This window comes from Hippopotamus amphibius, chromosome 13, assembly GCF_030028045.1.
Source record: "Hippopotamus amphibius kiboko isolate mHipAmp2 chromosome 13, mHipAmp2.hap2, whole genome shotgun sequence".
NCBI classification, from domain to species: Eukaryota; Metazoa; Chordata; class Mammalia; order Artiodactyla; family Hippopotamidae; genus Hippopotamus; species Hippopotamus amphibius.
Window position 1 is genome coordinate 93,395,412 of NC_080198.1, and position 144,179 is coordinate 93,539,590.

General features: G+C 40.0%; 1 pseudogene; it reads left to right on the forward strand.

Moving 5' to 3' along the window:
- The first annotated feature begins 93,841 nt into the window (after positions 1-93,841).
- Positions 93,842-94,459, forward strand: LOC130834514 (histone acetyltransferase KAT6A-like; annotated as a pseudogene).
- The last annotated feature ends 49,720 nt before the right edge of the window (positions 94,460-144,179 follow it).

The following is a 144,179-nucleotide window of genomic DNA, read 5'->3' on the forward strand; positions in this document are numbered from 1 at the left end:
CTTTCCCTTTTCGGCAGCCTTGGCAGAAATGCAGAGCCCTCTGGCTCAGTGGGGGCTAGGCAAAGGAGGTAGGTGGAAGCCACCTTGGGGGTGGAATTACAAAGAAAGAGCCTAAAGATTTTACCTGTCGCAAGTAAAAATCTTTTGCCAGTTCTTGGACTTGCTGTTTAAATGAGGGCAAATACGAATGCTTATTTCCTTAGCACAGCTGAATCTGGGCCCCATGTGCTCCAGCTGGAGACACTGATGGCTCTGAAAAGCTGTCTTTTATACATTTGGTGATTTCTGGGAGGCTGCTGCTTTACTGGAGTTCAAGTGTAACTCACTTTTCCAAGCCACTTCCTCTGCAGCCTTTTTAGGCTTGGTGCCCTCTGATGACACCATCAGAGGCTCTATCCTCACCCACTGGTAGTGACATAGATCTCAGATGGCTTTGATAGAGCAGAGACTGGGATTTGAGTTCCACCTCTGGCCCCAATTCTGTTTTCTCAAAAATTTTCTTGACTGTGAAATGATAGGTTATATCAAGAATCAGTAGATAGGAGAAAGAGCAAGGCTTTGGGAAGTAATTGATCCAAAATCTGGTTCCATTGCTAAGTTGGGCAATGTCCAATTCGACCAATTGTCCAATTGTTTCCACAATTTTCCAATGAAATTATCCATTCCCACGATTATCCAGTGGGTTTATGACAAGCTTCACAAGCTTGTGGTGAGAATTTAATTATATTTAATCTTATATATAGATATAAATAGCAAACTGTCTCAAGTGATGGCATCTGGCATATTGTTGACTTTATATCCACCTTAGTTCCTGCTGTGTCTCTTGGTTTTTTCTGCAGAAAAATCTTTGATATGCTTAGTAGCTGAAAAGATTTACTTAATTTCAAGAATGCCTCCTTCCCCTCCCAAAACAGAAGTTCATACACTCACTCACCTGTACACTTCAGTCCTTGATTAACTCATGCTACACATTCCCAGCCAGGTTACTGTACAGAAACTAACAACAAAAATTATTTCTTTTTATTATTGAGACAGCTTAGGAACCATCATTCTCATCATCGCAACTTACGTTAATATATATAATTTCAAAACTCTCGTCTTGCTTTCATGTGGTCACATGTGAACTGGATGATCATATAATTTTATGGAACAAATCTGGGTATTTATGAGGGTAAAAGGGCATCATGATTTAGCTGAGACAACAATCTGGGATTGACCTGGGCACACTGGGTCACCCTCAACATGGTCTGAGATCTATTTTGAACAAGTATCAATATTGCTTCTCAGGTGGTGAAACTGAGAGTCAGGAAGGTGACATGTCTTGCTCAAGATCATCTGTGAGTGACACAGTCAGAATGTAAATGCAGATATTCTGAAGATGAAACCTGTGATTTTTCTATAATAATAAAGTTTATTTTAGGAAGAGTCATGGGAATGTCTACATTTTTTGTTCTGTTGGAATTTTGCTGTATTAAATGTTCGATTGGCTAGAATTCAAACCCTTTTTCATATATAGCTTTTTGGCTTAGGCTTCATTGTAATTAGACTTAAGAAGCACCATAACTATCTTTGCCCCTGGGGTAATATTAAGTAACTGTACAGCATTATGGAAATGCAAATTTCCATAGCTAGAAGTCATTTTTGCTACTGAGCTGAAGTATAATTTCTTAGGCTGATACTTAATGCCCATTATTATTAGACCAGAACTCCTTAACTCTTCCCTCCATGCTTCCACAGAGGAGGGAACGTTCACAGTTTCCCTCCAGAGAGACAGTGTAAGGGGGAATGTTTCTGATCTCTCTCTTTTCACTCTCTTCCTCATACCTCCTCAAAGGAGTTAATACACCTGGAGAGATCCAGGGCCTGCCGTCCACGAGTAGGTGTGTGTTCCCAAGTAAGTCACCCATCCTGACCGCCCTATGGCCCTACCGGCATGATACTGTAGCAAGACACAGCCTCAAAAGTCCAGAGGGGTCAGGGGAAGAAAACTTTACTTTGGCCCCTGTTACAAAATTCCCCAGAGACCACTGAATGGGAGGTAGCAGATAACTTGCAAAAATGTCTAGAATTGATACTTATGTCCCTTTTGACTAACTTCTATATATGTTGGCTTTATAGGCCAGAAACTTGGGGAAAGGAAGGATAAAAGGTTTGCTACCATGAAGCCCATATAGCCGCTCTAAGATATCCACCAGTGTTCTTTGTCATTAAGCCCATAAAATAACTTGTTATTCTTAAGCACAGCATGGATTTTCTGTTCCCATAGCTTTGCCACTCCTTTTCTGAAATGACTATGGATGCCACTAAGGCTAGTTTATTAGTTTCCCAGGGATGCTGAAATAAAGTACCACAACATGAGTGGTACTTAAAACAGACATTTATTTTCTCACAGCTTTGTTTACTAGAAGTCTGAGATCAAGATGGCGGCAGATTCTTGATTTTGATGGCAAGATTCTCCCTCTGAAGGCTCTAGAGGAGGTTCCTTCTTTGCCTCTTGTTGGCTTCTGGTGATTGCTGAGCATCTATAGTGCCTCTTGTCTTGTAGATGCATCGTTCCTATTTTTTTTAATTTTTTACTTTTATATTGGAGTATAGTTGATTAACAATGTTGTGTTAGTTTCAGGTGGACAGCAAGGTGATTCAGTTATACATATACATGTATCTATTCTTCTACTGTATAGCACCGGGAACTCTGTTCAATATTAGGCAACGACCTAAATGGGAAAAGAATCTGCCTCCACTGACACATGGCATTCTCCCCTGTGTATCTGGGTCTTCATACAACCTTCTTAGAAGAATAACAGTCATTGAATTTAGGGTCTACCCTAAACCAGTAGGACCACATCTTAACTTGGTTTCCTCTTCAAAGATCCTATTTCCAATTAAGGTCACTCAGGTACTGGGAGTTAAGACATGAACATGTATTCTTGAGGGACACAATTCAACTCAGTACAGCTAGTATTTCTGCTTGTATGTCATATCCAATCTCTTCCCTTCTTTCTAAGGGTATCACTCCAACTATTCTCCCCTCTCTTCCTGCATCATCCTTTCTCTTACCCTCTCTTTAGGGTCTTCTTTATTAGAATACAACATGTGATTATTTCTTGCATAGTTAAACAAACCAACAAATCTCTCTCTACCTCTGTGTTAGTCAGGATCCACCAGAGAAACAGAACTAACAGAATGAGTATGTCTATGAATATATCTATATCTATGTCTATGTCTATATCCATACCTCTACCTCTATCTATCATCTATCATCTATCATCTATCTATCTATCTATCTATCTATCTATCTATCTATCTATCTATCAAGAGATCTGTTTTAAGAAGTTGTCTCACGTTATTATGGAGGCTGACAAGTCCCAAGATTTGCCGAGTAAGCTGTTGGTAAGCTGGAGACCCTGGAGAGCTGATGATATAGATTCCATCTCAAAGGCCATCCAACTTGCAAACCAGGAAGAGTCAATGCTACAGTTCAAGTTCCAAGGCAGGAAAAATCCAAAGTCCCAGTTCAAAGGCTGGCATACCAACAAGAATTATTTTACTCAGGGGACGTTCAGGGTTTTTTGTTCTAGTCAAACCTTCAGCTGATTGGATGAGGCCCACCTACATTAGGAGAGCAATCTGCTTAATTTAGTCTATTGATTTAAATGTTAATCTCATCCAAAATACCCATATAGAAACACCTAGAATAATGTTTGAACAAATTTCTGGGTGCCAATGGCCAAGTCAAACTGACACACAAAATTAACCATCATACTCTTCCTTCTTCACCATTTTTCTTCTCATCTTGAAAGCAAAAATTCTCAAGCATAAGACTTTACTCTTTGCCTCAAATTTCTCTCACTTGTGCCTGATGCCATTCCAGTTAGACTTCCCCACAACTACAGAAAAAGCCTTTGTCAAGGACTGACTGCCTCCACATCCTGAATCTTGTGGTCAATCTTAGTTGACATCCATTAAAGCAAGGATGCTTATCTGTTTTGTTCATTGTTCTATTTATATCTCTTAGGAAAGTGATTAGCACATAGTAGATCTTCAATTAGTATTTGTTGAAATGACAAATAACTCTTTCTTATCACTACATTTGATGTATTTGAATTTTCAAATGCTTTAAATTGTGTCTCCCCTTAGCTTCCAAGCCTACTCTGGTTTTCTTCCCAATTTGGTGGGTGTTCCCTTTCTATCTTCTTTGTTTCTTCCTATTCATCTCCCAGATTCTTAGTTAAGAACATCCAAGGGCTCAGTCCCTGGTCTTCTTATTTTCTACCTCTCATTCCTGAGGGAATTTCATCTACTGTAATTGTTTTAATCCTATCCATGTGCTGATGACTCCAAATTGTGTGTCATCATTTCTTTCTTGTACTCAAGAAATTTCCACTCAAATGTTTAATTGATCTCAAGTTAAATATGACCAAATATGAGCTATCTTCTCCCAAAGATGCTTCTATTAATGCCCCACTTTTAATCCATCAACAAATACCATCAACGGTAACTTCAAAAGACATCTAGGAATTGAACACTTCTCAACACTTCCATTGTTACAGCCCGACTCACTCACTCATCTCCCCCAGTTTTTTTTTTTTTTTTTTGGCACACGGGCTTAGTTGCTCTGCGGCATGTGGGACCTTCCTGGAGCTGGGATCGAACCCGTGACCTCTGCATTGGCAGGCGGATTCTTAACCACTGCGCCACCTAGGAAGCCCCCCAGTTTTTAATCAACTATCACTTTCTCAGTGAGGACTGTCTGCCACCATATTTACAATCTCAAGTTTTTACTTCGTGAAAAGTGATGAAAAGCCTTATCCACTGCCTTACCATATTTTTCACTATTCCACTTATTACTAATTAGTATATTATAGGTAGATAGATTAGATAGATAGATAGATAGATGATAGATAGGTAGACACACAACATATAACATAAGTATGTGTGTCTAAGTGGCCTATAGTCTGAATTTGTATGTATTCTCAAAATTCATATACTGAAATACTAACCTCCAAGATGATAACATTAGAAGGTGGGACTTTGTGAAGCGATTGCGTCATGAAAGCAGAGCCCTTATGATTGGGATTAGTGCCCTTATGAAAGAGACCTGAGAGGACTAGCTCATCCCTTCTGCTATGTGAAGTTGCAGATAGAAGGCACCATCTAGGAAGCAGGCTCTCATGAGACATCAAGAGTGCCTTAATCTTGGACTTTCCAGCCTTCTGAGGTGTGAGAAATACATTTCTGTTCTTTATAAACTACCCAGTTTATAGCATTTGTTATAGCAGCTGGAAGGGACTAAAGCAGTGTATAAACTTATTTTGTTTATTGTTTATCTCTACCATTAGAATGTAAGGTTCATTAGGGGTTATATTCCTTTGTTAATGACTATAATCATGGCATCTAGAGCACTGGCAAATTGTAATTGTTCAGTAAATATACTTTGAATAAATACATGCCTTCCTATTCCTTTTAGGAAATCAAAGTCCTATCTCATCTTTCAAGGTCCTGCTTATATAATCACCTCTTGCCTAAAGACTTTGTAAATCTCTTCAACTAGAATTAGCCACTCATTCCTCTGGCTTTCCAATAAAACTTGCTTTTATGTTTTATTGAATGGCTTCTATTTCCTAGACTCACATATGTTCTCTCATTTAATACTTTATTCCAACCAGTAATACAATACTTATGAAATCTCAACAAATGTTCTGCAAAGGATAAATTCTCACTAAAGCCTTGTAAGATGAAAATAATAATGCCTAACGTAATAGAGAAAATGAGTTTCAATAACAGTAAGCATCTTGTAGAAGGTTTTATAGCTGGCAAAAGAGACTCAGAATGAAAATCAAGGTCTTTGACTCTAATTCTAGTTCGTTCTTCACTTCTGTACACTTTCAACCACGTGGGTCATAGTTCCCAATCAGAGGTAAGTGAACAAGTTTCCTACATGGACTGTCACACCAATGTACTTTATTCTATAGGCGAAATATTAAGCTACTTTATAACTTGGGAACAAAAGCTTAAAATTTTGTGTTGTTAAATCAAAGCCTTATATCACTCACCAGTTTGGTCCTATGAGTTTCTTAATAATCTTTTATTGTTATAAGAGGGAATAAAATTGCAAGCAGTGGGTATGGTAAAGAAGGGAAGGCTGCTACTGCCAGATGCCAAATCATCAAGAAATAGAAACAAAGCAAAACAAATAATAACAATAACAAAAATAATAGTTATAAGAGAAAGGAAAGATCAATATTAAGAGTGATAATAGAAAGAATGTTAAGAGAGAAATCTAGATCTTATGTATGTATCTAAAATCTAAGGGCCTAAAATATTCTGGTTAATGAGGCAGAAGAATGTGTAATACAATTTTTCAAATTTTTCTCATCATGTTTTCCTTTTACAGGTACACATGGTTTTTTTTTAATCACTAACTCTTAGTTTGATCTGAACTCAAATCAAATCTCAAGTTTATGGCTAAAAATAATACAATTTAATTGTGTCTCAAAATCACTCTGGAGAGACTTCTACATCTGATCAAGGTAGGATAATAAGGACAGGCCTACCCTCTCTCCTAGAACAACCAGCAATTAAAAAATACTACAATGGCTTTTGAGACACCGGACATCAGGCGAACTAGTCACTGAGAGAAAGAAAGTGAATGAAGTAAGTGCGAGCCTGCCTCAACTTACTGCAGTGGGATGTTTTCTATTTAGTAATTTATGTTCCCAGTGAGTTCAACACTGTGTCCTGTATTATAAATCAATCTTACAAAGATACACTGAGCTTCTACTATGTAGAAGATACTTCTGTAAAGGTTTGGGGAAGAATGTACACAAGCCAGAAAGGTAATATGGCTGCATATGTTTTTATGTATTGTTCTTTTCATAAGAGTGATCAGGCAAAGGCTCAAGTACAGGCAGAAATTGCATTGGTCTCCATACTCCAAAACGTGCCCTTAGCTGTGGGGGCTGCATCCGTTTAGAGAGACTCTTCCTTTTTTTTTTTTTTCCTATAAATTAATGCCTTTTTTTTTTTTTTTTCATTTTACCCTCGGAGCACATACTAACTTTCTGTATCATACAATATGAATCTAAACAAAAAAGAAATTTCACAAGTAGTCAGCTTCAATCCTGAGCATAAGCAACATTGGACAATTGGAAAACAAGGTGGCCAGAGGCCTGTTTAATCATTTTATAAATGATTGCTGTGGTGCACGTCTTCCTCCCATCAGAGTCTGATGCTTGCCCTTTTATTTTTATTTTTATTTTTATTTTTTTCAAGACTCTTTTCATTCACAAAGGACTTACAGTTGGATTTTACAGACATGATTTCTATTATTATTCAGCTTTTATTCTAGTGGCAGAGATGTATAATAAACATATAAAGAGGGCAATTATAAGCAATAAATGCTAATGCATAGATAAAATACAGTAGTGAGAAAGTCACTAAGAGGCTACCTTATTTATTTGTTTACTAGTTTACTAATTTTTCATTTTTTTTGATAACATATGTTACAGAAGTCAAAGGGATGAAAGAATATACAGTTAAAAGTAATATTTTACCTTTCCTTCCCTCATGCAAGTTTTCAACTCACCATTTCTCCTTTTCAGAGATAACTAAGGTTATTAATTTCCTGTGCAGACTTCTATAGATATTTCATGCCTATGAAACTGTACATATGAATGCTTTAAAATTCTCTCCACAAGTGGTATCATACAAAACACATGGTTCTGCATCTAGATTTTCCCACTTAAAAAATATATATAAAGATGTAGATCATTCCAAATCAGCATATAGAGCTGCCTCATTCTTTTTAATGGCTGCTTAATGTAACACAGAAGGGAGGAATCTAGATTTATTTGATTAGTTTTACATTAGGTTTAGGTCATATCCAATTTGCTGCTATTAAAAAACGAAGCAGCATTGAATATTGTTGAACATACGTGAAAATTTATCTGTAGAATAACTTCCTAAAGTTGAAATTGTTGTCAAATTTTATTTGGGTTTTAATATAATAAGAATTTCTATTTTCCTGAAGTTGTACCAATATAAAATTTTATCAGCAATCTATAAAAGTGTTCCTTCATATGTGAGTATTATGAAACTTTTATATTTTTTGCCTGTAAAGTAGGTTTAAAAGTTATATTCTTTGCAGTTTCACTTTAAGTTATACATTGAGGGTGGTTACTAACTACTAGGCACTTTTCTACCTTAAACAGCCTGTGAACACCCTTTATTTATTTTTCTATTAGGTCCTTGGTAATTTTTTATGTCTTAGTTTTAGGAGATCATCTCATATTTAGGACATTAGCCATTATTAAGTCTATGATATACTCTGTAAATATTTTCTCCAGTATATCAATTGCCTCTTGATTTTTATTTGTGGCACTTTTCCAGGTGATTTTTAAGATGTATTTTTATGTAGTCAAGTTTTTATACTGAGTAAAATGTGAAGCGAGAACATGGGAGGATCAATAGTACAAAGGAGTTGGTTAATATACTGGTGATCAGAAAAGGTACAAGGATCAATTTCTGGGTAAGGGATCATTAGGTTGAATGAGCTGATAGATCAAGGTGGAGCACAGAGAATAGGATGATGTCCTACTTAAGCTGTCAGAGGGGTATTGGTGATGACAAGTTTTGGGCACGACCTTGGGAGTGGTGGCTAGGAGGAAGTGGATGACTGGAGATGCCTGGGGGAAGAATGGAAAGAACTGTGAGTTAGAAAACATTATTCTATGGACATGGAAGTGACAGATGTATGGGTAGAAAAGTGGGAAGGAATAGTGACATCTAGGGTTGAAAGTAACCTAAAAGAACTTAGTAAGTGCTCAGTTGCAAGAGGTAAGAGGCCAGTGTTTAATTTCATTTCATTATTTTAATCCTGTCCTGGTATAGCAGCATGAGTGCTGTGAATCAAGGACTGGGTGGAGAGTCAGTAAATAGGTCTCCTTTGTAAGACTCTTTCCTTCTCTGAGCCTCAGTATTCTCACTTTTAAAATAAGTCTGTTAGAATAAGTGAATTATACAATCACATCCAGTTGTAATAGTCTATGAATTTACAGTGCCCTGGGCAGCATCGCTACAGACTGATACCTTTCTTACCAGACACATCATGGGGGTAGGCCTGAAACTCCAGCACACTCAACAAGCAATCAGATGGGGTAGACCAGTTCTCCTGGTTGGCATGGGGCCATCTTCTAAGCAAGGCTGGCTCCAAGGGAGCTTTTGAAATATTGACAGCCAAGTTGGACTGAGGCCCAGAATTGAAAAGAGATAAAAAAACTTAGCCTTAAATAAAACCAGCTGGAAACACAGCTATTAAAAAAAAGAGGGGGAAAAAAAATCAGATACTGTAGGCTGGGACCTTATTTTAACATGTAAAACACAAACACTGGAGGCTGAGAATCAGACCCTTTGCCGAGCATTCATAGAAGAGGTTGAGCGAGAACCGGCTGTTTAAACATGTTTAGTCTCATTAACCATGAGTAGGAAGAGATGTCTTTCTCTTGTGCTTGACAGGATTGTAGCAAATGTGTTTTTGTTAAAAAAAAAAAGAAGCAACAAAAAAAACCCCTTAAAGGTGAAATGAATAAAGCTGCCTCCACATTATCTCATTTAATTTTCATAAGAAAACTTCAAAGATGAGGAAATAAAGCTCAGAGTGGTTGAGTGTGCTTCTAAGTAACTGAGGCTTGGGACATTTAAATAAAACTTGCCCCTGTAAATGACCAAGCTGAAACCCTTAAAACTATAAAACTGGCAGCAAGAATGAGAAGTATAGTTTGGAGTCATGTCAGCAAAGAGACTGGAGGAGGATGGACTCCTAGGGCAAAACGATGGATCTACAGAGGATGACTCAGTCTCAGCACTAGTGACATTGGGTCCGCTGACATTGTAGGGTGTTTAGCAGAATCCCTGGCTTGGTCAGTAACACTCTTTCTCCCTGTGTTGACAACCTAAGATGTCTCCAGACATTTTAAATGTCCCCTGGACAGTTGGAGAGTGAGACAGCTCTGAAATAAAATGTGGTGGGGACTTGATCGCATTAAGAAGGAAGAAGTTTGGCTGCAAGAACAGAGTCCTAATGGAACCCTCCTACACTGTTGGTGGGAATGTAAATTGGTGTAGCTGCTATGGAGAAGAGGATGGAGGTTTCTTAAGAAACTAAAAATAGAACTACCACGTGATCCAGCAATTCCACTCCTGGGCATGTATCCAGAGAAAAACATGATTTGAAAGGTCACATGCACCCCAATGCTCATTGCAGCACTGTCTGCAATAGTCAAGACATGGAAGCAACCTAGGTGTCCATTGACAGATGACTGAATAAAGAAGATGTGGTACATATATACAATGGAATATTACTCAGCCCAAAAAAGAATGAAATAATGCCATTTGCAGCAACATGTATGGACCTGGGGATTATCATACTAAGTGAAGTAAGTCAGACAAAGACAAATATCATATGGTATTGCTTACATGCAGAATCTAAACAAATGACATAAACGAACTTATTTACCAAACAGAAACAGACTCACAGACTTAGAGATTGAACTTATGGTAACCAGGGGAAAGAGAAGCAGGGAGGGATAGATTGGAAGCTTGGGATTGACATGTACACACTGCTATATTTAAAATAGATAACCAACAAGGACCTACTGTACAGCACAGGGAATGGTGTTCAATATTCTGTAATAACCTAAACGGGAAAAGAATTTGGAAAAGAATAGATACATGTATGTGTATAACTAAATCACTTTGCTGTACACCTGAAACTAACACAACATTGCTAATCAACTATGCTCCAATATAAAGTAAAAATTTAAATAAATAATTAAATAAGCAAACAAGTTTAAAAAAGAATGGAGTCCTAATGGATAAGGATTTGTTGCCTCAAAATGATAGGTTCACTCTGATATGTCTGTCTTTCTGCCCATGACTTGCAAGACATGCAGTTCTGGTCAAATCACTTAGCCCCTCTAATTCTCCACTTCTTCATCGTTAAGGTTGGAAGAGTAGTATGTAACTTTCACAGTTGTTGAGAGGTTTCAAAAGTAGAATAACATATATGTAAACACATCAGCATCTAATAGCCTTTCAACTTAAAGGATGTGAGTGTGTCTGTGTGAATGTTTGCTTTCTTAAATATAGAGTAAATTACTCAAGTATAGAAACAATGCCTTAAGTCATCTTTATTTTCATTCCTCTCACCCAATGCCTTGTACATTTGAATACGTAAAAAATGTTTAGAAAAATTTTAAGTATTATCTTCTTCTAGCCTTGGAACAGTTAGTTTTCTAATTGATACACAATATTTTTTTTAAAAAATCTTCCGTTGGACACAGAAAAATGCTAATATTATGCCAATTAAAAAAAAACAGGTTTTCACAAGTTTTGTATTTGGGAGGTTTTGCTTAATTTATTACTCATTAGAACAAGCCTTGCTTTATGAGGACATACTGTGGCAATGTGTAAAAGAAGTAGCTGGTGTATGCAATAGTTTTCTGGGGTGAACAGAAGCAGAGACTTCCCACTAAAGTCACAAAGAGGAAACATAAAGGGCAGATGATGCTAAGGCCCTGATGGAGAGCTGATGTTCAAAATCACCCTGGGGTAGGGTGAGGCCTGAGCTTGCCAGGAGAAGCACTGTGTCTCTCAGGGTACAAGGGAAAAGATGGCCTATTGACATTAGGATAACTCAAACAGTGTTACCTGCAAGGAGATTAATTTAAGACACGTGTGTGGTGTAGGGAACTACAAAAGATAGTGCAAAGACCCAACCTCACAGCAGTGACCCTGAAGGGATGAGGAGAAGGGGGCTTACTAGAATCTGGGAGGCCAGAGAGAGTTTGAGTATAGAGCAGTCTGCCTCGGGGGGCGGGGGGGATGTAGTGACCTGGAAGGGGCCATGGTTATCTTGAAGTGACCTAACTGGGAAGAATCCAATGGAAGAAATACACTGAACTCTCTTTCTTCCTTCCCTTCAATCTCCTGCCGAGGCTCCCTATTTGTGCCTCACAAGAGACAGTCGATGTTGCACAAAAGGTCAGCCTCCCATATCAAGAGCTGAGTGGGGGACTTCCTAGGTGGTGCAGTGGTTAAGAATCTGCCTGCCAATGCAGGGGACACAGATTCGATCCCTGCTGCAGGAAGATACCACATGTCGGGGAGCAACTAAGCCTGTGCACCACAACTATTGAGCCCGAGTGCTGCAACTACTGAAGCCTGTGCACCTAGAGCCCGTGCTCTGCAACAAGAGAAGTCACCACAATGAGGAGCTGCGTACCACAATGAAGAGTAGCCCCCACTCACTGCAACTAGAGAAAACCCATGTGCAGCAACAAAGACCCAACACAGCCAATAAATAAATAAATTTATTTTAAAAAAAAGAGAGAGTCCAATTCAATAAAAAAAACAAAAAGATCTGAGTGGGTCTGGATGGGCAAATGGAAGATACCTGCAGTGACCAGGTCAGAGAACGCACCTAGTAGAGGAGGTATTTGAGTAAGTAAAAAGTGGGATTGGGGTGATTTGGGGCTAATATTTATAGTTTGTCTTATGTGCCAAGCATGAGTTCAGCGCTTGCTTTGCCAAATGTAAAATGCTGTCAGGAGTGAACAGCAACCTGGTCTTTTTCATTTTACCTAAAGTTTGTTCTTTAATTTATAAAAATGAAGGCACGCATAATGGTAGGACGCCAAGTATTGATTGGTTGGGGTTGTATTTGTGAACAGATTCTGAAAATCCTCAAATAAACCTGAGCCATGTGTTTGCATGCATGAATTAAATATTTGCAGGAAGACTTAGCCTGCTCATTTAAAAGTAATTATAAGCAAACCTTTAATGATCATCTACTCTATGTCAGCCTCTGTGTCTGGGGTGAGAGGTGTACAAACACATATGCTGTGGTTATTGTGAAAACAGCCACAGCCCAGTGTAAGATACTCAAGCCAATAATGTCCATGAGTTTAATGCTACTTTAGTAGAGGTTTGTACAAGGGAGAAGACTCAATTATATCTGAAACTGCAGATGCCAAATATTCTGTTTTCACCTCTAAGAATACTATGAACAGGGTCTCTGAATGGCCCCTGTGTCCGTCCAGGAATGACTTTACTCCATTAGAGGTTTATCCTTTGACTTTGGGAAATTGAGTAGACCTAATAACACGAAGAGGACAAAAGACATTCAACTTGACCCCAAGAGATGACTTTCTTTTATTCTTAAATCATAAGTGCAGATGATCTGGAAAGGCTTAAAAAGAATTATCTCTTTTTTTTTTTCTGTTTCTGTTTTTTTTTTATTTATTATTTTTTTGGGGGTACACCAAGTTCAATCATCTGTTTTTATACACTTATCCCCATATTCCCTCCCTCCCTTGACTCCCCCCCCACCCTCCCTCGAGTCCCCCCCATCCTCCCCATCCCAGTTCTCTAAGGCATCTTCCATCAAAAAGGATTATTTCTTTTTATTTATTTACATGGTCATCATCATCATTATTATTGCCACATTTAATATTTATTGAATGTCAAGCAATCTTGGGCTAAGAATAGAGTAGAATAAAGGAGAGAGCTAGTGTATTGACATACAAAATGAGTCTCCAAAATGGAAACTGTGACATTCATTTGTGATGAGTAGACGTACGCTCAAGGGTGAGAACTGGATTCAGGACAAGAGTAGACCATACAATAGGGTTTAGATTCTATTGTGACGATATTGCTCTAGTTGAATGCCTCTTTGTGGATAACTGCATTTCTTCATAAAGAACCAGTGTGTTTTAAGCCAATCTCTGTCTAACAAAATGGTTATTATATTCTTGCACTTTATCCAGGAACTCAGGCTAGTTTTATATAAGATAAAGCAAATATCTATTTCTCAGAAGGAAAGATAACGGTATCATGAGCAGACACAGAAGGCAGAGAATAAAATAGTGGCTTTGAGTGTGATTTAGTTACTTAGGTTCTAAGTTTCTAAAAAAGTAGAGAAAGAATGAAAGAGAAAAGAAAAGGGAAGAGAAGCATAAACAAAGGAAGCTCAGTTCTCACTCACCAGGTCGGTAAATGAGAGCCGGTATGTCTTCACTGAAGATGTTTTATTTCAGAGGTTGAGGCAAAACAGAAAGAAATATAGAAAAAAATGTGTGTGAGAAATTTCAGGAGATTTAACTTAGAAATACCCTCAGATTAACTTGCCTTCTCAATGTGTGAAATTGACACCTGTACTCTTCACCAAACACTGAAAGGAGTTGCACTACATGTAATAATCTTCTGTTGGTTGCCCCAGCAGTATCAATTTCATTATTTTATCTATTGGAAACACCTTGATTTCCACTTGGGGACCCATGTGGCTTTAGGGAAGCTGACTCCCCATCTGTCTCCAAGTCAGGCATTGTACTTGGTTGACATTTGATTCAGGAATAGAGATGTGATCTGAGCTAGCACAATTAGGGTAGAGTTGGAACTCTTGCACGAGCTTCTAGGACACAGGGGCCCTCTCTGCCTCTGAAGATTGTAGGTTGTAGAAATGAGGCTTGGAATTGCCATAGCCAGTACTGGTAGGAAGCCAGCCTGAGGATGAAACCACAGTAGAAGGTAGAGTTCAGAGTTTCTAAGAGAAATGAAGCTGAAATCTTGATAACATGGTAAAAACCTCTGAATCAAACTATACCTGAAATCCTCCTAATCTTTATGGTTCTAAGTAGCGTAAGTTAAAAATTATTTTTATTTCTTAGTTAATTTAAATCTGTCTTTATTAGTAATGACTGAAGCAATTCTAACCAATACATGTTTAGGAATGCCTACTCCTTCTGTGCAGACATCCCAGTGTACCTGACCCTGTGGTAAATACTGGATGTTATAGGGAATTGCAAATTCTCCAAGTCCACTCTCCTCTCTTTCCTCCAAAAAATTGAAAAATTCCTATTTACCCTTTATGGCTCAGTTCAACTCCTCCATCCTATGTGAATTAGCCCAATCTTGCTCTGACCTTAAAAAATTGAATCACTTCTTCTTTGCAGTCATATCATTATAATTATAATTCACATGAAGCACTCACCACATTGTCTCCTGGTTGGTCGCTTACATGATTATCGTCTCACAACAAGTCTCTGAATCCTGAGTGCCTGGAACAGAACCTTGCCCATAGGACATGCCCAATTTCACTCATTCCTCCATCCTTTCTAGACTGTCAGACATTGTACCAAAAAATTGCAATTCAAAGATCAGTGCCTTCATCCTGGCTTTTAAAGAGATGACAGTCTGAAGAGAAGAAATTTGGTGGGGGGAGGGGTGCAGGGGGGTCATACATTTCTAGTAGTTTATATATTATTTGTTTCTGTATACAATAGTAATTAAAACACAACTACAATATATAACTTTATTTACAAATTATATAAAGGTTAGTACCTGTGCTAATATATTATTCACATTACAAAATTTAATGTGAACATTAGATGAGCTAAAATGAAGCATAAGTCAAAGGCTTACTAATTTACTGGTGCATTCTAATGGATTGCCTTGTATACACCCTAGATCCTCACCCCATGATGAAGGCCACTGGCTCATGAGCTCAGAGATCAGTGGGAGACAGACACCTTGGGAGTTGCAACCTCTCAGGCTTGTCCAGTATGGAGGGGAGGATGTAAGATGTACCCCCAGTGCTCTGAGCCTGAGGCTTCTGGGATGATGGGAAGAGCTATTCAGATGGCTTTACTTTTCAATTTTCACGCTCTCAGGCCTCAGAGGAGGGAAAGGCTTGATTCTCCTCACCACCCCAGAAAAACATCATGTTTCCCCTCCTCCCAGAACAGCTCACAGAAAGCAGACTTCCTGGGGGGACTAAAGGTAAGTCCTCCAGTGAGGATTAATCCCGTTGTTTCCACAACATTCTGCTTGCACGGTTCCTGGAAATACAGAGTGCAGAATGTGTCTGGAATTCTACACTGCCAAAACAAGGGTCTTTTCTAACCTAGCCATTAGCTCTGTGTCCATCACCCATATTCAACACAAAGGGCTTGACTTTAACCTTGACGCCAAGAGATCTTTATTAGCTCCCTGACTCCCAATGTCTCCAACCAGGCAGAACTAACGGGGTTCAGTATTTCATTTGCCATATGCCTGCTGGATATTTTTAAAAGGGCAGAACAAATGAACTAGAATGCACTATCTCATGAATTTTTCTCCCCTCGCGGAAGTCCCATGAGGTGTTGTATTATCCCATTTTACAAATAAGACAACCAAGGCCATGAAAATTTAATAACTTCCTCCAAAGCCAATTGATATGCTGACGAACCAAGATTCAAACCAGAGTTCTCTGGCTTTGGTTACTTTTATTCCTCCCACTACACTACACTGCTTTATCTCATTAATGATGGTGGAATTATTTGTTATTAAAGGATTAGATAGTATTTTATTTGTAAGCAGATAGATAGCAGGTGCATGGAACTCATACAGCATCAGAGTCTGAAAGGACTATAGAAATAGCATATTCTTCTTGTAGGAGCACAGTATTCTTTTTGCTTGTTATATGAATGTGTATTTCCCCTGAAAGGTGAAATAACTGACTTACCTAGTGGTGGTGCTGGGAGTACAACTAGAGTCCTTCTTTCATGCCCACCTTTCCTTTTTCCCACCCTACATGCAGTATCTGGTTCTTTATGAAGAAGACAGGACAGGGCTTTAGAAACATAAAACATGTTAACATTTTATAGCATCTCAGAATTGAACAAGTACTTTCATGTACATTATTTCCTTTAAATCTCATCACCATCCTGTGAGGTAACTATTTTTTCTTCTCCCCCATGGGCAGGTAAGAATACAGTTTAGAGACCACAGGTTTGTTCCAGTAATATGACTGGAGAGCCAGGACTTGAAAAACATCAAGATTCTGCTGTCCCCAGCTAAGCACACCTAATGCTAGTTGTCAGCTTTATATTTTACGTAGGCATTTATCATTCTAGGCATTACTTCACAGCTTCATCAGCTATTAGCATCAACTCATGCACAAGGAAGACAGGGACACAGTTAAAGTGACTTGTCCCAGATCATATTGAGTTACTGCTGATTCTGACATTTTATTTAATTAGGAGAGCAAAAGGAACCCTAGTTATCTATAATGAGACACTTTACTAAATGTCCATATTTAAATGATCATTTAGAGGTAAATGGTAAGATAGAAGGTAAAAACGCAATGAAAATTATAAAAGTATAAAAACTAAAGATGAAGACATGGGATAATCAGAAGAGCCTTAGCCTAACTCGTAGGGATTATCTGAGGTTTCCTTCTTCTTTTTTTTTTTTAAGCTCCTTATTGGAATATAATCGCTTTACACACTTGTACCAGTTTTTGAGGTACACACAAGTGAATCAGCTGTATTTATACATATATCCCCATATCCCCTCCCTCCCGTGACTCCCTCCCACCCTCCCTGTCCTAGCCCTCTAAGGCATCACCCATCATTGAGTTGATCTTCCTTTGTTACACAGCAACTTCCCACTAGCTATTCTATTTTACGCTTGGTAATGTATATATGTCTATGCTACTCTCTCACTTCATCCCAGCTTCTCCTTGGCCAACCCCCCAACCCCATGTCCTCCAGTCCATTCTCTGCATCTGCATCTTTATGAGGTTTCCTTCTTACAATACAGGTGCTACTAGACACATCTGTAGTCTATAAGCATGGCGTATATATTATATCCACATATGCTCACAAAAATCCTATGAAGTAGGTTTATATTATGATTATCATTGCTCTCATTTTACACAGAGAACAGCCAAGCTAGGCTGGGATTCCACAGGGTCTGTTTGACTTTAGAGTCTGGACCAGATAAGTACAGCCTGTGTACTGCAATGCTTCTTGCATACTTTCCCTCTTTGGTGGTAGGTTAGCTCACTTTGGGAGAAAAGAGCAGTTCATACCCTCATTTCTTTAAAAGACTTCTTTGGTAGTTCAAGACTCAAAGGTCAATAGATTTGAATGCTCTTTTGGATAATATTCTTGTCAAAGAACTGGGAAAATAATAATAATGTGTCTTCTGTTATTTTTTTTCCAATCAAAACAGAAGTGGAAATAGTTTTCCTGAGTGCTAAGACCAGGTACAGCCCTAGATGTTTAACACAAAGCCTTTAACTTGTTCTATAACTGTGATATAAACTGAGACCCAGAGAGTAATAGTGCCTGCATGAGGAAAACAAGGAAGAAGCAGAGAAAATCCAGGGTTTAAGCGGGATCTGTCTGAATCCCAAAGCTGTGCGTGAAACAGAGTCAGTGTGATTTCAATCAATTTCTGGAGACTTTGAACCCCCATTATATGTGAGAGCAGTACGCGTGGGGACACACAGATGAGGAAGGACCAGAATGAGCTGGTCGTAAAGAACTTGTGTTCAATAGGATTATATGTTTCAAAGTCAAGTATGACTCGTACTGTAAGAGCTATCTCAACCAAGTTTTCCGGGTAAGAATGAGTGAAGAAATACCACATTATTTGGGTGGAGGGCACAGCATGGAGTGATTTAGAAGAGTCTCTGTAGATCCGGAAGTCCTTGAACTGAATTCAGAATTGGAAATAGGACAAAGATGGAAAATGCCCTTAGCAAACACAAAGATACAAAGGAAGGGGGCATATTTAGGATCTTACAAGTACTAATACAAGTAGTAATAGTCACAGAGGCCAAATGCAACTATTTACTCAACAATGCTGGGCTGGAATTGCTTCAAATCAGAGATTATCTTTAGTCTTTATCACCGTTCCCCATTAACCTCACACTGTGCACTGCTGGGGTATCCAGGAGACCCAATGCATCTCACCTCTCTTCCTTGTGTGAGCACTGAACAATTCAAGAAATAAGATAGAAGGTAAACACAAGGAGACCAATATAAGTTCTTCATGTCGCAGAAAGGCTGCTTGTAGGACTTAGCTGAAAGTGAGAGCCAAATGCAGCAGAGAAATGAATTCCCAATTTAAACAGATTCCCCAAGTGTCACAGGTATGTCGATCCAGCATGGGTATCCATAGGAGGGGTGGGTGTGTTGCCACCCAGGTAAGACTCACCAGCTGGAGGGCAGAGGGCCTGTGCTCTGCAGAGCTTGGTCCCAGGGGGAGGAGACAAGATGAGCATGCCCAGTTTATTCTTGGAAATGTGTCACTGAGAGAAGTCACCTCTGCTGCCCCAAAAGGCGCTAAAAGTTTGGAATTTATCGACTCCTTCCCATGTGAGAAGGGTCCTCACATTGTCCTGCCTGCCCCCAGGACAAGTCTCAGCTATTTCCAAACATTCTGGGGTTAAGTCAAAGTGCAGACCCTTTCAAATAATTTAAGTGTTCAGACCAGTGCAATTATCAAAACTCAAGCCTAATTCAAAATAGTAAGTCCTCCCCTACTTGAATCAGGCCATCTTCAGGCTTAGATGCCCTGGGTGGTGCATGGGCAGTGAGCATCTTTTCTATTTCCCCACCCTGTCCTTATGCTCCCTGCTGCTCTTTCTAGTGTAGATTTCTGATCCCTCCATGGTCGAGTGCAGAAGGAGAGGGCGATAAAGCCCTGGTGTAACATGGTGGCCAATGTGATGGGCAGACATGGGGCCGAGTGTGGTTTCTGCAGCACGTGGAATAGGCACTCCCTGTCAATCGCTTGTGGGGCTGCATTTAAGGATGTATTTCAGAGGTCTTCCTGCTAGAGGCTTAATACAGATGATACCACACCTCTAGTTGGCCACTTACCACTTCTTCCCCTGTCCCCTTGTCTCCCAACAGTCCATCCCACAAAGACTCCAGGCCAGCTTCCAACTTTGAGGTCACCTCTGGTTCCCTGAAAATGGTGCTTGCCTCAAGGGTGGGACTCCATTTCCTTCCAATGCCAGGAGGCATAGTTCTGGCCACAACTCTCCCCATTGTGGTCTTCCCCAGGCAAAGGTCATATGTTCCCCAAATCTCATATCATAAAGGAAGCTCAGTGCTCCTTTAAAACCCCTTTAAGTTTGTTTGAGGTAAGGGACAAACACTTCCCTCTTCCTTGTAGGTTTCGGGAGTGGTACACAGCCCCAACAGACAGACCCTCCTTTAAAAGGAAACCTTTCTCACCTGCTCTGTTACTCAAATCCTCTATTCTTTGGAGGTGAGTGATGGATAATCTCAGCTGTACAGTTTTGTGACAAATATGGCCCAGCTCTTATCAAGGATCTGGCTGATTGGTACCCATTGTTATGGCTTTTGGGCAGACAAGAGAGGACCCATTTATAGGCCTTTATGACAACATTTATTAAGGGCTTACTGCATGCCAACTACTGTGCTAATCTCTAGCTATTCATTTAATCCCCAGAAAAGCCTAATGATAGGCATTGCTTTTCCAATGAGGAAATTTCGACACAATAATTCAAGTTAACATAGATATAAGCATTGGAGCTGAACATTAATCCAGGCAGTCTGTTGATTCCCAAATAGGTAAACACTGCGTTGAACACCTCCTTCCCCTGCTGCAATAGTAGCAGGTTTGGGAATTATGCCAAAGTCAACTTCTCGGAAGGAAATCATGCTTATATCCCACCAGTGCTGAGCACAATTGATTTAGGTAGAACACAGAAGAGTCATGGGGGTAGATGGTAAAGAGGAAATGGGTAGACAGCCTTAGAAACCAATGAAGGGGGAGGCATTGCTTTTCCAATGAGGACATTTTGACACAGTAATTCAGGTTAACATAGTTATAAGCATTGGAGCAGAGAATGGGTATACACTTTGATGTCTACCAGGCCTGAGCTTGACCCTGATCTTTTTCTTTGCTAGGAGAGTGACCTTGGCAAATTATTCACCAATGTGAGTCTTGGTTTCAATCACATATAGTCAGGATAATAATATAAATCTCAGGACTAATCTGAGAAAGCAGATTTGTGAAATATTAGATGATCCAGAGCTGTGATTATTAATTATTATTATTATTATTATTATAGCTGTTGACAGCTAACATTTGTTAAGCAGTTATTACATGCCAGGTAATGGTATAAGTACGTTACATATATTCACTTGTTTAACGTTCACAACATATGATGAGACAGCACAATTGCGAACTCCATTTACAGAAGAATAAACCCAGCACGGTTGAATAATTTGCCAGTGTTGACACAGCCAGTGAGGGACAAGCCTGAGGATGAGTACGGGAAACCTGTGGCTGGAGCCCATGTGGAAGCAGTACTGCTAGGGCAGTACCGCGAACCTCCTAGGGAGATGCATGGGGGTTCTTAGCCACAGTAAACAGGAATGCAATCATTATAATTACTTTTACACAATTCTTTAGGCAGTAGGAAGCCAACTGAAGTACGGTGCTTCCTAAGTATAGCTATATTGTCAAAGTATATTTGAGTTGTTAATAATTAAGAGTGAATTGTTAATTGTCTAATATCTGATTTTCTGTAGAAATTATCTGCAAATTACTCGGTGGACACAGAATTTATCTAATGTTTTACTTTTGGTATGACAGGGGAAACAAAGAAATATTTTGTGATTTTGCAGAGACTCAACGCTTGTTCTTGATCACTACATTTGGAATCTGTCTATCTGAAGAATGCCTTGGTCTAGGTACATACGGCATAAATGCTTCTGTAAGCAGAAATAATTTCACATATTACCCCGCTCCCAACAGAACCTAATCTGTTTGCAAAGATTTAATCAGTAACAGTGAATTGTTTGCAGAAAACCTCCTACATAAATCAAAACCTTCCAATACGCATTTGCTTGTGACTTTTCTGCTGCCCTCTGACCAGATGGGTTAGCCATTTGTAACTCTGTGTGTATTTGTGTGTGTGTGAGAGAGAGAGAGAGAAAGAGATTTTATATACATATACTGAATAATCGCAACATCAGAATACATTCTTTTTTTAAGTTAGATGATCACTAGCATTTTATCTGATTCAAGACCACACTGGTGTTTGGAAGGTGCATTTCCTTTTAAATGGACATCTGAATTTTTTTTTCCAGTTGAGAGTTTATTTAAGAGCAGGGTATGCTCCTTTTTTCTTTCTCTCTATGTTGTCTTTCCTTCCCTCCTTCTAGCCTGTTTCAGTTAGGTTTCATCTGTCTCGAGCAACATACAGCAACTCAGATTAATTTCAGTACAAAAAAAGAAAAAGAAACTTTCTATTGAATGGATTTAGGGTATCTGTCTGAATGGAAGAAGAAAGGAAAAGCTGAACCCCAAGACTTTTCATCTTCCATCAACAGTCTGTTTATTTTTCCAATCTCTGCCTGACACCCATTCTCAAAGCCATTTCTAATTACCAGTATTAAACCATTACATTTTAAACCTTGAAGACTTATACAATGTTGTACATCAATTAAATATCAATAAAACTGGGGGAAAAAGTTAGCCATTGTTGCGTAAGTAATCACTCCAAATCTCAGTAGCTGAAAACAGTAGGCATTTGTTAGCCCCTAGGTGCAGTTTGGCTGGGAGGGTCAGCTGGTCAGGGCTGAGCTCAGCGGTTGTAGAGCAGGGAACAGAGGTATTGTCCATGCGTCTGAGGTCAGCTGCTGGGCAGCTAGGGCTGGCTTTCTGGTTCTTGGCTGTTTCCTCATACTTTGTGGGGAGAAACGGGCAGGCCCTGGCCCACCTGGTCTTTACCCCCAGAGGGTGATTAGCGTGTGTTCAAATGAAAACAGTGGAGGTCCAAGAAAATGAGCAGAAACCTAGGCTTAGACCTGGTCTGATGCAAACTCCAGCACATCTATTGGCCAAAGTGAGTACCAAGGGCAGTCTGGACTCAAGGTAGGGTGATGCCGTAAATCATGTGTTCATTCCTCCTTCTGTTACCTATATCCTTTGGAGGTTGTTCCTGTCTGTGTAGGTTGTTTCCCAAAATGCCCACAATCATGTTCCTCCGTAATGTGACTATGTGTTAGGCGACATCATTCCACACCCCGTCTTTTTTGCTTTATTTCCCTACTTGTTAAAAATCCAGATGGTAAAGGGGGATTATATTTTGGGGGCAGCATAAAATAAGTTGGAATATTCTGGAAACTCTATGGTTCATATACCTGGACTAGGCATGGGATGGAATATAAAGCTAGAAAGACATGTGAGAATCAGACAATGAAAGACCCATGCCATACTGAACAGTGTAGGTGTCACACTGAGGGCCCAAGTTGCTGATGCTGTTTAATGCAGCAGACAGACATGAACATATCGGTGTTTCTGAGAATCCACTCAAACACCATCGCCGAGAATATTCAGTGAGAGCCTCAAATATGATGCAACGCAGCCAAGTCATAAGCACCACCTTATGGATTCAAGTGCATGTTCCCCACAGGACCCCCAGAGGCACAGGAACAAAGCAGCCAAGGGAAAGAGAGAAGGGGAAAGAAAACCAGAGAGATGAAGTGTTTTCAGGGACTTTCCTGGTGGTGCAGAGGTTAAGAATCCGCCTGCCAATGCAGGGGACACCGGTTCGAGCTCTGGGCCGGGAAGATCCCACACGCCGCGGAGCAGCTAAGCCTGTGCACCACAACTACTGAGGCTGCATGCTGCAACTACTGAAGCCTGCACGCCTAGAGCCCATGCCCCACAACAAGAGAAGCCACTGCAATGAGAAGCCTGCGCACCGCAACAAAGAGTAGCCTCCACTCGCTGCAACTAGAGAAAGCCCACGCTCATGCACAGCAATGAAGACCCAGTGCAGCCCTCTTCACCAAAAATAAATAAATAAATAATTAAATAAAGGAAAAAATAACCAGAAAAAAAAAGAAAGAGAGCTTTCAAATAGTATAGGTGATATCACTGTTCATTCATACCTATTACTATATTGGGTTTAATCTGTCTGCTGAGTAACAGAGACCCAAAATCATGGTGTGGCCCCAATACCAAATTCAATCTGAAATTGTTGATCTCTGGATCTAAAAGGACTCAGAGATGATACAATCCATTTCTCACCCAGGTTCAATGACTTATCTAAAGTCCCGTAGTTCACTATTGAGACTTTTTCAGCTCCATAAACTAGCTATGCCTGCATTCAATATTCCATATCTATGTCCTCTAAACTGGATTTAGAGGTATTATTCTCCATTCCACCTACTTCCTCCCTTCTCAGATTAAATCAGTTACCTTCTTACTAGTTTCTTCTGCCTTCAGAGAGTTGCCATTGTATTTCCATTGCGGTAAAGCACATTATCAATCATGTCAGTTCCCCGCTCAAAAGGTATCATTCGACAAGGATGTCAAAGCATTGAAATATAAGAGCTCCAGAATGTCATTTGCAGCAGTGTCCCATGCTTCTTCTCACTGAACAAGTCCTATATGCCCAAGCTTGGACGAGGTGTTTGGGGGATGCCAGAAGGGGAAGCTTAGGCTCAAGTAAACACTTGGCTTACTCTAAACCACTCCCAATTTTTGCCTCCTTTTAGGCTATTTCTTCCATTGATTTTGCCATCTGTCTGCTAAATCCTATAGTTTCATTAACCTACCAATCATTCCATTTATTTATTTATTTATTGACTGCATTGGGTCTTCGTTGCTGCACTTGGGCTTTCTCTAGTTGCAGTGAGCGGGGGCTACTGTTTGTTGTGGTGCATGGGCTTCTCATTGCAGTGGCTTCTCTTGTTGCAGAGCACAGTCTCTAGGTGTGCAGGTTTCAGTAGTTGTGGCACATGGACTTAATAGTTGTGGCTCAAGGGCTCTAGAGTGCAGGCTCAGTAGTTCTGGCATGTGGGCTCAATAGTTGTGGCTCACGGGCTTAGTTGCTCCACGGCACATAGGATCTTCCCAGCCCAGGGCTTGAACCGGTGTCCCCTGCATTGGTATGTGGATTCTTAACCACTGTGCCACCAGGGAAGCCCCCATTCCTTGTAGTTAAACTTCCCATAATTTTTTATTCAGAACAGGGATTGGCAAATTATGGCTGGCAGGCTGGCCTCCTGTGTTTGTAGATTTATTACAGCACAGCCTCTTCCATTCATTTACATGTGGTCTAGGGCTGCTTTCAGGCTACAACAGCAGATTTGAGTAGTTGTGAGGCAGACCCTACAGCCCACAAAGCTGAAAATATTTACTATCTAGTCATTTACAGGAAAAGTGTGTCGACCCCTAATTGAGAAGGTTAACCACATAGCACTTTGCTTTTACCGCTCTTAATAATAAATAACAGTTATTAGCAATAGTCGCCACTGATAGAGTGATTGATTAAGAGCTTAGATAACAGTTGGGTCCTTTTTAAACAGTATAGCATTCGATGTTCATGACATATCTGAGTATAATTCTTCATGTAATATAGAAAAGCAAACAAAGGCTAGAGAGGTTAAGGGATCTGACGAGTACAGCATATGCTGAATAGCAGAAGTGAGATTTGAACAGTTTTTTCTGCTGTTGAAATCTGTGCTCTTGTTCTACTGTACAGCTGACTGTGTGTCTCTTCTCTCCTGGGCTGAATCTTCATCTCCTCCTCGTACAGTGCTTAACAGAATGTTTTGTGTGGTATGCAATCAGCCTGTTCAGTTACTAAATTAATGCAAGGCTGCATTCACACAAGCAGAGGAAAGAAGGTAACTAGGGGGCTTTCAACCATCAGCTGTTTCCTGGTACTCTGAGTGTGGCCAGAGGTATAGATTGTTTTTGGTGTTTTCTTATTAGAATCTAAGCCCCTTGAAGGCACAGATTCACATCTCCATTGAAGCAACCAAGAAATAGGTCATATCTGGGCTCGGGGAATGCTTTTGAACCAGAAACCAGAACAAGTCTGTAGTCATGTTTCAGCTGCAAACTAAGTGTTGCATTAAGCAAGTCACTCAACTTTCTAAGCTTATTTACTAATCGTGTTTCAAGAGGATTTGATTTGTTTGTATTCAAGGTTGTATTATAAAGCCTATTCACGTCTAAGAATCTGTGAGTATAGCTGTAATACTCCTTTTGACATATTTATCATAGAACCATTAGGTGTAAGAATGGGGAAAAGGAAGAGAGCCAACTTTTATAAAAGACCTACTACGTACAAGCACAGATCTGGGTGTATTTTGTGTGGCATTGAAACCTCAAAGCAGTTCTGGGAGGAGGGTGCAGGAATTATTATAATAATTTAAATGGAAGTTCAGAGGAAGTAACCAAGTTTTCTAAGATCAAGGACAAAATAAGAGTCCCAGCAGGAATTTGAACCCAGGCCAGATTCACGACAAATATGCTGCTCTCACTACATCAAGGTTTGCTACATGATGTCATTCCACACTGGACACTAACTGAGGGCTGTAATTCATTCCTTTGCTTTCAGTTCAAGGCGATTGATCTGAAAGTGTAGGGAAAAGTTAAAAGTACAGCATAAGCAGAAAGCATTTTTAGAGTGAGAATGCAATTTTCAGATCTTCTGAATCATAAGCTGCCTGCTACTAAAGTCTGTTGCGTTACATGATAAATCTTATCGATGCCCTTACACATAATACATTTTAAAAATCATCGCTACCAGCATCTGAATGTGGACCTTTGTGGTTCTAATTAGGACAGGCCATTAAAGCCTCTGCCCACGACTTTCAAAGAAATCTCAGACTTTTCCAAAACACTCTTCATATTTATCAGAGTTGATCTCGTTAACCCCAAATTGGGGCAAAAGACACTTAGCGTTTATTTCATGTTCCTGAAAATAAGACACTATTTTTATATAAGGTTCTCTGCTGATACAGTGTTACATGCTCCCTTCAACTTTGGTATAAAAACACTGATTCCAACAAAAAGGAATAGTAATAGCTAATTTGGAAATATCTCACAATGTCCATTCTTATATATCATTACGATTAATCCTCCTTCCCTAGTAGATGAAGTAGGTATACTGATTCGGATTTTATAGGCAAGGAATAGAGGCTCAGAAAAGTTAGAAGGTTTGCCAACTCTAATTAGCCTTTGCTGCCATTGTTATGTTTAGACACACTTCCAAATATTTTATATACATCAGCTCATATTTTCATGAAGGGTAGAGTCAGAGTAGAATCCAGGCTCCAATTTCCATCATTTTCCTTCATACATTGCCACTTTTCTTTGGGTGGTATATTACTTCCCCTGTTTTGCTTATTTTGTGGGTTATTTTGTCCTATAATCAAAACCAAAATATGAAGAATACAGTATGACCAATAATTGCATGGTCCTTCATAGCTTATAAATCATTTTTGCTAGAAATGTTTCGTGTTTTCTTTTGCCTCACAATAACTCAGGGAGATGATTACCATTATACTCCATATGGACAGATTAAAACAAACAAACAAACAAACAAAAGCAAAGGTTCAGAAAAGTGTCAGCCCAAAGGTTTCTATACCCTCAGTACTATCTCATATGTTTTCTTCTCTTCTTGTTGCTGTCTCTTTCTGTCCATCCTCCGTAAATAGCTGACAATTCATCCTGACTCAGTATTCTCACCCATTTTCAGAAGCTGATTAGGCAAAAGAGAAGATACCAAATAGAGTGAACATTTAACCTACTGCTTCTTTCTTGCCTCCACTTCGTGTTATACCATCAGGCAACACAGGTTTCTGTGAAAATAGGGAGATTAGATTTTATGACAATGAAAACTTCTCTCTGGAGGGTTGCGTTTCACCTCGAGTGCACTGCAAGCCTGTTTTGACAGTTCCAATTGTAAGAAATGTTCCCCCACTAACCACTTGACTATGACTCACCTCCAGTAGTCTCTGTCTGCAACATCTGTCTAATTTGTCTTTTCTCTTTCAAATCATGGTTTTAATTTTACACTGAGCATGCTTTAAAGCAAAACCCACGTACTGCTGTCCTACCAGGGAACTGATTAAAATAAGTATGGAGGTTGAAATGCAGAAAATATGTCACCCTCCAAAGTTTTTCTAAATAGGCTCTGGCCTTGTGCATGGTTATCAGTGGAGGAAGAGAGCTAAGAGTTGAATTTTATGCTCTCAGTAGCTGTGAACATTTGGTAGACAATGTGCATGCACTCATAAACCGTAGACCTCACAGAATAATTCATCCCTTTCTTTAATATTTAGACATCTTCCCTTAAGTTCCCAGAGAGTCCTTAGCATGCAGTCCTCCATCAAGTATGAGAGCTAGTTCTCCAGTGTAATATTCTTCTGCCTGTATATCCATTGCCTCTGTCATGCATACATTCTCTGAGATTTTCTCAATCATTCTTCCTGAAGCTAGCATGAATTATCTTCTTAAAAAATTTAAGAAATACTTCAATCGTAATCAATTCCTTAGAACTCTGACCTTATTTAAAACTAATTGCCCCCCCACCAATTTTTATTTTTAAACTCACTGATTTGCATGCCAACATTTATTGTGACAGTGTAGTTAGTTTCATACTAAACCATATTTTAGAGGCCATGTGCCTACAGGTGATCTACATAAGTTCAGGACCATGCCTTATTCATCTCAGATTCCTCAGCACCTAAACTCAGCTATATCCCACCTGGTAATATATAAGCTCTAACAGGTTAGATTGCTTGGGATCAACTTCTGAACCAGTTTCTACATAGCTATTTGATCTTAGACACGTGTCTTACCTCCTGGATTCTCAGTTTCCTCATCTGTAAAAAAAGGATAACGGTGGACCTTAACATATATATTTGGTAGCAGATTACGTAAAATTAAACGAGTTAATTTAAGAGCAGAGCAAAGTGCCTGACATATAGCAAATACATAAAAATGGCAATTGTTACTATTAGAGAAAGGATTGATGTAAAATTTGCTGAATTAATCTTGAATAAATTTGGAGAATATACAATTGCATAAAGTCCAGAATTTTCTGTTACCATAAAATTTCAAGAAGATGCAGGGATGTAGTGGCAAGAATATATATTTTTATGATCAGACTTCCTGCATTGGAGGCTGGGCTCTGTGACTTATTAGTTGGGCAAGTTTCCCATCCTGCTGAAGTGTGTGGACCCTTGTTAGGAACAATGCATAATCTTAACAGCGACTGCATGAGTTCGTCATGAAGATTGTATCTATGGAAACATTCTCCAGGGTAGGGGGTTTCCAATTTTTAGCTCAAAAAGCTTTTCTTCCAAGGATATTTGTTCACAAAGAAGCCCAAAGAGTAATCAGAGAAAAATTACCGCAGAGCTGAATTTGCAGACTTGAATCAGGTGTGAAGGAGAGTCCATTGTACTGATCCCACCCACATCCCACCCCTGCACCTCACTCTGCCCTTTTCCCACTTATCCCACAATTAGAAAAAAAAAAACATTTCTCTAGGGTAAATAAATCCTGAACCAGTGAAAGAATTATCATACCACAAAGAATGAGTGGGCTGGTAATTTTTTTCCTCTGTCTCTCCTTTTGTGGTTCCAAATATTTCAATAATGCATCATATTCTTCCTGAATTTGGGAAGATCTCAGTGATCCTAACCAGCAAGCTTTTGGGAAGCCCAGGACTTTTGTAGGGCTCCAAGGTGACTAAATGTCACACCAGAAATCACTATTCAGACAGTAGATGGTAGTAAAGAAGTATGGAAAATTGATGTCTGGGTAGTCACTAAGTTGAGAATATATCCCATGGAATTAGGAATCTGGTGGTAGAGACATGGTTTAATAGAATTAGTCTCTTTCTGTCTATCAAGTTCTATTTGATTGATGTTTTACTGAATGCCAATTTATTAATGACTGTTACATTTGATAGAGAAGGAGGGACCGATAGAACCAGAGGATTTAAAATTGGAAAGGCCTTTCAAGACCAATTCATTCCACATCCCTCTTTTTACAGATAGGTGTTAAGACCCAGAGAATAAAGGAACTTTCCCTAAACTATCAAATGTAATCAAGTTATTTGGACCATCTTGAGGATGGGTTGTGGACATTGGTTAGAAAAATTCAGTCGTTATTAAGATGGTGAGGTGGTATCTCTGGGTGACTCTTACATCTTTAGTGTGGGTAAAAGAGAGGATAAAACATGCTCATATCTAATTTGGAAGGAGGTTTGATAAAAGATAGACAGATGGATAGATGGATGGATAGATAGATAGATAGATAGATAGATAGATAATAGATAATTAACATAATTTAGAACTTGAACTTCCCTATATGCCAAGCACTATTCTAAGTGCTTTATGTATAGTATTTTATTTAATCATCACAGCAGCCCTACGTAATTGTTCTTGTTATTATCTCCATTTTACAAATGAAGAAACTGAGGCACTGAGAAATTAGTTACCTGGCATAAGGTCACCTAGCTAGTGTGGCAGAGTGGAGTGGAACTCAGGCAGTCTGACTCCAGAACCCTGATTCCTAATCACACAGTCATCCTGCTGCAGGGAGAGACCCTTAGCCATACAGAGAGAGGCTGAGAGGTTGGAAGAGGTAGAACATCAGTTGTGGCCCCTGGGTGTGATGAGCCAGTTCCCAAGTGTCAACTCGAGCCCTGTGTCAGGGGCATCCCTTCCTCTGTGGCCACTAGCCTGGAGCTTCCTGTTTCACAAGCTTCTTCCTTCTACACCACATGCTCTCCTGTCATGAGGTACTTGGGTCCTTTGAATCATCTCCTTTGCCCCAAATTCCACCTCCTCTCTCCTCCCAGATGTCTGATTTTCCCCAAGCCTCCTCTTGCAGCTCACCCTTTTACATGCCGTGAGTCCCAGCTCTTCTCCCCATTGTCTGTTTCCATGGTTGGGATGGGGAAGGCAGAAGCTGGGGTACCCAAGACTGATCTTCTCACCAAGTGCTGAGTTGGAAGTGACAGCAAGCTTTCCAAATAGGTTTACTTGATGTTAGACTGCACCAGGGTGACAACTGTGGCTTCGTGCCCATGTGTCTTGCTAGGGATTGGTAGTCACATGGGGGACTTTTTTTATGTGTACCTGTAAAAGAGCAGCCACAATCAGGAGGGCTATGTCTTAGGGGTCCAGATTGACTGGGATGGAACCTGACAGAAGAATTTTTTCTTATATCCTGAGGATTCTTCCCGCTCAGGGAACATTTGTGGAAAAGCATCCTCACATGGAGAAGTGTCGATGAGGCTGCGGGACACATTTCTGTGGTCAGCCGAACCTCACTGTATAATCTCCCTGCTTCTCTGCCTGTGCTCTTGGTCCTGTGAGTTTCCATTTTGCCTGTAAAGGGACTTTCCACAGTGTACTAACAAACAAACAAAAAGAGTAAATAGACAATTACAAACTGTGCCAAGACTACTAAAATAGGGTACTGCTATGGGACTCTGGGCTCATAAAAGAGTACTTAACATGGGAATCGGCCAAGAATTTTTGATATTTTAAAATCCTGCTGAAGCTCTTATTCATGCCCCATGCTGGTCTTCCTCAAGCTATCGTGAGTTTGGTTCCCAGCTCTTGTGACCTTTGCTGAATATCCCCTTGTCCTTGTGTTTGTACCTGCTCACAGGTCCCGTTAGTGCCCGCTTATCAGCAGTGTTACTCAAGAGTTTGCTCCATCCAACATGCTCAGTGGAGAGCAGCCTCCCACTTTCTGATGAAGTCAAATGTGGCTTCTTCTCTGTTTCCTGAGTGCTGGAGCTCTACCTATTTCTCTTTATCCTGGTCTTACAGACCCTTTTTTTTTTTTTTCCTACAGGCCTCATTCTTTGCTATAAAAAGAAAAGATATTTAAAACATATTTTGGCAGTAAAAAGTCACGTTCTACTTAAGCTCCAGTACCACCCAAGATAGACTGCTCATTTGTAGAAACACTTCATTGAAGGAAGATCTGACATTTCTCATCTCTGCAACCCTGAACATGGCAGGTTGAGAGGTTCTGTCCCCAAAGAGGGTACATTCTTTCCAGAAGACACATCAAGGGTCCAGTTGAACATGCTGTGTCCAGGATCTAGCAGGAGAGGGGAATCACTGTAGGTGAGGGTAATTAGCCCTGGGTGGCCATGCATGGTAAGGCTGCTGTTGTACAACGGAGCAAGGAGGGCTATGAGCAGAACTCAGGTGTCCACTTGGCTCTCTCAGGAGTCCCTTGCTCAGTTGTGACTGCGAGTCCAGCAGGCCTGGTCAGAGAGAAGAATGTTTCACAGGTTCAGGCCACTCAGGAACTAGGGTCTGGGTCATATTCCCAGATAAGCCACTGTGATGGTTAATTTTATGTGACAACTCGCTGAGGCTTCTGTACTCAGTTATTTAATCAAAGACCAACCTAAGTGTTGTATTGAAGGTGCTTTGTAAATGTGGTTAAAATCTATAATCACTTGGCTTTAAGTAAAGAAGACTACCATTGATCATGTGGGTGGGCATCATCCAATCAGTTGGAGGGTTTAAGAGCAAAAAGTGAGGTTTCTCTGAGAAAGATGAAATTCGACCTTAAGGCTGATACACCAACTCCTGCTTAAGTTTCCTATCTGCTGCCTGCCCTTCAGATTGCAGACTTATCCAGCCAGGCCCCACAATTGTATAAGTCAATTATAATCATGTAAGACAATTCCTCCAAGTAAATTGCTTTCTCTTATACACATACAGGTAGATAGAAGATGATATAGATAGACAGATGATAGATAGATAGATAGATAGATAGATAGATAGATAGATGATCGATAGGTAGATAGCACTTTTAAATCTATCTCAGCTTCTGCCTTCAGACATGTATCCTTCTATCCTTATAAGACATTTCTCATTTCTGTATAAGTTAGCTCAAGTTACTCTCTGTTATTTGCAAGGCAAAGAGGCTTACCTTGCGTGTATAGTACATCCCCTTGCCTTCATTACATTTCTGGGATCTCCTGACATTCGCTTTTCTTTATTCATCTAAAGTCTGACCTGACCTGGACCCAATCTTGCAACTGGTACCTATTGTCTTATATGTGTTATTAATCACTTATATTTGCTTCTCTTACTTCTCTGACAAGGTTCTAAGATCTAAAATAAATCTAGATATAGCTGCTACTTTTTCTATATTTCTCTTAAGTTCTGGATTATTAATTGCATGCATGTGTGTGTGTGTGTCTCTAAACTGGAGAAATGAGATTAAATAGCAAAGGTCATATTAAGGAAAGTGTCAAAAAACTGCATCCTTGCAGAAAAGAGTCTCCATTTGGATTTGCAGATAAGTCATTCTGGATCTATTTTTGCAGAAATTGAGGAATTTCTTCCCATTGTGGGAGGATTTCAAAGATTTGTTGCACACATAGAACTTTTAGACTATATACTGACACTAGCCACGGACAGTAATATACTTTTAACTGTCAGGAATTCGTGTATTATCAGTGCACATATGTTCCAGTTTTAGCTTTTAGAGGCAGACTGTCCACATTTTAGGTCATGCAGACACAAGCTGAGTTTAGAAACTAGCTATATATATATTCCATCTCAGGTACACCTTTATAAATAGAATTCAAAACATTAAGGGTATTTCCGGAACAATGCCAACAGGCCACGTGGATCCTCCACTCAGGAATTATTTGATCGACAAACACGTTAATCACCTCCTATGCACTAGGCATTTCCCTGGGCATTGGATATGGAGATGTAATCAAATAGATACACACCCTTACCTTCAAGGCATGGACAGTTTATTAAGATAGTTTTAAAATTAGGTGTATGGTCTCTTTTGGCTAAGAAAGTTATTCAGAATTAGAGGTAATAATAGATTCTTTTCTTACCTGTGTTACATACTTAGAAAGCAAATTAACTTATCTGAGCTTCTTTTTTTCATCTTTAAAATATGGATAGAAATACCTATTTTCTAAGATTGTTGTGAATATAAAATGAGACAATGCTCTGTAAGGCACATGATAAAATACATGAAGTATTCTGAGTATACAGAATATACTTTTACCTTAATTCTTGTTTCTACTCCTCACTATCCAATAATAATAATAATAATTTTATATATATGCAGATGAGCCAATTATATAAAATTCCATATATATAATTCCATATGCATGTATGTACGTATATATGTGTGTGTGTGTGTGTGTGTGTGTATATTTCTCTCTCTCTCTATATATATATATATATATAACTATAATTATCCCCAAAATCCAGTTTGGTGGAATTATCACAATAAAGGAATTTTCTATTTGAGAAAATACTTCCTAACATCAAAGGAAGAACATTTAAACAATTATGGACACAAAGAGTGCATGTCTTTCTAATTCTGGCAAACTGCTATGGCAGGAAAGCTCTGAAAGAAAGGAAGCAAGATACTGATTGATGAAGTGATGCTCCCAGAAGATGATTGTGTTTGCTAATGTCCCAAACCAAGTGAGCTCTGCCTTTAAGTTGGGCGGATACCTAAGTGACAGGGAATAAATCTCTTACTAGCATCGTAGCTCAGGTTTCTATAGAATTTGCTTTGCCACCTGCCTCTTCTAAGAACTTGATCAAGCTGGTGGGCCTTTCTGAGCTTCACTCCCTCTACTAAGGGTACTAAGACATGGTTAGCGATGCTCTCCTTGCAGGTTTTTTTATGAGAATCAAATGAGCACTCAAATGGGATAACCTGAGGGCAAAGACTGCCTCCACCCAGCTTAATGAACTTGGGAAATATGTTACTTCTGGTTTCCCTCCCTGTTTTTTTTCTTTTGGGTTTATGTTCTTCACCTGTTGTATAATTCAATTGCCAAAGCCCTTTCAACCTGAGACAATAAAATAAAGTTGCATTTCCATTAAGTAACCAAATTAGAGGGGCTTAAATTCCTAGTTACCTGAGTAACAGGAAGGCAACTTTTCATTTCTTCAATCTTCTAAGATTTCTTTTACTACTTTGTTTGGGGTTTGGGGGTGGGGTCGGGTCTTTGTCAGTAGGGGGTCTTGTGTTCTTACTGAAAGCAGTCATTAAAAGAGAAATCGAATTGTGCCCTCTGATGTTTGTATTTGCAGCCACTAAACCTGTGGACAGTCTCTCTTTCTGCTTTTTTTGCACTGGGACCACCATCTTCAGCTGGTATTGACAACCTGCTGATTCTAAAACCTACGGCAATGAACACCCAGCTGAGCTGCGGACTCTGGTACCCCGACACTTTTCCTTTTGTGTCCTTTCCCACTTCCCAGGCCAGGGTGGGTCCTTGAGTCCTCTCTCAGGGTCCTGCTTAGCCATTCTGCTTAGGCCCTGAGATATATCCTCAATAAAATATTTTAGATTTACACAATCCAACCAATTTTTTCCCAAGACACATATGCACAGTGCCCGAGTTTTGATCTGGACAACTGCCAGTACCTGCTGCACATTGGGGAGAGGACCAGCCTTCACAACTGGCTCCAGCCCCATGGTCTGCCCTTTGCACTTCTCATAGGGGAGGGATCCTCTTAGGACATATCTGCTGAAAGCACAAGATATGTGGTTTGGATTTCTGCCCTACATTCTTCAGGAGAGGCTCTGAGCCCCAAATACCAGTGAATATATTGGTTGTTGGGTGAGGACAGCTCTCCTCTGCCAACCCTGGAACAGCCAAATTTCCCTGATCTAAATATACACATCTCAACTTTTCAAGGCTGTTGTGTTTGAGAGGGACTTGAAGGGTAAACAAGCCATTAAACAGAAGCAGGTTGGGAATCATGGGCAGGTGGAAGGTACAGGGATGAAAACTCACACTATATTTAAAAAGCAGCAGTTGTTTCATTGTGTGAAGAAAGTAAGGTAATCTATGGGGTCATGGGCAGATAAGGCTGAAATTGTACTGACTTACAGAACCCAGAAAGACTGTGAATGCCACCTTAGGGAATTGGGAGTTTATCCCAATGTGGTCCGTGGGGCCACTGCTGGCCCCCAGTAACAGTAACAGATTACTATTAGAGATTACATAGCACACGGCAGTGGTGCTGGGCTGAAAACATCAACACAAGAATTTCTAGCATAAAGCCCATTCCATTGATCACCAGTTCTGCTTTCTGATCACCAGTTCTGCTTTCTGATCACCAGTTCTGCTGACCATTGCGGCCCCTGCCTACCAGTAGATATTTTGCTGCAAATTCAGAGGTGGGTCTATGAAGAGGTAAGGACCACCCCCCCAGCCACACACACACACACACACACACACACACACACACACACACACACACACAGACTTCTACATTAGCGTCCTCAATGGTCCCAATCCAGCAGCAAGATATGCTAGCTCTGAGATTCCCCAGCAAGTGCCAACTGGCTCACACATGTCAGGACTGGCTAGGGTAGACCAGTTGTCTGAAGTCTAGTTTGTATAAAACTGTGATTCCATAATCCTCATAGAGGTTCTGCTTCCCTGATTGAACCTTGATATGCACATATATCACATTTTATTTATAATATACCTAAACTACTTATATGAAATTTTATTATTCATTAATGGTTATCAGTTTCACAACTACATAAACTGTATATGACTAGCTACATTTCAAAGACAGAAAACTTAAGGCTCAGAGAGGTGGAGCGAGTATGCATCTTGTGATAGTGGCAAGTAAGCCCTTGCTCTTAGGACTCCTGATCTTCTCCCATGTTTCAGGTTGCCACACACAAGCCCACAGGGAGAGGGAATCATTGCTGTAGCTATAAGCTACAGCTATAGCTTTTTGCCCATTTTTCACTGAGACTCTGTTGTTCTCATAGGGCCTGGGGTTTTGATTGAGGTCATTTCACAAGGAAAAAGTAGATCCTGAAAGATGACCTCCTGATTCAGATCAGGAAAACCACAGCTCTGTACTTCTTGTAAGCTCTAAGCCATGTGTTCATTGTGGTCAACCACAGCAATCATGTTCACATGGCCTTGTTCACTGAGGAACAGTCAGGGAGATGTGGGGGTGTGGGGGGTGGCAGATGTTGAGGAGCTGGTTTCTGAGTCAGATTTAGGCTTTGTATTTGGCAAGCATGGGCACATGTGCGCGCACACACACACACACACACACACGACAGAGTTCAAACACGAGGCAGAAACTCTATGAGTTCTATGGAATCAGGGTTTTGTTTTTTTTTTTGACTCTTTTTTTAAAAAATTTTACTTATTTTTTGGCTGCATTGGGTCTTCGTTGCTGTGCATGGTGCAGCAAGCAGGTGCTACTCTTCATTTTGCTGCACAGGCTTCTCATTGCAATGGCTTCTCTTGTTGTGGAGCACAGGCTCTAGGCACACGGGCTTCAGTAGTTGTGGCTTGCAGGCCCTAGAGCGCAGGCTCAGTAGTTGTGGCCCAGGGGCTTAGTTGCCCCACGGCATGTGGGATCTTCCCTGACCAGGGCTCGAACCCATGTTCCCTGCTTTGGCAGCTGGATTCTTAACCACTGTGCCTCCAGGGAAGTGTGGAATCAGGATTTTATAGGAATTAGACCTTAGACAACTAGTCTACACTGGCCAGCCCTGGGATGGGTGAAAGAGTGGGTGCTTGCAGAAATATCTCAGAGATAGCATATCTGGTGTAGAAGTCTGTGAAAGGTCATTGGCTAATTGTGGGTCTGTCTCTGTGAATTTGCAGCAGAGCAACACACACACACACAAACACACACACTATACTTATTCAAACTTTTTGTGAAAAGCTCATGCTTTCTTTATGGGCTTGCCTCTTCTCTTTGGAGAATTTGAAATTAGACTTTCTGGCCTTAAGAGTTAATTTTCCCAGAAACAAGAGGAATGAAAACTTATTGTAACAAATGTTTCTTACATTTTAATGGCACTCTAGTCTTTCTAAAGCACTTTTACATTTGGTCCTAACCACAATGAGCGGAAAGTGGGGCTGTAGTGCCAGCCAGAGTGATATTCCTTCCTCTTTAGCAGAGGGTGAACTGAATTGATAAAGTGACCTAGCAGATTTGGGACTTAAAGGTAGATTCTGGTAAAGATCCATTAGGTGAGTAGTTGCCCTCATGTTATTTTTAAAAATGAAACAAAACACAACCAAGAAACCTGTGTGTGGATTTATGTATGCATATATGAAGTAAATATATCATAGACACTGTATTTAAATTCTAAAGAAATACATCTAGTATTTATTGTGGATAAGGTAGAATCTGAAGAGTGATTTCAATAAAGCATCAATTATATCTAGAATAAGACTTTTTAACTTGGTGCCCATCCATGCATAGGCTTCTGGAAGATTTTGAATCCCTTAAATTACATATAGGCAAAATGTTGACATATATACATTCAAGAGTGGCTTCCACATAGTAGATTGTTTCTGTTGAGGTGCCGGGCATCCTTCTCCAACACATTCTGGGTACCAACCCTATGGTCTTCTAGGGTGGAAGAAAGTAAACCAGTGCACACGATTGCTCTCCTTCCCTTAGGCAGTGTGAGTAACTGGAGTCTGGACAGCCCTCAGATCCTAGGGCTGTGTACAGCTCCCCATCTTTGGAATGGGAGGAATTTGATGGAGACAAACCCATCCTCCCCACAGGAGCTCCAGCTGCCAGACCCCTCTCTGCTAGAAGAGACACAATGCAGCCCACCTACCAAGGGCTCTGAAAATGGCCTGTACCTCTCCAAGAAGGACTTCTGGCTAAAAAGGAGGAAATACTAAGAAAAAATTATGAAGGAATGTTAGATAGGTTTTACATAGACTTTTTGAGCTGAATTGGATATTATGTCATTTGCTCGCCCTGGGTACATTTCTAGATTTTTTTTCGCTTGACACATCACTTAATCTTTGTACCAACTTGGTTCAGTTGGCAGTTTTTGTCCACTTACAGATGAGAAAAAAAGAGACTCAGGGAGGGCAGTTGCTTTCCCTGGACCCAGCATATTGCTAAGGAATGTATCTCCCTGGTTTATAGTCATAGTTGAAAGTCCCACCTCTGACAGACCAATGACAGGATTTGCTTTTGATTTCTTTGTTTTCATAACCTTTTATAAGGAAATGATTCTAATTAAAAAGCAGGCATTATTATCAAAGATGTGTGTGGCTGTATGATTTTAGGGAAAAGCAGGAAATGATCTAAATGTTATCTCTTAAGTAAATTTACTTTGTACTCTGAACATATGTTTACAAAGAGTTTAGTGTAACAGAGAAACATTCTCTTTCATAACTAAACAAAAAGAGCAGATACAGAAATTTCTTTATTAAACTCACTGACATCAAGAAAAAAGATATTACACTCTTTTAAGCTGGAAAAAGTAACAAGATATTTAAAGTATTTTTATGTTAGTTCTCAGTATCCTCCGAACCTTTGAAAATGGTCATGGATTAATTTTATAATGGAAAAATATGGAATGAATTGGGATTCAATAGCACCGATATTCGATATCTACTCTGTGTCAGCATTACAGTCTCAATGTTTGCTTCCCTTCAAAATTCATATGTTGTTGAGTATAGACTTGTGGTTGCCAAGGGGGAGATGGTGGGGGAAGGATGGTGTGGGAGTTTGGGATTAGCAGATGCAAACTATTATATATAGAATGGATAAACAACATGGTCCCACTGTATAGCACAGGGACCAGTATTCAATACCCTGTAATAAACCATTATGGAAAAGAATATGAAAAAGAATATGTATATATATAATTGAGTCACTTTGCTATAAGTAGAAACTAACACAACATTGTAAATCAACTATACTTCAATGAAATTAATTTTTAAAAATTAAAATAAAATAATTAAAGAATTCTTATGTGAAGCCCTAAGCACCAATGTGATGGTATATGGAGGTGAGGCCTTTGGAGATCATTAGGTTTAGATGAGCTCATGAGGGTAGGGCTCCCATGATGGAATTCGTGTCTTCTTAGAAGAGAAAGACAGAGCATCTCTGCCTCCATGTGCATGCACAGAAGGATGGTCATGTGAGCAGAGTGAAAAGGCAGCCATCTGCAAGCCAGGAAGTGGGTTCTTACGAGGAACTGAATCTTTTGGCACCTTAACCTTGGGCTTTCCAGCTTCCAGAACTATGATAAATAAATGTCTGCTGTTTAAGCCACCAAGGCTATAGTATTTTGTTATTGCAGCCTGAGCAGACTAAGACAGCCAGATATCGACACAAGTATTTCCATGTGTCAACTGACAAGGACCCTTTCCTTAACTAAACTTTAGTCTGGCTCCTCTGAGCCTTCTGCCCTTGTTGGGCCTGCATAGCTCAGTTTTAGCAAGAATTCAGCTAAGCCACTTTAGTGAGAATTCCTCCCCACCTGAATGTAGGATCACTCTTTAGATCTGATCAAATTCCTGGTCTCACACTCTTGTTATCGGATCATCTTGGCCTGACTTTAGCAAGAATTCTATACATTGGTTCAGCAAGAATTACCCTACCATCCATGTCTCCTCTTAGTAATTTTCCATCCAATGACCCCCTAACTCTGCTCACTGGCTGTAAATCCCCAGTTGTCTTCGTTACATTCGGAGTTGAGTCCGATCTCTCCTCTGTATCATGATAATAGTCTTGACACCTGTTACAATAGCCCTAAATAAAGTCTCCCTTACCCTTTTAACAAATGTCGGAATATTTTTAAGACATTTAAGCCTTTAACAACATTTGAAAGTAGATAATATTTTCCGATTTTATAGTAGTGGAAACTGAGAACTAGAAGCATCATGTCATTTTTTAGTACGTACTCAGCAAGTAATAGTGTTAAGGATATGAATCGAGGTAGTACAGTCAGTGCAAACATTTATGCCATTCTGCTTATTTTAGCTGAATCTTTTCTCAGACCACACTCCTTATTTCCCTGTGGGTTCGTTCTTCCAGCTTCTTTCCACCCAGCTGATATACACAAGCTTGTTCTCTGAGTGCTTCTGTGTTTCTCCCGTGGACTCTGGGGTGGCCCTTCCCCATTACTGCTGTATACCTACTAAGCATGATTCCTGACATGTTGGAGACCCTCAACAAATACTTGCTAGTTTAATAAAAATGCATATTATCACAACCTGTGGGAAATATCAGGTGACCAGAACACATACCTGTTAACCTGTTGAATTTGACTTTTTTAAAAACAGTTTTAAGTTTATAAAAAAATTAAGTGAAGGAGACATATAACCCCCCTCCTCACCCCCACTTTCCCTAGTCCCATATTTTTTTTTGTAAAACAAAAGAAAAATGGGATGGAATTGAAAAAGAGTGACAGATATATTTTGATTTACTCCTGACTCACTAATGTGTATTAGGGAATGCTCTAGCACTTTTCTGAGGTCAAGACTGCTTTAGAGAAGTTTGGTCATTCCTTTGGCTCACATAAGTAGATGTTTAAGAGATGCTAGTTGAGTAAATGAGCTAAGTGTCAAGCACCAGAGGAAGAGAGAGGGGAACAGAGCCAGCTCCCTGGGAAGGAGGGGAGCTTTGCTATGCTGAACTCACTTGATCGCCTCCCCTCCTACTTTCTCCTGCCTTTTTAATGATGCCGCGTGGGGTGTGGATGCAGGGAGGACTTGGGGTCATGTCATCACCAGAGGACTTTCCTTATCAATCGGCAGGTAGGAGGCTGGGAGCAAATCAGATTGAAAGTCAACTGTCTGTGATGCTTTGTATTTTTGCAAATGCCCTGAGCTCTGAGGAAGCAGATGAACAAATGAAAAAGCTAACATGAAAAGCAACGTACAAAATAAGGTGAAAGGTAGCCGGTGCCAAATGAAATATGGAGAAATTGAGGGACTGCAGAATATCAGAGCAGAGAGGCACCCAGCAGGACCCAGAGAGAGGAGGACGGGGGAAATAACTCAGGTCCTGAAACACAGCTTCATTTGGTCAGAATTGCAAGTGCCTTTAACACAGGCTGCTAACATCTCAAATCCCTCCAGCCTTATGCTTCTTCTTTTCTTAAAAAAAAAAATAATTAATAAATTAATTTATTGGCTGCATTGGGTCTTTGTTGCTGCACGCAGGCCCTCTCTAGTTGTGGCAGCAGGGGCTACTCTTCATTGGGATGCTCGAGCTTCTCATTGCGGTGGCTTCTCTTGCTGCAGAGCAGGGGCTCTAGGCACTCAGGCTTCAGTAGCTGTGGCATGTGGGCTCAATAGTTGTGGCTCATGGGCTCTAGAGTGCAGGATCAGTAGTTGTGGCACATGGACTTAGGTGCTCTACAGCACATGGGATCTTCCTGGCCCAGGGATCGAACTCAAGTCCCCTGCATTGGCAGGCAGGTTCTTAGCCCCTGTGCCACCAAGGAAGTCCCAGCCTTATGCTTCTTAAGCTGCACAGACACCAGACACCAGTCAGTGATTCTCAACTGTGGCTGCACATTGGGGACCTCATTCAGATCCTAAGAGACCACAACATTCTAACATTTATTCCAGGGGAGAGAGAGTAACTGGGCGAAGGGAAAGCAGCGGGGAGAGGGAATGCTGGGGGGTGGGGGCGGGCTGGGTGAGCAAAGGCATAGGGGCAGAATTCATGTAAGACACTCAGGGAGGAGGAAAGAAACCAATGAGAGTGGAGAGAAGAATGTTCATAAGGCAGCATTAGAACATGAGGCTGGAATGATTTCCTTCATGTCGCAAAAGTGGACCTCATTTTTCAAGCACCAGCTAAATCCCAGGCACAGACATTTCACTTTATATTTTTAATCTTCATAAAGTATTCATTTACCCATGTAACAAATGTATACTTAGTGTCTACTACATTCTAGGAGTTCCTTGGGGGAGAACCAAACGGATGTGCTTTCTCCTTAATTCCATTGGGGTAGATAAACTAAAATCAAATAAGCAAAAATTAATTCACTAATTAATTTAAAAATCAAATTAGCAAACAAACAAAATTTTTTTTCCACCAGAAATGAGCACTGCAAATGAATAATCAGTGTGATGGGAGAGAGGTTTACAGTAGCTAAAGCAGCATTAATGATGTCTCAATTTTCTCTCTTAAGGCAAAGATCCCTGCTTCCTTCAGAAGTTCCCGTGACCCTCACAGCGCAGAGCAGAACAGTAACCTGAAGAGAGAACACTCAAGGAGGAAAGAGTGTACTCTCTGGGCTCTGGTTTGAATCCTGACTTGCATCCACCAGCTGGCGGACCTTGAGAATGTTCTCTGTCTCCTTATTGTAAAAATGGAGATTGGCATTAAAAGAACAACCCAGATTTGCCTTGTTTGGTTGAAGCCCTGGCTTTTTAAATTCCTTTTTAAATCAGTGTCTGGATTTAATGGTGAAATGTGTGCACTACTTCCACCATAGTTCTTGGTACACAGGGAGTGCTGAAAAATAGTCTCCTTTCCTTCACCCTTTCCATGTACATGTCTACAGCAAGCCCTGTAACACACACACTCACACACACACACACACACACACACACACACCCCTCTACCCGACTGCTGTCTGTTGAGACCCCAAGGGCAGGTCTGTTATCTCTTTTAAAAGACAGCTACAAATATTGGGAGCACACAAAAGAGCCCACTGATTTCTATTTGGCTGTCAGAAATTAATTTCCAGTAAAGTCACTTACTAAGCAATAGCCACGGCAGAGGCACCCCCCCCCCCAGGCCATCCCTTCTGCAAGCTTGAAAGTGTGTGAATGTATGAGGCCTCCTGCCTGAGCTGGAGAGATCACGGCCCCGCTAGGAGAGTGGCCGGAAGCGCAGCGATTCACAGCCTGACTCACCTTTGTGGCTGATCCTCAAAGATTTATCATGAGGAGTAGCAGTGTCCTCTGAGGTTACGCAGACACTGTTTCTGAGTCCAGGGTTCTGGGCAATGCGTGATCTCCTAGGGAACTAATAGGGTCTTGGGGAAACCAGACCAGCTTCCCCATATACATGCTGGCCTGACCCCCTTGAAAAACAGGTGATATGACCACAATGCAGCAGGTCTGTATTAGGGCACCTGTATCAAACCATTCCTTGATATAGTGTTTCTCTTCCTACACAGAAAGAAGAGTTAGATGAGAATGAGTGAATCACACAAGAAAGAAAACAGCATTTCTCCATTAAACATGATTGACTTATGAGTTTTGAAATATTGACATTTTGCAAAAGTCAGCTCAGTGACAATGCCAATTGTCAATATCCGGATGTGAAACTGCACTATAATTTTGCAAAGTGCTACCACTGGGGGGGTGAGTGACTGAAGGGTATACAGGATCTCTGTAATATTCTTACAACTACACGTGAACCTATGATTATATCAGAATACGAAATTTAATTTTTAAAAAGTGACTTAGGAAAACATAGCAACCAGAACATAGACCTTGCTTGGATCTTGATCCAATTGCAAACTGTAAAAGGGCATTTTTGAGTCAATCGGGAAAATATGGAACTGGTGTTAGATGATACCAGGGAATTATTGTTTATTTTGTTAGAGTAATAATGGCATGGTAGAAAGGTTTTTTTGTTTTTGTTTTTTTTTTAATGCCCTTATCTGTTAGATACGCATACTGTATTATGCATAGATTAAAGAGGCATTCTATCTGGAATTTGTTTTAAAGAACTTAAGGAGAAAGTGTGGGGTCAGAGAGATGAAACAAGATTGGTAAAATGTTGATAATTGAAAAAGCTGGGTTGTGGGTGGGTACATGGTGATTTGTTATATTTTCCTCTCTACTTTTGTATATTTTTTAAAAATTCTATGATTTGAAAGTTTAAAAACAATAAACAGTCAGCTCAGGGCCAAGCACAGGGTGTAGCTAAATTCATCTTGAAAGGCTGAGACTGGGCTTGGCCGGCTGGGTATTCAAGGGTGGAGAACAGAGGTTCCTGGCCAACCACAGCCAGCATAGGAGGAGCTGCTTCCAGCATGTGGTACTAGAGGGGCCAAGCCAAGTGAGTTATGTGGCGGCCGCTCTGCTCTAGTGTTGGCCACTGAAGATCTTGGGTGGGACACAGTGACCTCAATTGCAATGACTTCCGGGGCAGGCACCCTCTCTGTTTTGGGTCTTTCTGATAATAGGGACTAGCCCATGCCTGGTCCAAAGCTAGTTCTCAAAAGCTGTCTATTTAATGAATGCATGGCAAGGAACTGGGTCTCAGGTGCACAGAAGGAATACAATCTGGGAAAGGAAAGCTGAGGGTGAGTTTAGGTGGACGAGGCAAAGTCTTGCAGTGAACTCTAAGCAGGAGGAAATCTATATATCAGGGAGACCATGAGCGTGACTGACCAGCAGTAGATATGATGCTCTTTCCTGTCATTTCCCCTTTCCCTCCTCCTATGAGGCGCTCTCCTTGTCCGAAAAGTGGGAACTCCAGTACCTGGTTCACAATTTTCTTGTCAGCACTAAATAGGTAATAACAATTCCTCTAAATTTCCTATGATTTATCTTTAATCCTGTCTCTGCTATTTTCGACCCTGGGCAAGTCCCTTACTCTCTCCACATTTCACTCTGCTCATGTGTAAAACGTGGCTCATAGGAGCACCTAGCCCAGAGGGTGCAGTAAGGTTAAATATCTCATGTCAAGTGTTTGACATTGCATTGGACACAGTAAATCCTCAATAGGTGAAATAATTACTGTCATTAGTGTTACTGTCGTCATTAGCAAGATACCTAACACTAGAGGAGTCGACAAAGGTTAACTCCCTGTCCTCCCATTTCTTTGCACTCAGGACAAAACAGTAAGGTTTCTAGTTCACAGCATGTGACACTGAGTTTCAGAAGAATTGAGGAATTCCCATGACATGTTCAGCCCTTGACTTGGCACAAGATTTGCATGGATGCAAACAAATAAAGAAGCAAACCCCAGCCTTACTGTAATAGTTGTCAGTGCTTCTAACTCCAAACGTAATGCTTTTCCCTTTAGAGTATGTCCTGGATTTGCAGAAATGATTCCAACTTGAAATATGTCTTGTCACTGAGCGAACATCTGTCAGAGTTGTTCCTTCTTGAAATCTGGCTGCAGCAATCACAATTTCCAATATTCGAGTAGGCTAAGTCACTCCAGCTTTGAACTCTAGTAGAAAGGAGAGAAATCAATTTGCTTTTACTTGAAAACAGATTTTGTTCTGGTCTAACAACCCATCAAGGGGAAACTACACATATACACACTCATACACATGCAAAACACACATGCACACGCGTACACACATCCACGTACATGTACACACACGGTAGAAGAACAACAGTGGACAGACTAGCCAGCCTGACAGTTTAACAAACAGACTGAAAAGGTGAGATGAAAACGTAGCTGGAGGGCACATAAGCTTGCAGGGGGTCTCTTCTGAACCATTTCACTTCCTGTTTAAGAAGCGTAATGCTGGCTTACAGGCACTTTTTGCTCCCTGGGATGGCAAAGACATCTCTCTCTAGTTATTCTTAGAGATGTTGATTATATTGACTAAGGGAGGCTTCTAGTGCTTTCAGAGTGAATTCAGTGCTATTCATAATGAATATCTGGAAATCCATTGCAGCTAAGAAAGGGGCTCAGGTCTGGAGGGTAGGTGCCAAGAGTCCACATACATTAAACTACATGTGATGCCTGTACTTGGAGGAGGGAAGGGTATGATGCAATCAGTGTCAGGTGATTCGGGGTCTACCTCTCACTAGCTCTATGGGTTTGGGTAAAACACTCCCAACCCCCACCTGGAAAGAAAAGGTTGAACACCTAGCATGTAGTCATGCTTGAAAAATACTTAGCACATTTCCCAGCACATGGCAAGAATTCAGCACATGTTGCCCCTGTTACTGTGTGCATGGTACTGAAGTAAGGAGCTAATGTCTTTGAGGGAAGAGTGATTGACCAAATAAACAAGAAGAAATACAACCAGAGAAATACATACAAGTCACACACAAAGCAACATAGGGAAGGATTGGATCTCTTTTTGGGAAGTGGGAGAGATAAGGGAAGGTTTCCCAAAGATGGTAATATCTAAGCTGAACTAGAAAACATCGGTAAGGTCTCAGTGATGTAGGCTTGGCCCCTGCAGACAGAAGAAGGCGTGTGTTCAGAACCAGAGGTTAGAGAGAATCTGGCAAGGGACTCAGAGCCAAGCCATGATTTCCAAATTTCCATTCCTCACAATGTGTGTGATTCTAAAACTCCCCATGTGCGTCTTCTACTGACCACATCGTTAGCTGGTCAGACTTCATCTTGACCTTGCACGGTAGATGCTTACAATCTGGAGCCTGGCCTGGAGCTAGTGCCAACTTCTTCATTACCTTTAAAATTGGAGATAGATGAATTTCTGCCTTCTCACTGCATGAGATTGTTCTCATGCAATTGTGGAAGCAAGGATGAGAGTAGGAAATGATACTATCAATCTCCTTCAAGGCGTGATGACCTGCCCTCTGTGCACTTGAGTAAGTTCAGTTGGAAACATCTTCCTCCTCTTCTGTCTGCCGGTGTTACTCCAAAGGCCCCATGCTTGCTCTACCTCTATTCTTGCTCTCTGCTTTCTGATTGAACACTTGAGAAGATCCTCTTCCCCTGCAATTGGCTAATTTCTATTCAAATTTCTGTTTAATATTTTATTTTTAATTTGGGGTTGGTAGATGCAAACTATTACTTACCGAATGGATAAACAACAATGTCCCACTATAGAGCACAGGGAACTATATCCAATCTCCTGGAATAAACCATAATGGAAAAGAATATTTTTTAAATGTATACATGTGTAAAACTGAGTCACTTGGCTGTACAGCAGAGATTGGCACATTGTATAGCAATTATACTTCCATTTAAAAAACTCAATATAGAAAGCATACAAAAGTGTATATAATAAAGATGAACAATTTTTAAAAGTAACAAAATGAACTTCTTGTTGCACAGAATACAGCTTAACATACGGAATGTCCCCTGAGTCTTAGAAGCTATTGTGAGTAAGCCATGAATGTAGGGCCACCAATTATATCTGAATATTGTGCTGGTTGTCCTGACCAGTATGGAAGGCAAGACAATTAAACAAAATGTATAGAGATTGCAAGGAAAAAACAACTCTTATTATTAACACAGATAATATGACTCTCTACACAGGAAAACTTTTAAAAAATCAGATACTTTTTTTTAGAATTAAAAGTTAGCAAGTTTTCTGAATACAAAATCAATATGAGAAAGTGAGTTGAATTCTGTATACAGAATTTGAATATGTAATTTTTAATCTAAATTTTATAATAGTCAGATACACACACACCATCTACATCTATCTATCTATCTATCTATCTATCTATCTATCTATCTATCTATATCTATCTATCTATACTGGCACCTGAAACATAAAACACCTCGGAAAAAGTCCAGTAAACTTTACATAAGCCCATTATGGTGAAAATTGTAAAAATCTTTTGAAAGACATTAAAGACCTACCAGAATGAATAGAGAGACTTAATATGATAAAGATGTCGGACATCTCCCCAAACTGAGCTATAGCTGTAATGTAATTCCAGTGAAAATGTCAATAGGGTACTTCATAGAACTTGACAAGCTAAAACCCCAAATCTAATTGGAAGTGCTAAGGTCAATAGTACTCAAGACAAAGAAGAAAAATTGGTTGCATGGCCTTTCCTCTGCAGATATCATGAATTACTGTAAAGTTAGAGTAATTAAGTGATGGTGGCATTAGGCATAGGCAAATTGACAACCGTCAGAATAAAGGGCTCCCCAACAGCCCAGGCAAATATGGAAATCTGATTTATGGGGAAGCTGGTGCTGCAAATCAGTGGAGAAAGGAGAGACTTCTCAAAAAATGATGCTAGGACTCTGGGTTATCAATAGGGAGGAAAAGAAATTGAACCCCTAAATCACCCTATACACAAAAATCAATTCCAGGTGGATTAAAGAATTAAATACGAAAGGTGAAACTATAAAACATTTAGAAGACAGCATAGGAACAAACCTGTAAGCTCCTAGGCAGGAAAAGACTTCTTAAACAAGACACAAGATGTGCAGGCATAAAGGCAGTGACACAAGTGACTGACAGCTCCAGACTTTTGCAACTTGAGAACTGCACAGACTCCACTACTCCCTGGGCAGGCATGTGGCACCTAGAACACAGGCTGGAAAAGAGGGCTTCTGGAAAGCACAAAAACTGCATCCAATACATGGAAACTGTGAAAACCATTATGCTTTGTTATAAAGCAATTAATCAACACTTACAAATGATTAAATAAATAGTTTGACAGTTTGCACTGACCTTAAAGTAGGGTATTTTAGTTGCATAAGAATAGGAAGAACATTATATTCTTTTTGAGTCTACAAATATTTACAGAAATTTAACTAACACAGAAGACTAATTGAGATTAGATTAGATCACAACTCCAATATTTACAAGTTGGTGCACTGGCATTCACGTTACCGACCCACCTAGTATATATGTAAATTTGTCAATTACTTCATCAAAACTGATCTTTGAATATTTGTGTTCAGCACCCCGCTAGGTTTTTCTTTGCTTTAATTGATAATATATTTTCTATTAATTTTGGTTTTTAAAAATGTATTTCACAGACAATAATTGATGTCTACAAGTAGGAAAAGTCTTAAAGGTAAGGATACATTTGGCAAAAATATGAATAATAAATTCTAGAAATTGCAAAACTCTGTGCCTATGGGGATTGATTCTAAAAGCTTGAAAATGTTTCTGCAGTCAAAATTTTTCCAGTGAAATAACTTCACCTAACAATGTATTATAAGTTTCAGCATATTTGGTAAAACTTTCAAAGATGTTTTTCTGCAAATATCAGAGAAATGACTAAATGATAGAAGACACTGAGATCTTTTCATCCATTGCTTTAGAAGGAGTGTTGGGTCTTGGTGAACGTACTGGAGCCATTCAAACATTGTTCTTTACATTTTTATGGTAAAGTAAGACCAGCATCTTTTGTCATTTCTCCTGGCATTCTTCTTTAAAATTTGATTTTTTTTCCTATGTACATATTCCTAATTTGTGATTATTTTCTACTCTAATTATGTTCATCTAAAACTTCACACCAAAAGGAAAACTCAGAAAAGAAAATCTCATACAGCTGTCATTGACTATTTTAAATCTACTGCTCAAATACAAGAATATGTACTAAAGCACAAGTATTAGAGGTATAAACTGCTCCCAACACAAGCTTGAAAATTTTCAAAACATTAACAAACGTACGTAATTGAGTTTCTGTTTTGGGGAGTTCGCTGTACAAATGTGAGTTCTCCAAGTTAATTTCCACATATATTAATTTTTAATTTATTGAAGGATAAATAATAAATATCATGCTATGAAACTTACATATGTGTTATTAAAAACCAGCACTACACATAGTAATTTTTAGAACTTAGACTAACAAAATATTTTTTTTCAAGGTCGATTATTTTATCACTCACCTTGTACAGTTGCTGGCATTTGGTGATACGAAAAAGCAAATGAACTCTAGTTTGCTTCAATTTATAATTCTCTGGATATAGTATGCCACTTTATTTTTTGTCCTTTGATAGACCACTTCCATTGCCCAAGCTTGTTTTACCAGTCTACATAAAATTAAACAAAATAACCTTAAGATATACAGATATTAATATGTTGAATTTTTATATATTTAATTCAATGTAGGTAGTGAATTCTTCAATTAAAGCCCTGTTTTGGAATTCTTCTCTTCTACTGAGATTGAACCAAAAACAGAATGTCAACTTTGCCATCTCAAAATTTCATAAGGATAAAAAGTCCCAAGTCATGTGTAATATCCATGATAAATCATTTTCAACTCAGACATAAAAAGAATATAGAGTATGAAGAAAAGAAGAAAGTGGTTTTTGTGTTTTGTTTTGTTGTTGTTGTTTTAAAGATGTGTCCACAAAGATCTAGCTCCTCCACTGGCTTCAGTAGAAGGCTTTCATGTTTTCAGTACAGCCCTGGGGCTCTGCAGATTCCCACAGGAAAGAGCTGCCTTTGTGCTCACTCACCCCTCCAATTTTTCACTTTCACCTGTGCTTTTGACCTCTGCAAATTCCCCACTCTCTCACCAACTGAGACAGTGATTAAAACTACTTTCAAAACTATTTTTCTGTCTTATTCAGCTTTTAAGCTGTTTGCATTTGAAGAGTCATTCAGGGTACCTAATTAGCCATCCCTCTGGACAAAAAAAGCTTCTAAAGGATGTTTTTTCTTCACTTCCTCCAGCATGACTCTCTGATGTACCTAACTGGATCTTATCCCTGTGGTTTATGTTCTCATATCTCTGTGCACTTCCCCTTTCATAACAGGTCCTTATAATATTTGTCTCTCTTCCTCAACAAACTGTCAGCTTCCTGAAGCTTCTCTGCATTGGTTCCTATAATAGACCCAAAGCTTCACCCAGGTTCACTCTAGGTGTCCCTTTCTTTCTTTCCCTACTCAACTCTCCTTTCTCAGTTTTTTCTTTCTTTCTTTCCCTTTCTTTCTTTCTTTCTTTCTTTCTTTCTTTCTTTCTTTCTTTCTTTCTTTCTTTTTCTTTCTTTCTTTCTCCCTTCCTGCCTTCCTTCAACAAATATTTAATGAGGGCCAACTGATCTATTTAAATAAGAAGCTAAAATACAATTTCCTAAGTGTTATGGTATGAGAATTATAAGGTGATATGGATGGGGGGGTTATACTTAAGTTAAACTTGATAAATTTAGGAAAGACTCACCAAAGAATTTATAACTTTCCAACACCAATTAGCCACTCATTAACACTCCTTTTCTACCTTTCTCCCTTCCCTGTCTCACTCTCCCCTCTCTCCCCCTTACACTCTCTGGAGTCATCTCCCAAAGAAACCACCTGCACCAAACCCTTGGCTCAGACTCTGCTTTTAAAAGAAAACAAATGGGGACATTGATCAACCATCATTCCAGTTGTCCCCGTTTCTCTCTGTAGTGTGATTTTTAGTTTTGGATCTTACTCCTATCTTTGTCATTTTCCCCAAGTTTTTCAAAGTAAATTTCTGAAAGAGAATCTTATTTTTGCCAATCCTCTTTCCTAGACCAAATTCTTCTTTCAATCATCAGAAGCCTATAGATTGGGTGTTTCAAGGAAGGCACAGGTGTCTACTCCAGTTCAATCCATTGTAGTTGGCTGCATAGGGGCACAGAGGGCTCCCCTCAATAGAATGTATGGGTAGAGAAATGAGGGTGGAAGACACTCTGAAAAATGTAGTATGGATTGAATTCTTTCAACAGTACTGCACAGGAGGTATTATTGTTCCCATTGTCAGATGAGAAAACTGAGGCTCAAAGAGGTTAAGTGATCAGCTCAAGATTTCACACACTAATGGTGATGTCTGGGCTTACATCTGGAACTTTCTAACCCCAGAGTTCTTTTTGTTACACCACAATGTTTCTCCAGCCTGAAAGGTGCAGAGTCAGATTAAATACAAAACCAATATGCCTTTCTTAACTGAATTGTAATATGTGAAAAAGTAAATTGTTTCCTGTAATGAGTTATGCCTGTCCTTTACCTTTTTCATTTTGAGAGCATATGTATAAAAGAAAAGCCAAAATATATAAGCAATAAATTACATCTTTGTATTGGAAACAGAAAAGTTGGGGGTTAACTGGTGGATAGGGGATAGTTTGTCTTAAAGTAAAAACTCACAGGTAATTGGTGACATAGTTGGGATCGTAACAGGAGATATTATAATTGGAGGAACCTACACATCTGAAGCTTCTCTCACTCAGGACATTTCACCACATCACTATGAAAACTTGTAAGCCAAAAGCATATCTATAATGTTCCCTGTTGACCAGATATCTATTTTTACTATGTGAAGCAATGGCCCTTCAAAAATACACACAGTAACTGGCAGGACATTTATTTGCTTCAAGTGGAAAGGGAATATATTGCCTTAATGTAATAGAAGACCCCAGTAGGGTAAATAAAACTTTAGATTTGTTTACAGTCAGGATCAAATAACATCATCAAGATTCAGCTCTTCTGTCTTTTAGCTCTGCCTTTGATTGGTAAGATTTTAGTCTCTGTCAGATGGAAGCAGCCATTTCTGTCCCCACCCCCTTTCAGGTTTCACATCTACAGAATCAGAACAAAAGTCTATTTCCTAGGAGCCTCAGCACAAATCTCAGTGAATACCATTGACTCAGAGGTAATGACTTGCTCATCCCTGAACCAATCACTGTGATGGGAGAAACTAGGTTTCTTGATAGGCTGCACCTGATTCTCTGGCTTTGATACAGTGTTAAGTTTACCTAAAACACTTCAATGAAGAGTGATAGGAGATTGGATCCCCTAAGAAAATCAAGGTCCTTTTATTACAAGAAAAGAGTAAACTCTGGATGACCCCAATATATGCACACACATATACATACAGCCAACATCCCTTACACACCCTACACTATCCTCAGAAAGAAAGTTGTGGTTCTAATGCTCTGGGATACCAACATGTTCTGAAGCTTGTTGGACTTTAGCTATCTTCAGATATAAAAACTAATTAATGGGTTGACAGATCCCATAAGTGGGATTTAATAAGCCAAGGGTTCAACAAAACAAGGCAAAGCTGGATTGTTCTTTTAATGCCAATCCTAGTTTATTTGCTACATTCTCTGTGAAACATCCACTCATTCTTCACTGAAGGTCCTTTCCTTTAATAATTATAGTGGCAATTTATAGTGCTACAAAGAAGCTTATTACATAATGACAAAAGTTCAAGTCAACAGGAAGATGTAACAATTTTAGATTAATATGCACCCAACATTAGAATACATAAATATATAAATAGAAATTGATAGATCTGAAGGGAGAACGTGACAGAAATACAATAACAATAGGAAATAAATATTTCACTTCCAAAAATACATAGAACACTAAGAGAGAAATTTAATAGAGTTAATATGAACAATGAGCTGTATCAAAGGAACCTAATAGACATATACAGAACTCTCCACCCAACAGCAGAATACCAGCACATCTCAGAAATATTGCAGGTTTGGTTCCACACCACCACAATAAAGCAAACATTGCAATAAAGTGAGTCATAGGAAATTTTTGGTTTCCCAATGCATATAAACATTATTTTTACATTATACTGTAGTCAATTAAGTATGCATTAACATTATGTCTAAAAACACATTTATACCTTAATTAAAAAATACTTTATTGCTAAAAAATGCTAACCACCATCTGAGCCTTCAGCGAGTCATAATATTTTTGCTGGTGCAGGGTCTTTCCTCGATGTTGATGGCTGCTGACTGATCATGGTGGTGATTATTAAAGGTTAGGGTGACTGTGGCAATTTCTGAAACTAAGACAATGATAAAGTTTGCCACATCAATTAACTCTTCCTCTCACTTGAATACTTCAAGGCCATTATCGAGTTACAGGGTGGCCTACTTTCAATATCGTTGTGTCTCAGGGAATAGGGAGGCCCAACAAGAGGGATAGAGACAGCCGAAGAACCAGTTGGTGGGCAGTCAGAACACATGCAACATTTATCAAGTTCACTATCTTTTATGGGCACATTTCATGGCACCCTCAAAAGTTACAATGGTAACATCAAAGATTACTGATTACAGATCACTGCAAGAAATATAATAATATTGAAAAAGTTTGAAATATTGCGAGAATTATCAAAATGGGACATAGAGACATTAGGTAAGCAAATGCTGTTGGGAAAATAAGGCCAATAGACTTGCTCGATGAGAACTGCCACAAACCTTCAATTTGTAAAAATGTGGTGCCTGCAAAGAACAATAAAGTAAGATGTGCCTGTACACATTGTTTTTAGGAACACATGAAATATTCTCCAGGATAGACCACGTATTCAGCCACAATATAAGTCTTAACAAATTTAAGAAGATCAAAATCAAACCAAGTATCTTTTTTTTTGACAACAATAAAATGAAACTAAAAATCAGTAACAGTAAGAAAATAAGAAAATTCGCAAATATGTGGAAAATGCACAACACATTCTTGACTACTGGATCAAAGAGGAAAAATTTTTAAAAGGGGATTTAAGAAATATCTCAAGACAAATGAAAATGAAAACACAACATTCCAAAACTTATGGGATTCAGGAAAAAAAGTATTAAGAGGGAAGTTTATAGTTTATAGTGATGAATACCTACAGTTAAAAACAAGAAAGATCTTAAATAAAGAACCCAATTTTACACCTCAAGAAACCAGAAAAAGAGGAACAAACTAAGCCCAAAAATAGCAGAAGAAAGGAAATAATGAAGATTAAAGCAGAAATAAGTGAAACAGAGAACAGAAAAACAATTTTAAAAAATCAACAAAACTAAGAGTTGGTTTCTTAAAAAGATAAGCAAAATCCACAAGCCCTTAGCTAGTGTTCCATGTGTACTCCTCTTCTTTGTCTTATTCATCTCTATATGATCACACCTGCTCAGGGCCAGGCCCAAATGAAGTCGGCACAGAAGTTTATTAAGCAAATTGAATAAGGTGCCGCATGCAGTGTCACACTGATGTGTAAGCATTCAATGTACCAAACGCGCTGAGCACAAATTTCCCTGGAACAAAAAGTCCTGACTGTTTATTGGTGCAAGTCTAATTATATTTATTTAATTTGACATGCAATGATGTTGACACATCAGTAGTAAAACCTCAGACATCTTGATTATCTAACAATGTCTGTCTATCTACACAGCCAAAGAGAATGATTCTGAGAGATTCTCCTTAGAGAAGTGCATAGGCTGCTCTGCATACTTTATTTTGATTTATCTTGCCTTCAGAGACCCATTTGTGGCTGATTTCTCACTTCGGTGAGGTTGCCAATGAGTGTGTGCAGGATAATACTGAGCCCGGTATTTCCAACCTGAGGTCACATATAGAGCAAAATGCTTAAAAACACAGTCAGTGTCAACACACACACACCTCGGGTTGAGTCCTGACATTTCTACACATTAGTAAATGCACACAGCGTTTGTGCCCCTGGGATTGTTACTTGTAATCCTTGGGCTATAATTTATTTACACTTAAAGAGAGAAAAATAATCATACCTAAGTCATGGGGTGTAGTGAAAATTAAGGAAAAGAGCATTCCTAAAACCTCTAACATGGGCTTAATGAAAGTCACCCTTTATTTCAATTCTTTCAACATTGATGAAGTACATTGCTATATGCCAAGCACTCTGTCAAGTCTTGTAACGAAACAAAGATGAGCAAGATACACACATTCTTCCCTCAAAGAACTTACAGACTTGTAAAGAATAAAGTATACGCTAAAGATGGAAGAGAAGAAGAAAGCTAGGAATGCATACAACACAAAACAAAATACAATAAAAGAAGCTTGAGTAAGACTATCAAGTGAAATTTTCTTAGGTTAAATGAAGAACTTGATACAGATGCCTTTGCAAGGTTTTTACCTCCTTTTGTCATGTTTAGGATAAAAAAAACCCAAGCTTCTGATCCTAGCACACATGTCTGCCCACGATTTGCCGGACTAGCCCTGCTTGCCTTATCTCTTACAGTAGCCTAACTCCTTTCAACAGTGAAAACATTGACACTGTTACATCATGATTTTGCTCATGCCATTCCATCTCCCTGGAGCTCTTTCCTACCCCCCTTTGCCAGGTGAGAAATTCCTCCTAATCTCCCAAGGCTCAGCTGAGCTGCTGTCTTCTCCACCCTCTCCAACATGAGTCCCAAGCCCCTGCTCTCTACTCCCAGAGCACACTGCATAGAATTCCGGCAAAGCACTCAACTTTGTCCATATTTATGTATTTCTCTCTCAGACTGGATTATAAGATCTTCCAGAGTGGTGCCCAGGGCTGGTTCATCTTCACATCCCTGGAGTCTAGCATGTAGGCTGGTGAGTGTTGGTACAAAGGAACCTCGGTGACACTGGCTGGCTGGACTTTTCCGATGGCAAGTTTGGTCTGGCTGCCTGCTTTTAGTCCAGCTCCAGGTTTTGCCCAGGCTTGGGTGATGCCGCAGAGCATCACCACTTTCAGGGGTGGATATTGGATTCTCTTATCTCCACAAGAGAGACCAAGCTCTGGGAACGGAGTCACACTCAAGCAGCAGAGAAGGAAACCACCATGTTAAAGTATTTATTTGTTTGGAGAAAGCGTGTGGCCAAATATTTTCCACAGCCAGGTTGGAGAGTCTCTTTGGGACATTGAACTGAGAGCTGTGGCAGCTTGCTAGGAAGGCAGTAAAGAAAAGTGCCATTAATTAATGACATCCTCTTTCCACTGGGTGGAAGTGTGGCATTTGGAGTCAGACAGACGGGAATTTAATTTTTATTTCAATCTTCACCTTTGTGACCTTGAAAATGTTATTATATTTAAATTCCTAAGCCTCAGTATTATCTTTGTCTATGAGACCAGAATAATTCTAGTTTCCCAAGAGGGTTGTTGTGAGGAATCATGGAGAGAATATAGTATAGAGTATACAGCATCTATAGTATTTAGAATATAGTATCTGACTTGGCACACAGGCTCATTTACTCAACGACAGCAGCTGTTATTGAGATAAACCTGCCTGTAACACTAGTCACTTGAGTCAGTCAGGACATCTTCTGTGCTGGAATCACAGATTCTGTGCAACAAACTTCCTCTTTTCAATATTCTATCACTTTCCAAAACAAAACTGCATTGTCATATTAATACTTCTCAAAATGACCCTGTCATTACATGGGGGCTCCTGGAGGTTGGCAGACCCCAACAGTCTGAGCCCTAATTTCAAGGAGGTTATTTCTGGGAAGTGCTCAGAAAATGGCTAACTTCATGCAGTAGTGAAGTTCCAGAATTTTCCACCTGATGATGACACTTCTTGACTTTCTATCCTTGAAAGAATATCCGCTGTTCCTATAATGTCCTCCAGACTCCTTAACATGGTTTATAAAGCCCTTCACATTGCCATCCCCAGGCCTTTGTATAATTGTCCCCTCTGCCTGGAGCTTTCCCACTTGCTCAGCTTAACTCTCGTCCTTCAGGCCACAAGTTATCTGCCTTTAGGACCACATAGAGTCTCCACCAACCCTGCAGTAGGTCCAGGGCTCAGGGTGCTTGTTTTTTCCATTCTTCAACACACTTTGTATTACTTCTGAATTACCAGTCCCCAAATGTGCAGGGTTTTTTTTTTTTTTTTTTTAACTTCTGGATTGAAAGAAGGTGACCCAAATGTATATGGAGAAGGACTGTGCTTGTTTCCAGGCCCATGATTTCTGGCATGCACATACTACCTATGCCATCAACAGTGGTTGAATGGATGAATGGACATGGTTGGTAAGAGCCCTTTGAGCACACGTCCCCGGGAGCCATGTGCTGGGCTGGAGAGAGCTCTGGATTTGGGGTCAGTGAGCCTACTTGGAAATACCAGCTCTGCTGCCTCTTCCCTGGGTAACCACAGTGAATTACTTCCTTTTGAAATCATGGTCTCCTCATCCATGCAATGGGAACAAAAGTCCCTCCCTTACAGGTTTGCTGTCAGAATAAATGCATAAAAAACAAAAAAACTAACCCAAAGACCTTACACAGAGCAGATATTTTGCCCACGATGGTGGGTCTTATTGAGATTCAGACTCGTGTTTGTGTTCATTGTGCATGTGGGAATGTGTGTCTCTGTGTGTGTGACAGCATCTGTCTTTGTCATAACAGAGAGGTAAGGATATGTTTGTAACACAATCACATGTAGGGGCAGGAGTTCACAGACATTTGAGGATTATTTAAATGTTGTCCCTCTCAGCTCCACAGCTCAGTCTTATTGTTAATGGGTCATTCATAGGCCGGTCTTACTTTTCCCTGTTTTGATCCGAGCCACTCCCTTCGTGCTCCAGGCACCAACACTAATAAAGCGAAAAACTCCAACTTAGTTGACCTAATCATATCGATGCCTACACAAAGCAGATGTTCTTGTTTTCCTCTTAATGTCCTTGGACCTCTGTTACCTCTCATAAAAGTGGGACGGTAACCCCTTCCTGAGATAATTTCTTTTGCTCTTTTGAAAGCAAAAGAGGACAATCCGAAACAGAGAGGATCCAGGTGTCTGTGTTCTGTTTCCATCATGTTCCAACTAGGTGGGTTGTTGAACATCCAAGTGTCTCGATTCTTTTGTAAACCAGAGAGGGACATCTTCCCTCCCTACTTCATGGGTTTGTTAAATGGATCCAGTGTGAACAAAGAGTCTTAGAACATGATGTGTAGAATGTTAATGTGGATATGAATCGTGCCTGTAATTGACATACTTGTTCTCAGGGAAAGGAGCAAATCGAGTCCTATTAGCAGATTTTCTAAATAAAGTTCAGATTGCCAGGCAAGATTGGGAAGTGGGACATAGGTATTTTCATGAATAGATTTGTAAACTACCTGGCTACAAATGTAGTGGGGGTGGGGGCAGGTATTCTGAGAAGCTGATTTGGTCTCAAACCTTAGGTCTAAGGGTGCTGTGATGGGAAGGGAAGGAAGAGGCTGAGACCCTGTTCTCCCCACTCCAGCCTCTTGCCTTATTTTTGTAGCTATTTTACTCAAGGTTTAAATCAACAGACTTCAGATGAATAGTAAGATTTTTTTTGTTCTTTCCTGAAAGTCATGAAATTATTAGTTACACTAATAACAAAAATTGCAGTTTAATGGCAGATCTAGGACTGTGCTGATTTCGTGATGAAGAGATTCGGGCTGCTTTTTCTAAGAGAACATAGCAAAGGAGGCACATGACATTTGTCAGCTGGTGAAACAGGCCCCTGCATGTCACCTTACTCATCTGAGTGTTTTCAGTTGAAGGTATTCATTTCAATCTGGTCAACATCTGCAGCTATTGGGTCCTTCACATGTTGACTTTATCTGTCCCTTGGTGCCTGGTACCACAGCGGGAAAAATGACCATAGTGAACTATATCAAAGTTCCCTACATAGTGGTTGTGGGGTTCTTAGGCACCAGCCCTGCACCTTTATTTCTTAACCTACATAAATGTGTATAAAAATGTCAACCTGGCCTCTGAAAATCCTGGCCCGAGATAAGTGCATAATTAACTTTGGTTTCTTTTCTGTTTGTTTTGGACCCATGCTGGCTTTTTCTTGAAGCACTCCCACCTGTTCAACCCCTCTTGGGTACCCTCTGAGGTGACAGTGATGGATCCACCTATGAGGAGCTGGGGTACGTACCTCTCCAACCCTCGTTGGACACGGGTGCCATTGCAGGGTGCTCTGCAGGTGGGCTCAATGAGCACCCAACTGGAGAAAGCCTCAGGTGAACAGGCAGAGAGATGCAGGTGCTTGAGGAAGTATGCTGTCAGCCTTCAAGAGAACCTGTCCACTTGAGCTGTAGGTCAGCACGGTGTGGGCTAGGGAGTGTGAGTGGTGCATGGACAGCTTCTGTCTGCTGCTATGTGTACCCCAGGTTGGGAGGGACCAGGAAGTATGAATATGAAGTGATGGGTACAGAAAAGAGGCCACAAGGCATGATGCTAAGAGACAAGAGGGTAGTAGACACAGAGAAAATGTGAGTTAGACTAGGAGACCTAAGCAGTAAGCACCGATCTATAAATTTCCCCGGCAAGGAGCCTAGAGCCACCGTGGACTCCCCCTATAGACTCCATCTGCAGTGGCAGTGCAGTGAGATCAAAAACTTTTCATGATAAAACAACTTCTTTGTGAGATTCTGTCTTTTCTGCCAACTCATTTCATCTTTAAGCTATCCAACCTCTTCTTCCTTAAATCCACTTGAGTGAGTCTTTGTTCCTTTCCAAAAAAAGAGCCCCAGCTAAAGCACTCATTAAGTCTGCAACTCAACCTCGGGTAAACCAGAGCCTTGGGCTTTGTCATAAGTGCTGGCCGCTGTTCTGCCAGGCAGCATGGTAGGGATGTGAAGAGCGCGGACTCTGGAGTTAGACCACCTGGGTTTAATTTCCAGCTCCCCTACTTATTGCTGTGTGACTTTGGCAAGTTACTTAACCTCTTTGTGCCCCAGTTTTCTTATCTCTAAAATGGGAATAATGATACTTACCTTACTGTATTATTCTGAAAATTTAATGAGTTAATACAAGCTGTGCTCGGAACACTGGCACAGAGTAGCTCTTAGTAAGTGATAGCTAGTTTTATCACTTGACGTAATTGCAATCTTGACACACCTCTTGCTGCCTGTGTATTCAGACACAGGCCCAGTGGGCCCAGGGCAACAGAGCAGGAGAGAGCAGACATACTGGTGTAGGGCATGCACCCACAAGGGAAGTCTGCAGTGTGGGCCTTTGCAACAGAGCCACGTAGCAGCAAAACTTGGCTTGCAGAATTGACGGGCATTAATCCCTGCCACATACCCCAAATTAAGCACACAGTGATTTTTATTTCAAAACCTTACTGCAAAAAGGAGTGAGATTCTTACTCTAATTTTTTAAATATATCCAATGGGTAAGAGGAAAAACTTGAAGACTGGAGGGCTGATCTTGAAAGTTGGTGTCTTGTCAAGATTTAATGCCTCACATATAATCTAGGAATTTCCCTGGAGATCCAGTGGTTAAGACTCCACACTTCCACTGCAGGGAACACAGGTTTGATCCCTGGTCGGGGAACTAAGATCCTCACGCCATGCGGCATGGTCGAAAAAAAATTTAAAAAAAAGTAAAAAATACATAATCTAAGGACTAGTCAAGGAGGTAACAGCCTCACTGCAGCAGGGGACCACTTTGATACTCTTGAAGTCTCTCAGCAGAAACTTTTGGTATTTCAGATCCTTGGGGCTTCTTTGCACATAAACAAGGGTCAGTCAAGCTGGGATAGACTCATTCTTGGCTTCAGGACTACTTGAGTATATGCAGCTAGGAGTTTAGCTAAGTCTCTGCACAGGAGCATATTAGAGGCAGATTTAAGAGTCTGCCCAGTGAGAACCCCCAGCAGCCCCTCCATAAAGCAGAGGTACTGTGGGGCTGACGCCTCTGGCAAATGGGAACTTGCTGTCATTGTGTCACCAAGTCCAGGGACAGCATCCTATTAAGCTACTAGACTTTTCTGGTCTCTGTCTACAGCCAGCACTGCCCCTTAAGTTCTAAAAGGACAGAAACAATGTCCCTGAGACTAGAACTCTGCCCTGTTCCTTGGTCTCCTCTGCTAGACTGATGCTGAGACAGGTCCTGGATCCTCTGTTTGCTCCACAGGTTTATGACCCCTGACGGCTGAGACAGAACTGAACTAGGAAAGTATTTGGTGCTCAAATAACATCTGGTGCATGTAGACACAGATGAAAGAATATGGAACATCTTCTCCAGGGGCACTCACATGTGTGGCTCCCACCCTCCCACCTGTAACACTCTCTCAACACTTTGTTGCCTATTAAAACTATTAATGCTTTAGATCCCAGCAAATATATAACCTCTCAGAAGAGTGATCCCAGGCTGGCCAATTAGCTAAGCCCCCTTGTTATACTTTGATGCTGAACTCTGCAGCCTGTCATGATGGTTATTCATTAGTCAATTGCATGATTATATTTTATATCAGCATCCCCTTCCCCCCAGTATAAGATTCATTACGGCTAGAAAAACACTGGTTTCGCTCATTATAGAATCTTGTGTCCAGCAGAGTGATTGGAACATAGAAAAATCGCAAAACAATATTTTCTGAGTCAATGAATAAATGAAAAAATATAAAGACTGCATGCAAAAAATATGTTTACTGCAACTCTGAGTCATAAAATGATTAAAAAGCCAATAGTCAGCTTTTATAGATTCAGTGTTGGCCAAAAACCAGCTGGAGGAGAAATGATTTAGGAAATACGTAAAACCTTTTCAATCATCTTTGTTAAGGGGGTCCTTTTAGCCATACAATTATGTTCCCTTGTTCTCCTTTCAGTAAACAGGTTTCAGAAGGGAGGTGCATTTCCAAGATGTTTGCAATTTTACAGATGAAATTTTTTTCTAGATCTGGTGAGTGAATGCTTATTTAAAAAAAAAGTGGTTCAAATGGAGAAAGTTTTAGCCCACTGAAGCATTTGTTTACTCTGGTATTTTTTCTTTAATTGCTGGTATTTTTTCCTTAATTGCTTCGAGAAAAATAAAGACCTTTATCTAATAATTGGAGTGATGTACCCATCAGTGTCATATGGGTGTCAATCATTGTAAATGTACCTGCAAGCTTTTTGAGATGGGACTCAAACTCATTGTTTCTTTTATTTTTATTATTTTTTTATGTAGCATGAACCAGGCGGCCCACTTCCCCACCCCCCCACACACACATTATTTTGAAGCACTGTCCACACTCAGCACAAATTCCATATATTAACTGCAATGTTCATATAACACACAATGTAGGGATCACTGATCTCTCTGTAAAGAGAAGTTCAAATATGAAAATGGTCTTCTTTAGGGCATGGAAAGGCATTGTCATGCACACATTTGGCATTACCTAGAAACTACCTAATGCAAGCATGTAGATTTTTCTTTTCTTTTCTTTTCTTTTTTCTTTTTTGTCTTTTTTTATGGTATTCTGAGGGACTTGGATTCATTGATTTTTACTAATCTATGCCAGTGTTTTCCAACTGGTGCTTTATCTAAAGTAACGTCTTATCTCCTTTTTTGACAAGCTTCCTGGTAGAGCAGGAGATTCAGTGAAAACCATTCATTCATTCCTTTGTTCACTTGTTCATTCGTTCATCTGTTTGTTCAAATATTTGTTCATATAGTCAAGAAAACTTGATGTAAAACCTACCACCTGTCAGGTATGGTGCCAGGCTTAGCATAATGGTACCATGGCTCAAGATGCCCTTCATTTTACGAGGATGACTTTGCTGGAGGATTTCCTCACACAGTTAACAGACACTGTGCTCCTTGTAGGGTTGGTCATTACCTCAGTCCAGCTCTCCTTTTTACACCAAAGCCTTGCATTAAGGATGCAGAAATGAATAAACTGGATGGTATGACATCGGGTAGAAAAGACAAGCAAGTCAACAATCACAGCTCCAAGTGGCATGTGTGAAGATGGGGCTGAGTGTAGGTGTATATGTGAGAGCACAGGCAAAGGACATGCCCCCCATGCTGAGGTTGTGGGGGTGGAAAAAGGTGACATCTGAGCTGAGTATTGGCAGGAAAGTATGAATGAATGTGATGAAAGGAGAAGAAAGGGAATTTAAAACAGGGGACCAGGTATGTCTGGAATTCTACAAGTTCTTTGACAAAGAGTTTCATGGTAAATGGCAAATATTTCTGGAATTGAAAATTGGCATATTTTTTGCTAGTCAAACAGGGCATGAGCCTGAGAGAGACTCAGCATGGCTCTCCCTCCTCCTCTCCCCACCCCCACCACGGTTCTTCCTCTCATCTTCCACATGGTCTCCTCTGCTGAGCTGCTTTGTCTGAGTGAGAACTCACTCACTGATGGTGCCTGGAGCACACATTCCATGCCTATGTTTTTTCAACCAGCGTAATCCTGGGCCAAATCTCCTGCCAGCCATCTGCTGAACTCAGACAGCTGTGCAGATTCAGCACCTCTGGTGGAAGACGATGGCAAGTCTTCTGCAAACAGGAAGCACCCGGCTCATTCTGCTGAGGCTGCAAAACGGGAAAGGCAGATAGGCAGTCACCGTTTTTCAAACTGACAGCTGGAAATAAAGAGGCGATGAGACCAAATGTTCACTGGGACAGAGCATCCTGATGGGAAAGTTGAAACTGAATCAACTTAATGAGGAGAGGAGGTGACTTTAGATATATTGCCTATTGGAGTTCCATGCATAGGCAGATAAAATCCCAAAAGGTTGACTTAAAAGATATTAAAGAAGGAAATAAGGCCTCCAGAAAGCCTCCTCTGCTTACTATCTACATATAACATCACTTTATCAGCACCAATTCACTTGTTAGCCAAAATCTGAAATTCAGAAGCAGAGATTGCCTTTTCAGACAGCTTAATACCACAGGACCCAATTAACTGGGGACAGATAGGAAGTGGGAGATAAAATAGTGTATAATGAGATCATCTGGGGTATGCAAATGAAATCCAACAGACTTGTAATATTGTGCTAGAAAAGATATTTATACAAATCATTATATTTATATATGAAGCATCAAAGAGCTGCCCCAATCCCACGCCCATGTGAAATCACTCTTGGGCTATGGAGAATTCCAGGTATAGCTAGATCAGCTCTGGTACAGAGTTGCTCCACTTAGGAAGACCTGAGCTGAATGCATCGTGCATTATGAACATTGGCTGCACCCAGTTCCTGGAAAAAATATAGACCTGGATTCTCAGAAAAGTATTTCCTACTGCTCCAAACTTTCATTTAGCATGATGTTACAGAAAGAGATAACAAAAGGGAAAAGAGAACCAGTACTTTTCATGGACCTACAATTTCCCAGATAATGTTTTGCACATACCTTCTTTAATCTACTTCACATTCTTGCAAGAAAGAGGACATTGTCTTCATTTTACAAATTTGAACCCGAGGCTGGGAGGAGTGAAATGACTAGCTTGAGGTTGAACAGTGGAAGAGTGAAGCCTGTACCACCATCTCAGAAATGCTAGAAGCAAACAGCTGACTCTGTTCTATATGGGATGAATCTCAGGTGTGTTCCAAGTACACAGATGGGTGCATCTGTGCTCTTAAGATCAAGGTCCTAGTAAACCCTAGTCCTCTCATCTTTATGATCCCACCCTTCCTAACAGGCCAAAATAAAATGTTTCCAATTCAAGGTGCTTACCTGTCCCATCTCTTATCTTTGAGATTTGTGACTTAAAGGAGAACTTTCCATTCACAATTAAGCTTCTGGAATAGGAGGAGAGGTGGTATGCATGCTCTTATTTGTGTCTCTTTCTATTTGATGTGATTTTATAACCAGATTATCTTAGAAATGGAAAAAGGGCCAATGGATACCCAAGGACACAACTATCTAACTTTCAGTTTAATCACTTATTTTCTGTGATGTGTTGGTTGCTTGCCTGGGACTTCAGGTTCATATTCGGAAAGCTCCTATGTGTGGTCTTTATCACAATTGCAGTCACGAGCTATTACAAGAGCTACTAAAATCCAGCACAAATGCTGTTTTCCCTTCAGTTCCCACTGCAGTTGCTATTGGCTCTAAATCTTTCAATGAGCACAGTTCACTCCCTTCCCATTGGCTACTGGCCATCAGAGCTTCAGGTTCATTCACAGCAAAGGTCAGGTCCCCTCTTTGTATCTCTTGTGTTTGCGTTACCATAGTTATGGCTTATCTATTTCATTCACACATAATGTCTAATGTTGGATTCCTAACTTTTGCTTTATACGATGCTCAAGGAATATGCTTGGGTTTATATTACTTCCTGCCTTTCCGGTAAACTCACTTCGGATGATAAGACTCAAAGCAAGCCTGGCTCACCTCAGCCTTCAAGGGGAAGTGTGTTAGTTCCAAGAGTGCCTATCACAATCATAATATTTTTGTAATCTTTTGCTTACATGTTTATCTCTTGCGCCATGCCGTGGACTGCACCCCACCTGGCGATGGGACTTTGTTTATCTTCAAGCTTGAGCCTTTATCCTTTCATTGTACACTTCACACCAGTTCACAGGCACTCAATAAATGTCTGCCACATAAATGGACAAATGCATGAATGTGAAATGAACGGAGTCACTTTACTAGTCAAAGCGAAGCAAGCCAGAAAGAGAAAAACAAATACCGCATACTATCGCATATATATGGAATCCAGAAAAATGGTACTGATGAACCTAGTGGCAGGGTAGGAATAGAGATGCAGATGTAGAGAACGGACTTGAGGACACTGGGGGGAGGGGAAGCTGGGACATAGTGAGAGCGTAGCATTAACATATACATACTACCAGATGTAAAATAGATGACTAGTGGGAGGCTACTACAGAACACAAGGAGATCAGCTTGATGCTTTGTAAAGACCTAAAGAGGTAGGATAGGGAAGGTGGGAGGGGGGCTCAAGAGGGAGGGGATATGGGGATACATGTATACATGTGGCTGATTCACTTTGTTGTACAGCAGAAACTGACACAACACTGTAAAACAATTATACTCCAATAAAGATTAAAAAAAAAAAGAGCCAAGAATGGCCACATAATATTATCCATCTTGACGGGTTCAGCACATTTGAATGTGCGAACCAAGGCCTGGATTCACAATGAAGGGGATGAAGTGTCCCCAGTGCATATGGCAGGGTACCCTTCATGGGTCTCCAAAAATCTCAATGTTGCAAAAGACTCAAACAGAAACCAGCTTTTGTAATGGCTCATTATTGTAGGAATGACAGTATATAATGTCTCTTCACACACCTCTCCATCTACAATGAGCAATGTATCTCTTAAAAACCAAGCCCCCAAAGAGGTCCGTGGACCAGAAATAGATCCTCCACGTGTTCAAATGACTACTGGGGCAGAATTTCAATCAAGAGTTATCTGGAATGTTCTGTTTGCAACATGCTTTCCTATACAATGTTTTCTTTTTTTTTTTTATTTTATTGGAGTATAATTGCTTTACAATGTTGTGTTAGTTTCTGCTGTACAATGAAGTGAATCAGCTATATGTATACATAAAACCCCTCCCACTTGGACCTCCCTCCCCTCCCATCCCACCCATCTAGGTCATCACGAAGCACCTAGCTGAGCTCCCTGTGCTATATAGCAGGCTCCCACTAGCCATCTATTCTACGCATGGTAGTGTATTTATGTCAAACCTAATTTCCCAATACATCCCACTCTCCCCTGTGCACATGTCTACGTTTCTATTCTTGTCCTGCAAATAGGTTCATCTGTACCATTTTTCTAGATTCCACATGTATGCATTAATACATGATATTTGTTTTTCTCTTTATGACTTACTTCACTCTGTATGACAGACTCTAGGTCCTACTACATTTCTACAAATGTCCCAACTTTCTTTCTTTTTATGGCTGAGTAATATTCCATTTTATATATATGTACCACCTCTTCTTTATCCATTCATCTGTCGTTTTATCTTAATCTTATAATTATCTCGAGGCATAAGTAGAGCAGAAGTTATTTCCATTTTAAAGATGAAAAATAGGCTCAAAAAGGAAAATAAGTGACTTATCCAAGGACTTAGTGCCAATGAATAGAGCAGCCAGAACTCAAATTTGGGTGTTCATTCCACTCTACAATGCTATTGACCAACAAAAAAAAATATAGGAAAGAAAACATTTATCCATTTACCTATATTCTTTAGGCATATAAATTGAACCAAGCTTTTTTGTCAGATGTGGTGTGTTATAATGGAAAGAACAGGCATGTGGAAGTCGAAACAAGTTCATGCTTGACTCCCAGACCCACTATCCACAGTGTATAAACTGTGGGAAATTGAGTCACCTCCCAAGGTCAGTTTTCTCAACATAAAATTAGAAAACTAACACACCCCACAAACAGCTCTTTTGAAGATTAACAAAGTAATGTCATTGCACAGTGTCTGGCGCACAGTAGGTCTGTTAACCACTGTACTGATGTTTACTGCCTTAATTCCTACAGATAAACCAGACCATAAATATAATAAATGCCTATTTTATTGATTTTCAATGTATTGACTTGTGGGGGGATTTTGTAAAGGTGAGAAACTATATTTCATTTGGTTATAATTTTTTATAAATCACCTTCATTTGAAGAAAATAAAATTGCATGAATTACTCAATTAAGTCACTAATGGGATGGCAGCTGGTAGAACTGAAGCTGCGGAGATGTTTATTCCAATCCCAGACAGTATGGCCTGATTTCACATGGTTGTGCAGCTATATCTCCTTGGCTCTTCTCCGTGCGAAGCCAGCATGCCCATGTGCGCATATTCATCATGGGACAATGGGCTGTGCCTGGTCCTTAAGCTTTGAGACAGGCTCTACATTCTGAAGGTTTCAGCTGAGTTCCCAGCTCCGATGCTCAACCTTGCTCCCAGAAAAGGCCAGAGTCTCACCAACTAGTCAGACTTCATGCTCTTTGCAGCCAACCTGAGTCAGGTTGAGAGCTTCCCACAAATAAGGGGTCAGCACATGTTTGGTTGTTGAATCCCACTTCCAGAGGACAGCCCTCCAAACAAGCATTTTTAAATTTTTTTAAAAAAGTTTTTATTTTATATTATAGTTGATTAACAGTGTTAGTTTCAGGTGTACAACAAATTGATCAGTTATATATATATATGTGACTGATCAAGAATGTATATTGTATATGTATATATTGTTTTTCTAATTCTTTTCCCATTTAGATTATTACAGTGTATTGAGCAGAGTTCCATATGCTATATGGTAGGTCCTTGTTTGTTATCTATTTTAAACATAGTAGTTTGTTATGTCAATGTCCTATGTCATTGTAAATGTGTCAATATATTATATCGATCCCAAACCCCCCATCTAGCATTTTTTTAATGTAATGATGTAACTTATTCCATCCCTTGAGTCATCCCCTAGCAAAACTCAATGCCCCCAATCATTTCTCTGAAGGTTAAATCCCCTTTTCCATTTGGAACCCCTCAAAATGGCTGAATCTCTAGCTTGAGGTGGGGTCTCCCATTTCTCACAGAAAACAGTCCAGACCTTCTTTCTACCTGACTGCTTGAGCCCTGTCCCTGGTACAAGGAATAGAGAAATGAGCCTGTGGACACATTTGGACTCAGAGAGCTCTAAACTTCCTGCCTGTTGTAAGATCTATGAACTAAGCCTCAACAGGTCTACCTTAGTAGCATCTTCCAGATCAAAAAAGAGATGCTTTCACTAGCAGAATTCTTTGATTTCTATGTGTTTAAAAATGGGAGCACAACTACTGATAAAAGCAGAAATTAGCAAATTCTACATCAGTTGTAAATTACGAACATCAAAGCTGCATGTTTATCACTTCTAGAGGTTTTTTTTAAATTTTGCTTTTTGTTTTTTTTTTACTTTTGCTTTTCTTCCCTTCTAAACAATCTGAAAAAGGTGTTTACAAAGAGGATACACTCAGTTTAAGCTAATAACATAGTTCTTGCATTAATGGTTAGTAATTTCAGTGTGTGAAATACTCAGGTCCTTTGATCCTTGTGTGTAAAGGGTTTTGCAGGGGGTGCAGGTACCAGTTATAAGACTCTCTGTGGTGACTTTAAAACATCTTCACAAATTATTTGATTGTCTTCTGTTGAGAGGTGGGATCTATAGCCCCTCCCCCAGAATCTGGGCTGGCTTTAGTACCTTAACCAATAGAATGCAGCAGAGATGATCTGCTTCTTCTGAGGCTAGATCACAGAAACTGAGGAGGCATCCACTGTGTTAGCTGGGACATTTACCTGTGGAGCCCTGAGCTGGCATGTAGTCAGTTATTCTGCTTTGAAACTGTCATGCTATGAAGAAACTCCAACTATTGGCAAATATACCAAATTATTGGTATATGAGCATGTAACTACTATACACCATTATCCATGTGGGGAAATGACATGGAGAAGCTAAAGACCACCCCCCACTATTCCAGCTCCACCTACTGTCTGACTACAAGCAACAGCATCCCAATAAGGCTTAGCAGAGCCCTTCCTAAATTCCCAGCCCAGAGAAACAGTAAATGATAATAAAATAATTGTTGTTTTAATTCACAGATTTGGGGAGAATAGTTATAAAAACAGTAACCAAAACATTCTTTGTAAAATTTACTTACAACTTGATCAATTAAAAAAAATGCTTTCTACTTCATGCCACCATCTAGGTTGCAGAGCCAAAGTAGAACAAGATAATGTCCCTGGCCTTTAATAGTCCACATTCTAGAGATGGAATCGACTATGCAGATCACTAGGAATTCACTCTTTAGGGAGCCCAAGGCTACCTTATTGATGGAACTAAAATGAGAGTTCATCAGGCAAGGAAGATAGAGAAGGGCCTTCCGTCAGAAGGTGAAATGTGAGCCAGAGCACAGAAGTGGATGAGTGCAATGTGTCACCCAGGGCAGGGATGCTCTCCACTGTCGCTGAAGCTCAGGATGAACTGTCAGGATGAATGAATCTACAAAAGCTCAGACTTAAATGAGGCATTGAAGCAGTTTTGTAAGGGACTTGAATGTCAGGCTAAAGTGTTTAAAATTTATTGTGTAAGTAATTGTGAGTTAATCCATGGAGGAGTATTGATCCTGCATATTTTAAAACTACACACACACACATATACACATTTTAAAAAAATTATTGAAGTATACTTGATTTACAATGTGTTAGTTTTAGGTGTATAGCAAAGTGATTCAGAATAGATTGATAGATAGATAGATAAATATATAATACATATTATTTTAAAATTCTTTTCCCTTATAGATAATTACAAAATATTGAGTAGAGTTCCCTGTGCTATATGGTAAGTCCTTATTGATTATCTATTTTGTATATAGTAGTGTGTATATTTCAATCCCAAACTCCATATTTATCCCCCCCCCATTTCCTTCTTGGCAACCATAAGTTTATTTTCTATGTCAGTGGGTCTATTTCTGTTTTGTATGTAAGCATATTTGTATCTTTTTTTTTTAGATTCCACATATAAGTGATATCATATAATATTTGTCTTTCTTTGTCTGGCTTAGTTTATTTAGTATGGTAATCTCTAAGTCCATTCATTTGCTGCAAATGGCATTATTTCATTCTTTTTTTATGTCTAAGTAAAATTCCATTGTACTCTATGGAGGGGTATTGATCAGATGCACATTTTAAAACTAGACACACGCAAATATATACACACTATATATATATTCATAGATAACGTATATACATTTTAATTTATATATGTATGTGTAAATAAATGAGAATATATTTTCATGATTAGAAATAGAACATATAATTCAAGATACAGATATAATCATTATCATTTCAACACAGAAATACATAAGTATACGAAGAAAAAATTTTAAAATTACCACTACCCAATACCAAGAGATAGCATCGTTAACATTTCAGCGACTACCTACAGCTATTTCTTCATGCGTATTCATTCATTGAAAAATATCTATTGATCATCTAATATTTGTCAGGCAGTGATAAATGAGAAATTTTATGGTCCTTGGGTTCATTGCGTTTCGCGTATAGTGACAGAGGTGGATAACAAAGTCAGCTCAACATAGGAACAATTGCAAGTTGTAGCAAGTGCCATGGAGGGGAGAAAAAGTATGCACCTACACAGACTGGGGTGGTTTATGTAGAGATAAAACATGGTATTTCAGCTGAGACATAAAGGATGCCACGAGCTAGGTAAGAACAATTCAGGTGGAGGAATAAGCAGATAAAAGGTATTGAGTGAGAAAGAATTTGGGGTGTCCAGAGACTCCAGTGTGGCTGAGAGTAGTGATTTAAGATTGCAGAGGCAGAGTGAAGCCAGATTTGACCAGGGCAGCCAGGAAGTGGATAATGGGACACTCTAAAGAGTTTGCATATGTTCCCAGTGAAAAGAAACTAAATTGATTTTAAATAGGGGTGGCAGCTTTGGAAACTTCTATGACTATGTGCTATGGTCTGAATATTTGTGTCCCTTCAATATTCATATGTTGAAACCTAACCCCCAAGGTGATGGTGTTAAGAGATGGGGCCACTGGGAGGGGGTTAGGTGGGGCCTTTGGGAGATAATTTGTACCCTTATGAAAGTAGCCTGCAAAAGCTCCCTTGCCCTTCAGCCATGTGAAGTTACAGGCAAAGATGTCATCCAGGAAGCAGGCCCTCACCAGACACCAAATCTACCAGCACCATAATCTTGGACTTTCCCACCTCCAGAACTATGAGAAATAAATCTTTGCTGCATATAAGGTACTCAATTTATGGTATTCTGTTACAGCAGCCCAAATGAACTAAGACAGTACTTAGATATAAAAATAACTTTAAAGAAATAGGATTATAATAAACATTCTACTTTATTGCTGCATAAAATTTCTGAATGCTTTTCTATGTGGATAAATATAGCTCTACATTATTATTTAAATGGTTAGAGAATATTCTGTTATATGCGTATACTGTCATTAATTTAACCAATTCCTTATAGATGGACATTTACTTTTTGCTGCTATAAAAAATTCTGTCAAATATCCACAGAGCATGTGTTATTATACACTTTTGCGAATAGTTGTAGAGAAAAATTAACTGAAAAGGAAGTCTGGGTTAAAGAGACATGCACTATACATTTTGTATCCTGTTGCTAGATTCTTCTCGAAATGTTGTACCAATATCTATTTCCTATAGCATTTATGAGAGTATACCTTTCCTCTCACCCCATAGTCACTAGTATTGATATTTTTAACCTTTGCCAATATTATTGGATAAAAAGTATTTCATTTCATTTCCATGGTTACCTGCAGGGTTGGGGTTGAATGTCTTGTCATATGTGTCCTATCTGTGATCAGGTTTTGGGAATTAGATATCTGTGTTCTTTGCTCATTTTTCCATTGATGTAGTTGTCTTTTTTCTTATTTTTCTGTTATAGCTCTTAGCATAAAGCTAATAAATTTATTTATTAAATTTCAGAGTTCGATTTTTGTTTTTACCTGGTGAAACTCACTAGTCTTTTACATTTTCTACTTTTGAGGTCAAGCTTTGAGAGAGGTAGAAAATAATGTCATGAAGATAATGCAATTGCATTTCTGGAAAACCTAACAAGATCTATTGACTCACCGATGTATATAATTGGAAAGTTCAGTAAGTTTAACAGTTACTTAAAACATACAGAGTCAATAGCTTTCTCATAATAAAAACAAAAGGAAAATTAAACCAAAAATCCCATTTGCAACTGCAATAGCATAAATAAATATAAATAATCTTGAAAAAGGTATAGTTTTTTAAAATAATAAACAGAGTAACATGAAAAAAAAAGCAAATGAAGAAACTTACCTAGTTTGAGATGAGGGAAGACTTTGTATTGTGAAGATGGCAATTTGTCCATCCTCAATCTACAAATTCAATGCACTTCCAATCAAAGGTCCAGTGATTTTTTTCAATTGGCATATTTATTCTAGGGTTTACCTTAAAAAATATATATGCAACAATAGGAAAGACAATTTTGAAATGGAGAAATAAAGAAAAGACAGTTTTAATGTCATAAATTGAAATATACTGTAAATCTTGATTCTAATTAAAACAGAAATCGATACAAAAATTGGTAAAATAATGAATGAAAGGAATCTAAATTAGAGCCAAATATGCATAGGAATTTAGTCCATGGCCAAGTAAACATTGAAATCGGTGGAGAAACACGGATCATTCACTAAATTGCATCAGGACAACTGGCAAGACATTATAAGAAAAAAATAATCAAGATCAGTTATTCACTTTTTACATCAAAGTAAATTCCAAATAAGCAAAGATTTAAATGTGAAAACAGGCAAAACAAAAATTCAGCCATATGGATACTCATATAAAATAAGGTTATTGTTATGGTTTGAATATCAAATGAGTGCATGCAATAAGGTCATGGCAGTAGGGCTGTGAAAGGAAAAGATGGCCATGGGGAGCACTGAAGAGGCACTATTGACCGGTTTGGTGATTGGTTAGATGCAAAACACTGTGAAAGAAGGGTGGAAGTAGTAAGGAACGAGTGGTTTCTATCTTGGAAGGTAATGAAGGCATCCTGAGGTCATATCTCCTGCAGAGATTCCCCTGCCCTTTCCAAAGCCTGATCTAGACTCTAGTTTCTTGACAGGATATTCACAAAAGACCCCAATTTGAAATAAACTTTTTCTCAATAGCAAATCCATAGTGCCTTATTTCAACTTATTGTCACTTGAGCCAAATGACTCACCCACTTAGATTCAAGATCTTTGAGACCTTTCCAATCAAGGCTTGCTTGAAAATCTGGATTTGTGACAACAGGGTCACATCTAATATCTACAATTAGTCAGCCTCTCTGTCCCTCAACCTATATCTGGTTATAATACGCTCTTCACCTTGACAGGTTGAATTAGAGTCTGTAGCACTACCCGGTTCTCCAGTTCTCAGTACCTTCAGAGTACCACTGCCCCAATGGAACTGATGACCCTGCAGGAGATAGGTTTCTAGAAGCTAATCATTTACTTAGGGGTGCTCTTATGCATTGAATCGTGTGCCTCAAAGTTGAAGTCCTAACTTCCATTACTTCAGAATGTGACCTTATTTGGAGACAGGGTCTTTACAGAGCATTCAGTTTAAATAATGTCTTCGGGTAAGCCCTAATGCAATATATAGTGTCCTTATGAAAAGGGAAAATTTGGATGTAGACACACAAATACAGTGTGAATGCTTTATGAAGGTGAAAGCAGAGATAAGGGTGATGCTTCTGCAAACCAAGAGACACCAAGAATCGATAGAAAAGCACCAGAAGCTAAGAGGCAGGCATGGAATAAATTCTCTCTCACAGCAACAGAAGGAATCAAATTTGCCAGCATCTTGATCTGAAACTTCTAAGCCCCCGAACTCTGAGATAATGAATTTCTGTTGTTAAGCCACTCAATTTATGATATTTTGTTTCAGCTGCCCTAACAAGCAAACATAGGTGCCAATATATTTTTCCTTCTTCCTACATTTTTTTAAAGTCTAAGTGAAGTCAAAGGAAAGATGTACTACTCAAAATTATCACCATTTTGCTACTAATCAAACTTTGCAAAGACCAATTACATAGTAGAAGTAAATAAGATCAATCATGAGGATTTTCTGAGAATTCTAGTTTTATCGGTCATAATTCTTGCTTGTAAATGCTGGAATCCCTCCACTTGTTAAATAAAAAATAAATTTATTAAAGGATACTAGGTAATACCAAGTATCCCATGACAGTGGATAAGTGGGCCTCTCATGCTGTAGTCAAGGACTGTGTGCAATCACATGGTGAGGGCTTCTTTAGGAAAAACCCTACTCAGGCACCTGTGAGTGAGTGGATGTCAGAAGTCCCGATGTACCTTGCCTGATGGAACAGCTGACTCTGTCTCCAGACCTGTCATGTCCTCACATTGTTTATTTCCAAACCCAAGTCCAACTATAAGAAACCAGGTTACATGCTCCAACTCTAGCTGTAAGAGAGCCATGGTGGGGATTTTCTGTCTTCCTCTTTAGGATGGCTAAATTTACAATGTTGGAAATTACCAAAATAAATGGAAAGTGCTCAAAGATAGCCATCAAGGGCTCCAGGCTCAACTCCATTCCCAATCTGCAATGATATGTGAGCAAGAGCCCACATGCTTTCTGAGTCCCTATGTCATCACTAGGAAAATAGATAACCAAACAGCATGATGTGAAATATATCAGAATTTTTGTTTGTGTGTTTATGTAAAATGAAAACTTTATTATTATTAATAATAATCCTATTATTATTTCAAAAAGATAATCCTATTATCTTAGATGGGATCTTGGAATAGAAAAGGATATCAAGTAAAAACTAAGGAAACTTGAACAAAGCATGAGCTTTAGCTAATAATATATGGATACCAGTTCATCGGTTTGGACAAATGTATTGTACTCATGTAAGATGTTAATAATGGGGGAAATTGAGTGGGGTGTGTATGGGAATGCTCTACAATCTCCATGATTTTTCTGTAAATGTGAAATAAAATTCTAAAATAAAAAATGTTGATTAAAATGGATTAAAGCCATTTTTTTTCCTCTGACAAAGGAAATAGAAGCTCGTGATAATTTATATCAGAGAAACAATGAGTCTCCACATTGCTTCCCTCCACTTACAGGATCTAGAGAGGAAGGAGAAAGAAAAGACTGTCAGGTCAGAGAATCAGCCAACCCTTCTAAGCAGTGAAGGTGAGATGCAGGACATAGCATTGATAAACCTGGAAGACATTGTGTTAAGTGAAATTAGCCAGCCACAGAAAGATAAATGCTGCATGATCCCACTTATAAAAAGTATCCAAAATAGTCAATTTCATAGACTCAAAGAACGGAATGGTAGTCATCAGGGGCTGGGGGAGGGGATATTGGGGAATTACTAATTAATAGGCATAAAGTTTCCTTGAAGCAAGATCTAGAAATCTGCTATAAAACTTTGTACCTATAGTCAACTGCAATGTATTGCAGTCTTTAAAGGCAGTAGACCTCATGATAAGTGGTCTTCCACAATAAAATAAAATTAAAACATTTTTAAAAAGTGAGACAGATTTGAGGATGCTTGGTTTTAACAAAGCAAGTGAACGAGTTATCGGACATACAATGGTCAACACAGAGCAAAATTGTTCTGAATAATAAATCTAGAGAATCTAAGCAAGACAGTCTTCAGGGATAGAAGGGGCTTAGCCATGTGGCATGACTGAGAGAGTTTTGCAAAAAGGAATGTTTTATAGTAAGTTGAAAACCCTTTTCATGCCAAACTCACTAAAGAATGCTGTGTCACAAATGCTGGGTATGATTTTTGTTTTCTCAATTCAAAGCAAAGGGGATAATTTCCTATCTTGTAAATTTCAGAGCAGGACAAAGAGAAGAGCTTTGAATGGCTATTCACAAAAGGAGAGCACATGTGCAGTAGAACAAGAACGTAAATGCATAAGGAACTCTAAGAGTGAATGGCCTGTGGGACATTTAGGGTGAGCATTGGATGTTGCTATGGTCTGAATGTGTTCCCTAAAATTCATCTGTTGAAATTTGAATGCACAATGTGATGATATTAGGGTGGTGGTATTGGGGGGGGTGGTTGGGAAGTGCTCGGGTCATGAGGGTGGGGCCATTATGAATGGGATTAGTGCTCTTTTAATAGAGACTGCAAAGAGCTTCCACCATGTGAGGACACAATGAGAAGTCTGTGAGCTGAAAGAGGGCCCTCACCTCACCATGCTACCCCTGATCTCAGACTTTCCACCCCCAGAATTGTGAGAAATAAATTTCCATTCTTTTATAAGCCACCCAGTTTGTAGTATATGTTATAGAATCCTGAATGGGGTAAGACAGAAGTCCCACATTTTGTGGGACTTCCATATGGATTTTATGTACACTTTAAGGATAGGGTGGCTGGCCTTAGCTGACAATTGTATTATGAAAAGCAAACCAAATCGAAGTCTTGTCACTGCAACTGATCACAGCTTCACTGCCGGGCAGGGAATATTGAAACTTCGCTCAGGGAGGTAGTCTCCTCATCTCTTATCCCCAAGAAGGGGTGAGCATTGTTTTCAGCATTTTTGAAACTGATTGTAGCTACGAATGGTGTTTTGAAGCCAGTTCTCGATAACCAGAGAACAAATCTTCTGATGCTTGGGCTTTTGATTACCCTGGTTTTCAGAAATGAGGACTCCAGGAGAGTGTAACTGAAAATGGTTTTCTGAAAAAAAAAAAACTCTCATTTACCTTATTTTAAATATATTAATCTCAAAAGCATCATTCCTGTAATGAGCCCATCTTTCTAAAGACTATAGTGCTCAATAGTCACCAATAAGCCCAAGATGACTTTCTTGATGTAAACACATTCATAAGAGAAATGCACATAAGACATGACCTTGACATAATGAATACAGACCCATTGTCTCCTGGCTCTAAATGGACAGTTGTATGGACAAGCACAGGGTGTCATGAGAGTAAGGAATGACAAGTATTCTCTCACCCATTATCTACTTGAATTCTCCAAACATGCTGGTAAGGTATACGTTGCTAGGACAATTTTCCCTCTTCTGGCAAACAGGAAACCGAAGCTCAGAATTCACTGAACTATTCAGGACTAATAGAACCAGAAAATGAACAACACCATTTATAAAGAGAAGCATTTCTTTCCCTTGAATTAGAGATGTTGTTAGTACTACTTTTTCTAAGTTGACATATAATTGGTATTTACTTGAAAGAATTTATTTATGAGAATGTAGAGATACTTATATTGACCCCTTGTAAAGTTTTTGTTATTAAAAAGACTTAACAAAGTTGAGGTTAGACTCTGGGCTAAAATTTTGTTTAGCTTCCTCCTGGGAAATGTAGTTTCTATTTTTAAAAGCTTAGGGAAGTTTGGAAGCATTCTATACAAGAAGAAAAGAGAAAATCTGGACTAGAAAGACAATTGTGCTTATTTGTTTCTTTAAATTGAAATGTTAAAACCTTATTGGAGAAACAGTTGATATTAATTAACTTTGTGTTTTTTTCTTCTCAAGCAAGATTATATCCAAGTTAAAACAAAGGTTAAAGTAGTACATACTCTTCAATGAAAACACAAATTAATTTAATTTGTCCCTAATTAAATGTTATCAACAATTTTCATCTAAGCATTCATTTCTATTTATAACTAGAGAAAAGCTATTATTTTTGTCTTTCTCTTGCCTCTGAGATTCCTCAAAGCCATATTATCGTTGGGTATTATTTGAGAAAAAATCCCAGGAAACATTAGTTTTCCTTTTAAATTCTGATTCTTAATCTGTGACCATTAATTATGTTTAATTTCTCTCTTTCAAAGCATTTATTTTTGTGCCAAGAGTATTTTTTCTCCTCATAGAAAGAGGTCCATACCTGCTCTCTGCAAATAGAAGCATGTAAGAGACCTGAGTTCATATCTCACTTGAAGGTTCTAATTCTTTTCGTGAAAGCTTGGTCCTTATTCTAACATTCATTTTATAAATATAGAGTCCAAACTTTCTCAACACTTATTTTTATTTGTAACATTCAAAGCAAATGTATGTAACAGATATATTTGCTTAGAGTTGTTTAAATTTATGAATTCAGGTATTTCCAAAACTCAAAAGGTAATCTGTAAAAAGAAAAATAGAGTGATGCATTTTCTTGCAGAAAATGAAATAATAAAATGACATTAGTTGGGCATTACCTCACTTCAGAGAGACTGCATGTTATTAAGGAAACAATAGTAGCTTTGGAGTAAGGCAGGACCTGGTTTGAAATCTGCCTCTTATCACTTACTGGTTGCATGAACTTTAAGGATTTTCTCAGCATCTTAGAGCCTTGGTGTGCTCATCTGTATTAGGGAATGTAATAATTGCTCTTTCTCTAGCATCTTTGTGTTTTCCTTCTACAGTATATTACTCCCATCAGAATATAAGATTCTTTAAAAAAAAATCCTTGACCTCATTTTTCCTTCTAGTGATTGCTTCACTTACTGCTTTCTACCCCATAAAACAACTTCAAAGAGCTTCACTTTCTTATCTTTCAACTGGTTTCCTCCAGACTGCCTTTTGTCGCATCACCGTGTCAGGGACTCTTTGCAACCTTCATGTGGTCAAGTTCCATGGACCTTTTTCTTATCTCATCTTTTTCTGCTTCTCAGTGGTATTTCACACAACCCATCATTCTATTCTTCCAGAAACTGTCTCCTCTCTCTGTGCATCATATGAGCAAGAAAATTGGTTTTCTTCCCATTTTACCAGCTGTTCCTTATTGGTCTCCTATGCAGGCTCCTTTTTGCTCCCAACTCACAAATTCTGTAGTGCTTTCAGTCACAATCTTGGGCTTCTTTTCTAATTGATCTCCCAGTCCCAGGTATCATCAAAATTCTGAGGCTTTGTATGCTGTCCATATTTGGTGATTGCAAGTTTATATCTCCACCTCACCACCTCTCTCATCTCTAGACCTGTATGTCCAACTGTCTACATGTCTATTTAGACTTCTCAAAGTCATTTCAAACCACACTTGCTCAAAAAAAAAAAAATGAAAAAGCAAAAGCTAAAAATTACACACACACACCTGCTTTTAGCTTAGACTTTCTATTCCCAGGAATCACACCACTTTCAAACTAATTATTAAATATCAGATTCAAGTTAACTCCCTCTTATTCCTCATCAGTAACATTGAAGTTATCCCCAAGTCCTGTATGTCATCCTCCAAAAGTATACTGGTATTTCCCGATCTTTAGTCATCCAAACCATCATACCTTCTGTTATGTGTTGACTTGTGTCCTCTCAAATTCTTATGTTGAAGTCCAAACCATCAGAACCTCAAATGTGCCTTTTCAGAAGACAAGGTTTTTACAGAGGTAATTAAGCTAAAATGAGGTCATTAGGGTGGGCCCTAATCCAATAGGATGGTTTCTTTATAAAAACTGGACAGCTGGAGAAAGACACACGTAAGAGAATGCAGAAGATGAAGGCAGAAATCTGCGTGATGCTCCTATAAGCCAAGAAATGCCAAAGATGGTCAACAAAGAACCAGGAGCCAGGAGAGAGGCTTGGAACACATTGTCCCTCAAAGTCCCCAGAAGAAGCCAATCCCTAGACACCTGGACCTCAGACTTCTAGCCTCCAGAACCTGGAGACAGTACATTTTTGTTGTTTAAACCAATGAGTTTGTGGTACTATATTAGCAGCCCTTTTAAATAAATACATCACCTTACCTATATTCTTGCTCTAAATGGTTTCAACCTTGCCTGTTTCCAGGCTATTTTCTTGCACGGCAAAAGTGATCATCAAAAAAAGGAAGATAATTCCAATCATGCCACTTCCCGTACAGATGTCTTCTCATTGTATTTAGAATAAAGCCCAAACTCTTTGTTGTAGTTTATAAGAAACCCAACGTGATTTGACCCCACCTTATTTTCGAGCATCATCTCCCACAATTCTCTCCTTCACTCATTATAGTCCGTCATATCCACCTTCAGTCACGCCTTAGAGTATTACAAAATTAATTCCTGCTTCAGGGCCTTTGCCCTTGTTTCTTCTGCCTGAGAGATTCATGTCAGCTCTTCATGTGACTGCTTATTTCTCCTGATTAAGTTTTCTGCTTAAGTGCTGAAATACATTATCAGAGGGCCCCTCATTCCCTGTCTCAATGTGTCTTCTTTATTTCTACCTCAATATTATATAGAATGCTCACTTATTTAATAATCTACTAGTTCACTTATATGTGTGTTTAAAGCTTCTCTCTCTGAACAAAAAAAGTATCACAGTGTAATCTCCTTGCATTCATATTAACAATTTATTTCCAGTATTTGACACATAGTAGCCCCCGAATACTTTGTTGAATGAATAAACAAAAGAATGTCCATCAATTATATTTTTCAGAATCAGTCTACATGATATTTAGTTCATTTATTCAATACATATTTATTGAATTCCTTTCATGTATCAGGCATTGTTTCAGGCACTAGGAATTCAGCGTGAACAAAACAGACCAAGTTTAAGGCTGGGAAAACAGTAAAGACAGAAGCTCTGAAAAAGGAGTGCACCTGGTACATGTGAGGAAAGTCACAGAGCCCGCTGAGGTGGGAGCAGATTAAGGGTAAGTCTTTGAAATATGGGAAATCAGAAAAGAGACAAAAACAAATTTTTAAATTATAGGCAAGTAAGGGTCAAAGCAGAGAGAACAATTATAGCTTTTTATACAGTGCAGGGAGATATGATGATGTCTTGAGCCTATGGTAGTTGTGCAAGACAAGAGAAATGTTCAGGTTCTAGGTAATTTTCTAGGTAGAGACCAAAGGAATAGCAGATGAATTGGGTATGGGTAGTATTGATTAAAAGAGAGCAGTTATGGATAACTCCCAGGTTCTTGACCTGAGCAACTTAATGAATGGAGTTGTCATTTACTGAGACGAGGTCAACTAGGGGAAGAGCAGGTTTCAAGGGAAAGATGGGGATCTGAATTTTGGACTTGTTAAATTAGAAATATCTATTGGACAACCAGATGGAAATATGATGTAAGCAGTTGGCTCTATGAGTTTAAAGTTCAGCAGAGGGGTCAGCTGAAAGCAAGAAGTGAATTTCAAGCCATGGGACTTTATATTTGGACACTCTGTGAAGACAGTGCCTGTCATAGCTTGCGATCGGCAAATCATCATTATTTATGGGTATATTGCTAATACTTTCTTTTGCGTTAAATGCGAAGTCAAGTTCAGGAATGATTTTGATTTAAGCAGTTTTATTGACATCCTATGCAATGGCAGCCATTTATTTGATTGATTAAAACCGACCAGAAAATGATCCTAAATTTCTATAATAGCTCATGTGCCACAAAGGAGGAGGCATTCTTTTCCAAATGTTTATTGGATAGTCTTTTTGGCAGCAGACATTTATAGAAACCCTATTATGTGTCAGCCACTGACTGTATCCAGATTATATAATAAAAAATAATAGGCAGTCCTCGGACTTAAAGAAATCAACATCTATAGAAAGAACAGGCACCAGGGTTGCAGCTACTAGGCCTTGCTGCAATCATCCTAATGAGTTGTTGTGAAATTCAAAAGAGGTAATCCATGTGAGGTATTGAATTATGTCCACATCTATGATTAGCATCCTTTTCGCATATGCAGAATTTAAAGCCAGAAATGTCAAGTAGCTTTCCCAAAGCAAATCTGGCCTCAGATCCAGGTATTCTCTTCTTTTTCTTTTACTTTTTATTCTTTTTTTTTTTCAGTTTTGTTGAGATAAAATTGTCATACAGCACTATGTAAGTTTAAGGTGTTCAGCAATAGTGACTTGACTTATATATATTATGAAATGATTACCACAATGTTTAGTTAACATCCGTGATATCATATACATACAAGAAACAAAAGTGCTTTTTTTCCCTTCTGATGAGAACTTTTAGGACGCACCCTCTTAGCACCTTTCAAATATTCCGTACATCAGTGTTACCTGTAGTCATCATGTTGTACATTACATCCTCAATATTTATCATATAATTGGAATTTTGCACCTTTTGACCATCTTTGACCAATCCCCCCTCGCTCCGCCACCCCCTGCAGATTTTCTGTTTCTGGATCAGAACATTGAACTGACCCATCCTGACTCCCTCTTAAGACTGACGTTATTTTGAAATGATGGTGTCATATGAGCCTTCGTTTCCTTCTTTGAAAAACTGAGAAGAAAAGCAAATGCTTCCAAGTTGTCTATAGGCATTTTTAATGAACATTTAAATAAATCGACATGTGAATATGTGGTATATTAAATACTGTTGTTCTGGCTCTTTCTGAGTGGCCTCGGACAAGTTACTTGACGTCACTGAGCATTCTTTTTCCCATCTGTAAAATAAGAAGAATAAAATTAACCATTTTGTGAAGTTAGTGTAAGGATTAAACAAAACGAAGCACCCTAGTGGAGTGCTGAGCAGACCTGGATCTAACTGTTATTATTACTATGATTATGCACAGAGAGGTGGCAGGATTTCATTACACTCATTTAAATCCTCTTGTCTTTAGTTTCCCATTAGCTAGTTCACTGGTCTGACAAATGGGAGAATAAAACTTAAGGGATGAAAAAAAAAAAAAGAGAGACATCTTCTAAAAAGCTTTATTTTTACTGTTTGTGAAGCACTATTTTTCATGGCATGATCTTCTCTGTTTATTCAGGTCTGTCTTCCTTCTGAAGAACTTATTGATAAGAATTTTTAAACTGCTAAAAAATTGAGTGTAAGAAATAAAAATCTGAATTTTCTTTTGAGTTTAAATTTTTATAAACAAATTCCTATAAAAATGAAATGATTAAGGGATTGGGACTGATATCAACCTAGAAAAAAATGAAAGCAACCTGGTCAACTTTTTCAAAATTAGAAATGGGTGACTTAATGGTGTTTGAACAACTGGGGTGAATGATGGAGGGAGGCAAGCTGTGAGGTAGAATATTTGTGGAGGATCTTTGCCACGTCTTACACTACTATGCTTTTCATGTGTCTCTCCACTACACGTTTACACCCAGACTATTTTGACAGGAAAACTGAGGGTCAGAGTGGTCATGCCACAGCCCTAAGTCACATGAGTGGTAAGTTAAATAATTAAAAAGCAGGGACATCTACTTTCAAGTCCTGTTCTCTTTCTATTACATCATATTACTTTGATGATCAGTATTTATCATATGATACTTGATAGTTATTTAACATCTAATACATGGTGGCTTTGTGCTGGATACTGAGAGAACACACAAAAGAAGATAAGTTTAAATATTGCAGTAGAAGGGTTAAGATCCAGTATCACTGACTTTCCTTAAGGTCTCAACCACAGCACTATTGGTGTTTTGGGTCAGATAATACTTTGTTGTAGGGTGCTGTCCTGTGGATTGTAGGATGTTTAGCAGCATCCTCAACCTCTATTCATCGGATGTGAGTAGCATCCCTAGTTATGACAATTGAAATGTTTGCAGATGTTGACAAATGTTTCCTGGATAAAAAATCTCCCCTAGTTGAGAACTACTTTGCTAGACTGTAGCCTTGTAGGGAAAGGGACCACCTCTGATTAGCTAGCTATTAAATCGTTTACCCAAGGACCAACCATAGAAGATATTGAGATGCATATCTATTGACTGGATGATTCCTTTGGTGATGAAATCTAGTTATTTTTTCCATCCTTCCTGCAGAACTTGTGCCTCTAGAAGCTTGAAACTCATCAGAACAGCAAAAGAATTTAGTACCAGCTAAAGGCCACTTCCTTCAAAGTACATTTGCCTGCCCTTTAAAAAGTGAACTCGTATCTTTTTTCCATAGTTCTTCAGGGTTCTCCCCTTCCACATTCTGCTCTCCTAGAAATAAATGTATCTGTGCCCCAAGCTCAGGGTCTCCCTAGAATTCTGAGTTCCTTAGTAAATGATACCCCTTCCCTCTGTGTGAGGAATTATTTAGTAGGGCTCTGAGGCTCCTGTCTTTTTCACTTACAAATACCAGTGACCCTGTGTCAGGTTATCTGTCTCATTTTCCTGTTTCCCTTCCTTCATGGCACCTGTCACTCTCTGAGCTTATTCTGTGTCATATATCCCCTTTCTGCCTCCTTAGCTCCGCGTCACTCTACTCTAAGCTGAACGATGGCCGTCTGGGTCACTTGGGTAATCCCAGAGACTAGAACATGGCCTGGGGTCAGTATATGTGTTGAATTAATTAATACCACCTTCATTTATTACTGTGGAACTCGCGTTTGCTAAGCATTTTAGTAGCAGGTGCCATTGATGCCCCATCCATGTGCCCTACACTCAGAGTTTCCATTGTTTTAGAGGATTTTTGCTGCTATGGCCTGAGGAATCTCTCTGACTTCAGGAGATGCTCAGCCTCTAAGTGGGGAAAGCTAGGATGTGAATGCCCCAGGCTTCAGCCAAAATAGGATGGAACCTGATGGATGAACTACCCAGCTTCCCCACCCGTGTGGATGAGATGACTACCAGGGTCCTCAATGGGACTGAACCCTAGAGGCTTACACAGGTCACCTGCCCATTAATGCCCCCTGAGTGACCTCCTTCCCTTCCCTGTCTTACTTCCTCACCCTCTATACTAGTCATCTAGAGCTGCCATAACAAGGGACCACGGACCAGGTGGCTCATACAACAAAAATGTATGTCTCAGTTCTGTAGATTGGAAATCTGAGATCAAGGCGTCTGCAGGGCTGGTTTCTTCTGTGACCTCTCTGCTTGTCCTGTAGAAGGCTGTCTTCTCCTTGTGACTTCCCTCTGTATTTCTGTATCCTTGTTTGTTTTTTTAATAAGGACACCAGTCATATTGGATTAAGACGTATTCTAATGACCTTAATTTACCCTAATTACCTCTTTAAAGATTCTATCTTTAAACATAGTCACATCTGAAGCACTGGGAGTTAGGACTTTAAAGTATGAATTTGGAAGGGGGGAGCATTTCCACCTATAACACCCTCTTACCTATATCTCCTGCTTCAGCTCCCAAATTAACTTATTGTCCTCGAATCCTTGTCTATTGCTTCTGAGAGAACCCATATTAAAGTGTTTTCCTATAGTTCTATTTTTTTTTAATTTTTCTGCAAGTGCCTAATCCTTTCAACACTTCTGCTAAGGTGTAATTATCCACATTCTACATATGAAGAAACTGTGACTCAGAGAGAACATACATATTCCTAACAATCTGTAAAGATAAAAAAAAAAAAAGAAAAAAAAGAAAGGGAACTGGGATGAGAACACAGATCTGTATGGGTCGGTATCTTCACAGCCCTTCCTCTTGTCTCTGCCGTGGTCCTTAGTAATCTCCAGAAGGTCCCTAGAAAGCCTCTAGAGAGTTCATGATACTCTGGATAAAAATCTTAACTGTTCTAAGAAGTTGCTTTTTCTGTCCAAAAAGTGTTAGTACTATTACTTGAACAGAACTGCATTCCTATTTCTCAGATCAACTTAACTATCCTCCCTGAGCACAGGCTCTGGGAGATGCGTCAGCCTGGTCCAAGGGAAATGAAGATGAATAAGAGCCTGTTGCCCTAAACTCTCATGTGAAAAATACCATGTAGATTTTAGTGCAAAGAAGCACTTTGTTTTTAATGTGGAAAGACATGTTTCCTTTTTGAAAACTCTGAACTGAATAACAGCTTACATCTCCCTTTCAAGCAGAGTTTCTGGGAAGCATTAAGCTTACCCATATCATTAGCGTATTTGAAATTTATTCTCATTCTCATTGATAGATTTTATTTATTTACACTCTGGTATTTCAGGATACTTATAACCATACAACAATGACACCACCACCACCACCAACAACTGTTATTTCCAATATTAATAAAACACATTATGCTTTAGGCTCCACGATTTACATGCATTTTATTATTTTATATATCAACTCAGTGAAATGACTGACTAAACAAACAACAATCAACAAGCTGCTTTAGTGAAATGATATTCCTTCCTCAAGATTACACAACTAACAGAAGAGATGTTGGAGATTCAAACGCATGTCTGTACGACTCCAAAGCCTGGGGTTAACCTCAACAATATGATTTACGGGTCATATTTTAGGCCATCTGAAATGTCTTATAAAAAGAGGTAGGGTGTATATACTATGGTGGGGGGTGTGGAGGTGCCCTGCTCAGAACCCCTTTTACAGAACTGCTGCAGGAAACATAAATGACCTTCAGCCCAAGATGCTGCATCTTCAGATCCACCGCAGGCAGAGGCAAGAATGCCAAGGTCACACTTTCCCCGGGCGCTCATTGCCAACAACTGAGTGTGGGAGGGTTACCAAGCAGGCCCATTCCTACCCCATGATGGGGAATTCTTCCAAAGGGTTACTTTGGCTTAGAGACACCTTGATGGCCTAACTGAGACTTTCTCCAAATTGCAGTGTGGTCTGAGGCTCTCTCTACCTACTCCTGATCCTTCCTTTTTTAGTTTTCACAGGCATTTCTCCCAATTAATTTCCTGCACTTCTAATCTCATCTTTACATCAGAGAGGATGAGAGATCGAATGAAAGAAAATATGTATTCACTTTTCAATTTATTTAATGTAATCCCAGATCTAACTTTGTGTCTGTGACATATTCAGTATTCAAGAAATATTTGTTGGATAAATGCCTTCTATATTCAAGTTGCCTACAGTTTTGGAATTAAAAGTCATGTATGGTAATGGGTAACTTAGACAGCAGGCATAATGTAAAAAAAAAGTCTATGATAAGAGAATAATAAGTAAAGTGCTTTGGTTGTAGAAGTTTGTATTGGAGAAACCAGCAGAGAGCTTCAAGGGGGCGGGGAAGGGTGGCGGGAAGTATGCCATATGATTTTAAAGGCCATGTAAGATTTCCATGAGTGAAGAAAGTCAGAGAAGTTAGCAAAACTCCAGAAACAGTGTGAATGAAGTAGAGAGGTCTGTTTTATTACATGGTTTCTACTGGACAACTAAGTGGTGACACATGACTGGAGTAGTTTTATGGAACATAAATGGGAAGCAGCATGGAGAGGGAAACTGGGGAAAGAGTTTGTGTATGAGCATAGGAGATGTGTGAAGTCCTACTCTTTGAATGACCTAGAAGTGAGAATAAAGATAGCTGCTCTCTAACAGTGCTGTCCAGTAGAAGCACAATGCAAGCTATATGTGATTTAAAATTTTCTCACAGGTGCATAAGGAAATAGGTGAAAATAATTTAGTAATATATTTTAAATATCCAAATATTATTTACTTCATCATGTAAGAAAAATAAAAATTATTCATGAGATGTTTTACATTATTTTTCCTTATTACATCTTCAAAATCTGGAATTTTATACTTACAAGTCCATCTCAGATCAAACCAGTCACATTTAAGTGCTCAGTGGCCATCTGTGTCTACTGGATACTCTACTGAACACCCCAATTCCAAAACAACCAACGAACAAAAAGATGGAATGGTCTAACAATACATGGTAAAGAATTCACATCTGGGAGAGGAGACACTTTCTGAAGATACCCTGAAGAACTCAGGTCGTGGGGACAATGCCAGGCCTTCTTGCTTGGGTGGTGTTTATTGAAAGCACAACCTTTGAGAGGATTGGCATTGGAGAATCCAGCTCTTGCAGTGGCTAAGTGTGTGACTGTGAGCACATCAGGGCATCTCTGAGTCTCAGTGGCTTCGGGTGCATGATGGTGATAACTCCATCCAGCTCTTCAATTGCTTGTGCTTCTTTTCTCATGAAACTATCTATTGTTTGTGCTTTGTTGCAGGCACAATTCTGCATGCCTGGCATCACCAATTTAATTCCCCTAACACCCTATGAGGTAGGCACTACTATTATCTCCTGGTGCTATTAGACACATAAAAAGAGGCGAAGTGACTCACCCAGGGTCACCCAGGGAGTAAGTGGTAGAGTCAGAATTCAAACCCTCCCCTCCAGCTCGAGAGTCAAAGTTCTTATCAGTCTATCATGTTGCCTCCCTAACAGGGCTTTGAGACCTCAAATTATAAACAACAACAACAAAACAACAACAACAAAGCCAAGCGGTCAGAAGGCAAGTATGTCTAGTCATAAACAGGAGATGACTCTGTAGGCAGCTGAGTTGAGTTCTGCAACAGAATTTACATAAAACAAACGCTATTATCCCCAGTCTAATATGAACTTGTTGTTTGACAGGCTTGAAATTCATTTCTATCAATATAAGGTTTCAAAAAATTATATTCTTTAATGTTTTATAATGTTGAACAGTTTAACAGGCACTTTTATATGCATTCACACTTTCAATCACAAAAACGGAGGTGTCATTAATTTTCTTTTCTGGAAAGTGAGGGGAAATTTCAGAGTGGCAGAGAGGTTTGTCTGTAGTCATAGAGTAAGGGCTCTTGAAGCAAGGTCTCTGAATTCAAGCCTGCCAATCTCCCTTGATATTTTTAGACCTGTTTGTAAAGCACACGTACAGATTATTGTGTGAAAGAGCTACATGTCTCTACCCAGGAACTTTGCACTTGGCATTACTTGAACAGTAAGTATTACCCATTCTTATAGGTTGTATTATCTCCCACCAAGGGATAGTGAAGCCCTAACCCCCAGTACCTGTGAATGTGACCTTATTTGGAAATAGAGTCTTTGCAGGTGAGCAAGTCAAAATGAGATCATTAGGCTGGAGGTCGTTAACCCAAAATGACTGATGGTCTAACAAAAAGGGAAAATCTGGACAGAGACAGACACAAAAAGAGGATGTAAAGACAGGAAAAAGATGGCCATCTTCAAACCTAGGAACGCTTGAGGCTTCCAGAAGCTAAGAGAAAGGCATGGGTCAGATTCTCCCTCAGAAATCTCAGAAGGAACCAACTCTTCTATCTTAGTCAGCTCAGGCCACTATAATAAAATACCATAGCCTGAGTGGCTTATAAACAAGAGAAATTTATTTCTCACAGTTCGGGATGTCCAAGATCAGGGTGCCAACAAGTTCTGGTGAGAGCTCTCTTCCAGATTTCTGACTTCTCTTTGTGCTCTCACATAGTGGAAAAGAGCAAGAGAACTCTCTGGGGTTCCTTTTATAATGTAACATCACTAGTTCCATTTATGGGGGCTCGACCCTCATGACCCATTACCTCTCCAAAACCTCACCTCCTAATACCAACACATTAGGGTTTAGGACTTCAACATATGAGTTTTGGAGAAGCACAAGCATTCAGATCATAACACCTGCCAAAATCTTGATTTGGACTTCTAGTCTTGAGAACTGTGAGACACTAAATGTCTGTTTAGCCACCACGTATGTGGTAGTTTTCTAACAGCAGCCCTAGGAAATGGATACATCTGTAATCTTCCCACAACCATCTCTCTGAGTTTAAATGTGATCCCTTCAAAGAGGCCTTTCCTAAATGTCACCAGAGTTGCCCCTAACTCCTTACTGTGAATCATTTCACCTGATTATTTTCTTCCTTATCAATCAAATTTCTGGAAAAAAAATCTTGTTTGTTTATACAAAGTCCACCTCTTTGAATTAAAATGTTAGCTTTGTGAAAGTAAGTACCTCATCTGTCTTGTTCAACGAGCGTGCTTAGTATAAAGTGCAAATAAATTAAATATTTACTGATTGGTAAGGAAGGGGGAGTGGGGAGGAAGGCCAGATAGGAGGGAAGGGAAGAAGGAAGGAAAGAAGGAAGGAAGGAAGGAAGGAAGGAAGGAAGGAAGGAAGGGGAGCAAAGATGGAGCTGGGTCTACCTTATGTGAAAGTGTTCTGTTCATTACAAAGAAGTATGCAGATATTAGTGATACTGCCATCATTGTTACATTTTTCTTTGGACTTGAGCCATTTGTATACCATTATATCTAGATTTTAGAACTTGATTGAAGAAATCTGCTGCTTCCTTGAATATGTTTGTCCACAGTTTTATTTCATCTTCAACTGCTGATCCTTTTGACTTTGAAGTGTACCACTTCCAGGATCTCCTAAAAATAAACATTTGCCTTATTAATACGCTTGCTCACTAATTGCTTTTTTTAATATCAGAGCCTCTTCTACAGCTGAGATTTGTGTAACCTTTATTGATCTTACTTTACTTCTAATTACATGTGTTCTTCATTTGCAACTAAAAGTAACTCTTGTCACCATTCCTATCAAATTTGATGCATGACACCTTAATTATTATAATTACTTTTCCCTGCAATAGTAGCAAAAGTGTCCACATACATTTTTGTTACTCCAATTCCTCATGTAAAGAAATGACAATTTAGATTTTAAGGAAACACAGCTTTAGACGGGGTCCCTATGTTGGCCCTTTCAACAGATGAACCCCCTTCATTCCTTTTTCACTGGGAGCTCATTCATGTTATGACACCATTATCGTGTAGTGGAAAGAGAAGCTGATTCAAACACTAGAAACTCAGTTCAATCTCAAGATCTGCAACACGTTTCTGTTATAGGACCTTGAACAATTTGCTTAAGTTTTCTGGTTTGTCTTTAAGATATATTGTATCCTTGATTCCATCCCGTGAGCTTAAGAAGGCATGAGAAAGGGAGAGAGAGAGAGACAGACAGAGACAAAAACAGAGACAGAGACAGAGAGAGCCCTCTCTCTAGCTGGTCCATCCCTACTTCTCATCCTAGAACAGAGAATAGGCCAACAGCCCCTTGGTTCCCCTCTCCTGTTCTGTTGCCAGATAGATATGCCTTTGGTAGGCAGCAGGAAGTGATTGCAATTCTTGCATAGCTGAAGGTCCGTGTGTGTGTGTGTGTGTGTGTGTGTGTATGTTGGGTGTATGAAAAATAAAACAAGGTCCTTGTATCCATACACTGGTTCAGTACTTGTTCTGTCACCAACTAGCTCAGAAACCTGAGAAAGAGTGACTTAACTTCTTATGTCCTCTGCTTCCTTATTTGAAAACAGTATTTGTGAGATGAAAAGAAATTTATGTAACAAATATTTGAGGAGTATGCCTAATCCATTCCACTTGAAAGTATGCATTCTTTCTTACAAATTGTGTTGAATCCTTCTGGCTACAGATATTGGGAATCTTTGGGGGTCCGCAGATTTTCAGGGTTTATTTTCCTTGCTCTCATTTGGGCTTGAATGTTCAGATTGCTTGAGAAGCACTTTTGATGCAGGAGTTCTGATAGGACCAGGTGGGACCTGAGGGAGAGGAACAGAGAATCAAGAATTCAAGTTCCTTTAGAGTGGCAGTAATGATGCTTGCCTTGCAATCTTTTGTGAGCAACGGGGAAGCTCCTTACCCACTGGAGTCCCTTAATACCTACATCAGTCAACACATATTTGGTGCCAGTTCCACAGCTGGTGGGCTTTCCTCTGCAACACTTCTGCTTACCTGTTTGCCTCTAATCCCTTCTAGAAAGGAGAGCATAGAGAATAAAAAGTAGTAATGGAGCCACCCTAGGAGACCTCCAAAGACCTCCAGTCTAATTTTATCTTCTGTTGAAGAGTACAGCATTTGTGCTGTGCTATATTTCTTCTATTTCCCCCTCCACTTTCTCTCCACATATGTCCACCTGCCTAAGATCCTGGGGCCACCCTGCATGTACCACATCCTTGAACCTCCTTGCTTTCTGGCTTCTGGGCAGTCCAATCAGCAGGCAGTGAGGTTCAAGGCTGGATGGAGCCAAGGATTAGGCTGGGTATTTTTCACTTGGCTTTCTTCTTGTGTGGTCTCTCTGGCTGAGTCTGTTGACCAGGGACTACTATTCCTGACAGGCAGCCCCCTCCACACGCTACCCCTCTCTCTGGGTCCTGGGATCTATTTCCTCCTCTGGCCCCTGGGATGACAATGCCCTTTTGCACTGTCCATGATTTTGCACTTTCCTTAAAACCTGCCCATCCCTTTGTAAATCACTCTGCACATGCCTTACTTCATGCCACCTGTTGTTTCCTGTGATGATCCCAACTGCTGTAGATAACTACCCATTACCAAGTACTGGTTCTCCTTTCCCACAATGCAGAATTGTTGCTCGGAAGGGGACTCTCAGCCAAAGGACTGCCTTTCCAGATCCTTTGCCCCAGTGTGGGTCACATGACCAATTTGGGCCAAGAGAAGACAAGCTGCCACAAGGAATGCTTTGTGGTCCACTTCCCGGACAATCTTGGAGGCTACTGCCTGAAGGTGGAGATGTCACAAGGTGTGCAAAGGGGCTCCATTCCAGAGTCACTGATGAAGGGGAACTCACTAATCTGGAAAATGAGTGAAAAGTAAATTTTTAATATGTTGAGCCGCTGAACCTATCCATTGTCCCATAGGTTAGCCTTCTCTGAGTAATAGAAAGTCAATATTAGGTACTTCGAATGCATTATTTCTAATCTTCTCGATACACCTTCAATCCAAGCATCATTATTACCATTTTACAGATGTGAAAATGAAGATACAACAAGTTAATCCTCTGAGGTTACACAGCAAAGTATCTGTTGTGGACTGAATTGTGTACCCCACCCCCAAATCAGATGTTGACATTCTAACCTCAGCACCTCTGAACGTGACTGTATCTGGAAATAAGGTCTTTAAAGAGATAAATGACTGTCTCCAAGATGGCGGCCCTGTCAGTTTGGGGCATGTGTGCGCTCAGCCCCGCCCAGGAACCCCCGCCTCCCCACCTTCCCCCATCCCCGGCCACATAAGATGCACATTTTCCTGCTGGGAATGAGATGTTCTTGAGTCCTTACAACATTATGAAGAGACCCATGTGTGGTGCTTTTGAGAAATTTGTTGGGAAGTTGAAGACATTTCAGATAACAGGTTGTTTTGGTTTCTAAAGCAAAAGTGGGGAGACACTCTGTTTTGCAAAAGGAAGCAGGACTCAGGCCAGAAAACTTGTACGCTATGGTTAACTGGTTCCCAGCCTCCTCCGGGAATGTTGTTTTCCATGGCATAAAACTTAGCATCAGAGAAAGGATAACGACTCTATGGATATACAGAGTCCTTCGCCATGGTAAAACTCGCCAACCTGCTGCATACGGAGTGGATTTTAGAGGCCATCAAAAAAGTAAAGAAGCAAAAACAGCATCCTTCAGAAGAAAGGATGTGCAATGCAGTGTCTTCATCCCATGGCTTGGATAATAAAACTGTTTCAGAACAATTGTAGTTGAGTGTCAAAGATGGAACAATTTTGAAAGTCTCAAATAAAAGACTCAGTTCCTATAAAGATCCTGATAATCCTGGATGAATAGCACTTCCTAAACCTTGAAACCATGGAAAATTGGATAATAAAATGTAGACTGGAACAAACTGATCAAGCAGGCAGGTGAGGGTTTGGCAGAGTCCAGTGGCTCAACTCGGAAAAGCATCGACCGTTTTCTGAAAGGTCAAAAGGATGTGTCTGCATTATTTGGAGGCGGTGCTGCCTCTGACTTTCACCAGCAGTTACGATTGGCTATTAAACGCGCCATTGGCCACGGCAGACTCTTTAAAGATGGACCTCTTTATCAGTTCAACAGTAAAGCAACCAATGTGGATGGGAAAGAGAGTTGCGAGTCTTTCCTCTTTACCTCCAGTGTCACTCCTTCCACATGAAAAGAATAAGTTACTTGCTTTACTCCTGCATTGAATTGGCAAACTCCAACCCTGAAATTAAGCCAACCATTCTCTCCCTGCTCCTCTTTGGGACTCGATCATTTTGAAGAAATTTGCACAAATACGCAAGCCGGGCTTCCCTGGTAGCACAGCCGTTAAGAATCCGCCTGCCAATGCAGGGGACATGGGTTTGATCCGTGGTCCGGGAAGATCCCACATGCCGCAGAGCAACTAAGCTCGTGTGCCACAACTAATGAGCCCACGTGCCGCAACTACTGAAGGCCAAGCGCCTAGAGCCCATGCTCTGCAACAAGAGAAGCCACTGCAACGAGAAGCCTGTTTACCACAAGGAAGAGTAACCTCCAATTGCTGCAACTAAAGAAAGCCTGTGAGCAGCAACCAAGACCCAATGCAACCAATAAATAAAAATAAAATAAATAAAATTTTTAAAAAAGAAAAATAGAAAAAATAAAACTTTAGAAATTTTTTTTCAAAAAATAAATAGATAAATAAAAGAGATAACTGAAATAAAATGAAGTCATTAGGGTGAGCCCTGATCCAATATGGCTTGTGTCCTTCTAAGGGGAGATTTGGACACAGGGACACACATGGGGAAGACAATGTGACAATACAGGAAGAAGATGGTCATCTACAAGCCAAGGAGAGGGACCTCAGAAGAAACCAAGCCTTCAGGACTCCTTGATCTAGCCTCCAGAACTGCAAGAAAATAAACTTCTATAGTTTAAACCATCCAGTCTGTGGTACTTTGCTATGGCAGCCCCAGCAAACTGATACAGTATCATTATTGAGATGGGGCACCACATGTTCCTGCCACCCTGATACTGAAACGTAGCTATAGTCTCAGCTCTGGATTCTGTACTTAATGAGACAGATTGGTGTGGAGGAGATCGCTGGGTGAAATGATGAAGTAAACTGGCATGAATTTTTGTGTGTCCCTCTCTCCTTTTATACACTCCCTCCACTTTCTCTATCAGCACTCTTTCCATTTCACCTCAGATGATATTTCAGTGATCTGGTTCAGTCACTGTCTCCACCTACATTTTGCAGAATGGGAACTGGAGCTCTGAGAGGCAAAGCAGGTTTTCTGAGATATCAGCTTAATGTTGTGCATCTTCACTGTACTACAGAGGAAAGTGGAGCTCACAGAGGCTAAGTGGCTTGGCCATGGACACTGGACATGCGGTCTTTTGACCTTCACATCATCTCTCTGCCCTTACAGAGTAAGCAGAGGCAAATCGTTCTGCATAGGGTGATACCTCCTTCTAAGTGCTATGAATTATACAATATTTTCATATTAAAAATGATTCTGTGCTGTTTAGAGAAAGGATAGAATTGATATTGAGTAATGAATGAACCCATGCCAGATGCCAGCGATGTAAATGAGTATGGTTTTAATAAACCAGATAATACAGTGAGAGAACCGACAATCACTTCTCCACAGGGGGAAGGACTAGTGTTGGGGAAGGAGCCTAACTGCCTTTGTTTCTGAAGCAGCTCAGCTTCTGAGCAGCATTGGGATGAGCTCAGTAACTTTCTTTGTTTCAAGTTTGATTCATCATTCTGGTGACTTCCATTGGCATGAAAAGTCACTTACAATTCGAATCAGACAGGCTGGGGATGTTCTAGTTGCAGGACCTTGGACAGATCCTTCACTTTCACTGAGACTCAGTTTTCTCTTCAACAAAGTGGAAACAGTAAAAACAACTATAGTTCAGGTTTCTTGAAAGAATTAAACATTTTAAATGCCTAGTGAAGCATTTGAGATATCATACCTGATCCATCGATTTTAATTCCCTCTACCCTACACATCAATTTTTCTCTCTCCACGATGTGTGTACAAAACACTTGGTTTGTTTATCTCTCAAGGCAGTTGTCAGCATTAAATTAGGTGATGTGTTTGTAGGCAACTAGATTTTAAACTGTTGTTTCCATGTAACGTTCCAGCTATTACGTCTCAGATCTTTGTGTGTGAAAGTAGTTCATTTACTGCTTATCGAATTGAATCATATTAAATCAAACTTCCTTGTTTAAATTTTATGTTTTTATTGACCAAAGAAATCCACATGTATTATTTCTGAATCAAAATGCTAAACTTGTTAGTACTTGTAAATTAAAGAATAGAAGAAAAACAACCTGCATATTGACTTAAAGTTGCAGTGCCTACTATAGATGATGGATGGACAAGTTTGAATAAAAATATACACTACAGACTATAGACCCACCATTTCCTAACACAGAAATCATTACACTGCCAAGGTTCCCAAACAAATAATTTTCATTTCTCAAATCACTCTGCTTTCAATAAAATTGCAATCGTTTTAAAGAAAACCCACAGAAGAAGATTTTAAAATATATTTCTGAAGATGATCACTGAATGGTCCACATGAATGCCAGGTACAGATTTCCAGTCCTTTAACTGTGTGAGATAACACAGTAATCAGATGGTACAGTGTAGTATGTTTTAGTTTCAAAGTCACTAAAGAAGTGGTGGGGACTTCCCTGGTGCAGTGGTTAACAATCCACCTGCCAGTGAAGGGGACAGGGCTTGGATCCCTGGTCCAGGAAGATCCCACATGCCAAGGAGTAACTAAGCCCTTGTACCACAACTACTGAGCCTGCTCTCTACAGCCCATGAGCCACAACTACTGAGCCTATGAGCCGCAAGTACTGAAGCCCATGCACCTTCAGCCCATGCTCTGCAACAAGAGAAGCCACTGCAGTGAGAAGCCCATGCACCACAACTAAGAGTAGCCCCCACTCGCCGCACATAAAGAAAAGCCAGTGTGCACCCACAAAGACCCAATGAAATCAAAAGTTAATTAATTAATTAATTAATTAAAAAAAAAAGAAGTGGTGGGAGTACAATGTCTGCTTCTCCCCAAATTAAGCAACATGGTGCTAGAAAAATCTCAGTTGTACTTTCCAGGATTTTCTGGAAGAGAAAAATTACTCAGCTGGCTAGATGGGATACCTGTTTCACAGGCTCTGAACTCCTTTGCCTAATGCTTACATACATAGATCTATTTAGGGTTTACAAAGAACTTTTGAATATGTTACCTCAGGTCATTCTTGTAATAACTGGATGAGCTATTTCAATCCTCATTTGATAGATAGGCAAACTAAAAATCAGAGAAGTTTGCTACATGATAGACTGGAAATCCAAATGTAAGTTTTTAATTCCCAGGTTCATGGTTTGAGGGAAGAATGAAGCCTCAAGTAGTGATTGGCAGTCTAGTAAGTGCTTCAGATCTGGGAACCAAGATTTTGGAAGGTAAAGTGTCTGACTTTCCTAAGTAAGCGAGTCTCTAATAGAAATAAGATTTCAGATTCTTCTATAAAGAAAGCATTTTAGTTCATTCAAGTCAACAAATGTGTGTGTGTGTGTGTGTGTGTGTCTGGTATGATCCCAGAGTGTGCTAGGGTTAGGAGTACAGCAGAAAGTAGATACCTAGTCTTTGACCTCAGGAACCCAGTCAGAACCTGAGTGAGGACCCTTGGCTCTTCATAAGAATCATCTCTGGAGTTTATGAGAAAATTAAGCAAAACAAGAAACAGAAAAAACAAAGTGCATATTTTTAGCACTCCTCTGAATATGCAAATCACCAGGTCTGGAGGAAATGTCCAAGAATCCTTATGATATAAATGTCTCCAGGGATCTAAAAAGGAGCCAAGCTTAAGAGCCACTAGAATATTGGAAAGAACATGGATTCTGAGCTTGGGTTGGAATTCTGATGCAGTTTGGGTCCTCTAGAAAGCTGAGCCCAAGACAGAAGTGTGAGGGCTTTGTTGGGCATGTGGTCCCAGGGAGTAGGCAAGAAAAATAGGAGAAGGGAGCAGGGAAGGAAGGCAGGAGAGCCAGTGCAAGGATGCTTATGGAGTTGGCCACTGCCATTATGACCAGCTGCACATCCTGTGCTACAAGCCAAGAAGCCACATGAAATGAACTTTGGGACTGTCCACCTGGGGAAACCCATTTATGCACTGGTTCCATGCCCTTTGCTCAAAGATTAGCCACAGTCTCACATCCAGGCTGCACAGGCAGGACACTTTAAGACCAAGGAGAGGTGTGGGTTGGAGAAAAAACGCTCAGGTCAAAGCCTGGTGAAGGTACCATTAGTGTGTGGCACCTTGAAACTGGTCTGCTCGTGTGCAGAACTGAGGCAGTGGCAGAAAAAAAGAGACTATCAGAAGTGATGCCTAAGAAACACCCTGTGCAAACTACACTCCACCTCCATGCCTTCTATGTATCCTTGGACTTGTTACCCAAACCTGCTCAGCCTCAGTTACCGCAGGGATAAGCCTTTAAAATTTTGAGGTGGATTCATCACATAATGTTTAACATAACACAATGTCCAGCACCCAAACAGGACTGGAAAAATGTGAACTTGCCTTCCTGTGCTTCTTTTTTTAAATACACAGAGCTCTGAATCTCTTTGTGAAGGTTGACCTCCTCCAGATCCCCATGGGGACCCTCTATAAGAATCTCTCACCTCACCCATTGAAGAGAGGAAATAAAACTGGAGATTTATCAGGAGATGAAAGAGAGGCCCACACTTCGAATCCAACAACAACACAAAAAGTCGCTGTGTTTGTTCTTTGGGGCAGAGGGTGAGGCTTGATCTTCAAATACAGTTTTTTCAATCACAAAAACAACATAGGATAAAAGCTGGTATATTTTTTAACATAAAGAGATACATGAAGCCTCAAACATATGTATTCAAAGAAGAAAAAAAAAAAAGAAGAAAGAATAAAACGCACTGTGAGGGCCTCCGGCACACAGATATACATGTTAATTTTAGTTTCTATATGTTTTAGATTGGTGTGACAATAAGATCCTAGATAGTACTACACAGGTGCACCTTAGCTAACCAGCCATGGACGTCCTCCAAAGATTTACTGAGAAAATGAAGAGAAATGGGCAAGTCCACAGGAAGAGTAGGGATAAATCTTAGGAAGGCACAACTTAGGCATAACTTATTCACTCATCAAGCCAGCTCATTGAGACTACCATTATCAGCCACTTGATAGAAGCTTGGGACACAGAGGTAAACAGGATTCTGTCTATTGCCTTCACAGATGGCTGTTCTTGTACAGATGTGCCTGATGCCTGAGGATGCAGATGAGAGAATTCTATTCTGTAGAGATCAGAGAAGGCTTCCAGAGGAAGCAATGTTGGAGCTGAATGTCAATGTTCATCTGATGTTCACCTGGGAAAGGGCTCGTTCCATGCAGAAGTGAAAAAATCTGAAAGGAATGAATTTTAAGTATTTGTACACTCCAGCCTACAATATTGGCTCTCATACATTGAACAGCACAGTTATTAGAGATATCTAACTTCAGTTCCTTGCTTGTTCATTTACTGATTATTTGCCATCTTAATCTCTACACCACACAAAAACTTGCAAGTTGGAGAGCTTGAGTAACTTGCCCCAAATTGACCTTCCTGGATAGGTGAAGAAGTAAATGGACCTACCTAGATAGATAGGTAAAGGTAAAGAAGCAGAGCAGACGTGACACCATAACCAATGTTTGCTATACAGTAAGGTTTCAATACATGCGGCTATTATTTTTCAGTGTGTGGAAGGCACAAAGGACGGTCTTCATGGAACCCTGGCCAAAGTGTTCTCTGTGGATTATCCCTTTTTCCTATGTATCCAGCACAGCCAACCAAAGAGAAGCTCGGGATCTAGGCAAGGTGAAATTCTCATCATCAGGGAAGGACTTCCAAGGGTGAAGGTAAAGATGGTTTATCCAGGTTCTCCATGGCCAGAACACACCCTTGCTCCCTTTTCCATCTGCTCCCATTCTGCTCACTAACCCAACTGCCTAAGGGAGTATTGATTTCAGGAAAGGCAGAGCTCTGTTCCTGTTAGCCCCTCAAAGGCCGCTCTATATAATGTACTCCCAGCTTCATTGTACCACATCATTCTTCTCTTCTGCGATGCTTAATTTTTCTTTACAGCATTTAAAACTTTCAGGTATCATATTTGGTTTTTATTTGTTCTTTGTATATGCCTTCACCATTAGAATACAAGCTCTACAAAGGCAAGGACTTTTTTTCCTCCTATTTTCTCTAAGGTGATAGGTTTTCAAAAAATAATGATGGATATGGATATGTTATTATTATCCATAATAATTATGGATGTGTGTATATATGATTAATTAATAAACATGGGAATACCAGTAATTTAGAAGGGAAATCTTCATAGAACCACTTCCTTTTTTGTATTGTTTATTTTACTGAATTGCACAAAGTTCCTTTTGTGTATTCCAGCCACAAACTTGGAACTGATACTTTCCTTGTTCTGAAGCTTTACAGGTAAGAAAATGCTCAGTTATTGATACCTCATTAATTCTACCTTCTAATTACCTGTTCCTATTTCCCCATTCTGGCTGTTGGGATCATTGCTCACCTGGACCACCTTTATAATACCTTGACTGTTCTCTCTTTCTTTTGTGTCCATCTTCATTGGTTTCCAGACAGTAACCAGAAAAATCTTTCCAAAATGAAGATCTGACTGTGTTGACTTACTCAAAATCTTCACCATGTTTTAGAAGAATTTTCAACTTCTCCAGCATTATTTTGTTCCTTAAATTTGTACCCTAAGGTCTTGCAATAATGAACTCCTCATAGAAATTTCAAGCTTGTTTCTAGGTATTTGCCCATGTATTCCAGTGCATCACATATTTCTATTCACTTTTCTGTGCCCTCCATGAGCCTATAAATTTCTTGAGTTTGAAGACTGCATCTTGTTATCCATTGTACATCCACTACCTATTAGAATCCACAGCACATCTAGGTGTCAATAAATATGTAAACAAAATAGTTTTTTTTTGTATATACCAATATCCTGTATGTTGGTTAGAAAATATCAATCTTCTTGAGTTTGATCACCTGGGGAAAAGTAGTTTCCAATTTAAAATATTGAGGACCAGACACTAAAACTTTATGATACCTCTAAGGCACAAGTAATCAGTGGAAATGCTCTTAGTTGGCTATCAGTCTCCTCTTGGTCATTTCTATCTCTTCCTCTCTCTAATATCAATACTTGCTACAACTGTAAAACCAACCATAAAAAATCTGTAACTCAACAGGATGGCCTAAATGATGCTTTTTCCCTTTAACTGAAAATGTAAAAAAAAAGGTAAAGAAAAAAAAATCATTCAATTCTGTACTATCAGCCCATCTGTTTCTTACAGGACATCATGGTGACAGCTACAAAAAAGGTTGGCTGTGAACAACACTTCCTGCTGCTTGGGAAAGACACATCTGTATAGGTCTGTGTTCAGAAGCAGACAGGAGTTTGAGTATGTTTTTCCAAAGTATGGTGTAGCACAGCAGATTGAGAATCTGCAAACAAAACATGCTTATGTTTATTTTAAAGGATGGAAAAAGAGTAAACATTTCATTAATTGGTGGATTGGTATATGGAAGAGATATATGAAGGAAAGTCAAAACTTAAACTTAGTGATAGGAAACAAGTTAATAATAATTATTATTATCAATATATTAAGGAGAAGGAAGAGGAGAAGCAGGAGGAGGAGGAAGAGGAAGAGGAGGAGAGGAAGAAGAAGAAGAGGAAGAGGAAGAGGAAGAGGAAGAATAAAGATTGTTGTGGGCTAGAACTCATGAAGTTTTGTAGCAGCAAGAGAGTTCTGAGATTACTGGGCTCCATGCTCCTGTTTTTGTACTTGTGGATACGCAAACCCAGAGAGGTGAATTGAGTTATAAGGTTGCATGGCTTAGAACACAAGTGACCACCCAAATCAATTCTGGTTTAGTAAGAGTTCTCATCTAATAGCCTCATTGCACATGAAGATTCCTTATCTCTTTCAAGGTTGCCTGGTTGGAACAGTCAAATCTAGGAATTGAACCCCATTCTTGATGGTCTCTGAATAATTTTCTTTTAATATTACTCCTCATCCTGGGGAATCTATGTACTGAAGATATTCTGAATCATGGAAGAAATGCAATCAAGTTTGCAGACTCAATTCTAGAAAATAAATGGGATGAACTTGGACTTGGGGAGTTGGACAATTTGGAATTGAGTTTCTATTCTGTCAAATACCATCTATAAACCTGGGACAAGTTTAAACTCATATTCTCAATTTCCTTTTCTGTAAGATAGTGATAACAATCCTCAACACAAAGGCAGTTTGTAAAGTCTAGATGAAATTGTATATCTTAAGAGTCCAGCATAGTACTTGGTACATATGAACTCTCAAATAACATGTATACTCTATCAATACTTCTTAGCCAATGAGAACAGTGGAATTCAGGCTAATACAGTATTTTGAAATATAGCTTTGGACACTACTTTTACATTATCAAGTGATAGGAAGTTGCTAATTTTAAGAGGACTTCAGTCTATGCTACCAATAAACAGCACATTAAAAAAATCCATAGGAAGCACTTAAAAATGAACCTGGCAAGTGTGTTACTCTTGCAGAGCACTGGTGAGAGACCTCAGCTGGATAGAGGGGTCAAAAGGAACATAGTTTCTCAAGGAGCTACAGTACTTTACCTATTGGAAAAGCTCAAAAAAGCTTTCTTCCTCGAAATGCGAGTAACATGAACAACTAGAAATCACAGAAGATCACGTTATAGTTCTTGCTCCATCTCTCAATGAACTGTGAACTCACATCTGCCACTTACACTCTGATTCTCAGTTCCTCATTTGTGAAAGGGAATAGCGATCCCTCTTTCTGCTCCCTGCAATCCCAGCCAGATTTTAAGGGTTGAGTAAAATGCCTACAAGGCAGATGTAAAACACTAAATACGTGTTGAATCATTCCTTTGTCCAGGCTCTGAGGTGTGATGATGGATAGGTAGACATGGCGCCAATCTCACAGGGCTTACAAGCTAGTGAGGGAAAGAGGAAAGAGGCGAAGGAGGGGCCATGTGAAGACCTGAGCCAGGGGAGGGAGCCTGGGGGGCATTAGGCTCAGACACTTGCAAGGAATCTTCCCAGCAGGAGTGACATCTAAGCTGTCTTATACAGCAAGAATGGGAGAAACCGACTGAAAAGGACTGTGGGGGACAGGGGAGGGTGGTAATGACCCCAAGCAGGACCCTGTGGGGCTCCTGGGCACACACACTTTTCTGTGTCCCCACTTCTTGGTTGCAAGAAATAGGCTTCATTCAGCCTCCTGACCTTCCCTGAGCTCCAAGAGTAGGTTTAAACAGTTGCTAATTAGGGAAGGGAAGGGATGCAGAGACATGGGAAGTATAGTCTAAAGAAACAATAGTGCAGCCTTGGGGGCAGGGTCCTGGTTCCCCCTCAAGGGATACACAAAACAATATCTTTGAGCTATTTTGCAGATACTGAAACCCCCACCAAGTGAGAGAAATGAACTATGCTGCCCACAAGCACTTAGATCCCAGACTGGTTGGAACCAGAAGGTTGATGATGATGCCCACGTACCTCACCACCAACCAATCAGAAGAATGTCCACAGCTGACCATGCCCTCCTCTTTGAACCATTACTATAAAATTTCTCCCTTCCCCCTCCAGGTTGGGACACACAATTTTGAGGGCATTAGCCCACTGTGGCCCCCTTTACCTGGCAAAGCAATAAAGCTATTCGTTTCTACTTCACCCAAAACTCTGTCTCCAAGAATTAATTCGGTATTGCGGTGCAGAGGCTGGATTTGGCTACAGCAAGGGTTCCAGGTGGAGACAAGTTTTGTCACATACAGAAGAAAGACAGCACATGACTCATTCAGGGAAGGGAAATAAACTTGGTTTAGTTGTATCACAGATTTCAAGGCGAGAAGCTTTGAGAGGGATGAGAGTCAGATTGTACACATCTTGCAAGCCATCTTCTTTTAGACTTTGGGATCAGAGGGAGGCCTTTAAAGGATTGTATACAAAGTATTTTTATGATTGGTGTCATGAATTATACATTGATTCATTTGGCAACTTGAATGCTAAAATGTCCCTGAGTCAGGAACAATGAGCTTCTCAGAAAAGATAGCTTCTGCTCCTGTTCCCTGATCTCTTTCCATACCCCAACCCCCACACTTCTTCTCTTTGTCCAGGTTTTCAGTTTTGTGAACAGCTTCCATCTCTCCATACCCTTGACACTGGCTCTGTCTTCAAGAGGACACATTTTGAGAGTTCTGTATCTAAGGCTGAAGCTTCTACAAGAGGTTAAGAATCTGTCACTTCAGTAAGAAGTTTTAAGATATCTCCATCTTTTCCTGAACTCAGCACTGCGGTACCACACAATGTCTGCTATATCGAACTCAGAATTGCAGACATGAGAGAGGTTTTAGAAATCACAGTGTTTACATGCTTATCTCCTCTCCAGTGCCTCAAGGTGAAGGGTTGAACTAAATCCTTCTTTTCACCCCAGTTTTATTTAATACAGTCCCTGGCTCAAGAGAAATTCCATAAATGTGGGAACAAACAACAGATGAGGAAGTAGAGGCCCAGTTGTGTATGAGAACTGTGGCTTACTGACTCCCAGTCTTATGTGTTTTTATTTAAGAAAATACTTGTGCCATCCTTAATGCTGGGGCATGAGAGTACTTCTTTTTCCCAAATGAGAAGCTCTAGTCCATAGGCAGGAAGTGCCATGAGTCTGATGCTCTGGGCTGTCTTTGATCCCTGGGACTCTGTCTTTCTTGGGAAGGAGGAATGACTTAATTCCACAATGGAGTTTAGAAGTTTAGAAAAAGAAGCAAGTTGCATCCACCCTAACACAGCCCTGTTCAGTGCCTGGTTGACTTTCATTAAAAAAACCTAGCAGTTAGAGCCTAGTCCTCTCTGGAGTAACCCACAGGTCTCTGCCCCTTCTTCCCCTCTCCCTCTCAGGATGGGGCCTGAGAGGGAGAGGGGAAGGGAGAACACCTTCCTCAGTACTCTTCCAGACAGCAGCAGCTGTCCTGGCCCAAAATCACTGGTGATTGCTGGGTGGATCTAGCTAATTCTGAGGTTCAGATATAATCCACTATCCCCAGGATGATCCAACATGTTGTAAAGGCAGTGTTTTGTTCTCCCATCTCCCTTAAGCCTTGCTTATCTCTCTCTAGATTCAGAACTCAAGCTAGATAAGTCGATGCTCTTTGTTGGGTCCCCAACTCTGAAGAGCGGGTGTTGCAGGCTCCTGAGGGACTCTCCTTGTTGAGAAGTATTGGAAGTCCCTCACTGCCATGCCAGCATGCATGGGGACCCACTCAGGTAACTTCTCCCTGTTGGGTAGAGCCAGAGGCACACTGAGATTTGCAAGAGTTACAAACTAGCCAAGAACTGAGATCACCTGGCTCTGAGAATCTTCAGAATGCACAAATCAAAGCATGCAAACCTAGACAGGGTCAACCCTTCCATGGCTGGCTCTGGAATTAGCACATGCAACCTAGGGCTGGGACAGGTCAGGAGTGGTGGTGGGGGCTCTGCTGTGTTGAGACAGAAGGTTTGCACCCCATGCAAAGGAGCTTCTAGGCTCTGAGCTTCATCTGTCAGGTTGCAAGGCCTGCTGATACAGAGGGTATGGAAGCCAGTGTGGACACTTGGGAATATGCTGCCTTGTTTGATATGGTAGGACGAGCTCTCTCCAGCTCATTTTGTTCCCTTTGTGAGGTGTGGGGCTCAGCATGTGGGTGTTGCTTTTGCCCTAATGGCCAAAATTTGAATCATGTGAAATACACCATGCCTTAAGCTCTATGCTATTGGTCACACAGACTAACCCTCTTACACTGTGGAAGGGAACTATACAAGGAAATAAATACCATATGGGATTACCAGGGGAGATCTAAGAGGATTACTATGACAGAACCCCCAACTGTTTATGATCAGGAAGCATGCTTAGAAAGCCATGTAAGCCCCAAGAAGGGCATAGTCTCCAAGGTTCTTTTTAGATGTAGTCAAAGAGGATGATGGAAAGAGAAAGCCTTCTCAAAGTTTGGATTTAAGAGCCAGAGGGCAATACATTGGGGAACTACTCCCAGGAATAAGAACCAGGAGATAATCAAAGATTATTTCCTAAGCTGAGAAAGTGGACCCTCACAATGTGCACCCAGGAAAATGTACAAATTGCTATTGCCTGGTAACTGTGTCCCTTAATCTTACCCTTTACAAATGAAGGTGTTGAGTTTAGTTATCCTGTCCCTGTTCACCCAATGTATTTTGGGCATGTGGAAGGAAATCACCTATCTTTTTAGCTTATAGAGCTCTGGATGAGAGGAACCACCTTCAGATCTGATGTGCAAACTATCATGGGTTCCTGGATCTTGAGCCTGATGCCATTTTTACATGAAACTTTTGTTTGTGTATTTGTTTGTGGAAAGAAGGAGAGTATTTGTGACCAGAAGTATGGATCTCAGTACATTTTATTTTTGCAAAGCAAATAGTAAATTCCTCTTTCCTACCTCCATTGGAGGGGCTACTTTCCCCATTCAGTGGTTGTTGGGCTTGGCCATGGACCTAATGCTTTGTCCAATGGTATTGAAGGAAGCATTGATGTGCCATTTCCAAGCAGGAGGCCATCGTTGCTGGGAATTTCCCCCCAATTTACCAGCTCTCTTGCACTCCTGCCCTCCACGCTGAGAATATCACGTTCAAGATATGACTCTCTCCTTTGGAGTCCTGGAATGAGAAGACCATTAGGCTGTCCTGAATTAATCAATAGCTTAGAGCAGAAAACTAGCATTTGATATGAGTGAGAAGTACATGTTAATTGTAAGTCACTTAAATGTTGACGTTGTTTCTTACACAACATCATTACAGCAAAAACTGAACGATATAAAGAGCATAAAAGAAAGATGTTTGCAAGGTTAGGGCTTTGGTGGTCATCTGAAGAATTATTTTTTATTGTGTCTGATTAAGGAATCACTGAATATTTTTAAATTTTGGTAAAATATATAAAACATAAAATTTGCTATTCAAATCAGTTTTAAGTGTTCAATTCAGTGACATTTAAATACATCCTCATTGCTATGAAACCATCATTGTTATTCATCTCCATAACATTTCATCATCCCAAACTGAAACTGTATCTATCAAATAATTACCACTTTTTTTTAAAGAAGGAAGGGGCTACTCATGCATTTTTGGGTGGCCAGCTCTTTACACGTGTGTCAAGGTAAATGATTAAAATATGTTCATTGATGTTTGTGCTTCCTGCATTCCCACTGACCTCAATTCAAATTGTAGACAGGACATCAGACTGCTTTCCCCAAATAAAAACAGAAGTTCCCAGAAACTGTCATTTTTTGTTCTTTCTAAAGGTCTAGGCTCACTGAAAACTGTCTCTGTGGGAGAGAAAAGGAAAGAGGGTGGGGTTTGGGGAGCAAGGAGGGAAAGTGGGGAAGAGAAAAAGAGAAGAGGGAAGAAATAGAAGAGGGAAGAAATAGAAGTGGTTGCATGTGCCTGGAAAGGAGGCAGCCACCCTTGAGATGGAGACCATTGTGTCCCCCCATTGAGGTCAACTGTATTCTGCAGCAGCCCCCGTTAGATGAGGGTGAGCATATCCATCAGCTAAACATTGGCAGGATTTCCAGCAAAGCCATCAGACTTCCAGGAGCCACAGGGAGTGAAGACAATGGGGGATGTTATAGCCACCAGAATGGCCTGAAGGTCAGGGGCCATGGCTCCTTTCTCTAAGTGCCAATTAAGCCTCTATACTTGGGACACACCCAGCAGATGGTGAAGTCCAGTAATGAGTGAGATTAAATTTCCTACCAAGTTGGGGTGAAGAGTCCTACTTAATTTGACTTAAAGAAAGTAGAGTTCCTATGTCTGAGCTTGTGGACAAGGCTTTTACCCCTTCCTTATACATCACATCATTCTTTGGAGGCTGGTGTTATGAACCTCAATTTTCACTGAAGCAGAAATCAAAGCTGAGGGAGCTTAGGCAGTTAGGCAAAGACATTCCTTTCTTACACAGCAGGGTCAGGATTAGAACCCAACCCACTTGCTAAATGCAAAAATGGATGCTTGATTTCTAGAACCCAACCAGAAGAGGTCTTCAGAACCCAAATGTCTGTTGTTAGATTACTATCTGAAAGGATTTGAGAGGAGAAACAAATTATTATTAACAGGCAGAAGTGCCCCATCTCTTGCCTTATGCATTTTCCAATCTCCTTCACCTGGGGACCTAAAGATGAATTATTCTTTGTTTTAGAGTCTGTCTTCAATCAGCACCAACCAGTGATTTATAAGAATAAAACACATTGACTGAAAATAATGGAAGGAAAGCACACTAAAAAGCAAGACAGTAACAACTAAAACCCTAAGTCAATTCATAGAAAGAAAAAAGAGAAAATGTAAACAGATTAATTACACACTTGAAAATTCATAGAATTGCAAAAGAGCTTCAGGAGTGGGTCTTTAAAAAGATAAATATTTGGAAAATTTAATCAAGAAAATAAAATTTGAAAAACTACACACAAATTAGAGATTAGAAGAGTAACACAACAAACGTGATTTACTATTGTAAGACAACATACCCTAAGGTCTCCAAAAAATATAGAGGCGAGCACAATACATTGTATGATAATTGCCAGTCTATTTGTTCATCTTCTATTACATTGTTTTTTTGAAGATAAAGATTCTGTAGTCAGTCCCTGTCGTTCTGTCTCCAGTACCAAACGAAACAAAATGAAAATGAAAACACACATTATTCCTGCACACAGGGGGCATTTGATAAATATTTATGAATGACTTTTTTGTAATATACACATATAATTGACAGCAACTGGATAAAATGGAAAACATGAATAAGACAATAACAAAGGAAGAAATTTAAAACAGTTATTAGGGATTATTTACATCTTATGCTCTGCAAGTTATTTAAGACTTACAAGCAGGAACCACTACATCAATTATTTTCTAAGGTAAACAAAAGGTAAGCTCAATTCATATTACAAAACCAACAATATTGAGAATTAAATTATAATTTTTTAAATAGTCTCAAGTGGATGCCAAATGAAAGACACTTTGTCAAGCTGAAAAGTTAGATTATTTTCAGTATAAAGGCCTAGGTTTTAAATACAGCTTTTACTGCTTACTAGTCATGAGATTTTTGTTATTCCCTGAGCTTCTCTTCAGGGTCAGAGCCTTCAATTGTAATACAGCAATTATAATGATCTTTTTTTCCAGCTGATTTTCCTGAGTAGAAAATCTGGTCAATTACAAACAATCATTTGTTCATATTTGACATAGGCATTATTTGATTGTTTCATGTTTTGTTTCACCAACCAGAAATTATAGGACATGCTTCCTTGGTATGTCAATGTCAGATGCTCTAGACCATAAACTCTCAGCTCTTTGCTTTTACGCTGTCCACAGTCCACTGGGGTGGGCGTGCAGCTATTAGCCATCTAAGGGACTACCTGTTTCTTCATCTATTAAGTAAAAAGGAAAAATGAAACCAATTTATTTACAGCATTCAATTTCAAAATGATATGGAAAATATAAGTAGAATTTGGACCTTCAAAGTGATACTGTATCCATCTCTCAGAGGAAATCATGTTTTGATATTCAAGATTAGAGATATATTCAGTGAGAGAAATTGGCTTAGAAGATAAGTCTCATGAATTCAATATTTTGTCCTATATTAGTCTGCTTAGGTTGTCATAACAAACACCAGAGACTGTGTGGTTTTCAGCACAGACATTTATTTTCTTGCAGGTTTGGAATCTGGGAAGTCTGATATCAAGGTACTGGTCAATTTGGTTCTTCACTAAGGTTCTTCTTCCTGGCTTATAGATAGCTGTCTTCTATAATGATGGCAGAGAGAGAAAAAGCAAGCAAGCAAGCTCTCTGAGGTCTCCTCTTATAAAGGCACTAGCCCCATCATGAGGGCCCCACCTTCACAGCCTCATCTAAACCTAATCACCTTCTGTGAACATTAATAAAGAGAAACCTCACTAAAATGGAGTTGGGAGGCCAGAAGGGGGAGTTCCCACACAGCTACCACTCAACATCAATACAGAGAGCAAGAGGAAGAGTGGTACCTTGTATTTCTGGAAGGAAGTGATACTGCTTTACTACTTCCAGCGGGAGAAAGAAATATTTTTCTCCTTTGCCTTGCAACAGCACAGCCAGTGAGAGACTGTCACAACTCAGCCAATGAAAAGTCACTATACTTTGAACTCTCAGCTTCCTCCAATGGATTTTTTTGTTTATAATAGCCCCTCCCAACTTCCTTTCCCTTCTATAAAAGGGTTTCCTTTCCTTTGCTTTACTAGACTTGCATGTGGTTTACCATAGTTTCATGTCCTATATTGCAATTCTTAGCTGCTCCCAAATAAACCCATTTTGCTCATAAAATAAGTAGCAATTTTATTGTTTTACGTTAACCCTCCCAAAGGCCCCACCTTCAAATACCATCACATTGGGGGTTATGAATTTGTGGGGGACACAATTCAGTCTATAGCATGTACCTTAAGAGCAGTAGTTCTTCCTAAACATTTTGAATGTCTTGGGTCCTTTTAAGAATCTGATAAAATCCATGGATCATTTTCCCATGAACAGGGAGGGACATATGCATAATTCCATACACATACACATATATACATATGGGTGGACATGACATTTGCCTACAGCATTAGGGAATCCTTGCAAGCCTGAAGCATATTCTCAGCACTGGGTGCAAGGCACCCAAGTTAGGAAACCTTGCCCTAGGCTACTAAAGGTCTAATCAAATCTAAAAATCATTCTGAAAAATTAAAAATAATTGTTTAGTGTCAGAAGAACTTAGAGAGGATGGCTGCAAATATTTCCCTTATAAAGTTTTTCAATTACAATTTCTCTCTTACACCCCCCAGTCTAGGGGAGATGAAGTGGATTATTAAAGGCCACATGCTCTATTTCCTATACAGGGTCCCATTCTTCTAAGGAGAACCTTGACTGTCTCCTTTATTCTGTGGATGTTGAACTTGGAAGAGACCTCAAGTCTCCTCTAGTTCAGACTCCTTAGTTGACCAATAAGAAAAATGAGGCCAAAGAATGGGCAAGAATGTATTCAAGTTCACACATCTTCATTTTAGCCTTTCCCAATTAACTTGCATCAAACTCTTTGAAAATTATTATAAAATTAATACTCTTATTATTCTTAAAACTATTAAACTCCTGAAACTCTCATTTGGGATCTCCATGACCAACTTAATAAAATACATCCAGAATAACAATATTCCATGTAGTGTTTAAGGTTTCTTTCAGAATGCAGTGCAATATGTCTATTTCATTTTCCTATATATCCCGAGAATTCTGGATTCTCTTTTCCTTCTGATGGACTCAACTGAATTCTCAAAGGTAGCTGAACAATTTATTGCTCCCATATAATTTAATATTCCCCTGCAGAGATAACACAGCAATTATCCTGATTGGAATTGTGCCGGGTATCTACTTGCATTGCACTTTTTTTTTCAGCTTTTAAGCAAAGAGAATTTTATTTGGTAAAATCCATAACAGCATCACAAAAGTATTTACTTCTTCCAAATTTTTCTTAGTGTTCAGCACCTGTGATTAATCCCCAAGATTGTGATATTCTGTTTCTCTATGCTCTATCTTCTCTTAGATAAAAGGGCTTGTATCCATCCATACATCTTCAGTCTTATTGGAATTGTCCTCTCTGATGCATCCTTGAACCTCTGAGTTCAGGACAGTGGAATACATTGTGTCAGTGAAGGAGGAAGAACCTTTGCTTTGAAACCAGCAAAATGCAGGTGTTACTCACAAGGCTTCACAGACCAGAGAGAAGCATAAAAATGTCTCCTGGTTGAAATGGAAATAAAGAGAGACCTTGGAGAAGAAAGAGGGTCCTGAGGCTTATAAATAAGTGGAGGCAAAGGGGTGCAATGACTATGTAATCAAGAAAAAAGATCAGTCTGGGATACAGACTTCTACATTGAACTGAACAGACTTTGACATCTTTGATTGACTTGCATTTAGTATATGCGTATGTTTTCCATAGGGAGGGCTCATGCACCACACACCTATACAAAAAGTAAGTGTAGCCAAAATTGAGCTTTTCTCAACACCAAATCTAAAGAAGAGGAAAGACTGAATCAGAAGTGGATAGATAGGCAGACTATCAATGTGTAGAGACTCCAAGGACCCAAAACCCTTGCAGAAACCCATTAAGACCCACAAAGAATAACTTTCTAGAGTTCCAGCAGCTCTCTAATCCAACTAGTTTATAATGGGTGTATATTTTAATGGAGTAGAACTTGTATTCTATTCTTTTTTCTCACTGTGTTTTTCCTCACCTTGGTTGAAGCCCTTGGGCCGCTCTTTTTTTTTTAGAAGCAGTTGCTGTTGCAAGACTAAAAACAGAATTGTCTAAAGTAAACTTTCTTTACAAGCTTCAGCCTTTGAACAAAAACAAAAAGCACATGTCTTCCCTTTGGCCTTGGGAACATAAAGGATCCTCAATAATGACAGATTGAAAATTGCCCCCTGTTCCAAGACCTAGAGGGGCTAATGGTCAGGTTTAAATTGATTTGAAGAAACTATTCCAACTTTTCTTAAGTACTTGTGCTGGAAGATTCCTAGTCTCTACATGTGCTTCCTCAACTCCTTGTCTTCACCTAATCCTCTGCTCCAGCACCCTGAGGTTTCTGTGGTCGACTCTGAGCTCCACCACATGAGCTAGGCAGACCTGTTCCTTGCGAATTCAAAGGGTCTAGAGGATATTTGATTCACATGCTCAACTTACAGTGAATGAAGAGTCTTGCCCACTTACCCAGGATCATAGGACATCTTCATCCATTCAGGCTGCTGTGGAAAAATACCAGAGACTGGGAGGCTTATAAACAACACAGTGTATTTCTCACAATTCTGGACGCTGGCTGTCTGAGATCGGGTGTCAGCAGGGTTGGGTTCTGGTGAAAGCCTGCCTCCAAATTGCAGACTGCTGACTTCTCTCTGTATCCTCACACAGGGGAAAAAATGGGGCAAGAAAGCTCTCTGGGGTCCTTTTATAAAGGTGTGAATCCCTTCATGAGGGTTTCACTCCAATGACCTAATTATGTCCCCAGAGCCCCACCTCCTAATGGCATCACATTGGGTGTTTGGATTTCAACGAATGAATTTTAGGGGGACACGAACATCCAACCCATTGCACAGAGCTCCCTACTTCATTGCAGATTTCAGACTACATGCCAAGTTTCTCACTTCTCTCCAGGACATGTATAATAACTGGTATTCCTGGTGTGAATTGCAAGCATTTCAAAGAGAATGTAAAGTTCTGTTCAGTATCTTCTGCTTAGTAAGATCAGGTATCGGAGAGTGGAAAACGACTGCCCCGCCGAGGATTGAGCTTAAAGTCATTTATCCAAGGCTGGGCTCAAATGCCACCATCAGGGTCAGAATCCACTTCCGTCTTATCCGTATGTCATGGTCTCCTTTCCCTTATTCACTCTGTGTGCTAGATAATGAGCATGCTCACTTATTTTTACAGAAGACTGGGCTTGTGCTTTATTTTTGTGCTAATCGTAATACCCAGCACATTCTCTGGCCAGTAGAAGCTTCTTCCTAAAGGCTTCTTTAGATGGATCTAGGGAACAGAATTTCTTTCATCTAAAGTTGCACTCCCCAATGATCATTTAAATAACGAATGTCTTAAAACGTTTGAAAAGCTGGCACATGAAACATAGTACTTACAGAAATTCCTAACATTTAGTGAGCACTTACGCTACATCAAACCAGATGGTAAATCCTTTACCTGGATTACTTCATTTAACCTTTATGCAACTTTATGAAATAGATATCTTTGTTACTCTCTCTTTACAGAAGAAAAAGCTGAGATACAGGAAGGTGAAATAAACTTTCTCACATACACCCAGCTAGGAAATTCCGGACTTGTTTCACATGGAACTAAATGTAGAGGTAGCACATGAACCGAGGATTGAAAACATCAGGGATTAAGATTTTGGTTTCACTCAAAGAAAGCTTCCAGATGTTAGAGCTGGCTTAGAGAGTAATAAACTCTCTGTCCCTGGACATGATTTATAATCCCAGGTTGGAAAATTATTTGACAGGTACATTATAGAGGAGTTTGAGTACAAGAATGTTTGAACATTCAAAAGAATGCTTCTCAGTCCTAAAGTGTGATGATTTCTTGACATCCTCATATATATTTATGCATCTATCTCATCCATGTTTTGTGTGCCTATTTCTTAGCCAGCCTCGCCACCTCTGTGTTTATAGAATCTGTTTTATTCGCTTGCCCACAAAGCGAAGGTTCAGGCCTGCTTTCTTCTACCGTCTCACATAAAAACAGAATATTTTGTTTTTGCTTTTGCTTTGAAAAACAAAGCTGGGTTTAGTTTAGAAATAGAAGACGATTTTCAAAGAAGTAAGAGCAAAAGTCTCTGGAAGCCACATGACACAAACTGGAGGGATGCAAAGAAGCTATATCACAGTTTCCCTTTGGTTTTGTTGTTTTGGTCCTGTTTTTTCTGTCCTCCTGAGGTGCTGTCCTACCCCCTGCTCCTGACAGCAAATCTTTGAGTGTAATAAATGGGCTTCTCATCTCTGGACTTCTTGGGTGTGACCAGAGGCCAATGTCTATTCAAGGGGGTGGATCGCTCAGATCCATCCACTTCCGCAGTTGCCCATAGTTTGCCCCAGGAAAGGACCAACTAATCAGGACGCGGTATGTTACTGATGGTGCCACCTAATGAACACATGCATTGCTCAAGCCTCCCAAGAACAACTATTAAGCACCCATAAATTACATTAAACAGAACGGGTACAGGTGTACACTCTCCTGTTGAAGAAAAGCTGGCTTCAGAGAGAGATCCCATTTTGTACAGAACCCCAACTTTCATTTCAGTGAGCAGATTCATAGTGACCGGCAGGCTTCCCCGTCACTGCAACCCTACTGCCTGTATTCTGAAGGAAGCTTGTTTCTTGGGGTGAATTTCATTTTGCTTCAGGGAATCACATCCTAAAGTAGACACGGCTTCTAAGCATGTACCTTTACACACCTACCTCCACTGCAGGCCACTAGTAGAAGAAATCCTACAGCTTCTACTCAGCGCTTTCTGAGTTGGTTCCTAAGTTCCTCTGTTACCTTCATTGGAGAAATAATAGCAACAACGAAAGGAGCCACCATAATAGGAAGCCCATGGACCACAACACAGAGTAGCCCCCACTGGCTGCAACTAGAGAAAGCCTGCACGCAGCAATGAAGACACAACACCGCCTAAAATAAATTAAATAAATAAATAAAAATAGGAATTAAACTCTACAGGAACAAAGAACCCTGTTAGAAGTGTTCCTTCATCATTTTATTCATTACTAGGGAAATGGCAGGTTTTCCTCTAATTTCCAGAGGTTCTGTGTTCCTCTTTGACCAAACAGTTAAGAGAAATGATGCTCTCCTCAGATGAAAAAGGGTTTTCTCAACTTACTCAAAACTATTTTATAACCTGTACCCCCACCCCAACCTTGAAAATTATCTCTACAGTGAATCATTTGTTAGTGAGAAGAAGCATCTATTGTCTTTAAGTGTTTTCTCTGGAGAACCAAAGGCTGGAGACCACTTTGTAAGAGGCAATGTGGTGTGATAGAATTTGTGCTTATTTTAGTACCATATGGATCAATTCCATTACTGTGATGATTTTTTCATGTGTCAACTCTGTTACACTCCCCAGTGGTCAAATTAACACTAATCTAGGTATAAAGGAATTTTTCAGAACTTAAAGTTCCTCATCAGTTAGTTTCTAAATTCATCAAAAAAGGAGATTGGTGGGTCTGCCCTAATCAGGTAAGTTTAACCCAGATGTTCAAATAGTTTTTTCCCAAGGAATCCCAGCCTACTTGTGATCTTTCCTGCTGCTTCTTCTTCTCTGGTTGAACCTATTTAAATAGTTAAAGAAACGATTGTTCAGGTTTCTAATTTATGAGGTGGGGATTTGTGATGATAAGTGATACTTTTCATAGGCTTCTGGGCACTGGGTAGGTTGTAAATAATTAAAATTGGAATCATAGTAGTTTAGGGTCAGGAAGTCAGGAGGAAGTGAAAGATATTCCAGTTTAAAGTTTACAACTTTTTCAGTGAATGTTAAGTGAGATGTGTACATTTTAACACCATACTCAGCCATAAAAAGAAATGAAACTGAGTTATTTTTAGTGAGGTGGATGGACCTAGAGTCTGTCATACAGAGCGAAGTAAGCCAGAAAGAGAAAAACAAATACTGTATGCTAACACATATATATGGAATCTAAAAAAAAATGGTCCTGATGAACCCAGTGACAGGGTAAGAATAAAGATGCAGATGCAGAGAATGGACTTGAGGACATGGGGTGGGGGGTGGGGTGAAGGGGAAGCTGGGATGAAGTGAGAGAGTAGCATTGATACATATACACTACCAAATGTAAAATAGATAGCTTGTGGGAAGCTGCTGCATAGCAGAGGGAGATCAACTCGAATGCATAGGGATGATCTAGAGGGGTAGGACAGGGAGGGTGGGAAGGAGTCATGGGAGGGAGGGGTTATGGGGATATATGCATAAATACAGCTGATTCATTTTGTTGTACAGCAAAAACTGGCACATCAGTGTAAAGCAATTATACTCCAATAAAGAGCTTAAAAAAAAAAAAAAACCAGAAACTAAGTACATATAAATCCCATGGGGGAAAACAATTTTTTTTCCCCTTAAGAGCAACACTAAATTCCCTGATTTCATTTTGGTGTCCAAAGAAGACTATGGACCATACACTCGAAGACTTCTCTTAGACCCTGCCTGCTGAGTTGGAGTTTTAATGAAGAATGTCTAGATTTATTTTTCTCTATTAGAAAATTGTCTCAGACTTTCAGATATAACAGATGTGATAAAAATAAAACAGCTGAATAAGGGACTGAGGGGCACATTCACAGGCAAAGGCATTGCCTATGTGAAACTGGCTTTGTTATTTAAACATTTCTGGCTGAGTTATATTCTAGATCCTTAAACCACCTGGATAAATGATTTAAACTATGTTTGATATCAGTATATTGATATGATTATTTAGGCAAATTGGGCCTAAGGTGTTATATATTAGACCACCTTCTCTAAACATATTTTAAAAACTAAAACGTTTTTAAAATATCATTAATTACTGATGCACCAATGGTATAGAATAAGCAGCAGATTCAGATTTAGTGGTGGGTTCCATAGCTACCCCTTAATAATTTTGATGTCCCTTTTTGACCAAAGCTCTATTCAGAAGCATAATTAACATGAAAAGATTAAGTACACGGAATCTGTGAAATTGTAGAGTCCTGTATATTCATGCATTCCATTATAAAACAGTTCATTGACGTAGAAATAAAGACGTCCAAAGAAAGCAGGTGACATGTTTATGGCATATGAAGTGAAGGCGTGAGGTGGGGGTTGGGGGGAGGTGGCGTGTAGATGGCATGACCTATAAAGGAGGCAATGAAATGCTTAGATTTGAGAGATGTGTTTTCCATATGGCGAGTTAGGTCTAGATGTTGGCATTGTATAATGCTTCCGGGAAATCTGTTGGTCCCCAACTTGTAAGAACCATATTCGTTCTCCAACACACACACAGATGGAGGCAGAGGAACAGTATGGTCTGCAGGGTACAAGTGCTGTTTCTGGAACAAACTGTTCAACTTCTCTTCACCCTTACCAGCTGCGTCACCCTGGGTACCTTCCTACGCTTCAACATCTTCATCTGTAAATTGGGGGAACTGACAGTTCCCTTGTATGATGGGTTGTTGAGAGAACGGAATGTTGAAAGTATTTTGAACAATATCCAGCCCATTACAAGTCCCCAGTAAATGTAAGTTTATTGTTATACTGGATAGTTATTATATATACATATATACAGAGATACACACTACTGTATATAACATAGATAAACATGGAGGACCTACTGTATAGCACAGGGAACTATTCAATATCTTATAATAACCTGTAATGGAAAAGAACCTGAAGGATAATATATGTATATTTATATATTATATATATAAAAGATGTATATATACAACAAGATCACTTTGCTGTACACCTGAAACTAATACAACATTGTAAATCACTATCCTTCAATAAAAAAATAACATTATAAAAAATAAAATAAAAAAGTATATATGTTATATATTATATATACACACAATATATCATATATTTATTATTGTATTATTGTGTCATTATACTTGCATATTCTATAAACAAGAGGAAGTCATAGTGCAGCTTCCTTCTGAGACTACAGTGGTGAAAGGCATCAAGGTGAGAACAGGTATCCTAAGCTGGTGCTTTGCACTCAATCACCTGCTATCACCTGAATTAACAACAATGATAAACACACACACACACACACACACACAATAAAAACAAAAACAAGTAGCTGTCATACAGCCAACCATAAACCGTCTTTTATTCCTGGCCCTCCCCCTGAGCCCTGTGAATGGAGAATCCCTGCTGGGAGTGGAAGATTCTAATCGAAAGGTAATGGCATTAAAGCAAAGTGTCATCCCTGTGTGGCCAAAAACCTGAATGAGATCTGGGAACAGCTGGAACCATTTGTAAGTTTGCTTGCGTGGTGAGAAGTGTGTGCTGCAGAAGTCCAGGAAGAGTGCACCATCTGTTTAAGGTTAAACGTCAACTAGCATTTGTCTTGTAAGCAATTCTTGCACATTTGTGCTGTGCTGTCTTTTGTTCCCACCCCATTCCCCCATTCACGTGGTTCAGTACTAAATAAGAGATAGATGTGACGATCCCCATTTTACAAGAAGAAGAAACCATGGCGCAGAGAAGCAATGTCTTACCAGGTCCGTGCCCACCAGCTGCTGCACACCCATGGCGCCAAATGAAAGAGGAGCCCCAGCAGCTCATTCAAGACCTTAGCTCTGGACCGTCCATGGTTCCAGCCTTAGACACGGCTATCTTCCTCTTACCTGAGACCCTTTCAAATATTCATTTTTCAGTTATTTTCTCAGTTTTGGCGCTTTATTTTTTCAGACTGAGCACTAAATACCATTTCCCTTGGTCCAAATTGATTCCTACTTATCATAATTCTGGTCCCAAATCCCTCGGCTTTCATCAAGTAAAACTTCTCCTAGTTAGATTTGAAGCCTGGATATTATATCCCACATCCTGCCATGTAAATGGGGTCTCACTGGCTTTCTCTGGCTCTGGGACCAGGAATAGTTATTTGCTAAATGTAATATAAGTATTTTTTGACATACAATAAACTGCATATATTTAAAGTGTACGATTTGATTTCTTTTCTTATTAGTAATGTATACATGGCAATCCTGGTCTCCCAATTCATCCTGTGCCATTTTCCCCGCTTGGTGTCCATATGTTTGTTCTCTACACCTGTGTCTCTATTTCTGTCTTGCAAACCAGTTGATCTGTATCATCTTTCTAGATTCTACATATATGTGTTAATGTACTATATTTGTTTTTCTATTTCTGACTTACTTCACTCTGTATGACAGTCTCTAGGTGCATCCATGTCTCTACAAATGTCCCAATTTCATTCCATTTTACGGCTGAGTAATATTCCATTGTATATATGTACCACATCTTCTTTATCCATTCATCTGTTGATGGACATTTAGGTTGCTTCCATGTCCTGGCTACTGTAAATAGTGCTGCAATGAACATTGGGGTGCCTGTGTCTTTTTGAATTATGGTGTTCTCTGGGTGTACGCCCAGTAGTGGGATTGCTGGGTCATATGGTAATTCTATTTTTAGTTTTTCAAGCAACCTCCATACCATTCTCCATAGTGGCTGTATCAATTTACATTCCTACCAACAGTGCCAGCAGGTTCCCTTTTCTCCACACCTTCTCCAGCATTTATTGTTTGCAGATTTCCGGATAATGGCCATTCTAACCAGTGTGAGGTGATACCTCATTGTCGTTTTGATTTGCATTTCTCTAATAATTAGTGATGTTGAGCAGCTTTTCATGTTCCTCTTGGCCATCTTCTTCAGAGAAATGTGTATTTAGGTCTTCTGCCCATTTTTTGATTTTTTTTTAATATTGAGCTGCATGAATTGTTTATATATAAATGTAATATAAATATTAAACCCCACATCTTCTGAGGACTTTAGTCAGAATAGACACAGTTTTACTGTAATATAGCAAACAACCCCAGCCTCTTCAAAAACAAATGCTTAATTCTTTCTCATCCAAAGTGTTTCCCAACAGTAGCTTGTGGGCTTGATTCACACGTCATAAGGAATATCTGAACTGGATGCTTTCTTTGGCTTATACCAGAGAATAAATTTTGAGTTGTCAAGCCGGCAAAGGAAAGCAAAGCAAAGGTTAGACTCTGGGGAGGACACAGATAAAGCACCAAAGATAGATAAAAACTTATAATTTGAAAGCAGAGTGGGACACGAGTCAATGTGCTTAGAGTGTTATAACCAGAGTCCAAGGGGGGGAAATTCCAGGGTCACCAATGAGTGGGTTAAAAATAGAACAACATAGGAAAAACTGGAGAGTCTCTGAACTTTAATGGGTTCTGGAAACCTCACTTGACCACGGTATTCTTCTGGGTTAAGAGCTGCTAATCAGGGTGCCACTACTGCTTGCAGGCCACCATCCTCAGAGAATAAAATCTGATTCCTTTCAGTATTTATAGTCTGTGTTATGTGAATTAATAAGACAAGCAAAAGGGAAAGGATCTATTATCTTCCATATGCTAGATAAATTTCCAAGTAAATGTCATCTAATTCTCACTACAATCCTTCCAGGTGTTATTCTGTATTTATATACATATAATATTATGTATATATAATATTATATACATACACATATAGTACATATTTTTTTAACAAATAAGCAGGGGTTTATGAAAACAATGTATCAAGGGACTGGGATTTTGAGCTCAAATCAGTCTGATTCTCAACAGCACAAGCTCTGCCCCCTTTAACATGCTGCCTCCCACTCTGGGAATCAGGAGGAGGGACTAGGTTAACAGGAAATGACGTTCCGTTACCAGTGGGTGGGCTGTGAGCCATCAAGAAGACCCCTGTACACAGCAGTGCACATGCAAGCTCCTCAAATGATACTGATGACATGATTCCAGAAAAGCTGGCAAAGTGTCTGCCACGACAAGGCTTCCCCAAAATGTGCCCAGTCTTGGCTATAATTACTAAGTCCCAGGAAGATCTCTTGGGCTGTCAGCTCACAGAATTGTCATCTGCAAAGTGCCATGATATCTTAATTTCAACTTGCATGAAAGAGAGAGTATGCTACATTCTCTCAAGGGCTCTTTAAGTAAATTAGTCTCTATTACCCTGCCAGGACAGGCATTCTTCCCATAATAAATGAACAGCGAAATGTTGCACAGTCTTCTGCCTCCAGGATTCTTCAAGTTGCCCAGCTACACTGTGTCCAAGCCCATCATAGTCACTGCTGCTTCAATCAAGTTGGCTCCCAGCTCAGATGCTGGGATCAGTCATGTCATTGACCTCACTGCTCCCTTCTGCACTTCTTTTTTTTTTTTTTTTTTTTTTTTACTTCTCCCTGTGTTATTTTCAACCTGAGTCTTTTGTTACCTAATGCTTTTATTCAACTGATCTTCCATCTGTCTTTCAGATACGTGTCACTCTCTTCCATGCCTTTGCGTGTGTTGTTGCTGCCTCTCCCCTAATGCAAATCCAATATACTCCTTTTGAAGCACCATGGGATCCTCCCTCCTCTCTGCTCTGATGGTTAGAACCAGTGACTTTAAAAGGTATCTTAAACTCTATTGGTATAGAAATAGAAACAGACAGATACGGATCTACATTCTAGGTCTACATATACATATAAACGTACAGGAAGCCAGCTGTCACATCGTAAGGACACTCTGCCAGTTCTATAGCGAGGTCCCTCTAGTGAGGAGCTGAGTCCTCTGCTAGCTCCCAACACAGACTTGCCAACCATGAGGGGTAGTCTTCTTGGAACCAGATTCTCCAACCCCAGCCAAAATTAAGATGACTGCAGCCGCAGCTGATATCCGCCTGAATCTTCATGGGAAACTCTGAGCCAGAACCACTCCGCAAAGTGTCCCTAAGTTCCCGACCCTTAGAAACTGTATGATATAATAAGCATTTATCATGTTTTAAAACCACTAAGTGTTGTGGTAAGGTGTACATAGCAGTAAATAATGGATACAATTGTCTAGCATTGATTATGTGTCAAACGCTTTGTGAAACTATCTACTTGATCGTATTCATCCTTACTCCACTTCAGAAAAGAATTTCAGTATCTTTATGCCCATTTTCCAGATGTGGATACCAGGACCTAGAGAGGTTGAGCCACTTAGCCAAGATCACACAGCTAGTAAGTGCTGGGGGTCAGAAGACACAATGGCCCCAAGCAAGGCCCAGGACATGGTAAGAGATTATTATCCACCCTCCAATGCTGTATTGGTATCTCATATTGGGGCTTAAAGGCCATACAATTTTGCTGCCAAACTCTCATAACTCACACTCTCCTATTCTTGCCTTGTAGTTCAAAGTGAGCATTTCGAAGGCAACATTCTTTCTTCGATACCCTTTATCTTATTTAATGTTTGCTCAGATGAGTTTGTGACATGCCTGAGGTTGTGTAGGTAAGGAGTGCCCCTGAGAGATGCTTTGCTATGTGTGTTTCCCTCACACTATGGAAAGCACAGATGTAAGTTATTCTGAAAACTAGAAAATACTTTGTATTAAACATTTCTGCATGCTGGGGTCCCCGTGCATGCCCCGAAAAAAAGAGCACAAATCTTCTCCTGCAAGGTCTGTGCAATTTCAGAAATAAAGCTAGGTTAATATAGAGGCCAAATGGAAGTTTTATTGTGGATAGAGGCTGAAGGACTTTGCTTCATGACAGAGCAAAATAGCTCAGTTCACAGAATGCAGCACCCAGCAGTGTCTTTTCGTTGTTGTTTACTGAAGTATAATTGCTTTACAATGTTGTGTTACTTTCTGCTATACAGTGAAGTGAATCAGCTATATGTATGCATACATCCCCTCCCTCTTGGACCTCCCTCCCACCCCCCCACCCCCATCCCACCAATGTAGGTCATCACAGAGCACCAAGCTGAGATCCCTTTGTGTTAATTTGGGTTCCTTCCAAATTAGGGACCATGAGGAGGGCTTGGGTGTAGGTAGATTATTTGGAAGGTGATTCCAGGACGCAGAAATGAGAGTCTGAAGGATGGGAAGCAGGAGCAGGCCAACCCTGGCTTGTCTCCCTATTGACCGAGTTTTGACTCCAGGGATGTAACTCCCTGGCACTTCTGCAGTATGAGTTTGCAGCCCCGGAGAAGACCCTGAGGCAGAAAATGGAATGACATGTAATATGCCCTGGAGGGAGGATTCTGCTACCTGAGTCTGAGCATGAATCACTGCAGCTACAACCAAAGTTGAGCCAAAAAGATGTGATGGAGGACACCGCAAACTCCTGCTGCACCAGGCGTCTCTATACAGGCCATGGCCAGGGGAGGCTAGAGCATGGAAGAACCAGGATTGCTTTCTGGGAGCATCCAGGACCACACAAAAAAGAGAGACTGGGCTGAGATAAGACTGGGCTGAGATAAGCGTGCCCAGTTGATTCTTTCCAAATTTACTGACCTGGTAAGTCATGCCACCTCCTCAGGGAGGAGAGAGTAAAACAGGGAGAGAGAGACCTGAAAATGCTTAGAAGAAATGTCCCTCTTCATGGAAACCACAGGTGGAACACAGTATCCCGCCTGCAGTCCTACAATTCTGGTGTCTGTTGGAAGGAGCAAAGGCATAAATAAGATGTATGATAAATCTTCGACTGTGACTCTTTACCAAGCCCACCAGTCAGGAGGCCCTCAATAACCCCCCTGACATCAGAGTCAATACAAATCTAATATGATAAAAGAGTTCTGTCCCCTTTTTCCCCTCTTTATTAATTTTTTTTTTGCAAGGCTTTGGAAAAGGTCATAGTAGAATATTGCATTATATTTCACAGATCTTTAGAGTTCCCCACAGGAAGCATTATTACCAATATATTTGCTTCCATTTGATGTCTTTTTAGCAGTTGATGCCAAAAAAATCTGTTGTTTTTAAACCAGTTTCCAAGTAGCAGATCCTGGATGATTAAGGGGAGAAAAAATAACAACAAATAAATCATCTGGAAATGTTTGGAGGGAGAAAGGGCTGGAAGATGCTGAGGCCTCTATTGTTCCCAGCCTCCTGCAGGCTTGCAAAGCGGACGCAGGAGGCAGGTGGCCTGCGTTTACATCCCCCCAGCAACTCCGCGTGCAAACTCTGTGACCTCTGCTTCCTCGTAGGATGAGATAACAATGGCAGCTGATTTGAAGACATAGTATGAGCATTCAATGAGTTATTATATGAAAAGACCTCATCACAGGCTTGGACGGGTGGTAGAGGTTAAGTGCATGGCATGGTTATAGCCTTTTGGGGTTCAGGGCCGCCCACCCCAAAACCATCATTGTAGCACATATTCTATTCCAGGAAATAGAAGCAATGAACTCTCCAAAGACTGTTTTTTTTTTCCCACGTGGTTCCTCATCTTTTGACCATGATGAGCCACTGATGAAGGATTTCTGAGCACTTTCTGCACATCATAGCCAGTGGGGATCTTTGGTGGGTTTTAACGATACCCCACAAGCCCTGATTCAGAAAGTGACAGGCATATTGATCTTCTCTTGCTACAAGGATGGCGTATTAGTTTGTTAGGACTACCCAACAAAGTCCCACAGACTAGGGACTTAAACAACAGGCATTTATTATCTCACAGTCCTGGAAGCTGGAAGTTCAAGATCAAGGTGTCAGCAGAGTGGGTTCTTTCTTACATCTCTCTCCTTGGCTTGTAGATGGTCATCTTATCCCTGTGTCTTTACTTAGTCTCCCTGTGTGTGTCTGTGTCCAAATCTCCTCTTATTCTAAGGACACCAGTCATAATGCATTAGAGCCCCCACCTATATGACCTCATCATATCTCACTTATGCCTTTAAAGGCCCATCTCTAAATACAGTCACATTCTGAGGTTCTGGGTTTTAGAGCTTCAATATATGAATTCTGGGGGGACATGATTCAGCCCATGATAGATGAGGTCAAGAAGAAGAGATTTTTAAAGGAAAGCTGTTTGGTGCAAATTGAAAATTGGATAAGTGATATTTGGTGCTAACTTTTCAGAGCCACTGTCACTCCAGGGAACTGACACAGGTCAGGACAGAGGACAGAGCAGTTAAGAACATGTACTGAATCTAAATGTGTGCCCAGGCCTGCACTGGTTGTAGGTTATATCTACATCTGTATCTATATCTATATGAACAGCTACATCTACATCTGTACCCACACGTACATCTATACCTATATTTCCCTTGGGCCATATTAAATTGCCTCAAACGTATGGCTTAAAACAACAGGAATTTATTCTCTCATGATGGTGAGAAGGCCAGAAATCTGAATCGAGGATCTATGCTCCCTCCGAGGGCTCTGGGGAGATTCCTTCCTGCCTCTTCCAGCTTCTGGCGGCTCTTGCTGTTCCTTGGCTTGTGGCGTCATCACTCAGGTCTCTGCCTCTGTCTTTTCTGCTCTGTCTCAGATCTCCCTGTCTTTCTCTTATGACACTTGTCCTTGGTTTTATGGAACAAGAAGGTTAATCCAGGGTGATCTCATCTAGAGATCCTTAATGCAATTCTCTCTGCAAAGACCTTTTTCTCAAATAAGGTCACACTTTCACAGGTTCTGCAGTGAGGATGAGGACATAGGTGGGTGTCCCATTCAACCCACTCCTTATATATGCATTTTCTCTCTCTATACATATGTGTGTGTGTATATACAGACATACCTCATTTTATTGTGCTTCACTTTACTGTGCTTTGCAGATATCATGTTGTTTATAAATTGAAGATTGGTAGCAACCTTCTGTCGAGCAAGTCTACTGGTGTCATTTTTCCAGCAGCATTTGCTCACTTCATGTCTTTGTGTCACATTTTGGTAATCCTCGTGACATTTCAAGCTTTTTAAAAAATTAATTAGTTTATTTATTGCCTGCTTTGGGTCTCTGTTGCTGGGCATGGGCTTTCTCTAGTTGTGGCTAGCAGGGGTTATTCTTCATTGTGGTGCATGCGCTCCTCATTGTGGTGGCTTCTCTTGTTGCGGAGCATGAGCTCTAGGCGAGTGGGCTTCAGTAGTTGCGGCACACAGGCTCAGTAGTTGTGGCGCATGGGCTTAGTTGGTCCGTGGCATGTGGAATCTTCCTGGAGCAGTGACCGAACCCATGTCCCCTGCATTGACAGGCGGATTCTTAATCACTCTTCCACCTAGGAAGTCCTTTAAGTTTTTTCATTAGTATTCTCTCACTATGATTATCTGTGATCAGTGGTGGTTGATGTTCATATTGGAAAGAGATTATGATTTGCTGAAGGCTCAGATGCTGGTTAGCACATTTCTAGCAATAAAGGATTTTTTAATTAAGATATGTACATTGTTTTCTTTAAACATAATGCTATTGCACACCTTAATAGATTACAGTATAGTGTAAACATAACTTTTATCTGCCTTGGGAAGGAAACAAAAAAAATTCACGTGATTCACTTTATTGCCATATTTGCTTTATTATAGCAATCTGGAACTGAACAGACAATCATTTCCTAAGTATACAGAAGGGTGAGTCAAAAATTATCTGTTCTCTGGCTGTAGAATTGACAGACGTTTTAATATAACCAGAATGCGAATAATTTTTCACTCATCCTCGTGTATGTGTGTGTGTGTGTACATGTATATATACATACATATATGTAATTTTATTTAATCCTCACAAAAATAAATAGTGGCGACTGGTGGGCTGGCAGGGATATATAAGGCAGAAACGCTTCAGTAGAAATGGAATGTATATTCAGATGCGCAGAGCTGCACCGCATGGCGGGGAGGAGAGAGGCCGGAGCCCTGCCTGCCCCAGCTCCCCCGGGGGTGGCTTGCTTGCCTCCACAGAGAGGCCACGCTTGAGAGTATGCACATTTCTAATGAAAAGGCTCACATAGAAATCTGAACTTATGAGTGTCATTATTTCTGCTTAAGTAAAATTCCAGCGTACATATTTTGATTAAATTTCTTTTACTGGGGAATGACAGTGTCAAAAGATCAGAGAATTACAGAACACATTGCTGAGAAGTGTGACGAGAATGAATAAGGCAGAGAGACCCGGGGAGGTTCTTCCCTGAGCTTGGCTGCCACATCTGCCGTCGGTAAAACTCGCTGTATGGCCACCTGTCCGGGAATATTGACAACTGTGGTAATGTACGGAAAGGCAATTCTGCTCATTCTTTTAAGACATTTGAACTTGAAACTGTATTGCCTTTAACAAGCAACAGATTTAATGGGTCGCAGATAGCTAGATAGTCTAATTAATAAACTCTTTGCTGGGCTGTTTGCAGTATTAGAATTCAAAAGCCATAATTTTAGTCCATAGAGTTAAAGATGCACAACCGAATACAAAGCACACAAAAACTTGAATCGATTTTTCACTAATGCCTTAATCTGGAAGTCCCCTTTTCCCTAAAAACAATGCCTCACTTCTGCCTAAGGGCCAGATACAGGAATTTCCAGAAAAGTTAATGTAGCAGATCAGAGACTGCTATCCCTAGAAAGGCCTTCTAGCAAGGTTGGCCCTTGGCTGTTTCTGGGTACTTGGCTGGTATATAGTTCCCTACACTGATATAAAACTTTCCCTAACGAACAAGTGTGGCTCACTGCACTTACACCGTGGGGACAGTATGGTTTATGCTGCTGTCTTTCTGGAATTGTGGAATGTGAAATGTGCAAGGCAGAGGGTGACTGTGTGACCAGCCCATAATACAACCTTGAGTACCAAGCCTCTAGTGGATTTCTCTGGGCAGAAACAGGACACACAGCTTCTGCATTTTCACTGCTGGGCAAAAACTGTGCTCTGTGCAACCCCTGATGGGTTAGGGGGAGACCATAGGGAGGCCTCACATAGATTCCTGCAGATTCTGCATGGGTTCATTTCCCTTACCCTTTGGCTGTGTACCCCTACTATGTCGCTGTAATCAATCTCAGCTATGATTTTAACTCTACGCTTAGTTTTAGTGAATCTCTAAAGATGGGTGTGGTCCTGGGGATCCCCGGAACTCAAGGGTGTGGTGATAGATGGTATGGTCACTCTATTTACTATTTACCCTGACTGAATTGCACAGAGACTCCAGAAGCCATCAGGACCAGGATAAATATTTCAACTTTAAAGGTGAGAAACTGAAGCTCAGGCGGAGTCTATATGACTTGCCCAGACTCATTAGAACCTGTGCTCTTTGTCTGCAGACCAGGAGAGCTTCACGTAGAGGAAAATGACGCATTGGGAATCAAACGCTATTTCTCGAAATAGTGGGAGAGGTGGGGTGAATGACATCTCAGAGGCTCAGTCTCCTCCCTTGTGTAATGAAGATCACCACATTGGGTCTCAGAAGTGTGATGAGGATGGAAGATGCAGGCATGCCCAGCCTGTGGCACACAGGTGCTTAGGGGATGTTAGCTGCCCCAAATTCTCTCTCTCAGGCCAGTGATGCTCTGGGTCCCAGGATCACTTCTCTGATAGCAAAGCCTAAAGACTGATCTCAACAATCTGTCTAAGCTCTTTGTGCAATGGTGCTATGGAGAGAAATAAAATGATCTGGATGAAATGTCAGCTTCTGTTTGATAAACTGCTGAGCCCTGATCATGGAGGCTATTCAGATCTCACACGTCTTGTCCTAACAGCAACAAAGACAAAACAAGTTAGAAAGAGATGAAGACATTATACCGGCCAGGCTGATTGTTTGTGTTTCCAGAACTCCCCAAGACTCTTCCATCAAAGCAGACAGGCTGAGATGATGACAGAGCTGATTTGAGAGCAGAAGAATCAGCTTCTTTCCCTGCTCTGCTCTCTCTTCCCAAGGGCAGCCTTCGTCTTCTTGTTCCTGAAGCTCTGTCATTCATGCTGCCATGGAGGAAAGAGATGGAGACCAAGAAAAGTTAAACTCTAATTCATCATGGGCACAAAGCTCTTCCTGTGGGTCTACAATAGCAGTAGAGGCTGAGTAACTAACTGGACAATAGAAGTGAGGGCATTAGGAAAGGGCAAACATTTACCGTGGGCCAAAACTGGGTGAGACACTGAATTTCAGCTCATGTAGCCTTCCTGTGGGGTAACTATTCCCATTTCACAGATGAAGAACCAAGTAAGTTCTGAAAGGCTAAGTGATGCATCCAAGATCAACAGCTAGGAAGAGAAATAGGACAAATCCTACATATCGTCTTTCATTACTCTGTTTTCTCTTCTCACCAGCTCAGTAGCTTTGCCAATTGGGAAATTCCTTGAGAGGACCATTTCTTGTTAGAAATCAGCTTGGGCAGAGTGAAAGGATCCTGGGTTATGGATGGAGATAATTTCAGGTGTCTACAATTCAGATCATCTCTACTATGGGAGCATTTGGAGCTCCTCAGGCAAGGTTGGCTTAAGAAGTAGAATTAAGATTGGGTTGACATGGGTAAGGTCTTCCAGACAGGAAAGTTGTAGGACCCAGGGAAGAGGGCAGAGGAATGGAGACAGAGAAGTTTGGAGGAATCCTCCATTGTTTGGAGGCACCCTGGTCAAGGGATACCACTGAATGGGGTGTACAACCTGATCAGATTCCAGCCTTGCACCTGCTGCAAATGACTGGTGACTTCAAGCAAGTCATGCCTCCCCTCTAGAATTTCTTCTCAATCTATGTTTTTATACATTTTACTCATTAGATAAGATGTAATTTGAACGTAGCTTAAAGAACTGCATGCAATACAGATATCCTACAAATTAGGACATTGGAGTAAAGGTAGAATACTACCAGGATGGTGGGATCCAGGTGGGGACATTCAGATGATAGAGGTGTAGTAGCTTTGGTTCTGCAGTTATTAACCTGCTCTGAATGTCTTTCAAACAAAATAAGAAAAACACACGGTCAGTGGTGTTAGTCACATTGTCTATAATCTAAAAGTAAATTAATATATCTCCACAATATAGAGGATGATTGTATTAGTTTTCTAGAGCTGCCATAACAAAGTGCCAAACACTGGGTGGTTTAAAACAACAGAAATTCTAGAAGCTAAAAGTGTGAAATCAAGGTGTTGGCAAAGCCATGCTCCCTCTGAAACCTGGAGAAGGGAATCCTTCCCCAGATCTTCCTTTCTGGCAGTTCTTGGCAAACTTTGGCTTTCCTTGTCTTGTAGAAGTACCACCCTCATCTCTAACTCTGTGTTCACAAGACATTGTCTCTGTATGCATGTCTGTCTTTGTTTCCAAATTTCCCCTCTTTATAAGGACACCTGTTATGTTAGATTAGGGGCCCATCCTATTCCAGTATGACCTCATCTTAACTAATTACATCTACAACAGCTTTATTTCCAAGTCACATTCCAGGGTACTAGGGATTAGAAATTCAACATATATGTTTGGGGTGCAAAATTCTACCTATAACAAGGATCAAGACAGGTACAGATATAGGCTGTGGAATCAGACCAGCTTGTTTGAATCCTGATTCCAATGTTTCTTAGCTGTGTGACCTTGAGCAGATCACTCACCTGTGCTTCAATTCCCATATCCATAACAAGGCATTCTTAAGAGTATTTAACTCACAGAGTTTTTATGTGAACTGATATAATGTGTGTAAAATGACTTAAAAGTCACCTAACACATGGGATTCACTCTATTTCTATCACACGGGTCTGTAACGAGGAGGGACCAATGCAAGTTCACACTGTTAGTAAATAGTAAAACTGGATATTGAGACTTGGATTTCAGAGTATAAGCAAACTATATATGCCAGCTTAGTTGATTGTCTACCACATGTTAAAATAAGCATATGTTTTTAAAAGACTGATTTAAAAAGGACTCTTGGTGGGAATGTAAATTGATACAGGCACTATGGAGAACAGTATGGAGGTTCCTTAAAAAACTAAAAATAGAACTACCATATGACCCAGCAATCCCACTACTGGGCATATACCCTGAGAAAACCATAATTCAAAAGGATATGTACTCCGTAATTCAAAAAAAACAATGTACCCCAATGTTCATTGCAGCACTATTTACAATAGCCGGGACATGGAAACTATTTACAAGAGCCAGGACATGCCCATTGACAGATGAATGGATAAAGAAGATGTGGTAAGTACATATATACAATGGAATATTGCTCAGACATAAAAAGGAACAAAATTGGGTCATTTGTAGTGATGTGGTTGGACCTACAGTCTGTCATACAGAGTGAAGTAAGACAGAAAGAGAAAAGCAAATATCATATATTAATGCATATATATGGAATCTAGAAAAAAGGTACTGATGAACCTATTTGCAGGGCAGGAAAAGAGAAGCAGATGTAGAGAACAGACTTGTGGACACAGTAGGAAAAGGGGACGGTGAGACAAATTGAAAGAGTAGCATTGGCATATAAACACTACCATGTATAAAATAGATAGCTAGTGGGAAACTGCTGTATAGCACAGGGAGCTCAGCTTGGTGCTCTGTGATGATGTAGATGGGCGTGACAGGGGTGGGGAGGTAGAAGGAAAGTTCAAGAGGGAGGGAATATATGTATACATATAGCTGATTCAATTTGTTGTGCAGCAGAAACTAACACAACATTGTAAGGCAATTATATTCCAATAATAATAATAAAAAAAAAAAAAAAACAAGAATCAAAGCTGGGTACCTAAGAAAGAGAGGTGAATTGAAGAGAGGCAATTGAAAAAGGCAGCATCTAAAGCAGTTTAGCTATGGCCAAAAGGTAATTAGCCATCAGTATCCTGCAGAATAGAAACTCTCCTGAGGCAAGGATATGTTATCTGTTTCGTTTCCTAATGGATCCCTGCAGCTCAGAACAATGCTTGGCACAAAGTAGGTACTCAAAAAATGTCTATGGAGCACACACGTGGAAAGCTTTACGAATGGGCATATGGCTTCATCTAGAAATCCTGCTTTCCCTTTAAGAAAACAATTGAAACTAAGCAGAGATTTAGTTACATAATTTTTTTAGTTAAAGAACTGTTTATGAGGCAAAAATGTTGGAAGCATCCTAAATGTATATTAATGGAGACTGGTTAACTATATGATAGCCCTAAAACTATCAGATGGTATACCACTTGTGGAAGAAGGAATAAAGGTCTACAAAGATGTCCATGTCCTAATCTCTAGAACCTGTGACTTTACAGATGTGATTACAGTTAAAGGCCTTGAAGTGGAGAAATTATCCTGGATTATTCAGGTGGAACCAACAGAGTCATATGAATCCTTAAAGGGGGAAAACTTTCATGGCTGTGATCAGAGGAAGAGAGGTGGTGATGGGAGCAAGGTCAGAGGGATGCTACCTTGCTGACCTTGATGATGGAAGAAGAGGCCTTGAGCCAAAGAATGTAGGGGCCCCTTGGAGCTGAAAAAGGCAAGGCAATAGATTCTTGACTAGAATCTCTGGAAGTAATGCAGTCTTGCCAACAATTTGATTTTGGCCTAGTAAAACCCATATCAGACATCTGACTCACAGGACTGTAAGATAATAGACTCACCTTGGCTCAAGCCAGTATTTGTGGTCTTTTGTTACAGCAGCTGTTGGAAACACATACAGCAGTCAAATGTTTCCCATGGTAGAGCAGGAACCTTACACTCAGATTCTGACAGCAGTTGGGAAGTTGCATGTAAGTTGCTAGTTCTAAAATAAAACAATAAATGGTGAGATACCAATCTATCACCTACTGTTTAGTTACTTAGCCTGTTAAGCTATATGCAGAAGGGATGTGGGGAGCCTGAGTCACCAACCTCTAACCTCTGCTTCAGTGAAAAACTTACTGTCGTGAATGAATGCTCACAATATATTTTTACAGAAAAATAGCTACTCTTAAAATAGCAGAGACAATAGGTTTTATTTTTTTAATTTTGTTTACATAGAAAATGATCTACAAGGTAGATAACAGATCATCTGGTAGGATGAGGTAATGAAAACCTCAGTGTGTTCTTGTGTCTCTGTATATTCTAATTTCCTTGCAATGGACATACATTGTTTTGAAGCTGCAGGACAAGTTAAATAGAAAAAGTGGAAGTGACTTGCCCCCACTGCTTGAGAAACCCAACTTGAGCTCACTTCCACACTGTCAATTTTTCCCTTCTCTCCTGTGTGCTGGTTGCACACAATTGCCTTTGATGCCACTCAGCCAGGCCTTACTCATTCCTCTGTGGGGCCAATTCAGTTAAAAGCATGCTGACCTCCAGAAAAGGCAATGTTCTGGGGCTGCCTCCCCGGGGAGACCTCGACATTGCAGCTATGAAACAGGGCCGTGCAAAACTGATAAATCCCCTGCCTTTTTAAATGAACAGTCCTGCAGGGTGGAGAATACAATACACATTACCAGGTCACGTCTTCCATCTCAGGAGGCTGAAAGCAACAGAATTGAAAGTGGGGAAGTGAATGGGACCTTCTCCGTGGCAGTGAACTCCCTGCTTCATTACTAGGTGCTTGCCTCACTCAGCTCCTTTTAGGAGTTGGAACTATTCCACCCAAAGAGGCAGTTTCCCCTAGTGGAGAAATGCATGGGGTCTGGGGGACAGACAGACCTGAACTGGAGCCCTGGCTTCACCCCTTTCCAGTTGGCAACCCTTCCCCAGCTGGGTATATTTGGATCTCACTAACGTGCAACTTCTTCATCTGATAAAAGGGATGATGGTCTCTACCTCCAAGTTTATTACGAGAACTAAATATGGAGAAAGTAGTTGACATAGAAGGCACATTATAAGCACACAAGATGTCATCATCACTTATTAATTACTAATCAAGATTATTATTGCCAAAATTGTCTTATAGGCTATCTCTCTGGGGCACTTCCTAGGAAATAGCACCCCTACTCTCAGATTTGCTTCTTAGGGTGGCTCTTTCCTCTGGGAAACATTGTTTATTTGTGTATATAACTCAGCTAAATGCCAAAAAGATATTGTGGGAGCTTATAGAATTTCACATAATGCTATTGTTAATGAGGAAATGGTGGTGATGGACAAATTAAGATAGGAAGCTAGCTAACGGTTGATGACTGAGAGGGTTAGTTCCCACAGCTGAGCAAATGGTTGCTTTTCTTCAAGTTCTGTACACTTGCTGAAGGCATGCTGCACATCTGGTTCTGGATTTCTCAGTGGACCGAGAAATGTGGGAAAGGCAAGAAGTTAAAAACCTAGAAGAGGTGTGGATGTCTTTATTCTAGAAGTGAGAGCTGAAGGGAATTCCTCCCATGCATTGTAATGAAGAGGGCAACAACTCAAAAATACATAAAACACCATTTTTTAATGATATCTTTGGTAGAGCACAAAAGAATCTATGCACACATGCAACTATAGAGGGGCCGTGATCATGCTATCTGGGAACACAGCTCTTTGTTTGCTGATTGGTCTACAGCACAGGTTACAGTATCACGAGGAGCAGTAGGGTTTTTACCCACAGGGCACATTTTCAACAATATGAAGAGAATGATACTTGGAGTCAAAGACGAGAGTCCAAAGTCCCATCTCAGCCATGTAAGGGCTTTGGAACTCTACCCATTCGCTGAATAATCACTGATCATTATGAGCTTCTATTTCCTCACCCTCGAACTGAAGGGGCAAATACCATAATATTATTTCCCTTCTAGGACTGATGTGAAGAATCAATACATTTTTTTTTAAAGAAAGTGCAGGACAGTTAATAGTTGTTCAATCTATGACCGATCCCTCTTTGTTCTACACTTCCTCAACCACTCCAGTCACTAAAACATATAAAATAACATCTAAAAATAAGCAGGAAACCACTTCAGTCTCGAGAAATGCAAAAAAATATCATGAAGGTAAAAATGCTCCTAACACAATAAAATCAAAACCAACTATGTAAAGCTGTAGTCTCACTTCTAGGCCCTTCCTCTCTCGTTTTTAACCCCATCTACACCTCTGCTTCCTCCTCTGAGCAGATAATAGTAAGTCCTACATGCCGGGCTTGTTGCAAGAATAAAGTAGCTCAGCACAGGCAAAGTTCGTGGCAGGGAGGGAGGTTGTGATTTTTGCTATCATCTGCCAAGGTTTTGGCACGCAGAAAGGACCCTATGTATCCTTCGAAAGCCCACCAGTGGCGTGCTAAGACACATCTCTTGCCCATTTTAGTAAAGATAAATTTAGTTGCTGCTGGAAATAAAAGCGAGATCCTTGGGATACCTGTCTTGTAATTTTAGGGAGTGCAAAATTAAGCAGATTTCTGATATGACATGGCAGAATGGTGACCACATTGCATCAGGAAATGATGCAGGGTTGCAAATAATGGGATGTGCAGAAATGCACACTGTCAGCAGATGTATGAATAAATTATTCAGTTCTAAGGAATCATCTCGATCCACAAATTGCAGGGGTGTTTCGGTGATTTTGCAGGTGATTTGGTTCATATATTAAAGAGAAACCTTCCTATTTTAAGCACAGAATGTTGTCGTTTACAGAGTGATTTCTTTATTTTAACGTGGGAAGCTAACTAGGTCATGGCAATTTTGTCAGTGGGCACAAAAGCAGCGCAAACTCATCCCAGCTCTATGATAAGACCCCACGAACCTTCCCTGCACCAGCACAGACCTCTTTCCAGATTCAGCGTTCTTCATTGGTGAAAACTGCTGAACACACGTTTTTGCTTCATTCAACACACCTTCATTGAATACCGGTGATGTACCGGGCAGTGCCGTGGGTGCGGGGGGTACAGACAATAAGGCTCATCTCGGCCTATAAGGATTGTAACTGCCAGGATGGGAGGCCTCGAGCTCAGGTCATTTCAATCCACAGCCCATCCAATTGCTTGAACTCACTGTTTTTTCCGGGGACTCATGGCTAAGCAGGTCGCTACAGGACACACTCTAATTTTCTTTCACAAGTGTTTCCCCTCTAGAGTGGAAGTTCCACGAGCACAGGGATTTTGTGTGTTTCCATCAGCATCCCATTTGGAGGTGACTCAATATCTGTTTTTATTTTTAATAAACATTTATTTATTTATTTATTTATTTATTTATTTTTTATTGGCTATGTTGGTTCTTTTTTTTTTTTTTTTTTTTTATTTTATTTTATTTTTTTGGGGGGTACACCAGGTTCAATCAACTGTTTTTATACACATATCCCCATATTCCCTCCCTTCCTTGACGCCCCCCCCTCGATTCCCCCCCACCCTCCCTGCCCCAGTCCTCTAAGGCATCTTCCATCCTCGAGTTGGACTCCCTTTCTTATACAACAACTTCCCACTGACTATTTTACAGTTGGTAGTATATATATGTCTGTACTACTCTCCCGCTTCTTCTCAGTTTCCCCTTCACCCCCCGCCCCCTCCCATACCTCGAGTTCTCCAGTCCATTCCCTGTATCTGCTTCCCTGTTCTTGTCACTGAGTTCATCAGTACCATTTTTAGATTCCGTATATGTGAGTTAGCATACAATATTTGTCTTTCTCTTTCTGACTTACTTCACTCTGTATGACAGATTGTAGCTCTATCCACCTCATTACATATAGCTCCATCTCATCCCTTTTTATAGCTGAGTAATATTCCATTGTATATATATGCCACATCTTCTGTATCCATTCATTTGTTGATGGGCATTTCGGTTGCTTCCATGTCCTGGCTATTGTAAATAGTGCTGCAATAAACATTATGGTACAAGTTTCTTTTGGGATTATGGTTTTCTTTGGGTATATGCCCAGGAGTGGGATTACTGGATCATATGGTAGTTCTATTTGTAGTTTTTTAAGGAACCTCCAAATTGTTTTCCATAGTGGCTGTACCAACTTACAGTCCCACCAACAGTGCAGGAGAGTTCCCTTTTCTCCACACCCTCTCCAACATTTGTTGTTTCCAGACTTTGTGATGATGGCCATTCTGATTGGTGTGAGGTGATACCTCATTGTGGCTTTGACTTGCATTTCTCTGATGATGAGTGATGTTGAGCATCTTTTCATGTGTTTGTTGGCCATCTGTATGTCTTCTTTGGAGAAATGTCTATTTAGGTCTTCTGCCCATTTGTGGATTGGGTTATTTGCTTTTTTGGTATGAAGCTGCATGAGCTGCTTGTATATTTTGGAGGTTAATCCTTTGTCCGTTGTTTCATAGGCAATTATTTTTTCCCATTCTGAGGGTTGCCTTTTAGTCTTGTTTATGGTTTCTTTTGCTGTGCAAAAGCTTTTAAGTTTCATGAGGTCCCATTCGTTTATTCTTGATTTTATTTCCATGATTCTAGGAGGTGGGTCAAAAAGGATGTTGCTTTGATGTATGTCAAAGAGTGTTCTGCCTATGTTTTCCTCTAGGAGTTTGATAGTATCTGGCCTTATATGTAGGTCTTTAATCCATTTGGAGTTTATTTTTGTGTATGGTGTTAGGAAGTGTTCTAATTTCATTCTTTTACATGTTGCTGTCCAATTTTCCCAGCACCACTTATTGAAGAGGCTGTCTTTTTTCCATGGTATACTCGTGCCTCCTTTGTCAAAGATAAGGTGCCCATATGTGTTTGGGCTTACTTCTGAGTTCTCTATTCTGTTCCATTGATCTTCCTTTCTATTTTTGTGCCAGTACCATACTGTCTTGATCACTATGGCCTTGTAGTATAGTTTGAAGTCAGGAAGCCTGATTCCACCAACTCCGTTTTTCCTTCTCAAGATTGCTTTGGCTATTCGGGGTCTTTTGCGTTTCCATACAAATCGTAAGATTTCTTGCTCTAGCTCTGTGAAAAATGCCATTGGTAATCTGATCGGGATTGCATTAAATCTGTAAATTGCTTTGGGTAGTACAGTCATTTTCACGATGTTGATTCTTCCAATCCAGGAACATGGTATATCCCTCCATCTGTTTATGTCATCTTTGATTTCTTTCATCAATGTCTTAAAGTTTTCTGCATACAGATCTTTTGCCTCCTTAGGCAGGTTTATTCCTAGGTATTTTATTCTTTTGGTTGCAATGGTGAATGGGAGAGTTTCCTTAATTTCTCTTTCTGCTCTTCCGTTGTTAGTGTATAGGAATGCAAGAGATTTCTGTGCATTAATTTTGTATCCTGCTACTTTACTAAACTCATTAATGAGTGCTAGCAGTTTTCTGGTAGAGTCTTTAGGGTTTTCTATATATAGTATCATGTCATCTGCAAAGAGTGATAATTTTACTTCTTCTTTTCCAATTTGGATTCCTTTAATTTCTTTTTCTTCTCTGATTGCTGTGGCTAACACTTCCAAAACTATGTTGAATAACAGTGGTGAGAGTGGACACCCTTGTCTTGTTCCTGTTCTTAGAGGGAATTCTTCCAGTTTTTCTCCATTGAGAACAATGGTGGCTTTTGGTTTGTCATATATGGCTTTTATGATGTTGAGGTAATTTCCTTCTATGCCCATTTTCTGGAGAGCTTTTATCATAAATGGATGTTGAACTTTGTCAAAAGCTTTTTCTGCATCTATTGAAATGATCATATGGTTTTTATCCTTCAATTTGTTGATATGATGTATCACGTTGATTGATTTGCGTATATTGAAGAATCCTTGCATCCCAGGGATAAACCCCACTTGATCGTGGTGTATGATTTTTTTAATGTGCTGTTGCAGTCTGTTAGCTAGTATTTTGTTGAGGATTTTTGCATCTATATTCATCAGTGATATTGGTCTGTAGTTTTCTTTTTTTGTGACATCTTTGCCTGGTTTTGGTATCAGGGTGATGGTAGCCTCATAGAATGAGTTTGGGAGTGCTCCGCCTTCTGCAATATTTTGGAAGAGTTTGAGAAGGATAGGTGTTAACTCTTCTCGAAATGTTTGATAGAATTCGCCTGTGAATCCATCTGGTCCTGGGCTTTTGTGTGTTGGGAGATTTTTAATCACTGCCTCAATTTCTGTACTTGTGATTGGTCTGTTCATGGTTTCTATTTCTTCCTGGTTCAGTCTTGGAAGATTGTATTTTTCTAAGAATGTATCCATTTCTTCCAGATTATCCAATTGATTGGCATATAGTTGCTTGTAGTAGTCTCTCATGATGTTTTGTATTTCTGAGGTGTCCGTTGTGACTTCTCCTTTTTCATTGCTAATTCTGTTGATTTGCATCTTCTCCCTTTTTTTCTTGATGAGTCTGGCTAATGGTTTATCAATTTTGTTAATCTTCTCAAAGAACCAGCTTTTAGTTTTATTTATTTTTCTTATGGTTTCTTTCCTTTCTTTTTCATTTATTTCTGCTCTGATCTTTACGATTTCTTTCCTTCTGCTCACTTTGGGGTTTCTTTGTTCTTCTTTCTCTAGTTGTTTGAGGTGTAAGGTTAGGTTGTTTATTCGATCATTTTCTTGTTTCTTAAGGTAGGACTGTATTGCTATAAACTTCCCTCTTAGAACTGCTTTTGCTGCGTCCCATAGGTTTTGGGTTGTTGTGTTTTCGTTGTCATTTGTTTCTAGATACTTTTTGATTTCCTCTTTGATTTCTGTAGTGATTCCTTGGTTGTTTAATAGTGAATTGTTTAGCCTCCATGTGTTTGTATTTTTTGCAGTTTTTTTCCTGTAATTGATATCTAGTCTCATGGCGTTGTGGTCTGAGAAGATGCTTGATATGATTTCAATTTTCTTGAATTTGCCAACGTTTGATTTGTGACCCAAGATGTGATCTATCCTGGAAAATGTTCCGTGTGCACTTGAGAAGAAAGTGTAGTCTGTTGTTTTTGGATGGAATGTCCTATAAATATCAATTAAGTCGAGATGGTCTAATGTGTCATTTAAAGCTTGTGTGTCTTTATTTATTTTCTGTTTGGATGATCTGTCCATTGATGTAAGTGGGGTGTTCAAGTCTCCCACTATAATTGTGTTACTGTCGATGTCCCCTTTTATAGCTGTTAGCATTTGCCTTATGTATTGAGGTGCTCCTATATTGGGGGCATAGATATTTACCATTGTGATATGTTCTTCTTGGATGGATCCCTTGATCATTATGTAGTGCCCTTCCTTGTCTCTTTTAATAGTCTTTACTTTCAAGTCTAATTTGTCTGATATGAGTATTGCTACTCCAGCTTTCTTTTGACTTCCATTTGCATGGAATATCTTTTTCCATCCCTTCACTTTCAGTCTATACGTATCCCTTGGTCTGAAGTGGGTTTCTTGTAGGCAGCATATAGAAGGGTCTTGTTTTTGTATCCATTCAGCCAGTCTGTGTCTTTTGGTTGGAGCATTTAATCCATTGACATTTAAAGTGATTATTGACATGTGTGTTCCAATGACCATTTTCTTAATTGTTTTGGGTTTGTATTTGTAGGTGTTTTCCTTTTCTTGTGTTTCCTACTTAGAGAAGTTCCTTTAGTACTTGTTGTAAGGCTGGTTTGGTGGTGCTGAATTCTCTTAACTTTTGCTTGTCTGGAAAGCTTTTGATTTCTCCCTCAAATCTGAATGAGATTCTTGCTGGGTAAAGTATTCTTGGCTGTAGGTTTCTCTCTTTCAGGGCTTTCAGTATATCCTGCCATTCCCTTCTGGCCTGCAGAGTTTCTGTAGAAAGGTCAGCTGTTATCCTGATGGGTTTTCCCTTATATGTTGTTTGTTGCTTTTCCCTTGCTGCTTTTAATATTTTTTCTTTGTGTTGAATTGTCGTTAGTTTGATTAATATGTGTCTTGGTGTATTTCTCCTTGGGTTTATTCTGTATGGGACTCTCTGTGCTTCTTGGACTTGGTGAATTATTTCCTTTCCCATGTTGGGGAAGTTTTCCACTAGAACCTCTTCAAATATTTTCACAGACCCTTTCTTGTTTTCTTCTTCTTCTGGTATGCCTATAATTCGAATGTTGGTACGTTTAAGGTTATCACTGAGGTCTCTGAGGCTGTCTTCTAGTCTTTTTATTTTTTTATCTTTTTCCTGCTCTGTGGCGTTTATTTCTTCCATTCTATCTTCCAACTCACTTATTCGTTCTTCTGCCTCAGTCATTCTGCTGGTTAGAGCATCTAGAGTATTTTTAATTTCAGTTATTTTGTTATCCATTGCTGTTTGTTTTTCTGAGTTCTTATGAACTGTTTCTTGTACTTTCTCTAATTTGTTATCGAGATTTTGTATCATTTTTACTATCATTACTCTAAATTCTTTTTCAGGCATTTTTCCTATTTCCTCCTCATTTATTTGGTCTTGTGGGTTTTTTTCCTGCTCCTTTGCCTGCATGGTGTTTCTTTGTTTCCTCATGGTTGTCCAAGCTTTTGGGGTTGCTTGTCCTGGTGATAGAGGTGTTTATAGAAGACTGTCCAAGCCTCAGACTAATGTCCAAGTATTGGAGTAGACGAATATTCAGTCGGCTATGTCAGGTTCTCCGCAGCCCTTTCCGGTGTCCGAGGCCGTCTGCTGGTGTTCAGCTGGTTCTCTGTGGGAATGACTGCGTCCTTCCGTGCATTCCCAATGCATCTGTGGAGAGGGATGCACTCCACGTCTCTCTACTTCGCCGCCATCTTTTTCTCTCTATGTTGGTTCTTTGATGCTGCACACGGGCTTTCTCTAGTTGCAGTGAGTGGGCGCTACTCTTCATTTTGTGGTGTGCTGGCTTCTCATTGCAGTGGCCTCTCTTGTTGCAGAGCACAGGCTCTAGGCACATGGGCTTCAGTAGTTGCGGCACATGGGCTCAATAGTTGTGGCGCACGGGCTTAGTTGCTCCGCAGCATGTGGTATCTTCCTGGGGCAGGGATCGAACCCGTGTGCCCTGCATTGGCAGGCAGATTCTTACCCACTGCGCCACCTAGGAAGTCCCGCTGTTCTTGTTTTTAAGAGGAAAAGTTGCTAAGACTTCTAACAGGGACTTGAAACTCAGCCATGAACAAAGCATGTTTACCGCAATAACCCCCAGCCCCAAGAGAACAACTCTACCATTAACACATTGACTAAGTCAGGAAGATGAGAGTTAGCCGTAACCCCCTTGGTATTCCCTTAACCCCAGGCAGCCAGCAGATCCTGCTGACTCTGTACCTGAATATCTCTCATACTTGATCTCCCTGCTCTGTTCCCACCTATGTGGTCCAAGCTGCCAACAGTTCCCATGAGGACCATCCCAAATAACTTCCAAACTGTTCTCTCCCTCTCCAATCTCTCTCCCCCTGTGCCATCCCCCAAGCCCTCTATATTATACATGTATTTAAAATCACAAATCTCATCCTGTCCCTCCCTGCCCGAGCCCTCCCATGCCCTGTAATCCCCAGGACAAAGGGTACTCTCACCCGGAAAGCAAAGTCCTATGCTACAGCCCCTGTTGCCTCTTTCTGACCCCATCCAGATGTTATCCCTGCCCTACGCGTGTCCAATATTAGAGTCCCTTAGGCTTCCTTCTAGTCCCCAGACTTTTTAGAATGGCCCATACTGCCAAGCCTTTTATTAACGTTCTCTCCACGTGAAATGCTTTTCTGCATCTGTCCATCAGGAGCACACGCAGTTGCGTGTTTTGATTAATCACGCAGACCCGGGGCCAGTCAGCCTGAGTTTCCCAAATCAGGCAGCTCACGTTACCTTTCATGCCTTCATGCCTCAGTTTCTCCATCTATAAACAGGAGACAATAAGAGTTCTCTACCTCTCTGATCCTTGTGAGGAATTACGGGCTTAATATGCATAAATCACTTAGAGAAGGGACTGGCCCCGAGTAGACACTTTATCAACGGTGCTCAGAGGATGGTCTCTGGGTCAGCAGCTTAAGATGTCCTGAGAGCTTGTTAGAAATGCACATTCTCTGGCCCCACCCCAGACCCACAAAATCAGAAACCGTGGGAATGAGGCCCAGAGGCTGTGTTTTAACAAGCCCTCCAGATGACTACGATTGCACCTATGATTTGGAAACCACTCTACCATGCAGGTTAACTGCAGTTATTAATATCAGTATCAGTATTGGTATTAGTATCGCTATGAATGTTGTCTACACATCATGGTGCAAGTGTTCTAGGGTTTACCCCTACTAATTAAGCTTCTGGCTTGTAGACTGTGGTACAAATGAAAGTTTAAGTCAATGCCCAATTGTGTACCAAGGGGGCTGTAAAAATGTATGTTCCCCCCAGGCACAGGGTGTGTAAGACTTCCTGCTGTTTCCCACTCTCATTAATACTTCATAACAAAAAACTTTGCTAAGATTTTAAATTCTTTAAGTCTCATTTTCCTCGTGTATAAATTGGAAATAGATTCTAATTTGCAGTGTTATAAAATTAAAAGAAACCAATAATACATAATCCTTTGGCACAATGAAATAATATTAAAACATCAGAGACCTGATATCCAATTCAGAATGTCTGACTCCAAAGGGAAGGGGTATAATTCAGGGGTAGAGTATTTGACTACAGAATGACTGATTCCAAATTCTATTATAATAGTCACTACACTATATTGCCTTGTAGCTTCATTTAACAGTTTAAGACACTGAGCATTAAAAAGAGAAGTGCTTTTTCCTTAATTCATATACAGTAGTTGGATTAGAATTAGGTCTAACTTTGGGAACTCCCATTGACATTGTTTTTTTTCACTATGTCAGAGTCTCTCAGGACCAGAAAAAGAAAAAGAGAAAGAAAGGAAGAAAGAAAGGAAGAAAGGAAAAAAGAAAGAAAGAAAGAAAGAAAGAAAGAAAGAAAGAAAGAAAGAAAGAAAGAAAGAAAGAAAGAAAGAAAGGTTAAAGAAATGCAAAAAGGGAAGGGGATATAGGGGAAAAGATATTGGCCAGGAAAAATTTCAGAATCAGCATCATAACATGGAGAGGAAAATGGTAGGAAACAGATGATCAGAGAGGAGACTAGGATCCTTACTGTTTGTTCTTTCCTATATCAACTGTCACAGGCATCCT